General features: G+C 38.1%; 4 protein-coding genes and 1 non-coding gene across 10 annotated transcripts; 4 read left to right on the top strand and 1 right to left on the bottom strand.

Moving 5' to 3' along the window:
* Positions 1-28608: 28608 nt before the first annotated feature.
* LOC120534351 (gastrula zinc finger protein XlCGF57.1-like) lies at positions 28609-76211 on the bottom strand. Of its 5 annotated transcripts, XM_039761876.1 has the most exons (4): positions 43859-44146; positions 41020-41250; positions 34573-34959; positions 28609-31420 (listed from the first exon to the last, which is right to left on the bottom strand). In XM_039761876.1, exons 3-4 carry the CDS (start codon positions 34886-34888, stop codon positions 29961-29963), a joined length of 1776 nt encoding a protein of 591 aa, XP_039617810.1. In that variant the 5' UTR covers positions 34889-34959; positions 41020-41250; positions 43859-44146; the 3' UTR covers positions 28609-29960. The 5 variants fall into 5 exon arrangements, with proteins under 5 accessions (XP_039617810.1, XP_039617812.1, XP_039617811.1 ...); XM_039761878.1 differs by lacking the exons at positions 41020-41250; positions 43859-44146 and adding an exon at positions 76192-76211; XM_039761877.1 differs by lacking the exon at positions 41020-41250 and having other exon boundaries at positions 43859-44147.
* LOC120534606 lies at positions 52334-54053 on the top strand. The gene is made up of 2 exons (XM_039762195.1): positions 52334-53788; positions 53875-54053. Exons 1-2 carry the CDS (start codon positions 52909-52911, stop codon positions 54051-54053), a joined length of 1059 nt encoding a protein of 352 aa, XP_039618129.1. The 5' UTR covers positions 52334-52908.
* Positions 57158-59990, top strand: LOC120534352. 2 transcript variants are annotated; one of them, XM_039761880.1, is made up of 2 exons: positions 57158-57671; positions 57758-59990. In XM_039761880.1, the coding sequence occupies exon 2, from the start codon at positions 58183-58185 to the stop codon at positions 59920-59922; it is 1740 nt and encodes a 579-aa protein (XP_039617814.1). In that variant the 5' UTR covers positions 57158-57671; positions 57758-58182; the 3' UTR covers positions 59923-59990. Both variants share the same exon structure in this region, with proteins under 2 accessions (XP_039617814.1, XP_039617815.1).
* trnaw-cca lies at positions 76025-76096 on the top strand. Its single transcript has one exon. It is a non-coding gene; the product is annotated as a tRNA-Trp (tRNA).
* A 16099-nt stretch (positions 76212-92310) lies between the features above and the next one.
* On the top strand, positions 92311-117254 carry LOC120534605 (zinc finger protein 665-like; the record flags this gene model as incomplete). Its single annotated transcript, XM_039762194.1, has 4 exons — positions 92311-93008; positions 95827-95935; positions 112130-112589; positions 115489-117254. Coding segments are annotated over 4 exons (2409 nt in total), but the record flags the coding sequence as incomplete, so codon positions are not given.
* Positions 117255-131102: the final 13848 nt, after the last annotated feature.

Raw genomic sequence — 131102 nt, 5'->3', positions numbered from 1 at the left:
ATATGAGAACAACACTCATATCAATGACAAAACAATTACATTAACAACCATGTTACGTTATTTTTAAAATTTTTCCTTTTCTTTTTCGTACCTTCTTTAACACACTACTTCGCTGCGAAGCGCGGGCATTCTGCTAGTAATTGATAGTCTAAAGATATTTTTAAACAAACACAATTTGTTCATAAGAGGGAAATTGCAACAAAAGATCAAAACGGAAAGGAAAATTTATGATTTACTACGTGAGTGGGAAAATAAAAACACTACATACTTTATATAACACACACACACGCTTCGCAGCGGAGAAGTAGTGTGTTAAAGAAGTAATGAAAAAGAAAAGGAAACATTTTGAAAATAACGTAACATGATTGTCAATGTAATTGTTTTGTCACTGTTATGAGTGTTGAGTGTTGCTGTCATATATATATATCCCGGCCAATACCCCCAAGCCGCCAGGTGGAGCCCTCCTTGCAGCGTGGAGGTCCCCAGAAGACCAGCAGGGCATCATGGACATTGGAGTTTTTATGCAAAGCCCTGCTGGATGCCGTGGGGGCCACAGGAGGGAGCTGTAGGGAGGACCAAGGGCTTCTTGGTGCCCTGTGACCCGGAGGTTCGTCACAGGAAGAGCGACGGACTTCTGGGTTGAAGAAAGGGACTATTTACCCTGACCCGGAAGGAATAAGGACTTGTGGACTATTGGGCAAAAACACTTCCAGGTCAGGAGGTATAAAAGGACTATGGGAACTCACAGACGATGAGCTGAGCTGGGTGGAAGGGTGGCAACGCGTCTGGGAGCTGGAGGATTTTTTATTATTGATTGTATTGGTGATTTATATGAGAATTGTGGTGGAGAGTGTGCTTTGTGCACTGTGGCAAGAAAATAAAGTCAATTTGAAGACTTTTACCTGGTGTCTGGAGTCGTGGACAGGGGTTCAAGGGAGCGAGAGCGCCCCCTATTGTTCACACCATACATACATATATATATATATATATATATATATATATATACACACATACATCCACATATATATATACATACATCCACATATATATATATATATATATATATACATACATCCACATATATATATATATATATATATATATATATATATACATACACACACATATATATATAAACATATATATACATATACATACATATCTACATATATACATATACACACACATATTATATATATGTCCAGGTATTCAGGGTTTGCAGTTTTAACACAATTTGTTATTTGTTCAAGATTTTTTGTAGTCCTATATGTTGTATTTTAGTCTACATTATTGTCTTTTATTCTGTTTGAAAGTTTTGTATATCCTGTATTTATCTTTATTTTGTGAAGATATTATTTGTAGCCAAAGTTATATAGGTCCTGTTGTTCTTTCAGAATTTTGGGCATAGGAAGGGTGCTATATAAGTAAATTGCGTTCTTATTAGTATTTTTCTTTTTTTTTCTTTTGATTGTCCATAGTTTATAATAATAAGCGACAAAAACTAGAGCAGTTCTCTATAAGGCAATTAATATATAGCATAATTCAGTGTAGAAGTATTGCCGTTTTCTTCACATACGTTTAAAAATATTAGATTGGCTTAAAAGTTTATTCTAAATTGGTTTAGAACAATATTGCACACATGCATAGTACATTTTAAAAAACATAATCACTTTTATTATTAACGTTTTACTAAACTCTAATGTGGTGTAAACATTATAATTATACAGTGGAACCTTGGGTCACTACCGCAGTTCATTCCAAAACTCTGGTCGTAACCTGATTTGGTTGTGACCTGAAGTAATTTACACCCACAGGATTGTATGTAAATACAATTAATCCGTTCCAAACCGTACGAACTGTATGTAAATATATTTTTTTAAAGATTTTTAAGCACAAAAATAGTTAATTATACAATAGAATGCACAGTGTAATAGTAAACTAAATGTAAAAACATTGAATAACACTCAGAAAACCCTGAACAGAGAAAACTAACATTGCAAGAGTTCACGCTACAGCCTTATGAACCGCTCGCTGTAAACACTTTTTTTTAATGAGTTTAAGCACAGGGAAACAAATGAACATTTGAAAAATCCTTAGTGTATACAAAAACTAACCATAAACAACCAAGAAAACTAACCCACAGGAGTCGAATTCTTGCATGAAGGAAGTGAGGAGGAACTGGGTGGAGAGGAGATTAGTTTAAAGGTAAAGTCCCTCTGCGCGATGCACTTCTGGCCGAGAACAATGTACTGTACAGGGAGAGACTGAACACGTGCGGAAATCATTGGTGTGTACAAACCGGAAGGGAAACTGGCTTGTTCGTACCCGAGTGTGTGGTCGTGAACAGATGCAAAAGTTTGGCTTACTTTTTGGTCACAACCCGATTTGTACGTGTTCCGAGACGTTCGTGACCCGAGGTTCCACTGTATTGAATACTTCTTTTCATGAATGTAAACAAAAAACTGTTTTCAATTAACACAGATCTTGATGATTTTATTTTTGTCGACATGTTAAATGGTTCCCACATACCCAAACACAATGTAAATGTTAATAGTGTATTTCACAGAAACAATCCGTTTTGTTTAGTTTGATGTATGACACAACGTGATGGCAGAAACCCTATTCACTTCACAATGATGCATGTTATTTGGTTTGATGTACTGTTTTTCCTTCTCATTTTTATCGCTTAATTTCTGAACCCGACATTACTTTCCGGGCTTTGCCAAGACCTGCCGAAACCTTCCAAAAGTAATTTTACGAAGTCAGGCCTGAAACAACGGAGATGTCACTTCCAGGTCTGTAACTGCGGTTCTACAACTACGGTGACGTATGGTGCTGTGGCTCTGCAAGTGGATACTACTCAAAATATCGCGTATATAATGGAAAAAAAGTAACAAATCGAGTTTTGCCCAATGTAGCAAAGTAAGAGTAGTGTTTCTTCTTCACAAATGTACTCAAGTAAAAATAAAAAGTATGGTGTAGTAAAACTACTCTTAGAAGTAGAATTTTTTTTAAAAGTTACTCAAGTAAATGTAATGGAGTAAATAACCTGGAATGCTTGGTGAATAGCAAAAGAAAAGTTTCAAAAGTTATAAAAATTAAGGAAGACTCTTATTCCTGTAATTCTAATGGAGCGTCTTCTTCTTCGTGGTCTTCTTGTTTCTGCTTCTCCCATTAGGGGTCGTCTCGCCACTGTGCATCATCTTTTTCCATATCTTCCTGTAAACAGCAAAAATCTGTATCTGATTTGTAAAGAATTATTATTATTATTATTATTATTTATAAGCGCTTTTCAAAGTACCCAAGGCCAATGTACAACAATACATATAAAATCAAACAATCCAATATACAAACAAAATTAATGAGAATAACAAAAGTCAATATTAAAAACCTAGGTTTTAAGTCTAGATTTAAAAACAGAAAATGAGGTACATGTAGGGAGCTCCAAAAACAGGGCCTTGGCCATGGCCCTGATACACTAAAAGTCCTGTCACCCATAGTGCACAGTCTGCATAATGGAATGGTTAATAACAAAGTGTCAGAAGAGCGAAGTGTGATGGAGAATTGGGACGAATTAAAGAAGACAAATAAGGTGGGATAGACCATGAAGAGCCTTAAAAACTAAAAGGAGAAGGAGTAGAAATGACAATGCTTTTGTGCAGAAGGCTTCATGAACAGAAATACAGATGCCATCAAGATGCAGATTACTAGTTTGTCACAAAAACAGGATAGGCAGATTACAGTTTGTGAAAAAGGACTAATAAGAGCCTGCAGAATTCTAGAAAAAGCTGTTGAGGGCAGAAGCACCAGAGATGAACCTGTATCCGAGTGATGGCAAGAGCAAAGTGTGATGACCAAAAGGAACTGCCTAAGATCCAAAGTATATCACCTCATCTGTTAAACATAGTGGGGGGGTTGTTATGTTTTGGCCATGTATGCCTACCACAGGTACTGGCACACTTCTCTTCACTGATGATGGAGCTGCTGATGGCAGTTGCACAATGAACTCAGAGGTATATCGAAACATCTGCTCAATTTTCAGTAAATACCTCCAAACCCAGTGTATGGCGCTTCATCCTACAGCAAGATCCTGGTCCAAACATACTGTTGAAGCAACAGAGGAGATTTTCAAAGCTTAAGAAAAATGGAATGGCCAAGTCAGTCACTCGATTTAAATCCAATTGAGCAGGCCTTCCTTATGCTGAAGAGAAAACTAAAGGGGAGAAGCACCTGAGACCAGCAGGAGTTGAAGATGGCGGCATTAGAGGTTTGGCAGAGCATCAGAAAATCCTCGGCACCTGCTGATGTTTAAGAATCACAGTCTTCAAGTCGTCATTGCATGCAAGGGATAGAAGTTCTAAATATAGACCTGCCATTGCTATGTCCCTAACAACATTATGGTGCCCTGAAATGAGGGTGGAACCATGTAGAAAAAATTATGTAATTTCTGCATGGTGTGAATGAAATGTATATAAATACCCTTTTAATCCAGTCCTGAAGAGCTACTGTGACTGCAGGTTTTCATTGTAACCCTTTTCTTAATTAGTGACCAGATTCTGCTGCTAATTAACTCTTTGCCTTTATTTTAATTGATGCACAACTTAAGACTCAGGCCCCTTAATTTTTTTCCTTAATTAGCAACCAAACAATTTTAAGACACAAAATGAACCAACACATAAACAGCAACCTGCGTTCATCACACAATAACTGAAAATAAAGAAAGGTGAGGTTGATCTGCTCAGGTCCACAAAACGTGACAGCACTCTTACAAAAAGAAAATCAACAGTTTTGGAAAAGTCAGAATGAGCGCCATGAAGTTAAATAACGGGTTTAATTAGCAACGAGAATTGGCTTCAAATTAAAAAACTGAATGAAATGAAGTTGATTGGAGTTTGAGGCCCCAACTTAGTTTGTCATCTGTTGGCTCACTTCACATCAAATTTATGTTTAGGTGCTGTTTAAGGAAAAAAATTAATTCAGAGGTCAGAGTCTCAAGAAAGGTCCATTAAAATAAAGGGAAATAGTTAATAAGCAGCAAAAACTGGTCACTAATTAAGAAAAGAGTTAGAATGAAAACCTGCGGTGGCCTGGCGCCCTGTGTTGGCTGGGATTGGCTCCAGCAGACCCCCATGACCCTGTACTTAGGATATAGCGGGTTGGATAATGGATGGTTAGAATGAAAACTTGCAGCCACAGTAGCTCTCCAGGACTGGACTTGGAGACGCCTGCTTTAAATGAAAGTGTGCAATGTGCACTTCAATCATATCTGAATTGTTTGATTTTTGATCTTAACCTGTGGAGCAGTTAAGGAAAAATGCATCTTTGTCCCAAATATTGTAGAGGGCACTGTACATAAACACTCCAGTCCTGACTCCACTCCAGTACCCATCACCACTGGGCATTAAACAGGCACAAACCTTGCACAGTGCGCCAGTCAGTCCAACACCACGGGCAGAACCAAAAATCCAAGGGTGGATAGAAATGCCAGTCTCCTTCAAAAAAACAGGCAATAACACAGGTAACATTTAATTCAAAAGTTGTATCATTTTGTTAAAACATAAATATGTTTAACTTCTTTAGCAGTTTTTAACCTTAGCCTTCTTTTATTCCCCACACTCCCCGATCACCTTTTTAAAAACCTGTTGCCAGTCCTGCACAGCGCCCACACACGATGGGGCAAACTTAGTGCCGCTAGTTGCCATAACTTGGATTAAAAGCAAGGCAGAAACGTAACGAACAGTAAAAGAACGTGAGGAAAACAACAGCAACAAAACTTATTAAGCAATGGCCGGACTCAGGAGCAGTGAGATGTCTGCGCTAAGCACTGTGCCATCGTGTCACCCTTACCCCCTTGCCTCTTGAAAATAGTCTTGGTTGTGCAAGCAGAAAGAGTTGCAATTGTTTTTTTTCATTGTTTTTTTTTTTTTTTGATATTACGTGAACGTTTCGTTTCCTGCCCCTCCTTGGGACTGCTGGCTGGCTCACTAGAACTGGCATTATGGGTGGAACTGTGCCGCTTGCTCCGAGTTCACAATGTCCAGCTCTTTGGGGTTCTGAATGGCAGTTCAGACCTTTCCCTTATTGGTTTTTTTTTTTTTTAAATACCATTATATTCATTGCTCACGGCTTTTGACTTAGCTTGTATTGTCGCTTAATTCTGGTGGACAGGAAATAGGAGTTTCCCCTGCTAGAAATTTAACGCCAGGGCTTGTGCGGGTGAGGGCTGAAAAACAAAGCACTCCGAATTCCCCGAGTTGTGACATAACGTTGACCGTTCACCCTAGTCAATTCTATAAAAATAACCTGGTCAGTCAGAAATGGCATTATAATTCAAGTTGCATTTGGGGCAACATGACACACCTTTAATATGGTTTAGTTTTATATTTATTTTTACAAAAATTATAATTTATTTAATGGCTTTTTTGCAGATGAAGTACTAAATCAACAGTAGTGAGGTGGTCCTCAAACACCGCTGCCATTCATATGCTGGGCAGGGGAGATCTATCCAGCTGACTTCCTCACCCTCCTGTGTGGATACCATCCCTGACTCCTGAACCCCGACTCTCCCTTCTGGTTTGCCACACTTTCCTGATCAGGCGACACAAGAGCTGGGGAAGATTTACACCAACAAGGCAGTCTGGGTGTTGCTTCAAGGTATGTTGGGTCCATCTGCACCTCTTCATTTTCTGTTGAACCTGCAGAAGGTATGAGAATGTTGTAAAACATTCTGCCTCATCCCAAGGCACATCAATGGGTGTCCTAGTGCTCTTAAGAACTACAGACCAGATCATGTCACATATTATAAAGTTTGGTGAGAGCCTGGTCCTAAAAATCCTGTAACGCCACTCACATTCAGTGCAGTTCACCTGCCAGGCACAAGTAGGAGCAAATGATGCTCTCATATCCATGCTTTAGAGTGTCTACTTGAACATGCACTAAACTGGTTCAAGTTCTTTGATTCTACAGTGCCTTTAACAGTCTCCAGGACTGTGTGGGGGAGATGATAGTCAGCAACACAGTGGCACACCAGTCTTCACCCTGTATACCATCTATTAAGTGCAACTGTGGTGTAAACCAAGAAGAGTATTCAGATGGCACCTCCTGTGGTGCATTCATAATAGAGATGAGGGGGAGAAGAGAAAGGTGGTGGAGTGAGGACCCGCTGGAATTGAATATTATTAAACCATGTTGTCACTGGACTTCCCAAAGATTGGTCAACAGAATAAGGGAAGAGGTGGTGTGGTGCAGACTTATACATAGGGATCCATCAGAACAGTAGACTGAACTGGGTGGGCAACAGCGCCCTGTCATACAAAGAGGGCCTGAACAGTATTTTCTGTCTCTGAACATTTCTTTTTTATTTATTCATTTTTTTGAACATACTAGGGGGCTTTGCCCCCTGCTTGCTTCGCTTGCCAAGGGCAAGCTCTATGTGCCGTTGTGAAGAGGGGGGCTGAACGCAGCCCAAGGAGACGCGACCGCTCCTCCAAAACCCCTCTTAAGCGGTGATACAATGGGAAACAAATAACAGTTGTTTTTTTTTTACCTCCTCTTTGCTCGATCAGCTGCTGGATTGCTGCAGCTCCCATACCGCATGATTTGCATTTCGTGCAGCGCTTCCAACGTTTTAAAGTCGCTGCCTTGTCTCTCTTCTCCCCCAGACATCCTCAAACACTATTTGGTCTCTTTTTGCTGTGCCATAATTTCACAGAGTAATTTCCGTTTGTTTGCGCTAATGCGATCTTTACTCTCATCTTTTTTGAGACTTCCGAATTTTCCTACTTCCATTATGTCTAACCTGCTCTGCATGTGTATCATGGGACTTGCTTCCAAAGGTTGTAAGTATGATGTGACTTGTCTGTTTCGACATGAAAGTGTCTCTGGCTCTCTTCAAAAGATCAAGTTTTGTCCCAAGTTTTTTTTTTAAATAATAGAGAGATGTGACACAGAGCTGCAGGGGATGTTGTGGTGCTCCATGGTGCAGTGGAGACCGTTTCACTTTGTGGCATACCAGGTGGTTACACCAATTTGAAGGACTCCAAGTGGCTAAACAACTTTTCAGGAAGGCCAGTTACTTTATGTGACTTACCATGGACTTGCTAGAGATAGTGACAGAAGAGAGAATCATAGCAAAATTAGGGGCCATTATGACTATTTAAGCTCCATCATGCTTTGTTTTGGAGTAGCTGTAGCCACTTTGGAGGTGCCACAGGGATTCTACTTTTTGTGTAAACCGTTAGACTATATAATGGTTTGTCTTCACTTTGGACAGTTACAATAGATACTTTGGTATAGGGACAATATTTATATTATAGAATTATAATTTTACCAGTAACGGTGCACTGAATACACTTGACTTGAAATTCCTAGTTTTCATCCTCTTTCTCTGTCTCTGTTTAGCATTTGTTTGCTCAGAGGTTGATGTGCTTGCTGCTTCCTGAGCAGCTCTTCTTTTCTCCACCCTAGCGGCCTGCCTCTTCTCTCCTTTCGTCTGCATCTTTTTGCATTAAAACCGATTAAGTCAGTGTTTGTGTTGCAATTACTTGGTATGTTTTCTTTAATTTTTCACTTAAGCTGGCACTTAAGTCTTCAGTCTGCCTCAAGATTGATTCAAGATATGAAGAAGTAGGGGAAGTGACGGTGAAGGTGGTAGGGATGATAATGGCGCCCGTACGCATGCTGGCCACTGCCGAGAGTTGATTCTACAATAAAATAAAATAAAAATAAAAAGAGGAATAACCTTGGAGGTCAATCATCACCCTGAAAGTGGACAGTAGATAACACGTAGTATATGTGTACCAGGGCCGTTCTTAGGATGTTGGGGGCCCTGGGCATAATTAGACTGTGGGGGCCCTAATGCGTGTAATATTACCTACAGTTCAGCCAGATTTTACCTGTTTCCACTGGGCACCACGTGGAGGTATGCAGCTAAGACCAGTGTGTGCAAAATGTGCAGTGCAGTGGTGCTTATTTTTTATAAATTTTAGAGCATTTTATTTATTTTTTTTGTCACAATTAAAAGGTATGTTTTTTATATTGTTTTCCATTTTTTTCTACCAAATTAAAACATAGGCTAAAGAACATTCCAGAATAAAGCTCAAGATACGAAATCAACTTTTTGTGCTTTAACACTTTAATTCATGCAACTCTTTAATTAATGCAAGTAATCAAGCGATTGGACAACGTCTCACTCAATGGACATTAATGCTAAAGCGTTCAATCGTTCTTGTAACATGGTTGTCCTGAGGTAATTCTTGATTATCTTTAGCTTAGAAAAGCTGTGTTCCCCAGCAGTGACAGTAACTGGTATGTTGCTCGTTGCTTACTGCTGGTCAGTTTTGAAAGAAATCAGTAGCAGAATGCACCTTTTTGGCCATGAACAATTTTCAGCAAAGCTCCTTTTTGTGTCTCAATAAAGGCTACATCGTCTGCCTTTTTCTTTCGTTTAGCAGCACCGGATGGATAACCGCGTTTCATATTAATATGGTACGTGCAAAACTGCTAACGTGAATAAGACGCAGTTACGAGTGGAGTACGATAAGACCAATGCCAAGGCGGAAAAGGGAAGAAAGCATTATATGCAACAGAAAAACACGGGAAGAAGTCCGCACCCACGCTCACAATGCAACGATGGTCTGGAACGGAATGGTCTCCTCCGAGAGCACTCTATTTATTGACTTTTGTAGGGGCGTGTCGTAACAGGGCTCCGCCTGCGCCTGCGTAGGGCCCTGGCCATAGCTAACGCCCCAAGCCACAGTTCCCTGTTGCAGTGTCCCTGCCCCGGGAAAGGGCAGTAAGCTTAGCATTAAACTTCGTAGTACAGATACGTAGCTTGCGTCGATCAGGAACAGTATAAGGAAGTTCCTTATCAACAGTAAAGGGGGATAATATCAGTACGACAATTAGAGGACCTCAAGCACCTAACCAGTTCCTTTAACTGTACCAGTGACATGGGCTGAAAGTGACCAAAAACAGCCGAACACAATGAAGAGCCAGAAGGATCATATACAGGTAAAATAATAGATGATCAAGTGGCAGTGATCTTGGTTACAAAAAAGTTTTAGAAATCTTCACAAACATTAGGAGATGCTGTGAAACTGTCTGAATCACCTGAGTTAACTACAGAGTTTATGGTGTTGAATAAAACCTGGGGCCTATGAGAATTATTTGAGACCAACATGGAGAGATAATGTGACTTTGCATCCTTAACTGCTGTCTGATATTCTCTTAAACAATCAAATAAAATGCTGCGAGAAACATGCAAATTATCTTTCTTCCATCTTTGTTCAGCACGTCTACATGCATATCTAAGAGAACTAATAGTTTCATTAAGCCAAGGCTCTAACTTAGGCTTACAGCGTTTACTCTTAAATGGAGCAACAGAGTCCAAACTAGACATGCATGTATATTCAAACTGGCTGAAGATTTCATCTACACTCAAATTAGAGGATTCTACAGTGTTATATAAAGAAGATTCTTTAAAAGCAGAAGAAAAACAGAAAGGCTCCTAATGCTCAAATAACATCTCTTTACCACAGTGACATGTAGGATATGCTGGACCTCAAAGAGGACAAACTACAGCAGCAGACCATGCCGAGTTCCATTCCTGTCACCCAGGAACAGAAAAATCAGCCTACAGTGGACATGTGATTATCAAAACTGGGTGACACGGAAATCAAAAATGTCACCTACTCTAAAGAGACATGCAGAATTAAAGGATAAGAATTCAGCATAACGACAATGAATCTACAGATCCATCTTGCCTTGTTTTGACAGACCAGACTAACAGTGGCAATGTAATGGAGTGGCAATGTTTTCATGGCATATATTAGACCTCTTAATACCAACTGAAATCCCATTGTGCCCCTAAATTTTGTTACTGACCAAGTTTATCTCTTGTTCTTGTTCTTCTTCTTCTTTCGGCTGCTCCTGTTAGGGTTTGCCACAGCGGATCATCTTCTTCCATATCTTCCTATCTTCTGCATCTTGCTCTGTTACACCCATCACCTGCATGTCCTCACTCACCACATCCATAAACCTTCTCTTAGGCCTTCCTCTTTTCCTCTTCCTTGGCTGCTCTATCATTAACACCCTTCTCCTAACATACTCAGCATCTCTCTTCTTCACATGTCCAAACCAACGCAATCTCACCTCTCTGACTTTGTCTCTCAACTGTCCAACTTGAGCTGACCCTCTAATGTACTCATTTCTAATCCTGTCCATCCTCATCACACCCAGTGCAAATCTTAGCATCTTTAACTCTGCTACCTCCAACTCTTTCTCTTGACTTCTGGTCAGTGTCACCATCTCCAACCCATATAACATAGCTGGTCTCACTTACCATCCTTTAGACCTTCCCTTTCACTCTTGCTGATACCCGTCTGTCACAAATCACTCCTGACACTCTTCTCCACCCATTCCAACCTGCCTGCACTCTCTTTTTCACCTCTCTTCCACAGTTTCCATCATTCTGTATTGTTGACCCCAAGTATTTAAACTCATCCACCTTCACCAACTCTACTCTGTGCATCCTCATCATTCCACTGACCTCCCTCTCATTCACACACATGTATTCTGTCTTGTTCCTACTGACCTTCATTCCTCTCCTCTCTAGAGCATATCTCCAGCTCTCCAGGGTTTCCTCAGCCCGCTTCCTACTATCGCTACAGATCACAATGTCATCAGCAAACATTATAGTCCACGGGGACTCCTGTCTAATCTCATCTGTCAACCTGTCCATCACCATTGCAAATAAGAAACGGTTCAGAGTCGATCCCTGATGTAATCCCACCTCCACCTTGAATGCATCCATCACTCCTATCGCAGACCTCACCACTGTCACACTTCCCTCGTACATATCCTGTACAACTCTTACATACTTCTCTGCCACTCCCAACGTCCTCATACAATACCACAGCTCCTCTTGAGGCACCCTGTCATATGCTTTCTCCAGGTCCACAAAGACGCAATGCAACTCCTTCTAGTCTTCTCTAAACTTCTCCATCAACATCCTCAGAGCAAACATTGCATCTGTGGTGCTCTTTCCTGGCATGAAACCATACTGCTGCTCACTAATCATCACCTCACTTCTTAACCTAGCTTCCACTACTCTTTTCCATATCTTCATGCTGTGGCTCATCAATTTTATCCCACTGTAGTTACAACAGTTCTGCACATCCCTCTTATTCTTAAAAATCGGTACCAGTAACACTTATCCACTCCTCAGTCATCCTTTCACTTTCCAAGATTCCATTAAACCAACTGGTTAAAAACCCCACTCCCATCTCTTCTAAACACCTCCATGCTTCCATAGGTATGTCATGGGGTCTGGAATCTATCTCAGCACCATTGGGGAAAATACAGCAATAAATCTTAGGCCGCTGCATGGGAATTTCGAACAATCCACCAAGTCATGTAGCTGAAGGGAAGCCTTGACAACTTTTTAAAATGTGTCTGTCTCATTTTTCAGGCAACAAGTCTCCTCTCACTTATTAGGCCTCTTATGTTCTCACTTCTCCTGATTCACCCACAATAAGGCAGTCTGTTCTATAGGGAGACCCTGGGCTACATCTCTCCGTCTCTCTGTTTTTTATGTTGGTGCACTCCTACAGGACATACTACTCCTAGTGGCTCCTGCAATGCCAGCTGCCAGTGTTTTTCTCACTCTGCCAAGGAGGCTTTTGTTGGGATGACCCACTGCCTTGTGCCATATGTCACCAGTCAGGCATCCCTTTATAAGTTTGATGATTTTAAAATTAACCCATACCAACTAATTCTCAACCTTAAGAGTCAATTTTAATACTGTCTACCAAATATCAAATTTCATGGTGTGGAAGGATAAAATTAATTTCGTAGCAAATGCAGGTACTGTACATATCAGTCGGAAGTTCGGAACACACAGTACAATATCTTAAAAATCAGGCACAGAGATGTACCAAGGAGTAGCAGATGTTTAGTAATCCTTAACTCACTTCAAAGATATGTGATAGCCTTGACAAAATAACCTCAAAATTCTGGGTAGCATGCTTTGATTGCACATTTTCTGAAGTGATAATATGGCAAGTAAATTATTCAATGATACAGCATTCAGACAGAAGCCTGAATAACAGTATGGTGATAAACACAGCTTCTACTATCTAAAAAAGCACAACACACCTTTGAAAGATCATTTGTGTGTTATTTAAATAACAAATGCACTCATTTTAATTAAGAACCACAGACTGCCAAAGTTTATATCATTAGCAGTGGATACAAAGCAGAAACAAACCCAGTGATGAGATAGCAGTCTGTCATGCAGGGCTAATTTGCAGTCAATATTTAGCTTAATGAATGGCAATACTTACGACGTGCAAGGAAAACTAGAGTAACCACACGAGAAGCAACTAGATTTAGGATTTGAACCCAGGATTCTTTGGAAATAATCCCATTTAAAACTATCAAATGTATCAAATAAACAAACATTACAAAAAGAGAGCATTTGACTTTCAGGGCCCTGCTTCAGTTAAAGGACATAGCAGAGTTGAAAAGGTGAAGAAAGGTGTAAATGAATAGCCATAAATGCTGACCGCGAAAACATAACTAATGAGGATAAAAGAATGGAGTCTACTGTACCTTTTTAATGCGTTCAGCACTGTGGCTGTCTACACTGCATGGTGCCTTTCCTTGACTCAAAATGCCTTTAAAAGTAGGCATTTGCCAGAAGCACATGATTAACTGGCACTGGGCATGGAGGGTACCTTACCTGCTCCTTCCTGAATGTGGGACTTTGAGAAAGAGAACTGACTGCTAATGATTAACTTTGGCAGAAGTCTAAGTAAATAAAGTGCTTATTTCAAGGTAGTACAGGTACTGGAAGGTTTTTGTTGCGTTCATGTCAATGAAGAAGTAGCTGCAACTAAACAACTATGGAGTCTGTTTCTTGGAATACACTGGTTTCCTTGACACTAACAAATAAATAAAGTATATTTATTGATCGCAGCAGCGCAGTGGTTAATGTTGCTGCCTCACAGCTCTGGAGCTTGAATTTAAACACCAGCTTCTTTGCTCTATCACTGTCTGCCACATTTATTTGAGGGTGATTTCTCAGCTAGTTGAAGTTAGCAATTTCATATATTGCTTGTTTGGGGGTCAGTCTCCCATGCAGGTCTGTGTCCTGGCCTAAGCAAGCTAAGAATCTACTTCTGACACTGTGGCCTGATGGGTGCTAGCCTTAAAATAGGTTTAGAAATAGAGCTGACCTGTCTCAAATTCTTTCCATATCTGCACTCCCTTTCCACTACTTTGATTTCTTTCAGTGTATCCCATATCTTATACCGCTCTATACTCACTTTTTATGTCACTTGCTTTCTTTCTCATTCCAAGTCCACTAATTGCTCCTTCTTTCATTTATGTCAGGCCAATGGGGTTCCTTTTGTCACCTGCAATATCAATCTATCTCTTGTGAGAGTTGTAACGGCTCATGAAGAAACCAGATCTGGAGGCCCTATCCAGCCTTCATTCAATCTCAAGTCTTTCTACATTAAACATGGTACTTCTCAGCTTATTCGTCGTCAACTTCATAACTTTTCAGCAATACATTTTATGCAAAAATGGACAGATTTTTAAGGAAAATAAATGTATTATTTAGGATACCTCATAGTTTTTTACCCTGTTAAAGACTTCCCATAGAAATATAAGAATATAAACATTTGACAAACAAGGAGGCCATTCAGTCTATCAAGCTTGTTTGTTTACCTAATAGCTAAGCTTCCCCAGCAACATGGAAGTGTCAGTAAAATAAAATGTTTGTTATGCAGATGTCAAATTATCTACTCAATGTTTTTGTCAGGATGGAGAAAGGCGTCCAGATTTGGATACCACTCTTCAGGAGCTTTCTGCACAGATGAAGTCATAAATGATGAAGTCTAACTCACTGGAGCCTATAGGTCAGAGGACCCAAAGAGTGGAATTAAGAATAAAATGTAAATATCAGCTATCATCTCCAAATTCTTCTGGTGCATTTAAGCGTGGAATTGAATATAAGACTAATGGGCAATAAGATGAGCTGTGTGGTGAACAAACCTACTCTCAATATTTTACTTTTGTATGACAGTGTTTCAGTTAATAGTTCAGTTGCACGTCTGCTGTAAACTTATAACATTAATGCCAGTGTAATGTGCCTGTGGTGCTTAGAAGAGACGGATGGCGAAAGAGCCCGAGACCGCTGTTGTGGAAGTGCACCACTTGTAGCACAGAGGCTCTCCAATTAGGAGGGTGCGGGAAGTCCTTCTAATGAGATTTGTCATTTTAGAGCTTTTGTGTGTGATGAGTAAGCCGCCTGTTTATGGCTGGTAAGTGGCAAAAGAGAGGATGACACACAGTGAGTTCCTGAAGTAAAACAACAATACAAATGTCAGTCAATGCTTATAGCCTCATGCAGAGAATCATTTACAAACTCAATGGAAATGTTTAATTGGTCACCTTAATTATAGCTCCTCAGATTTTACACACCCCAAACACTAATGTGCAGAGTGTAGATGGTATTCAACACTGGGAGCATGTTGCTGTAATTACAAATTACAGCAAGTAAACATATTATAAAGCAGACAGTTTGAGAGGGAGCTATAAAGAAACTACTTTTGCATATATGAGGTGCACCCACTTGCCAGTAAGGCATTCCCTTCACACAGTTTGTGCCAGTAGTTCTGCCTGTACTCCCATTTGCTTAATAGGTTCATTACAGATTTACGATAAGCCATGTGAAAGTATTTATCCATGTAAATACATATGCATTGTATATTTAACTTATTATTACCAAACATTTTTATTATTCCCTAAAGTGATCTTTCAATATTGTAAATTGTCCACTTAATGTTTGTGGCGGACGATCAGAATCCTTACCTGGCTGGGATGCCGATATGCTGGAAGGACTGGGAGGAGAGAGAACTTGGCTTATAATAAACAATGTTAAAGAATCAACACGCTTTAAGATACACAAAAAAGGGAAAGTTAGCGTCTTGCCAAAGTGTTTTCAAGATGGCCATGGACAACTTCAAGTTTTATGAAACATGAAAGAGAATGTAAATCGGAACAAACGTGAAAAAGTAAGTTAAAAATAAACATCCAAAAAACAATAAAAAAAAAAACACACAGTAAAAGTAAGTTTTAGTTTACGTTTATATATTTTACAACTGTGGTAAGTTTTAGGAAAAGAATAGTGGACAGGTATGTTCTGAATATTTGGAAACTATAAGAAAACCAGTTGAGAAAAGCAAATCGGTTTTAAAATTAACAAAGAGACTGGAACAATAGAAAAGCAATCAGAACAAATGGTACAGGATTGAGGAGAGAGCTACTGGCTGGAGCCCCACGTCATACTTGACATACTAACATTTGAGCACATTACATCACAAAAATGGTGAATGTAGCAGTCTGTTATGGGGACTGTGCCCAGCAGGGGGCAATAGCTTCTTGGAATGACACTGGAAAGGTTGTTCCACTTACAAAGCCACAGACGTGACAAAATAACCATAAGAATATAATACGTACTTTTATACTTATCATGTATTAAAGAACCAGTCAGCATTCAATCTGTGGCAGGCTCTAATGAGAGACACAAGACAAAAGTCATCTCTCTATTATAATAAAAAAATCCTGGGATGAGACGTGACTTTTTGAGAGACTTTTTGGAATTCAGTCCCCTGAAACGGAGACTTTTAACTTACAACCTTTTTCAAACAAGACCATGGTCATCTAACATCCCAGTTGTGTGAATGCTTTTGGCAGACACACTCCCTGCACTCTCAGCTCTTATAAATTTTATCAGGACAATAATTGTATACATTCTAGACAAGTCAACGATTAAGCGAAGAAGAAAGAGCAGGGACAAACATTCGAAAAAGTTGGGTAATTTATTAGTTAAAAAGAAACTAAATTCACTCACGGGCAGTTATACGTGGCATTGTCACAATGTAAGTCCAAACACGGAATCAAAATTCAATGTGATCTTGAAGAAGAGTTAATTCCAAAAATTGTTTTTACTGAAGTTTTAAAGTAAAAGTGAAAATAATGCATATGTAACAATTCCCATGAAAATAACAATTTCTTTAAATTGTATATCCAGTTAAACAAACCCAGGGGTGGGTGAGTAACACAAACAGGGGTCAGAGACCCCTAGTCTTTTAAGAATAACAGTCATTGAATTTTTTATTAAAGAGTCACATTTTTGTTAAGGTGACTTGGCTGTTATCTTCTCCTGATACTGTAGGTGTGTGTAGTTGTTTGAACAGTAAGGTTATGGAAGGCAGCAACTCAAAAGTCCCAGGGCTAAGTAGATCAACAGCTGTGGTGCACCAACATGACTGTGGTCTCAAAATGCCCAAAAGTAGTTACACTTTTTGAAACTTCAGGATAACACTGTTTTGATTCAATAAACTAATAACTGCCTAACTAGAAGCTTAATCCCTCCTTGCTAGAAATCTCTGCAAAACATATAGCACAAGAATGGAAATGAAGACAATACATAATAAAATGGAAAAGTTAGCACTGTAACATAGTGATAATAAAAATCAGAAATAAAAACATACTGCATATGAAAGAATAATATTTCATAAACATGTTATTAATATGAGAGCAAAGTGACAGCACAGTGATGCCCAGAATATGAGTAATTTTCATGGCTGACCTCTAGGAAAAGTGTGGGTTGCTAGTGGAGCAGGTTTTGGTGAGGTCAGCAGTAGTCACTTACCCTCTGGTCTGAATGTGAATCCCAATGCCCCCGGTGGACACTGTACTGTAGAAATGGAGCATTCCTTCAGATGAGATGTAAAATCGAGGTCCTGACACTCTGTGGTCACAAAAGATCCTTGGGCATCCTTCATAAAGAGTAAGGTGTATCCCGATGTCCAGATTAAATTGTCCTACATGGCCTAGTCATTCTAGCCCCCTAATCTCCCCTGTTTCTGACTAGCTAACTATACCTCAACCTTTCACCACCTAACAGCTAATGTGTAGTGAGCATGCTGGCACAAAAATGGCTGCTATCATCATCCAGGCGGACGCTGAACATTAGTGTTGCTTGAAGTGGTTCCCCACTGTCTATGTAAAGAGCTCTGAGTAGTGAGAAAAGTGCCATATGAATGTAAAGAGTCATTATTATTATTAAATTGGCAAATAAAATCTCATAAAGCAACCTATTGTCTTTAAGCCTGCCCATTTTAGAAAGAATTTAATGGAGTAGCGTGAAGTAACCAGAGGGCCCTTGGAAGTCCACTACAGTGCATAGAACAGCAAATTCTTAGCTAACCAGCAATTATATGGAATCGCTCAACAGAACTGATTTTAAATATATTCCAAAAAAAGAAGTAGAAAATCATTGCTGTAGTCAGAATTTTGACTTTTAACCCTGGAACTGAGATTGAGGGGAATGATAAATGAGTACTTGCCAAATGGGATGCACTGGCATGGTGACCATAAACAGCATGTCCCTCCCTGCTCTTCTTTCATATTTAGTAGTATGGAAGTGCAAAGCTCCATAAGCGGTGACTGTACCAATAATGATGTGCAATTATATCATTACATTATACACTTAGTGAAGTTTGTGATTGCATTTTACCTGCAAACTTATTACAGTGCACTAAGCCTTTACTCAGTAAAACACGTGTTACAAAAATAAACTATTGATTCGAATCATGCTAAAAATCACATAATGGGGATTGATTGTCATGGAAGTTGTGCTGTTAGCAAGGAAGTCTTCAATTTTATTTTGTTAGGCTGACATCACACAACTCTGGTTGGAGAGCATGTCAAATTGAATGGCCGTCGTTACTGAATCATTTTGCCTCTGAGAGTGTTTAAGTGATGTGATATGGAGTCGCAGAGGGTGACAGATGACACGATTCCCTTATGACTTTTCATTACAGTTCCAAATCTTTTATTATGCCATGAAAGTACAATGATCTCTCATCATTTTGATGGCCAGTCAACCTGAATAAGCTGTAAACTATCCAAATGGCAGTAAGGAGTGTACACTATGAAGGTCTACAACTTGAAGTGATTTTCTTTTGATTATAAATGAAATGAAGGCTACACTGAAAATCGTAGCAAAATTCACTTAGTATGATGTGGCCTAACGTAACACAACCATTTCAAACCCTCATAATCCATTTCAGGGTTTTAGGAGGCCAACGTGTACCAGTGGGCACAAGGCAGGAAGCATCAGTCCAGTCAGTGCTCGCTCCAGACTAGGGCTGTGTCATGTCATAAAAGTTCACATCGTCATTTCTAAATATTGACAATGCTCCATGCCATCATGGTCGGAGAGAAGGGTCACATGCTGGAAGACATGGAGAGATGCTTGTGGACTAAAAAACAATTAGCTCCTCTACCTGTGTGCTACAGAAAACATCAATACTGGACAGAGGGGGATTGGTATACAGTAATGGCGTTTTAACTTGGAGCACAGGAGTTATTTTTGTTGTCTAACAGACTGCTGCGCTTTGGTTCCCATAGTGGTAACTGGTAATGTTATTATGATGATTCAAAGGTGATTGGTTGCAAACTCTGAACTCTGTGTCGGCCCGCTGCCCTCAGATCTGCTCCTAGTAGCTTATTTATATGCAATGCACTTGTTCCTGTTTTTATTATTAGTTGTTGTTAGTATTTATTACTATCTATTCATTACCTATTATTTATTTATCTATTTTTAGTATAGTATAGTTCTTTTCTTGCCTTTTTTATGTATATGTTGAACCGTGGCCCTGGGCATACTGCTGTATGGATGGTATGATAATAAAGCCACTTGACTCCTTGTTTGACTTGTGAGTTAAGCAACTAATATTCTAACCCTGCACCTTTTGGCAGACTTGTTAATGTGGACCATAAAAACTTAAGAATATGGATCTTTAATGGCATTTTAGGGTACTTTATTGGGTTGTGTGGTTTGTTGTTGGACCATTGCTTGCAAGACAAAGCACCATTTCATTCTGGGAAGGGTTCTCTGTGTATGACGTTGGTTCTTTCTGCTTTGAAAAACTTCCTAATATGAAGAAAAACTTGAAGTCTTTAATGCATGGTAGGCTATACCTTGCAAGACATTAGCAGATTAAGAAAACCTGTGTTATTATATGAAGCGACATTCCTTTAAAATCATAAGCCAGTGGGATTTCATAAATCTATACTATATTCATGGTTAGTTACTATATGTAACCTATTACAGATCTAAATAAATAAAAGGTTCTTTCTGGAACCTTTACATGGATGGGACTTTTCAGAAGCAAAAATGGTTTCCCAATGGCATTGTTCTGAAGGACCACTCTGGCACCTTTATTTTGAAGGAAGTGTGAAGGAAGAACATCCAATGTCTGAGCAAAATGTGCCTTGAAAACATCGACCCATAGTATGCCTCACCCTGGAACACACCACCAGACCACAGCTAGATGCTGTTAACAAGTGAAAAGAATAAAAAAGCTTCTGCTGCAAAGTATGCATCATGAAGAACTTCAACAAAGGAGAAGGATGGTGCATCTCTAGACCATATAAAAGCACTGAACAAGATGTTAAAGTCTGCAATTCTTAGTTGCTTCCACATTAAGCAGAATCCAGCCATCCATTTTCATAATCGACTTAGTCCATCTAAAAAAGAGAGTGATGCCCTGGATAAAGCTAGCCTGAATCGACCATGATGGTGAAAGGGCAGGTGACATCAGTGTCTGACCCTCAGCTAAGACTGAAATGCAATGAATGTTTGGTAAGAGGCCATAAGGCCTCAGGTTCTAGGGTATGACATGTTATCACTGCCTAGGAAAGCTGGGCCTCTGCAAGTTAAATCCATGGTGGACTGACAGAAAGTCAATGTTCTCCCACTTTGCTGTTAGAAGGGAGTGTCTGACTGGGGTGAATGACTGAAATAGACAGGTGGCTACTAGAGTGTGTCTACGCTCTTGAAAATCCTGGTTCTTTAATGACATTTTCTATATTGTTTTACTGGGTTGTTTGGTTCCCCGTAAAACTCTTGCTTGACAAAGCACTATTTCATTCTGGGAAGGGTTCTTTACACATAAAGTTGGTTATTTGAGCTTTGGAAATCTTCCTAATATGTTGGGAAAAACCCTGAAATCTTTTAATAGCAGGACACTAACAGATTAACAAAACCTGTGTAGTTAGCCTGTGTTATTGTATGTGGCAAGAGTCCTTTTAATATAAAGACCAATTGGTATTTCAAAAATCTGTTACCATCTAGTCATGGTTATTTACTGTATGGAGCCAGTTATGGATCTTAATCAGAGGTAAGCAAACTCGGTCCTGGAGGGCCACAGTGGCTGCAGGTGTTTGTTCCAACCCAGTTTCTTAATGAGAAGTTAATTATTACTCGAGTGACATTTTTTTGGTTCATTTTAGTGTTCTTGTTCATTAGCGTTCCCCGCCCTTAACTGCTTATTTCAGTCTTAAACAGCTGCATTCAGTGTTTAATGGCTCATTAACAATAAGATGCATAGGACAAAGGAGCCAGCAGTTCTCCATCTAACTTGTTTCCATTTATGTCTATATGGATTCATCATGCACTATTTAGTTTAATAACACACTAAATACAAAAATGTAACAGACTGAAAATTACCTGTTTTAAGATTCGAATGAACAGGATGCTTGAGGGTGTCTCATGGCTCTTACTGGGTCCGCACCGCTCTGTTGGCCAATAGTAAGTACCGTCTCTTTCGCACGGTTCGAAGTTGCAAGAGCAGTAGAGGCCACTAGAGGGAGCTGTAGCCAATGTAGAGCGTTGAGGTAATTTTGACTCTTAAGTCGGGGGGACTCGACGTCTGGGGTCAAGGGAGGGACCGAAGTGCTTTCGTGTGGTAAAAGAGTTATGCTACAAGACCACCACAGCCTTAAGGTTTATGGAGGAATGCCGAGAGGGAAATTAAGGTTTCTTCTGTCTTTTTTCCCTCGTTTTATTTTATTGATCCCTCTCTTGCACTTTATTGTTTAAATAAACTTGACCTGTTTTGATACTTCTCGTGTCTTGCTGGCATTAGCCCTAGTATGGAGAGACAATGTCTTTCACCACATATTATTTAGGATGTCATGCCTACAATGCTTACTTTTTATAACTGACCTGCTCTCAGACCAAGTAGATGAACACTATTTTCTAGTGGTGGAATAGCAACAGACATATGCGCGGAGGAAAATGGACAGATAATAAAGTGTCACTGCACTGTGCAATTTACAGCACCACGAACAAAACTTTAAAAATAAAATAGAACACGAGGAGAAACACCGCCCACAAATGGAGAGATGCAACAAAAAAAATATAAGTTAAAAAGAAAATCGTGCAGTGACAGTTATAGCGTCACTGTATGTGCAATTCCATAGAAATAGCCTAAAAGAGGGAACCATCAGTCTGTGTTTTAACTGTCGCAAGTGGCGAATAAGATAGACGCGTCTTTGTATGGGCGCCACTCTCTTTAATTGAAAGTATTCTTACGATCCTTGAAACACAGACAAACAGACAGACGGACACCACTAGCAGTCCGAGCCCATTGACGAATCGATTAACTGGAATGCGCTTGCGCCTTTGCCTCCTTGTAAGAATCGATGTACAGTACTTCGCATGTAATGGTCACAAGGAACGCCCACAAGCGTAAGCCGCGCTACCCAATGGGACTCCATTTCCCATCATGCAGAGGGAACAACGCCGCACCAAGTGACTGGTTCGGCTCGCAGCTCAAAGCACAGGGACAGCCGTCGGGACGACTTTTTAGGCGCAAAATTTGAAAAGCGTTCCGCTTTTCTATTCTCTGTACTTCCAAATCGTTTCCCATGAGAATTACATTCTTTGCGGATTTTCCGTGCCACGTCCTTCATTGGATTTAATAGTTTTGGAGCTGTTTTTCGGTTTACCCGACCCATGTTTAAAACGGTTACCGGTCCTTCAAAAGCACGGTAGAACAAATGGGGCTGTTCATGGAAGCAACCTCTATTCATTATTTGTAAAAGTCATCTAATCATTTATCTGTAATCCGGACATTTTAGTTGGATTGTATTTGCGTACGGTTTTGTGTGCCTTTTTAAGTATTTGTAAGTATATTAATTGTGGTTGAAAATAATTCAAAGTTTGGGCTTTTTAACTTCCTTTAATATGACTCTGTGCATGTCGGGTCAGGAGGGTTGTATACGGGCTTCCCCATATAAAATAAACGAAGCCCTGTGTATGCAGTGCAGTGTTGACATCCCAGGGCTGATACAAAGCACCGGCGCAAGTCGGTCTCACCTTGTCTTGTTACCTGTGTAGACCTGCTGCCAGCTCCTTGTCCTTGGACAGGCGGCTCCTCTCCTGCTTCCTCACGGGTCTAGAGAGCCTGCTGTTAGGGCGGGAACCCGCACCACAGAGGGACTATCAGTCAGTCTGCCTACATGCCTTTAATAATCCGGTTATTCTCAGAAACATGGTTTTCTAAAATTGTACCAGATTAATTTTTTCTGTTGTTCCAATGCAAACAAAATAAATTAACACGTGAATACTAAAGCATTTGTAACTGCAACAATTTTCTGGGAGAAGTGGTGTATTGTTTGAAAGAAGTACTGTACGGGGTACCCAAACAACGAAAAAAGGCAATGTTGTGTACCAAAGCAGATTGACACTCATCGACTTTACGATGAGTACGATGGATCATTCTAGCTGAAGATATGGTAATAAAACAACCGAGGTCAATGTGTTTGAGTAAACTCACTGGCACCGATCAGTGCACCAATACATGCAGACACCCATCCCCATGTAGAAACTGGCACTGTGAGGCAGGGATGACATTTCTGCATGTGCCGCCACTCTGCCTGTGCTAAAACTGCTGTACTAAACTTCAGCCCGATGAAACTCGGGTGAATTGGCGTTGGGAACGTGGCGCAAGTGTGTGTGCATTGTCACCTTGCGATGGACTAGCGACCCATACGGGGACTGTTGCTTGCTTGTTGGGATAGGCTCCAGCTGTCCCACTACCCTGCTCTGCATAATCGGATGTGGAAGAGGGATGTATGCCAAACATCTGTCCTTCTCCTTTTTTGCATGTTACGCGCTGTGATGTCCTGTGTCCACACTCAATGGGCACCGACCCCTGTTATAGCATTTTGTAGTTCAAAACCATGATCCCCAGGGAGGAGATGAGACTGACTACCGTTAGCAAAAGTGCACTCTTCTAAGGAGAGAGAAATAAATATATTTAAAATTCTCACAACAAATTGATTACTGCATTGATGGCAAAAATATGAAAACCAGTCAAAATGCTTTAAAAAGAGCCCAAACTCTGGACGCTCTTACTAAATTAAAGACAACGTCAAAAATAATCCCACCGTGTACCTGAATTTAAAGCGCTACGGAGCCCGGACATTGTACTGCTGCTCGACTTCCTCGGGATAGCGTGACGCGGCTTTCTCTCACACAGTAGAGACTGGCTGCTAATTAATATGGCAAGCCGTTTTAACATTTACTTCCTTTAATTTGATATCTGCTTTGAAAACATTAATATCATTAGTTTTAAATTGTATATCAGCACTTAGAAATTTGATATCGGGCATATACAATGTAATATTATGCAGTGGCGTATCTAGGGTTCGTGTCCCCCGCAACATATCTGAATATGTTAACCTATTTAAATAGAAAATTAAAATGGCGTATTGTGAAAAATTAAGATACATTTTGCATAGATTTATTCATTTAGAGAAACAGCAATCATTTTTCACAATTATTTATAAGCATCAACTAGTCAAGAATACAGTATAGACGCACTGATAAGCCGTGTTCTAATTATTAGTTTAATGTAATTACGCTGCGAAAACCAGAACCAGTGTAGTGTACAAGTGATAGGTGGGGATGTTTCCTGCTCGGAGCAAAAACGCATTCAGATAGATAACGAAACGAAATTTATAAACTATAAATTAGTTGTTTATCTTGCTAGAAATTATTATTATCGGTGTAATGTTTGTTTATTTTTGTTATTGCCTCATACATTTCAACTGCTGTGTCTGATGCCGTCACAGAAGGGCTGTCTGGAAATTATTTTTGAAGCATTTGTGGATAAAAATCAGAGAATTTTACTTTTCATTCATGAGTGATATTTTTTTTCGAACTCTGCTGCTTACACACGAATTGTATGAGCCTTTTGACCAATAATGCCGCCCGGGGCAGACCGCCCCCTCCGCCCGTCCTATAGCTATACACCACTGATATTATGCTTTTAAAATTTGACATCGAGCTTTTAAAATTTGATACTGTATCATTTGTGTGCTCTATAAATTCACGAGAAGGCATTTCTTGGACTCTGCAGGGACAGCTGTTTGTTTCGCAGAGACGTATTGAAAGGAAGGGGTAAAACTCTTCGGCAGATATTGAATTATTGTATCGAAAAACATATGTTAAAAGGTACAAAAAGTGTTACCACAACCTGGCATGTTGAAACCCCAAAACCACTTGACCTCAAACATGCGGATACTGGGGCACCATGGCTGCCTATCTGCTAAGCCCTGGGACTTAGGAATTGCTGCTCTCCATAACCTTCCACACTCCAAAGGTCTGTACGCATCGATGGCATGTAGAGAAGACAATAAGAGCACTTTGCTGACTGCTACATTCATCTCTGTAGACTTTTAATCGGGATTCTCCTAAAAGAGCTCGGCTGTGGATTTGTATACTGAATGTTTCTTAACACTAGCTAAGTAAAGGGAGTGTTGTGATTACTTTGTCATAGATGATGGCTCTGTAAGCAGAACATTTCCACGCTATGATTCCCACCAATAAACCTGGCCACCACACCAAACCACCTGGTTAGTGGAGCTAACGCGAGTCAGCCTAAAGCAGTGCTCTTTGATGTCGAAACATTTCAAGAACAAATCTCTGCAGCCCAGAGCCTCAAGTACAGATACAGTAGGTGGAGATGACACCAATTGAGTCTTGATGTAGACCTCCAGAGGTCAGCCTCACAATACTGTGTTTAAGATTAGGGTTCTGGGGGGTTCAACTGACTCAAAAAACAACTTTCCATTAAGACAACCTCAGATACTTGGAGTTCCAGGCTGTAGAGAAATACCAGACTGCTTTGAAAAGGACTAGTGTTTAGAGTCAGCTTGAGCGCCCTCCTGTGGTGGCAGGTGTTTGTGTCACCTTTCAAGTATGGGAGGCTGCATGAATGATTTCGTATGCATCCTTATATATAATTTGATACTATCCATATGTATGGTGTTCGCGTCAATACCTCGACTCAATACAAGTTAGAACCATGCAATGGGACTCTGCCTCTGTAGTTAGGACATAACGTGGCAAACGCGGACGCAGTATTGCATGATTGGCTAGGAATGTTCAAATGCTTCAGTGGACGGCCGAGTATAGTAAGTCGGTGTTGGTTCGAGCAAATAACAGTACGTTTGGTTGGTTTACTGAACGTTGGTTTGGTGGGACGTACTTTCCAGTACTGACGTCGTCGACTGACTTAAACCCTTGGACGGCTCCGGAACCGTAAGTAATTTTGAACATATCGCCATTTGCTTGGTACATCGAAATCTATCTTTGGGCTGTTCTTTTTTGGCATCCGTCCTTCTGACATCTATTGGCAAACTGAGTAATGACGGCTGGGTATTAACAACGGTCATTGTTTAAATTTTAGCCGATCTCAGATCTAAAATGACCATGCCAACATAATTATTACTCCGACTCTGATTAGACTCGTAAAATACAGTTTGTTTTGAAAATTTGTTTGCCGGAAAAAATCAAATGAGGTGCGCCGAAGAGCCGAGTTCATGTCTCGCAGCCACGTTTAAACAGGAAGCTCTTCATTACATTGGCCGAAAAGGTCTATTTAAGCACAAATCAGTGCCTTGATAACAAAATCATTTCAAGGACTTAAAAAAACAAATAATTATTTGCAGAGAAAGTATGGATTTCACAAACGTAGAATTTGTAGCCCGATTTGATCGGCTAGGTTAAAATAAATGCACACATCTGTGGCAAAAACATTGAATATTTCACATTACCTGAGCCAGTGACTCAGCTGAGGCTGCATGGTTGCGTGGTCACCAATGTAACAATGGGCACATCATTCATACTTATATCGATCCCATTGTTTAGTGAGTTTTCTATTTTTACTCTCTTATTCAATGAAATTCTGAAATATGCCAGAGCATGAAATGTATTTTTGTTAGTGTTTGCTTTTGCCCAATTGTACCCAAATGTTGACAACAATGAATGCATAAGGCAGCAGTGACTGCAGTGTCACATTCACTTGCCTGCTGGCTAAGAGATTTTTCTTACAAATTTAACAGACAAATGAAAATAAACAGCCGCTCCTTTGAGACATTCAATATGGTTTGCAGCTGTGTCTGCAATGCTCACTGTTAATCATTAGCATCAGGAAAGTATTATGGGAACACACTGTGAACAAATGGATGCATTAAAAAGAAAAAGGCAAAACAAACATAAGCATTTAAAGTCTATGGCAGAGAGTGCATATACTTATGAATTGCACAAAACTAAGCAAAGTGATCAATAAAAAGTAAGAATGCAATACTGATTGTGACATTGGTTGGAATGAAAACCTGCAGCCAGAATGAACCTGAAAGCTACTGTGCTATGCAATAGTAGCTCAAAATGTTGGGATGGAATAAAAAAAAACACCACCACACAGTCCCTTAGAATGAATGCATGCATAACCAAACCCAAGCTGGGCCACTAAAAAGGAAAGGGTAGGGTGCAGGGTAGGGTTCTGCAAAATCCAGTCCTGACGGGCTGTTGTGGTTGCAAGGTTTTGTTCTAATTGGATTTCTTAATGAGACGTTAATTATTGCTGATTATATTTTTGTGCTTCACTTACGTCGACTCGCTTGTTAAGATTCCTCATCCTGTTTATTTTAGTCTTAAACAGCTACATTCTCTGTTTTTAATGACTCCTTGTTAGCAATACAATGTAAATGACAAAGGAGCCAGCACAACCCCATCTTGATTCCATTGCCATCTGTGCTGCCTTTGTGAAATATCTTATCTGCTTCAGGCTTCAAAATATTTGTGTGATAACCTTGGAAGTGGAAAAAAAATTAAAGTAGAGGAATGACCTGGCATTGCAGGATAAAAATTAAATAAGATCTATTATTGGCAAGGATTGGGATTTAATTAAAAGTTTTGGTTGAAAGAAAATAGACAGGCACTCCATGATCGACTTTACAGACCCCTGTTGTAGGTAGAGAGAGAAACAGCCCATCAACAGCATGTGATACAATACGCTCAAGGCCCAAAGCCTTCATGCTTATTTGAGTGGCAGGGACATCCCTTCAAGCAGATTCTGAGGCCTCGGGTTCACGGCCAGCCTGTGAAATGGAGAGGAGGTGACCAGTGACAAAGTCAGAATTCAAAACACACACATACACACCCATGTTAATGATTTTTTCCTGTCCTAACCGTAATGCAGTACAGTATAGTGTATGATAAATTCAACACATTCACAAAAGGCTGTCTTGATATCTTCATCCACTGCCAGGCAAAACATCACATAGAAGAGACAAAAGGAGAAGCTGGGGGAGCTGAACAAAAATGGAGTGAGAAGAAAGAAGACAGGAATACAAGATACTGGAAAAAAAACAAAAACAGAACACAAAACCTATACTTGGAATTACATTTTATTCCAGCAAAACCGAGTAAACACCATACGATGTTGTAGCAAGTTTACTATTTTCACAAAGAGCTAATTCTGTTCACTAGTTAGCGACACTGTTAATGCGTACTGAACACAAAGTTGCAAGCTGTTAGTTATTAACATTACTTTTTGACTTTAATTGTAAAATGACTTCTTAGTAAAACACTCTTGAGACACACAGGCTGCTGCATTTCTCCATCTTTGGGTGGAGGGCCTTCTGCTGGCTCCACCATTTCTGTTTTCTATTATAAACAAAGGCAGCTCATCTCCAGATGTTTGGGTATTTAGTGTGTCACTTCACCACTGCACCACTACATTTCAGTCTCTGCCATCTTCAGTGCTTCCAGGCATTCTTTCATTCCCACAAAGCATATTACTTCCAATTACTTACATGTTGAGTTTGGTTTGTATGTTCATATCACGAGCATTTACTCCCAGCACTCCACTTTACATTTATTTAACAGATGCTTTTATCCAAAGTGACTTACAAAACAGGTCTCCTATGCCATCACTTGTTGAGTTAATAACTCAATCTCTATAAAGTGCAGCATGAAGCCTCATCTTGCCAGCGACAGCAACGGACATGCAGCATCTTAAGTAGTTCTCATAGGTTAGTGGCACAGAACTAAGGCAGACCAAGATGAACATAAAAACGACTAACAAGTGTAAGGCTGACTTTTAAAGTCTCAGCTGCTTGGGGGCACATGCCTCTCTTACTATGACAGTACAGCACTTAAGATCAAGTTATAAAACATATCACTATGTAAATACACACTGAGCACATATAAAAGTACATTAAGATTGGTCTGTACAACTTACCCCCTCACTCCATGTTTGTCACCAGTGAGTGTTTCCCTAGCTGCTGAAAATCCTGGCTTGTCACAGGTAGGCTGACTTACCAGGCGATATTTCACACGGTTAGTGTAGTTGGCTCTCTGAAAGTAAACTGCTCTTGTTTCCATTCAAAATGCAAGTATAGTACTTGCCAAAATGAACCAAACTTAGTAAATAAATAAAACAGAGTTTGGAAAAATGGGAATCGGGGAATAAAAAACGGTCTGCAAAACAACTTGTAAGGAGTTCACTGGTGTTCTAATGTAACATACACCACCAAACGGTTCAAACTGAAAACCCCGTAAAGACTCACTCTTGTTGCACACGTTCTCCATGAGCCATCCACTTCACTTCAATTCTTGCCGTTGTTAAAATGCTTAAAGGGTCTGTGCAGCAATTCCCATTAAGATGGGTCCAAAAAATCAAGCAGACAGCTCAATCAAACACCGCTTAAAGGCACTCACTTCAATAAACTGCATCCATTCAGTTTGGTTGAGAAAACGATTCTGAAAGACAACTACCTCCCACAACCCACAAAATGCACACAGTGGACTCTGGAGCTTGCACGGGGCTTATGCTGGTTGGCTCATGTGACCGGCTTATGATTGGCTGATACTTTGCCGACTTGCCAATCGTGGATGAAGAACCAGACCCTTCCAATCTCCGAGCTTTTGATCGTTGTGCTCCTGATGACTTCTGTCCAGTATGGATTCTCATGTGTTGCTGAAGACGACACTTGTACAGGAACTGCTTGCCACATTCTGTGCAGCAATATGGATTTACCCCAGTGTGAATTCGTTTGTGTGCTTGAAGGTAAGTCTTTCGCATAAACCGCTTGCCACATTCAGTGCAGCAATATGGTTTTTCCCCAGTATGGACTGTGAAATGTTCCTGAAGACGACATTTGTACAAGAATTTCTTGCCACATTCGGTACAACAGTATGGCTTGTCCTCTCCAGTATGAATTTTCATATGTGCTTGAAAATTACCTTTCTTTGCAAATCTTTCCCCACATTCCATGCAGCAATAGGGCTTCTCACCAGTATGCACTCTCATGTGCGTCTTAAGACGACGTTTAAGTAGAAACTGCTTGCCACACTCAGTGCAGGAATGAGATTTCTTAACAGTATGGATCCTCAGGTGCTGCTTAAGATGACATTTGTGCAGAAACTGCTTGCCACATTTACTGCAACAGTATTTTTGCAAAGTATGGATTCTCATGTGTTGCTTAAGATGGCATTTTTGCAGGAATTGCTTGCCACACTCCGTGCAACAGTGGGATTTCTGTAGAGTGTGGATTCTCATATGCTGTTTAAGATTATACTTGTGCACAAACTGCTTGCCACATTCAGTGCAACCATATGACTTTTGTACAGAATGAATCCTCATATGTTGCTTAAGACGACAATTGTACAAGAACTGCTTACCACATTCAGTACAACAATACGGCTTTTCCTCTCCAGTGTGAATTTTTTTATGTGCTTGAAGGTAAGCCTTTTGTGTAAACCGCTTCCCACATTCCATGCAGCCATACGGTTTCTCCCCAGTATGGATTCTCATGTGTTCCTGAAGACGACATTTATGCAGGAATTTCTTGCCACATTCATTACAACAGTATGGTTTCTCACCTGTATGGATCCTCATGTGTTCCTGAAGACGATATTTATGGGGGAATTTCTTGCCGCACTCAGTGCAACAATATGGTTTCTCCCCAGTATGGATTTTCATGTGTTCCTGAAGACGACATTTGTGTGGGAATTGCTTGCCACATTCTGTACAGCAATACTGGTTCACTCCAGTTTGAAGTCTCTGCTGTTCAACATGTGGCTTACGTTGAATTTTCCTCGGAAGCAAATCTGGAATCAGTGAGGAAGCACAAGAACTCTGAAGCAAATCTGGACTGAGTGAAGAAGCCCAAGAGCTGCCTTCCTCTTGAAAACCTGCTTCAAGTGAAAAACAAAGAATTAGTTATTTTAAGAAAAATACCAGGAACAGTAAAGAAAATCTCACATCTGAACAAATAGCAGTTGAGCCTATGGCTTTAGATCTCTGTAAGCTGTCCTTTCTCCCCACCACTGTAATTTAATTCACCAACATCAACCAAAAAAGGGAGGTTGCTTGTGCAAATCACATTAACACTCTTGAATAAACAGAAGTTATTTTGGGAAGTATGGGAATGAGTTAATGTGTGGACACACGTTATTGTAACGGTTGTTTTAGAAGAACAGAACTGTAGCATTTAAATGTTATCTGATCTTTCAAAACAGAAATATGAGGGACTACTTGGAAAGCCTTATTGGACAAATTGCCATTTTACTGCATATTGCATCCTTGTTGCCAGTAAAGACGCCAGTCCTACCTATATTATTATCTACAAGGTTAGGTTTTACTCCTTTCATTTTTTTTTTCCACGTGGAACAAATTCTGGGAGCTATCCTCTATTTTGACTTCTAAAGGAACATATCTGTCACTGTAGGGAGAAACATTTATGAAAGTTGTGTGAGGAGCATTGTGGTCTACAACAGAAGTGAAGAATGACAGATAAAGATGGGACACGAGGCAAAGCCCTAAGGAATTGAGATGATAATGATCAGGTGGCTATGAGGAGTGTCATGGTATGACAAGAAGACGAATGAATGTGAAGGGCGTGATGTGGAGGTGATATTGTTGTATGTAGTGAGTACAAACACACTAAGGTGGCTTGTACATGTGGAGCAAAAAAAGTGTACCAAGATGGAGCTGGAGGGAATAAGGCCAAAGAAAACATGGTAGGAGGTGGTGTCAAATGATATGAACAAAATGGGTCTCTTCTTAAAGGATGTCCAGATGATGATGATACTCCTTTTACTACCACAGAATTTAGTAAAAAAAAAATCTTCAGTGCACCAGCAATAAGGGATCAATAAAAAAAAAAATCAACAATTTATCACTTCACAGAATTTTGTTATTTTAATAACTAAAAATATAGAACTAGTTGTTTTTAATAGTTTATCATCTGTGTTGTTTTTGTGTGCTGATATACAGAAGGTCTTGTCATAAGAGAGACTCTACTCTACTCTCTTTCTCCACTAAAGTATTATTTTACAGAGCACAATCGTGTTTCCCCAACTTCAATAAAGTGTGGAACCTGGCCCGGACAAACACACCCGGACAGAGACAGACGGACATCGTTTTTAGTCACCCAACACATGTTTATTTACACCATTTACAGTAATAAAGTGCACAAACCCAGTGCCTCAGCACCAATCACCCCAAAGTCCAGGCATCTTCCAAATGCCTTGTCCTTTCTTCAGGCCACCTCTTGCCTTTCCTCCCGAGCTCTGTCCACTTCCACCCGACTCCAGCCCTCGAATGGAGGGAGGCGACCCCTTATATACACATCTGGATGTGCTCCAGGTGCTTACTGGCAATCTTCCACCGGCACTCCCCAGTGTGGCGGAAGTTCCGGCTGCGCACCCAGAAGCACTCCGGGTGTCCCCGGTCCTCTTCCCCCCAGCACTTCTGGGTGTGGCGGAAATGCTGAGGTCCAGGGCTCCAAAGGCACCGGGGCCCCCCCTGGTGGTGATTGCTGGCCCCTACAGGGTTGAGCTTCAAAGCTCTCTACTCGTGGTCCCCAAAGCAACCAGAGCGGTCATCCCCTCGTGGTCTGGAGGAGGCACAAGCCCTCCTCCGGTCCTCCTGGGCGTCCCGGCTGGGTACCACCCCCAGTCACGAGCCACAAAAGTTAATCTCCCAGTAATCTGTAACTCTCCCCAGTTCTTAATTGTGACATACCTGCTGTTTAAATCTCACTGGATTTGTTTCAAGAAGTAAATCTGACACTGATTTTAGGCAATAAAATGATTTCCCCCCTCACCCCAAAGGAAATGCTAGTCTCACAATTCTCATCTCTTTTCAGTAATTTAACTTATAATGTAAAGCAAAGTGTTCTGAACTATTTATTTTACCAAGTTACAAAGTGTGATTTAATTGAAAATTTGCATGCCCTTTTTGTGGACATGGCTTTTCTGAATGTGATTCGATTTTAAATTTGTATGTATGCATTTTTTGTTGTAAAATGTTATCATCATAAATATCTATTTAATTATTTAATTACACTGCCCTCTCTCCAAGAAGAACTGAAATTCTAAAATAGTGGATTTGGATGGTTAATTTTAACAAAGGCAACGTTAATGTGGGGAGAACTGTTAAAATAAACAAAAAAGAATGAGTGATTTATTAAATTAAAATATATTATAGTTTATGACATATATACATATATACATATATATATATATATATATATATATATATATATATATATATATATATATCATATAAGAGAACTGGCAATTGAACCCAACAAGCTCACCAGTTATATTCACAGAATTTCTTCAACATAACATCAAGTTGAGTTTTAAAGGTCCCTACTGTCTATCAGGCCATTTGGTACTTTATTTCATGTCTCTGTGGTTCTCTGTGTAAATATAACTAAGTTACAAAAAAAATCACAAATAATAAAAATACATGCAATTTAATGTAAACTTTACCTGTCCATTTATTAATCTGGTAATATTTCCCACACGTACATACACAAATATTAATGTCAAGAACAGGACAATGGGATTTCTTGACAAACCTAATTTGAAAAATATGAACTAACACAATCAGTTTTAAAAAGTGTTTTTGTTATTTTCTTTTTGTAAATTAGGCGCTGGAAATGAAACCATCCCAATTAATCTTGGTATTTACGACTTCATTAGGCAGTGATATTCTGCTAAGTATTCATTTTCAACAGGTTATATTTTTAAATTAACAAACAGATACCATCAGTAAATAAATTTAGAATGTGCACATGGTAAGATAAGCCAGGCAGTACATGATGATCATCATATTATTCTTTTTAAAACACACACTGAACTCCTGCATTACCACAAAATCCCCTTCCTCGTCAAAAATGAAACTCGGGCCATGGTGTGCTTTTATGCAGACAGAGACAGAGGCAAGGATGCTGTCAGCCCTTAGATTTGCATTTGTCTGAATCTGTCGAAATTTAGTACAAAAAGACACACCCTACCTTATCTGATATTTGTACCTCACATTCATGTTCACTTACCCACTTCAGTATGACTTTCAGATGAAAGATTCTCGGTTTTGATAGCAGACTCAAATGATTCAGTCTTCACGTGAACAGAGTAATGTGTACTTTGTGGAGAGTACAATTCTGTGTCCTTCTGGCCACCATGATGCATAAATTCAGAAAAACATTCCGATTTAATGTCTTCTTCCTTTATAAAGTTTGCACTTTTATGTTCTTGCAAGACAATACCAACAGGTTTTGGCTCAGGGTCACCATTAACACTAGTTGCCTCTTCTTCACATTCTTCCTCCTTAATGCGAATATTCTGTTGTTTATTGAGAGTAGACCCCATCTTCACATGTATATTCCATCATTTATCTCTGGGATTGTGTGGCACATCTCCATTGCTAAATTGTACTGGCTCTGTAAAAAGGACAGAGCAGAATTTCTTCAGAACCATAACAAAACAAGACAACACTTTTTAGCTTCATCTTTCAATCTGTCCATAATAAAGGAAGCAGCCAAATCAAACATTTAAGAGAACAACGAGACAGTATGAATGTGCACATGCTTTTCTGACTTGAGGGTGTGCCACATCCTTACTTATAATTATTATTTTATTATAGATTGGCTCACTGTCACTGCAGAGAAATCTCTGTTACAAAGTATAGTTCCTATTCCCCTGGTGGTAGATTGCTTTATAGATGCGCATGTTTATTATGGCTCTTGATATGTACAATCATTCAGTAATAAATAATTTACATTTTTCTGTGAAAATACTGAATCTGCCATTTCCAAAGACTTACTATATTCACTGGTGTGTGGGGTCACAGAGTGGGATTGGGGACCTCAGTTAGTACCTCAGTCTCTTGTTGGCTGGCACCATGCTTATTGTTATCATCTTTATTTATTATGGACTGACGTGATACATAGAACTATTCAATTTTTACATAAAAGCAGACACTGCATTTTTCAATGATATACATAACTTACACTCGGCATCTCCCCTGCAACCTTGGTATTGTTCTGGAGTCCCAAGAAAGACTTTGCACTGTATGTTGACAAATGTTGTGAACAGCCCTTCAAAGTTCTGCTTTTACTGACTATTCTTGTTCTTAGTCGATTGCGAGGAGGATCATTCGGTTTTTTAACCACCCCAAATATAAAATAACTGGAAGAAGAACTCTTCCCATAGTGCAATTCCCAATTGCGAACAGTCTACCCATGGTGCTAATGTTCCTGTTGGACACAGGACCACAGCAGATTGCCTCTATCAGCATGTTGTGCAATTTTGTGCACAATGACGTTAATTTAAATCCTGCTTTATTTGTGGTTTTGAGCTTTTACTGTTTGTTTTCACACTACAAATCCAACTCTCATGTACACAGTACATGTACTGCCATTAGACTGTAATGGGCAATGAATGTAGATGGTTTTAGGCTGACAAAGTAACGGAAAACATTTTAGGAAAACTAGGGGAATTAACAGTGTTGAAAGGAAACCAACTTTTGATTGCTGCGATGAATGCTTATCAGTTGTCATATAAAGCAGTTGTTGTTTAGAGATTCAAGATTCAGGAGTGAATCAGAACAGACTCAACTGTAGAACAATACATTCATAGTTCTGGAGAAGTGCTTAAAAATATTTTCTTAGCACAAATGTAGATAAATAAATTTAAGAGCAAAGATGTGAGGAAGACAAAATGTGCCCTAAAATGCATTGTGAAGGAGTGTGCTTAAGAAACATGATTGTGGAAAAAACAGATCTGTAAAAACAGTAATATTGCATAGTAACACGATGCTGAAAATGACTGGCAGGTAAATGAAGAAGCCATTTTTATATATGTCAGTTATTTTATTTTAAATGAGACCTTTTATAATATACAGTATGATTATTTTTAATCATTGACATTTGTTTTGACAGCCCTAAAGTTTACAATACAAAAGCATTAAGAGCGTTGTGATTATTACAGTCTGAAAGATGGATATGAAAATTAATTATCATAACCATTAAATTATTACAGTATTAGTAATTATTAAAACGTGGCAGTGTATCCTGCTTAGTGTTGGGCTCAGCAATACATCAAATTTTAAACTTGATTCAATATTTAATAAAAATCAACATGTAAAAGCCAATATTGTAATATAATAAATTTCCACAACTTCTTCTGAATGTTAAAAAAAAAAAAAACCCACCAAATGTAAAGTGTTCTTCCTAAGTGTGTCTAGGTTTATTACACTCACATGGCCCGACAGTGTTAAGTGTGATCAAAAATAAAGTGAAGATGAGAAAAGGCAGCATTCAGAACAGGCAGAGTTAGCACTGCTGTTTGCAAATGGTTTGGTTTTCCCAGGATGACAGTTCAAGCAGTACATTATGTTAAGAGTAACGTTACTGTATATGAAAGACATTCTGGAATATGTCATACCTGAAATGTGCTCTCTTGTCTCCCTGCTAAGCAAAGATCCATAAAATGTTAGCTGTTCTGTTGCATAATGTATGACGTGACAAGCAGCGCAAGCGGAATAAGAGGTGCAGCGACTAATATGACTAATTAACTTGCGCCCAGAAAATACTCAAACTTTGTCAGTGAAAAAAATAAATACACTCCCCAGTATTTCACATCACACCAGAAGTAGGATAGTTACTGTTTTTTTTTTTACAGTTAATAAGCAGTGTCCTTTTGTTTAAAATGCACTTTATAAGAAACTCATCTAAACTTTCCTAAAGTGAAGGCTAAAAATGGGCTGGAGTATATATAGTTGGGCTAAAATGAATACAAACATTCAGGAAACTAACTTGGATTGTTTAGTTAATTTGTATTCAGTGTAGTTTTTTTGACAAACTGACTGCTGCCAATTTGTGGTGCATTGTGACACTTCAAGACACTCATAATTGTCATTTCTTTCAAGTCTTCAGTGGATGTACTCTGCTTTTAAGCCTGAAAATGAAAAGTAAAAAAATCAGTGACACACACACAAAAAAAAAAAAAAGTCGGCTGTAGCATGGGTAATACTGCCACCACTGTAACTCAGAAAAGAAAGACGTTAAAGAAGAATAATAATGAGGCCTGTGATACCACAATTTACGGTCTTTTTAAGTGTTCATTGGTCTGGGCAACAATTCAAAGCAAATATGTCCAGTGGCAACCTAGTAATAGTCACAGTCATACTCAAACCCAATTACTCCAATTCTGAAGAGCACGGTGCAGGACTGGGGACAATGTAGGAAAAGGGCCTGAACAGGGTACTAGTGCATCACAGGGCCCACTTAGGCACACACCCACACTGGCACCAGTTAACCAAATGTACAGAGCTTGAGAATGTGGGAGGAAAACTGGGGCACCCAGAAAAAAAGCACAGTAACACCGGGGAAATGAGCAAACTCCACATCGACAATCAGGTGCTGGATTTGAACCAAGAACACTGGATCTATAAAGTGGCAGTGCTAAAAAGTGTGTGCTACTCTGCCACCTAAGCTAAGGATACACTAACTATATTTTAATTAAATATCTCAAAGTTTCTTAAATTAACAGCGTTCACATGACCTTGTGTTGACCACTCAACTGCCTTAAAGCTCCAGAAAATTATACTTTGACATGGAAAACAGTATGGATGAAAAAAAAAAAATTTTTTTTAGCCTGTTTTGTACAGAAATGTGCTGACAGTACTCCATCATTATACTCAGTAGTTAAATATGGTGTCCAGCAGGGCTCAATACTGGGGCTTTTATGGTTTTAACTTTACATGCTTCCATTGGGAACTATCATTAGAAAACATACCATTAATTTTCACTCATATGCAAGGAAACCCAATATGTTTTGAGAACATATTGAGATATGTTGAATATTGAATTTTCATTCAAAATAATAACAATATCAATTTAACTCTATATCACCTATCATTACTTAGTATGCAATATTGGATAAAATATGAGCTATATTTAATGCACTGTCCACATGCACGTTTTTACACGGGCATTCATGCGGTTCTCCTATGAATACATTAACTTAAAAGACAATGTTTAAAATGACATAGCAACACAATAAGCCATCTAAAAAAAGACAACCTGCGGCCTTCTGTTTTATTAGGATAAAGTATTGCACCACACTGTACTCATGGAGCACCTCCAAATCCAAACAGCAGTCCCTTGAACATGCAGCACACTTGCACTATTTGCTTCATCAAAACTTGCAAACTATTAGCCACTTTTAAGCCGATTACCAATCTCATTTGAAAAGCAAACAATGAAAAAAATGTTTCTCATATTATAATAATATTACAGAAAAACACAATGCACTGGGTGTCCATTTTTTCTTTTTCCAAAACAACATTTTCAAGGACGCAATCATTTGGTTTCCAAACCTACTGAGCATCACGGTAGGGTAGGAAACAACTTTAAACTGGCTGCAATGCATCATAAGGCAGACTCAAACTAGGCCAGCTCAACAGCCAATTAACTTGCACATCCTTGAGAGAGCAAAGGAAACCTGAACAACAAGTGAAAATCCAATAGGAAGTGGAGCAATCTGCATAGAGGCAGTGAGAGTGAGTTGGTGAATATATGAACCAAGAATTCTGGAGCTATGAAGCAGATGCACCAAAGACTGTGCGACTATGCTGACTTTCAGAGATAAAGCTTTTTAAAGTTTGAGTTTACATAAATTAAATACAGCATACAAAAATCAAAATCTTATTTGCACCAACATTTATGAAGCTGGATGAATAAGTAGGAAGTTTGTTGCACAAAGATATTTCTCAGTCGTGGTGGGAGACTGGCTTTTCTAATGCAAGGTGAGACAGGCTGGAGTTACTAAATTATTTGAGTTGTATAAAGTCAAGAACCCCCTAAAAAACAACACAATAAAGAGACTGAACTCAAAGACACAAAAAGACAGTTTTTTTCTGGGACAGTTTAAACATTTTAAAGCAGAACACCTGAACTGAACCCAATAGGCCCCAGCACTAGATTGTTCAGACCTGGTTGGCATTAACATATATGTGCTGCATAAAGGTGCTAGGGAAATAGAAGGAAAGAAAAAAAAAAAAAGATTGCGAGGATAGCGGCAAGGTGGTAATTGTGGGTAGCACAGCACCCTCACAGATCTAGCATTCTGGATTTGATTTGATTCTATGATGGTCTCTGTCTGTGTGGATCTTTCCTATGTTCACCCCATGCCTGAGTGAGTTTTCTTTCCACATCCTCAAAAATGTGTTGGTTACCTTAACTGGCAATTCCCTACCAGTTCACTGTGTGCGCTCAGGCATTGTGATGGCCTGGTTCCCTGTCCAGGGCTGTTCTTTTTTACTTGACCCAGTATTATATGAGTATAGGCTCAAGCTCCTTGAAAGTCTGATTTGGATTAAGTGGGTTTTACAATATTTTGTTATGATTGTGGTGAAATAACAGTGACAAGACTACCTCAATTATTCTAGTGCCAAGTGACAAACCAGTGCAAAAGTGTACCTTGAATTCAGCACTGAGAGAAATTCAATCAGAAAAGGACTTCGATAAGGGCACTTTACTCCGGGATTAGTTCTTCCCTTGCACTGGTTACTGCTGGGTAAACTCTAACTTTTAATTAACCTGTACTCAATTAAATGGCTTCACACAATGAAAGGATCAATGTTTTCTCAAATCTGCACAGGATCGTTTCCCCAGAATAAGTGCAATGCCTAGGGAAGACTTTCGCACCCATAGGAAAGCTTGACCCGAAACCATTCCCAGCTGAATCAGGAACAGAAACCAACCCTGGAGATGATATAACTCGTGCGTACACCTACTCACTCATAATAATAAAACATTTTACAGCTTCCAGTTAAAACTGAGTGAACTAATTGAATTAAATACAAACTAATACTGTATGTTACTTTCGTAGAAATTAAAAATACATACGACTGCATTTGTTCAGAGTTCTAAACTGAAAGTTTGCGCTTTAATAGTAGTGTTCCATTTGCACTGATACTGACAAAAGAAAAATAATTGCTCTATAACGATTTCCTCAGCACATGTCTAAATGTATGACATTAAATACAAACATCTATCCTCCAATGCCATAGCTGAACACAAACTCGAGAAAACGAGTGTCAGCAGTAACGGTACGAGTCACAGCATAAAGCCCACAAACGAACACACGGCACCCGTGGGCAGCACCAGCTCGGCTTCATGCGATCGTTACGGACACTGGCAGACAACACCGGGACTACTGTACACAGGCGGCTTTTACAAATGTAAAGTAAAAATGATGTGCAGTGACGGGGGTCAGTAAGCAGCGTGGACACGCGGGCCCACGGAAGCATCAACTAGCAAACGCAGTCTATCCTGGACCACTGGACGAAAAGCTGATAAAGCATGTTCATCTGTCAGTCCTGCTTATGTTAAACGCAACAAATGCTGCCTATAAAAACAAACCCAGAATACCTCGATTAAAATGCGAAAACCCTAATGTCTGTTTAATAAAGGGCTCAGATCGTAAACACTTACCTCTTCCTCTTTTCGGATTTCTGTTCTCTTTCAATCCACCGAGGACCTCGCACCATGTCACACGAGACACACAATTCCGACTCCAGAAGTAGCTGTCACTCAGCTTGAATTAAACGTTCGTGTCCGAGGTGCCAGGTACACCACTTTTTCCGTTTTTGTTGCTCGTAACATCGACATTTCGCTTTCTTCTCCAGTGAGCAAACGAAAGATTAGGTGCTTTACCGCCATCTGCTGGATTGGGGTTTAAATAAATCTTTAAACAGTGACAAATTATAATGTGAATTTATTGTTTCTTTTAGAGCCGCTGTACTGTACTGAGAGATTACGTGCTGCACCCCAGGACCAAGTGCCTTTTTAGATTGCAGCAAGTCAGCTCAATCAGGAAATGTCTTCTCTTTGTCACTTGACGATTCCTTCTCCCAATATACTCAGCAGCTCTCCACTGCTCATGTCCAAACCAACGCAATCTCGCCTCTCCGTCTCCCAACTGTCCAACTTGAGCTGACCCTCTAATGTCAAAGTAAAAGTGAACTTTATTGTCATCTCGACCATATACAAGTATACAGATAGACGAAATTGCGAAGCTCAGGGTCCACAGTGTAACAACATGATGTGCAAATAGTAAATTAAAAATAGAATAAAAAATTAAAATTAAAACACAAACAAGACAAGACATGTCTCATTGTACTCATTTCTAATCCTATCCATCCTCATCACACCCAGTGCAAATCTTAGCATCTTTAACTCTGCCAGCTCCAGCTCTGTCTCCTGCTTTCTGGTCAGTGCCACCGTGTCCAACCCATATAACATAGCTGGTCTCACTACCGCCCTGTAGACCGTCACTTTAACTCTTGCTGATAACCGTCTATCACAAATTACTCCTGACACTCTTCTCCACCCATTCCACTCTGCCTGCGCTCGCTTTTTCACCTCTCTTCCACAATCCCTGTTGCTCTGTACTGTTGATCCCAAGTATTTAAACTGATCCACCTTTGCCAACTCTACTCCCTGAATCCTCACCATTCCACTGACCTCCCTCTCATTTACACACATGTATTCTGTCTTGTTCCTACTGACCTTCATTCCTCTCCTCTCTAGAGCACATCTCCACCTCTCCAGGGTCTCCTCAACTTGCTCCCTATTCTCGCTACACATCACAATGACATCAGCAAACATCCTGTCCAATCTCATCTGTCAACCTGTCCATCACCATTGAAAATAAGAAAGGGTTCAGAGTCGATCACTGATGTAATCCCACATCCATGTTCAATGCATCTGTCACTCCTACCACAGACCTCACCAATGTCACACTTCCCTCGTACATATCCTGCACAACTCTTATACTTTTCTGCCACTCCTCACTTCCTCATACAATACCACAACTGCTCTCGAGGCAACTTTTCATATGCTTTTTCCAGGTCCACAAAGACGCAATGCAACTCCTTCTGGGATTCTCTATACTTCTCCATCAACATCCTCTGAGCAAATGTTGCATCTGTGGTGCTCTTTCCTGGCATGAAACCATACTGCTGCTCACTAATCACCTCACTTCTTAACCTAGCTTCCACTACTCTTTCTCATAACTTCATGCTGCGGCTCATTAATTTTATCCCACTGTAGTTACTACAGCTCTGCACATCCCCCTTATTCTTAAAAATTGGCACCAGTATACTTCTTCTCCACTCCTGAAGCATCATTTCAGTTTCCAAGATTCCATTAAACAATCTGGTTAAAAACTCCACTACCATCTCTCCTAAACACCTCTAAGCTAATTTATTTGTTTTTTTTTCTCTTCAGTTGTTACAAACTCATAAAGAAGTGAAAGTACAGTATGTATGTGCACACAAATAATTTTTGTTGTCATCTTTTTGTGACCAAAATTTATATACTTTGACTAGAAAAACTGAACAGTCAAAAAATAATACAAGTGTGATGAAATCTTAGCCCATTCAATAACTACTATACATGTAATTCCTGGGCCCTGACAACCACTTTCTCCTGTATTGCGAGGTTTTAAAAAAATGACAACAATGACCTTCAGTAATAAATGTATAACCCTAAAGCACTTTGAAAAGTAAGCCCTACTTTTATCCACCACTTTCCTAAATTCCCTGCTAGATTTTTCACAAATCGGAAACTTATTAAAGAATGAACACAAGAAACTTCACAATAACCTCCAGTGTTAGGCAATACTGTATCCATGTTTATTTGGATGTCCATGTTTTATCCATAGTTAATTTCCATTTTTTTTTTTTTTTTTTAATCTTCCTGTCAAGTAATTTGAACATTCTTCCACTTGCTATTACATCTACTTTCTTATTCATTTTCAAAGTCGCCGAATTCAAACTAAGGAGGCGGAGCCTGTCCTGTCAATACCAGCGCCAAGACATAAAAACAGTCCTGGTTGGGACGCAAGTACCTGTGGAGTACTCTCTCGTACGCCAACCGGACCAGATTTTTCATCTCCAATTATCCAGACATTCATGTCTGTGGGAGGACAAGTGAAACAGTGTCAAAGCCCGACTTCGAGCCCAGCCTCATATACCTGCGAGGCAGTTGCTTTATACACCACAGGTTACGCATCAGTACCCATCTCAGCAAACGCAAGTACAGTACCTTCTATTTGATACGTATTTCATCCAGGAGGGTCTGCACAGACAACTGGTCTAGAAGTACACTCCCAAAAGTAAATTAACTTCACCTTTATCACGATTTCTTTCTTGATTTCTTACTTGTTTATAACATGTTTTGCATCCGTCGGATTATCTTCAAACTCGCTTCCATTAACTAGAATGCAAACATTTGCTGAACTGGAAAAAGCTAAAACTTTACAGCTTACCCCAATAAATATCTTTCCTGCCCTCTTGATTCCTTGAAATGTTCAATTAGACACACTATCAGCCTGTTGGGGGGAGGGTCACTCTGGCCCTCAGAGGCTCCCGAAGAGCCGCTTTCTCCTTAAGAAAAGTCTGCTTTTGTTTTCGCGGCTTCAGCGCAAACCCCTCTACGGTGGCCCAACACGTTCTAACTAGGCGAACGCAAAAACTCGAGAAAGCTTTCGGATGCATTTTACGTTCAGTATTCACTTTTTTAAAGAATGGAGAATAATTTTTTTTGTAAGTAATGTCACCAACGTAAGTAAGTGGAGTAAGTAAGTAAAGTACATTTTTAAGCATGCATTAACATAGTAAGTAAGTAAAGTAACATTTAATATATAATAGTTGGTACACCCACCCCTAACAATCCAAGACATATTGGATAGTTGCTTTCATTTAATAGACAGCTTTTATTGAATATTGATAGTAATATACATAGTAACAGTAAGTATGTAAAGTACATTTTTAAGCATGTATTAACATAGTAAGGTTGGTGACATTACTTACAAAAAAAATTATTCTCTATTCTTTAAAATAGGTATTTCCACCCACCCACCCCTAACAAGACATATTGGATAGTTGGTTTCATTTTGTCTATTAAATGAAACCAACTATCCAATATGTCTTGGATTGTTGGTAAAAGAATATGAAGCAAGTGACGCATACAAGCATATTCATAAGTGCAGCTACTGCGGAAACAAAGCACGGTGTAAACCTTAAGTTTAAATTAAGTTAATAGACACGCTGCTGGCGTTTCTCATGCCTACGACGAATACGATATTCGCGAGATACAAGTTTAATAAGAAAACGCATTGCCGGGTCTGAGCTAACATCGCAACATCGCACGAGATAGCACAAGCACAGCTGAGAACCTTCGATGCATGTACTCCGAGCGGCTCACGTGAACTGACTGTGAATGCAGTACGCAGACAAAAAGCAAGAACTCCAAAGAGCGCTGAACAAAAAACGCATTACACAATTGAGAAGGCAGCAAATGAATATAAAGCGTGTGACACATACAAGCATATTCATAAGTGCAGCTACTGCGGAAACAAAGCACACGGTGGAAAAAGTCAATGTCCAGCTAAAGGAAGACAGTGTAAAAAACACCCGTGCATGCAGTGTGTGATGTCTCAAATAAAGAGGAAGACGAGCTGTTTATTGATTCAGTAAGAAAGGAATCGATGAATTAAACCTGTTATCTTTACACCGGTTGACAAACACGGAATGTAACTTGAACACAACACATCCTCCAAATACGAACCTGATTGAAAGAAAACTGCTCAAAAAAATTAAAGGAACACTTTGAAAACACATCAGATCTCAATGGGAAAAAGAAATCCTCCTGGATATCTATACTGATATAGACTGGGTAATGTGTTAGGAACGAAAGGATGCCACATCGTTTGATGGAAATGAAAATGATCAACCTACAGAGCCCTGAATTCAAAGACGCCCCAAAAATCAGAGTGAAAAAATTATGTGGCAGGCTAGTCCATTTTGCCAAAATTTAATTGCAGCAACTCAAAATTGTACGCAGCACTTTGTATGGCCCCTGTGTTCTTGTATACATGCCTGACAACATCGGTGCATGCTTTTAATGAGATGACAGATGGTGTTGTGGGGGATCTCCTCCCAGATCTGGACCAGGGCATCACTGAGCTCCTGGACAGTCAGAGGTGCAACCTGGTGGCATTGGATGGACCAAAACATAATGTCCCAGAGGTGTTCTATTGGATTTAGGTCAGGAAAGTGTGGTGGCCAGTCAATGGTATCAATTCCCCCATCCTCCAGGAACTGCCTGCATACTCTCACCACATGAGGCCAGGAACTGTCGTGCACCAGGAGCCACTGTACCAGCATATGGTCTGACAATGGGTCCAAGGATTTCATCCTGATACCTAATGGCAGCCAAGGTGCCTTTGTCAAGCCTGTAGCGATCTGTGTGACCCTCCATGGATATGCCTCCCCAGACAATCATTAACCCACCACCAAACTGCTCATGCTGAATGATGTTACAGGCAGCATAATGTTCTCCATGGCTTCTCCAGACCCTTTCACTTCTGTCACGTGCTCAGGGTGAACCTGCTCTCATCTGTAAAAAGCACAGGACACCAGTGGTGCATCTGCCAATTCTGGTATTCTATGGCGAATGCCAATCGAGCTGCATGCTGCTGGGCAGTGAGCTCAGGGCCCATTAGAGGACATGGGGCCCTTGGGTCACCCTCATGAAGTCTTTCTGGTTGTTTGGTCAGAGACATTCACACCAGTGGCCTGCTGGAGGTCATTTTGTAGGGCTCTGGCAGTGCTCATCCTGTTCCTCCTTGCCCAAAGGAGCAGATACTGGTCCTGCTGATGGGTTCTGGACCTTCTATGGCCCTCTCCAGCTCTCCTAGAGTAACTGCTTGTCTCCTAGAATCTCCTCCATGCCCTTGAGACTGTGCAGGGAGACACAGCAAACCTTCTGGCAATGACACGTATTGATGTGCCATCCTGGAGAAGTTGGACTACCTGTGCAACCTCTGTAGGGTCCAGGTATCGCCTCATGCTACCAGTAGTGACACTGACTGTAGCCAAATGCAAAACTAGTGAAGAAACAGTCAGAAAAGATGAGGAGGGAAAAATGTCAGTGGCCTCCACCTGTTAAACCATTCCTGTTTTGGGGTCATCTCATTGTTGCCCCTCTAGTGCATCTGTTGTTAATTTCATTAACACCACAGCAGCTGAAACTGATTAACAACCCCTCTGCTACTTAACTGACCAGATTAATATCCCATAAGTTTCATTGACTTTATGCTATACACTGATTAAAAAGTGTTCCTTTAATTCTTTTGAGCATATATATATATATATATATATATATATATATATATATATATATATATATATATATATATATATATATATATAGATATGTATATATATGTTTATATGTGTGTGTGTGTGTATATATATATATGACAGCAACACTTATAACAGTGACAAAACAATTACATTGACAATCATGTTACGTTATTTTTAAAATGTTTCCTTTTCTTTTTCATTACTTCTTTAACACACTACTTCTCCGCTGCGAAGCGTGGGTATTTTGCTAGTACTCAATAAAAGCTGTCTATTAAATAACCAACTATCCAATATGTCTTTGATTGTTAGGGGTGGGTGGGAATACCTATTTTAAAGAACAGAGAATATTTTTTTTTTAGTAGGTAAAAATAGGTATTGTCACTCACCCACCCCTAACAGTCCAATACATATTGGATAGTTGGTTTCATTTAACCAACAACAAAACCACAACAGCAATATGTATCAGGATGGAACAGTAACACATACGAACCAAGTGCTTGTTTTGATAAACTAGCTTTAATCATCCAAATGGACCAAGATGGGACAAAACACCAAGTACTGACATAAAAGGTATAACCTTAAATGCAACTTTTCAAATCCATTACAATCCACCAGGTCAAATCTTTGTTAAACTAACAGAAAACCTAACTGATGTATTCACTGACAATGAATACTCTAGAATTAATACCTATGCAACATTCTTCTAGAAAGGTAAAATTGTATTCAAAACCAAAATGAGAAGACCTAGAACTTTCAATAGACAATTTCTTAATGTGCCTAGTACAAGTGACTGGAATCAATATTCTGCAACTGAATCAATACCAAATGAACTGGGAAAAATGAAAATAACTCCTGTAGATCCAAGAGTTGTACCAACTATTATACAGTATTTTAAATGTTACTTTACTTACTTACTATGTTAATGCATGCTTAAAAATGTACTTTACTTACTTACTTACTGTTACTATGTATGTTACTATCAAAACTCAACAAAAACTGTCTATCAAATGACAACAACTATCTAATATGTCTTGGATTGTTAGGGGTGGGTGGGAATACTTATTTTAAAGAATAGAGAATTTTTTTTTTTTTAAGTAATGAAATTAACTCCTGTAGATCCAAGAGTTGTACCAACTATTATATATTAAATGCTACTTTAATTATTTACTATGTCAATGCATGCTTAAAAATGTATTTTACTTACTTACTTTACTTACTTACTTAGTGTTACTATGTATGTTACTATCAATACTCAATAAAAGCTGTCTATTAAATGAAACCAACTATCCAATATGTCTTGGATTGTTTGGGGTGGGTGGGTGGAAATACCTATTTTAGAGAATAGAGAATAATTTTTTTTATAAGTAATGCCACCAACCTTACTATGTTAATGCATGCTTAAAATGTACTTTATTAACCTACTTTACTTACTGTTACTATGCATGTTACTATCAATACTCAATAAAAGATGTCTATTAAATAAAACCAACTATCCAATATGTCTTGGATTGTTTATACCTATTTTAAAGAATAAAGAATATTTTTTTTTGTAAGTAATGAAAGTAATTCCTGTAGATCCAAGAGTTGTACCTACTATTATATATTAAATGTTACTTTACTTACTTACTATGTTAGTGCATGCTTAAAAATGTACTTTACTTACTTACTTTACTTACTTACTGTTACTGTGTATGTTACTATCAATCCTCCTATATAAAAGGGGTCGGGATTATCCTTCTGTCCCGTGAGTGCTACGCAGGCGCGGAGTTTTACACACGCCCCTTTCCATTTTGCAATGCACGATGGGATTTTTAGTTTCGTTTTTTTCCAGGAAAAAGATGATTTTCTACTCCAGACTGTGCGATATCTTCTTCTTCTTTCTTACTATATAAAAGCGATCGGGATTGTCCTTCTGTCCCGTGAGTGGAAAGCTTAGCGGTATTCCGCTTATCACAGACTTACTACTTGCAGCTTGTCCATGTGTGTCAGTTTCTTTCACCGGGTCTTCAATTCCATGTAGTAGCGGTACATTTCGTTGTCTTGTATGTCTGTAGTACTAGGGTGTTGTACCGTGTTAGCCTGGCCAATAAAAGGTGTCATTTTGCTTGGCTCTTCTCTACTTGCAGCTTGAGGTGCGAAGCGACAGGATGTGAGCAGAGTTCTGGTGCTCCCATCGTTCCCTTGCTTTTGTGCGCGATGCGCTGGAAAAATAGACAAAATTATGTCTCTGGAAATAATTAATGTTGATAGAGTACAAATTCCTCACCGCGTAGTAAATATCAGGGGGGTTCAAAAGGGCGACCTAATATAGAAAAAACGTTTAAATTTCATCACAAAAATAACAGAGACTACGAGTATTAAAGTAATACCGCTCAAATGCAATATAACCAAATTAATGAGTTTGTATAAAATATCAAATTGATCTACATATTGAATTGCCTTAAGAAGTGGTCAACTTAAAAGTCGGTCGCCTTAAAAGGTGGGTCAGCCTAGTACTCAATAAAAGCTGTCTATTAAATGAAACCAACTATCTAATATATCTTGGATTGTTAGGGGTGGGTGGGTTGGAATACCTATTTTAAAGAATAGAGATTACTTAGAAAAAAAATGATACTCTATTCCTTAAAATAGGTATTATAACAGTCCAAGACATATTGGATAGTTGGTTTCATTTAACCAACAACAACACCACAACAGCAATATGTATCAGGATGGAATAGTAACACATACGAACCAAGTGTTTCTTTTGACAAACTAGCTTTAATCTATCCAAATGGACCAATATGGGACAAAACACCAAGTACTGACATAAAAGGTATAACCTTAAATGCAACTTTTCAAATCCATGACAATCCACCAGGTCAAATCTTTGTTAAACTAACAGAAAACCTAACTGATGTATTCACTGACAATGAATACTCTAGAATTAATACCTATGCAACATTCTTCTAGAAAGGTAAAATTGTATTCAAAGCCAAAATGAGAAGACCTAGAACTTTCAATAGACAATTTCTTAATGTGCCTAGTACAAGTGACTGGAATCAATATGCTGCAACTGAATCAATACCAAATGAACTGGGAAAAATGAAAATAACTCCTGTAGATCCAAGAGTTGTACCAACTATTATACAGTATATTAAATGTTACTTTACTTATACTTACTATGTTAATGCATGCTTAAAAATGCACTTTACTTACTTACTTACTGTTACTATGTATGTTACTATCAAAACTGAACAAAAACTGTCTATCAAATGAAAACAACTATCTAATATGTCTTGGATTGTTAGGGGTGGGTGGGAATACTTATTTTAAAGAATAGAGAATTTTTTTTTTGTAAGTAATGAAATTAACTCCTGTAGATCCAAGAGTTGTACCAACTATTATATATTAAATGCTACTTTAATTACTTACTATGTCAATGCATGCTTAAAAATGTATTTTACTTACTTACTTTACTTACTTACTTACTGTTACTATGTATGTTACTATCAATACTCAATAAAAGCTGTCTATTAAATGAAACCAACTATCCAATATGTCTTGGATTGTTTGGGGTGGGTGGGTGGCGATACCTATTTTAAAGAATAGAGAATACTTTTTTTTATAAGTAATGTCACCAACCTTACTATGTTAATGCATGCTTAAAAATGTACTTTATTAACCTACTTTACTTACTTACTTACTTACTGTTACTATGTATGTTACTATCAATACTCAATAAAAGCTGTCTATTAAATAAAACCAACTATCCAATATGTCTTGTATTGTTAGGGGTGGGTGGGATTAGATATTTTAAAGAATAGAGAATCATTTTTTTTGTAAGTAATGAAAATAATTCCTGTAGATCCAAGTTGTACCAACTATTATATATTAAATGTTACTTTACTTACTTACTATGTTAATGCATGCTTAAAAATGTACTTTACTTACTTACTTTACTTACTTACTGTTACTGTGTATGTTACTATCAATCCTTCCGTCCCGTGAGTGCTACGCAGGCGCGGAGTTTTACACACGCCCCGTCCATTTTGCAATGCACGATGGGACTTGTAGTTTCGTTTTTCCAGGAAAAAGATTATTTTCTACTCCAGACTGTGCGATATCTTCTTCTTCTTTCTTACTATATAAAAGCGATCGGGAGTGTCCTTCTGTCCCGTGAGTGGAAAGCGTAGCGGTATTCCGCTTATCACAGACTTACTACTTGCAGCTTGTCCATGTGTGTCAGTTTCTTTCACCGGATCTTCAATTCCATGTAGTAGCGGTACATTTCGTTGTCTTGTATGTCGGTAGTACTAGGGTGTTGTACCGTGTTAGCCTGGCCAATAAAAGGTGTCATTTTGCTTGGCTCTTCTCTACTTGCAGCTTGAGGTACGAAGCGACATGATGTGAGCAGAGTTCTGGTGCTCCCATCGTTCCCTTGCTTTTGTGCGCGATGCGCTGGAAAAATAGACAAAATTATGTCTCTGGAAATAATTAATGTTGATGGAGTACAAATGCCTCACCGCGTATTAAATAGGCGATTAAAAAGGGCGACCTCAATATAGAAAAAACGTTTAAATGTCATCACAAAAATAACAGAAACTACGAGTATTAAAGTAATATCACTCAAATGCAATATAACCAAATTAATGAGTTTGTATAAAATATCAAATTGATCTACATATTGAATTGCCTTAAGAAGTGGTCAACTTAAAAGTCGGTCGCCTTAAAAGGTAGGTCAGCCTAGTACTCAATAAAAGCTGTCTATTAAATGAAACCAACTATCCAATATATCTTGGATTGTTAGGGGTGGGTGGGTTGGAATACCTATTTTAAAGAATAGAGATTACTTACAAAAAAAAAAAATATATTCTGTATTCCTTAAAATAGGTATTATAACAGTCCAAGACATATTGGAAAGTTGGTTTCATTTAACCAACAACAACACCACAACAGCAATATGTATCAGGATGGAATAGTAACACATACGAACCAAGTGTTTCTTTTGACAAACTAGCTTTAATCTATCCAAATGGACCAAGATGGGACAAAACACCAAGTACTGACATAAAAGGTATAACCTTAAATGCAACTTTTCAAATCCATGACAATCCACCAGGTCAAATCTTTGTAAAACTAACAGAAAACCTAACTGATGTATTCACTGACAATGAATACTCTAGAATTATTACCTATGCAACATTCTTCTGGAAAGGTAAAATTGTATTCAAAGCCAAAATGAGAACACCTAGAAATTTCAATAGACAATTTCTTAATGTGCCTAGTACAAGTGACTGGAATCAATATTCTGCAACTGAATCAATACCAAATGAACTTAGAAAAATGAAAATAACTCCTGTAGATCCAAGAGTTGTACCAAATATTATATATTAAATGTTACTTTACTTACTTACTATGTTAATGCATGCTTAAAATGTACTTTACTTACTTAATTTGCTTACTTACTGCTACTATGTATGTTACTATCAATACTCAATAAAATCTGTCTATTAAATGAAACCAACTATTCAACATGTCTTGGATTGTTAGGGGTGGGAATACCTATTTTAAAGAATAGAGAATAAAATTATTCTCTATTCTTTAAAATAGGTATTCCCGAATAACAATCGAAGACATATCGGATAGTTGGTTTCATTTCCAACAGCAACACAACAACAGCAATATGTATTAGGATACTAAGTGCCTTGTATAGTTATGGGTAGGTGGGAGGGAATACCAATTTTAAAGAAAAGAGAATTATTTCTTATTGTAAGTAATATCACCAACCTTCACACAATCCTTGGTTTAGTACAGTAATACATAATGGATAGTTGGTTAAAACAGCCATCCATCTCAAGTACCTTCAGATGGATGGTTTGGTTGCTTCAGTATTATACTGAACCTACCGTCAAATCCATCTCAGTTGCTTCAGTATTATACACAGTGGTGGCAAAGTCAAAGAATAATCTCAAGTTACAAAAGTCACCACTGTCTATAATACTGAAGCAACCATCCATCTCACTGAAGCAACCATCCAATTCAAGTAACTTGTATTATAGACAGTGGTGGCAAAAAAGCATGTAAGTCACTAACAGCATTTCAGCTACTGCATGAAAAAGCAGATAATGATATCGATGATTTCAAACCACACAAAACTAAAGTCTGGAGTATATTTGAAAGAAACAGCATGAATCCAATGCTATGCATACACACAATAATGTGTCTACTAAACAAACAATTTGGAAAACAGAACACAATACTGCTAGATGAACCAGCAAGCAGAGGAAAAAGCTTAATAGCACAAAGTATAGCACACAGTGTAGAAAACTTTGGTTGCTATAATGCAAGCAGTAAAAACTTTCCATTCAGTGATTGTGTAAACAAATGCCTTATATGGATAGAAGAATGTGGAAACATGGGAAAACAAGTAAACCAATTTAAAGCAATTATGTCAGGACAAGCAATCAGAATTGACCAAAAAGGAAAAGGCAGTAAATGCATTGTACCAACACCTGTGGGGATGACAAGCAATGGAGATGTCACAGTGGTAAAAGTAGGCTGTGAATTAAAACCTGAACATGCTGAACCTATAAAAGTCAGATGTGCAAGATTCAATCTAATTAAAACATTACCAAGAGACTTTGGTTTGCTTGAAGAAAATGAAATTGCAAATTGCATGAAATACTTCACAACAAAGTTTGGTTTAGATGCTACAACTAAAAGCTTCCAAGAACAATGGCCAAATACTAAAGTTGCATGGGGCAGCAGATGGAAAATGTCAGGAGAATGTGACCATAAAAACTTTACTATTGATAAGGATACTTACTTACATTGCTGTAAATGCAACACTGAACAAAAAAAGGAGGAGCCTATAAAGCCACAAGAATATGAAGATATAAGTGAGCCTAGTACTCCCATGGAAGCACAACTATCTGAAGATGAACTAAAAACACACATCTCCACTTCAATAAATGATCTACTGAAAAGTATTGGAGCAGAAGAAGAACAAGACTCAGACGAGGAACAATCTACTTCTGCAGTAAACCTAATATCTCAACCATTTCCTGGTAAGTAAAGTAACTAAAGCAACTAACATGCATAGACAGTAATATAACAAAACTAACCATCTCTTATCTTATCTCTTTATGTTTAGTTACACAGGTGGCACCAACAGCAGTAAGAAAACCAACTGTACTAACCTTTGAGGATGAATTTGATTGGGATGCTCTATTTGAGTCCTGCCAGTTCTACATAGACCACGGCAAGGATATACATTATCTGGTTACAACTATTTGGGACCTAGAAATACACTGCTTGGACAAAAGCAACTAATCCACATGATGAAGCAGCAATAAAGCATGATGAAGGCTATGAGGAATTACAAAACAAGGAATAAGCCCTATTTAAATCACAATAAATATGATGAACAATTAATTAAAGACACAGAAAAGGCTACTGACTTGGTGGAATTATAGTAAATAAAGTATTTACAACCAAAGATTACTTCACTTGCTGGCAAAAGGAAAACCCCTGGAAGAAGAACATTTTTTAGAAATAAAGGAGCTAACTCAAAAATGAGAAGAACAACTGAAGAACAACAAGAAGAACGAGCAGGACCATCAAACCAACAAAACGAAATGGCTGAACAACCAGGTGTGGATGCCAACGCCGGGGGCGCTCTAAATGGAGCTGGGGTGGGGTGGTGGTTTCGAGTAGGAGTAAGCACAGGAAACTATGATAATAGAACTGAATATAAATTCTTAGAAGGAGGGGAATGTATTATAACTTGCTTTGCTAGCAGACATATTCACTTAGACATGCCTGATACTGAACAATATACAACACAATATATGCTTAGCTCTAACCAAGAATTAGGAAATGCCCCATTCACACTGCAACATGACCAATCACACCAACAAGTCACAACTCCCTGGAATTACATAGACTGTAACAATTGGGGAATATGGCTTTCACCTGCAGATATGCAACACATAGCAAACACATTTACTAACTTAGAAGTATTAGATTTAGAACAAGACATATTTAACATAACTATTAAAACAGTAACAGTAACAGGTACAGGAGCAACAGAAACCAAACAATTCAACAATGACCTAACAGCAACTTTACAAATAGCAATAGACTCAAATAACATACTTCCTTTTATTGCAAATGGCATGCCACTCAAAGGACTAGGCTATTATCCATGGAAAGCACAGAAACTACCAATGTATTCATACTACACATCATTTGGAGCAATACCAACAGCAGGATCATTTCCAACACATCAAGGACCTCAAGGCACTCCATTCAACATTAACCAATACATTAGTTACAAAACGTTCATGTTTATGACAATTGAAAACACATTACCAATAGAAATGTTAAGAACTGGAGATGAATGGAATGCCGGAAAATATACATTTGACAGTAAACCTTACAGACTAGGAAGAGCATTGCAAACACAAAGACACATGGGACTTCCACCAATAAATACTAAAGCAACACGAGACCACTCACAAGCTACAATAGAGCAATACAACCAGTATGGTTATAGTGGACAATTAGGAAATAATTTAATAGAAGCAACAAGACTAAGACCTTACAACATAGGTTTTGAGTTTCCAGATGGAATAGTGCTAACGGCAGCTAGCGGACCAGCATTAGCTAAAACAGTAACTGGAACACAATTTAATTCAACATTCAATGACAGTCCAATTAGAGTTATCTTTGATTACAACCATGGAGCAGATGGTCAAAAAGATAGATATACTCTTTGGAATTCAGAAGACATTCAAGGAACATGTCAAGCACAAAACTACCAAATTAAAGATGGTATCATGGACCATGATCACAATGCAACAGAACCATACATAACTGTAAATTATGCGGAAAACACATACCAACCAAATGTTTGTACTGATTACTTCAGTTTACACTATCCAGATGGTCAAATATGGGAGAAAACACCAAGTACTGACCTGAAAGAAGAAAGCTATACAGCAACATTCCAAGTTAGAGACAATCCTCCAGGAAAAATATTCCTAAAACTAACAGAAAACCTTACTGATAGTTACACACCTGGAGGAGCATACTCTAGAATAATTACATATGCAACATTCTTCTGGAAAGGTAAACTTACTTTCAAAGCTAAGCTAAGAACCCCAAGATCATTTAACAGAACTTATGTTAATTGCCCTGATGCAACTGACTGGAATATATTTATGAGAGATGAAGGAATAGCTACTGAAAGTGGTAAAATGAGAATTGTTGACAAACCTGTAAGAACTGTACCAACTATGATATACTAAAGAAACAAATGTAACCAAAACAATATATAAAATGTACCAAACTAACCAATGTAACTAACATAAACCAAAAAAAGAATAAAAGCTGTCTATTAAATGAAAGTAACTATACTAAGTGTCTTGTATACTTATGGGTAGGTGGGTGGGAATACCAATTTTAAAGAAAAGAGAATTATTTTGTATTGTAAGTAATATCACCAACCTTCACACAATCCTTGGTTTAGTACAGTAATACATAATGGATAGGTGGTTCAAGCAGCCATCCATCTCAAGTACCTTCAGATGGATGGTTTGGTTGCTTCAGTATTATACTGAACCTACCGTCAAATCCATCTCAGTTGCTTCAGTATTATACACAGTGGTGGCAAAGTCAAAGAATAATCTCAAGTTAGTAAATTCACCACTGTCTATAATACCGAAGCAACCATCCATCTCACTGAAGCAACCATCCAATTCAAGTAACTTGTGGATGTTTGGTTCAGTATTATAGACAGTGGTGACACACAAAGTGTCATTAATGGTCTATTTAGTAAAATAATATTCTCCATGGAAAAATGGATGGTTAATGACTCAGACACATACTTACAAACAATATGTGGTAATGATGGACAAGTAATAGCAAACACAATACCAGAGATAGCACAAATAAAAGCATGTATGTCACTAACAGCATTTCAGCTACTGCATGAAAAAGCAGATAATGATATCGATGATTTCAAACCATACAAAACTAAAGTCTGGAGTATATTTGAAAGAAACAGCATGAATCCAATGCTATGCATACACACAATAATGTGTGTACTAAACAAACAATTTGGAAAACAGAACACAATACTGCTAGATGGACCAGCAAGCAGAGGAAAAAGCTTAATAGCACAAAGTATAGCACACAGTGTAGAAAACTTTGGTTGCTATAATGCAAGCAGTAAAAACTTTCCATTCAGTGATTGTGTAAACAAATGCCTTATATGGATAGAAGAATGTGGAAACATGGGAAAACAAGTAAACCAATTTAAAGCAATTATGTCAGGACAAGCAATCAGAATTGACCAAAAAGGAAAAGGCACTAAATGCATTGTACCAACACCTGTGGGGATGACAAGCAATGAAGATGTCACAGTGGTAAAAGTAGGCTGTGAATTAAAACCTGAACATGCTGAACCTATAAAAGTCAGATGTGCAAGATTCAATCTAATTAAAACATTACCAAGAGACTTTGGTTTGCTTGAAGAAAATGAAATTGCAAATTGCATGAAATACTTCACAACAAAGTTTGGTTTAGATGCTACAACTAAAAGCTTCCAAGAACAATGGCCAAATACTAAAGTTGCATGGGGCAGCAGATGGAAAATGTCAGGAGAATGTGACCATAAAAACTTTACTATTGATAAGGATACTTACTTACATTGCTGTAAATGCAACACTGAACAAAAAAAGGAGGAGCCTATAAAGCCACAAGAATATGAAGATATAAGTGAGCCTAGTACTCCCATGGAAGCACAACTATCTGAAGATGAACTAAAAACACACATCTCCACTTCAATAAATGATCTACTGAAAAGTATTGGAGCAGAAGAAGAACAAGACTCAGACGAGGAAAAATCTACTTCTGCAGTAAACCTAATATCTCAACCATTTCCTGGTAAGTAAAGTAACTAAAGCAACTAACATGCATAGACAGTAATATAACAAAACTAACCATCTCTTATCTTATCTCTTTATGTTTAGTTACACAGGTGGCACCAACAGCAGTAAGAAAACCAACTGTACTAACCTTTGAGGATGAATTTGATTGGGATGCTCTATTTGAGTCCTGCCAGTTCTACATAGACCACGGCAAGGATATACATTATCTGGTTACAACTATTTGGGACCTAGAAATACACTGCTTGGACAAAAAGCAACTAATCCACATGATGAAGCAGCAATAAAGCATGATGAAGGCTATGAGGAATTACAAAAACAAGGAATAAGCCCCTATTTAAATCACAATAAATATGATGAACAATTAATTAAAGACACAGAAAAGGCTACTGACTTGGGTGGAATTATAGTAAATAAAGTATTTACAACCAAAGATTACTTCACTTGCTGGCAAAAGGAAAACCCCTGGAAGAAGAACATTTTTTAGAAATAAAGGAGCTAACTCAAAAATGAGAAGAACAACTGAAGAACAACAAGAAGAACGAGCAGGACCATCAAACCAACAAAACGAAATGGCTGAACAACCAGGTGTGGATGCCAACGCCGGGGGCGCTCTAAATGGAGCTGGGGGTGGGGGTGGTGGTTTCGGAGTAGGAGTAAGCACAGGAAACTATGATAATAGAACTGAATATAAATTCTTAGAAGGAGGGGAATGTATTATAACTTGCTTTGCTAGCAGACATATTCACTTAGACATGCCTGATACTGAACAATATACAACACAATATATGCTTAGCTCTAACCAAGAATTAGGAAATGCCCCATTCACACTGCAACATGACCAATCACACCAACAAGTCACAACTCCCTGGAATTACATAGACTGTAACAATTGGGGAATATGGCTTTCACCTGCAGATATGCAACACATAGCAAACACATTTACTAACTTAGAAGTATTAGATTTAGAACAAGACATATTTAACATAACTATTAAAACAGTAACAGTAACAGGTACAGGAGCAACAGAAACCAAACAATTCAACAATGACCTAACAGCAACTTTACAAATAGCAATAGACTCAAATAACATACTTCCTTTTATTGCAAATGGCATGCCACTCAAAGGACTAGGCTATTATCCATGGAAAGCACAGAAACTACCAATGTATTCATACTACACATCATTTGGAGCAATACCAACAGCAGGATCATTTCCAACACATCAAGGACCTCAAGGCACTCCATTCAACATTAACCAATACATTAGTTACAAAACGTTCATGTTTATGACAATTGAAAACACATTACCAATAGAAATGTTAAGAACTGGAGATGAATGGAATGCCGGAAAATATACATTTGACAGTAAACCTTACAGACTAGGAAGAGCATTGCAAACACAAAGACACATGGGACTTCCACCAATAAATACTAAAGCAACACGAGACCACTCACAAGCTACAATAGAGCAATACAACCAGTATGGTTATAGTGGACAATTAGGAAATAATTTAATAGAAGCAACAAGACTAAGACCTTACAACATAGGTTTTGAGTTTCCAGATGGAATAGTGCTAACGGCAGCTAGCGGACCAGCATTAGCTAAAACAGTAACTGGAACACAATTTAATTCAACATTCAATGACAGTCCAATTAGAGTTATCTTTGATTACAACCATGGAGCAGATGGTCAAAAAGATAGATATACTCTTTGGAATTCAGAAGACATTCAAGGAACATGTCAAGCACAAAACTACCAAATTAAAGATGGTATCATGGACCATGATCACAATGCAACAGAACCATACATAACTGTAAATTATGCGGAAAACACATACCAACCAAATGTTTGTACTGATTACTTCAGTTTACACTATCCAGATGGTCAAATATGGGAGAAAACACCAAGTACTGACCTGAAAGAAGAAAGCTATACAGCAACATTCCAAGTTAGAGACAATCCTCCAGGAAAAATATTCCTAAAACTAACAGAAAACCTTACTGATAGTTACACACCTGGAGGAGCATACTCTAGAATAATTACATATGCAACATTCTTCTGGAAAGGTAAACTTACTTTCAAAGCTAAGCTAAGAACCCCAAGATCATTTAACAGAACTTATGTTAATTGCCCTGATGCAACTGACTGGAATATATTTATGAGAGATGAAGGAATAGCTACTGAAAGTGGTAAAATGAGAATTGTTGACAAACCTGTAAGAACTGTACCAACTATGATATACTAAAGAAACAAATGTAACCAAAACAATATATAAAATGTACCAAACTAACCAATGTAACTAACATAAACCAAAAAAAGAATAAAAGCTGTCTATTAAATGAAAGTAACTATACTAAGTGTCTTGTATACTTATGGGTAGGTGGGTGGGAATACCAATTTTAAAGAAAAGAGAATTATTTTGTATTGTAAGTAATATCACCAACCTTCACACAATCCTTGGTTTAGTACAGTAATACATAATGGATAGGTGGTTCAAGCAGCCATCCATCTCAAGTACCTTCAGATGGATGGTTTGGTTGCTTCAGTATTATACTGAACCTACCGTCAAATCCATCTCAGTTGCTTCAGTATTATACACAGTGGTGGCAAAGTCAAAGAATAATCTCAAGTTAGTAAATTCACCACTGTCTATAATACCGAAGCAACCATCCATCTCACTGAAGCAACCATCCAATTCAAGTAACTTGTGGATGTTTGGTTCAGTATTATAGACAGTGGTGACACACAAAGTGTCATTAATGGTCTATTTAGTAAAATAATATTCTCCATGGAAAAATGGATGGTTAATGACTCAGACACATACTTACAAACAATATGTGGTAATGATGGACAAGTAATAGCAAACACAATACCAGAGATAGCACAAATAAAAGCATGTATGTCACTAACAGCATTTCAGCTACTGCATGAAAAAGCAGATAATGATATCGATGATTTCAAACCATACAAAACTAAAGTCTGGAGTATATTTGAAAGAAACAGCATGAATCCAATGCTATGCATACACACAATAATGTGTGTACTAAACAAACAATTTGGAAAACAGAACACAATACTGCTAGATGGACCAGCAAGCAGAGGAAAAAGCTTAATAGCACAAAGTATAGCACACAGTGTAGAAAACTTTGGTTGCTATAATGCAAGCAGTAAAAACTTTCCATTCAGTGATTGTGTAAACAAATGCCTTATATGGATAGAAGAATGTGGAAACATGGGAAAACAAGTAAACCAATTTAAAGCAATTATGTCAGGACAAGCAATCAGAATTGACCAAAAAGGAAAAGGCACTAAATGCATTGTACCAACACCTGTGGGGATGACAAGCAATGAAGATGTCACAGTGGTAAAAGTAGGCTGTGAATTAAAACCTGAACATGCTGAACCTATAAAAGTCAGATGTGCAAGATTCAATCTAATTAAAACATTACCAAGAGACTTTGGTTTGCTTGAAGAAAATGAAATTGCAAATTGCATGAAATACTTCACAACAAAGTTTGGTTTAGATGCTACAACTAAAAGCTTCCAAGAACAATGGCCAAATACTAAAGTTGCATGGGGCAGCAGATGGAAAATGTCAGGAGAATGTGACCATAAAAACTTTACTATTGATAAGGATACTTACTTACATTGCTGTAAATGCAACACTGAACAAAAAAAGGAGGAGCCTATAAAGCCACAAGAATATGAAGATATAAGTGAGCCTAGTACTCCCATGGAAGCACAACTATCTGAAGATGAACTAAAAACACACATCTCCACTTCAATAAATGATCTACTGAAAAGTATTGGAGCAGAAGAAGAACAAGACTCAGACGAGGAACTATCTACTTCTGCAGTAAACCTAATATCTCAACCATTTCCTGGTAAGTAAAGTAACTAAAGCAACTAACATGCATAGACAGTAATATAACAAAACTAACCATCTCTTATCTTATCTCTTTATGTTTAGTTACACAGGTGGCACCAACAGCAGTAAGAAAACCAACTGTACTAACCTTTGAGGATGAATTTGATTGGGATGCTCTATTTGAGTCCTGCCAGTTCTACATAGACCACGGCAAGGATATACATTACCTGGTTACAACTATTTGGGACCTAGAAATACGCTGCTTGGACAAAAAGCAACTAATCCACATGATGAAGCAGCAATAAAGCATGATGAAGGCTATGAGGAATTACAAAAACAAGGAATAAGCCCCTATTTAAATCACAATAAATATGATGAACAATTAATTAAAGACACAGAAAAGGCTACTGACTTGGGTGGAATTATAGTAAATAAAGTATTTACAACCAAAGATTACTTCACTTGCTGGCAAAAGGAAAACCCCTGGAAGAAGAACATTTTTTAGAAATAAAGGAGCTAACTCAAAAATGAGAAGAACAACTGAAGAACAACAAGAAGAACGAGCAGGACCATCAAACCAACAAAACGAAATGGCTGAACAACCAGGTGTGGATGCCAACGCCGGGGGCGCTCTAAATGGGGCTGGGGGTGGGGGTGGTGGTTTCGGAGTAGGAGTAAGCACAGGAAACTATGATAATAGAACTGAATATAAATTCTTAGAAGGAGGGGAATGTATTATAACTTGCTTTGCTAGCAGACATATTCACTTAGACATGCCTGATACTGAACAATATACAACACAATATATGCTTAGCACTAACCAAGAATTAGGAAATGCCCCATTCACACTGCAACATGACCAATCACACCAACAAGTCACAACTCCCTGGAATTACATAGACTGTAACAATTGGGGAATATGGCTTTCACCTGCAGATATGCAACACATAGCAAACACATTTACTAACTTAGAAGTATTAGATTTAGAACAAGACATATTTAACATAACTATTAAAACAGTAACAGTAACAGGTACAGGAGCAACAGAAACCAAACAATTCAACAATGACCTAACAGCAACTTTACAAATAGCAATAGACTCAAATAACATACTTCCTTTTATTGCAAATGGCATGCCACTCAAAGGACTAGGCTATTATCCATGGAAAGCACAGAAACTACCAATGTATTCATACTACACATCATTTGGAGCAATACCAACAGCAGGATCATTTCCAACACATCAAGGACCTCAAGGCACTCCATTCAACATTAACCAATACATTAGTTACAAAACGTTCATGTTTATGACAATTGAAAACACATTACCAATAGAAATGTTAAGAACTGGAGATGAATGGAATGCCAGAAACTATACATTTGACAGTAAACCTTACAGACTAGGAAGAGCATTGCAAACACAAAGACACATGGTACTTCCACCAATAAATACTAAAGCAACACGAGACCACTCACAAGCTACAATAGAGCAATACAACCAGTATGGTTATAGTGGACAATTAGGAAATAATTTAATAGAAGCAACAAGACTAAGACCTTACAACATAGGTTTTGAGTTTCCAGATGGAATAGTGCTAACGGCAGCTAGCGGACCAGCATTAGCTAAAACAGTAACTGGAACACAATTTAATTCAACATTCAATGACAGTCCAATTAGAGTTATCTTTGATTACAACCATGGAGCAGATGGTCAAAAAGATAGATATACTCTTTGGAATTCAGAAGACATTCAAGGAACATGTCAAGCACAAAACTACCAAATTAAAGATGGTATCATGGACCATGATCACAATGCAACAGAACCATACATAACTGTAAATTATACGGAAAACACATACCAACCAAATGTTTGTACTGATTACTTCAGTTTACACTATCCAGATGGTCAAATATGGGAGAAAACACCAAGTACTGACCTGAAAGAAGAAAGCTATACAGCAACATTCCAAGTTAGAGACAATCCTCCAGGAAACATATTCCTAAAACTAACAGAAAACCTTACTGATAGTTACACACCTGGAGGAGCATACTCTAGAATAATTACATATGCAACATTCTTCTGGAAAGGTAAACTTACTTTCAAAGCTAAGCTAAGAACCCCAAGATCATTTAATAGAACTTATGTTAATTGTCCTGATGCAACTGACTGGAATATATTTATGAGAGATGAAGGAATAGCTACTAAAACTGGTAAAATGAGAATTGTTGACAAACCTGTAAGAACTGTACCAGCTATGATATACTAAAGAAACAAATGTAACCAAAAAAATATATAAAATGTACCAAACTAACCAATGTAACTAACATAAACCAAAAAAAGAATAAAAGCTGTCTATTAAATGAAAGTAACTATACTACAGTAAGTGTCTTGTTATGGGTAGGTGGGTGGGAATACCAATTTTAAAGAAAAGAGAATATTTTTTTTGTAAGTGATATCACCAACCTTCACACAATCCTTGGTTTAGTACAGTAATACATAATGGATAGTTGGTTCAAACAGCCATCCATCTCAAGTAACTTCAGATGGATGGTCCGTTTGCTTCAGTATTATACTGAACCTAGCATCAAATCCATCTCAGTTGCTTCAGTATTATACACAGTGGTTGCAAAGTCAAAGAATAATCTGAAGTTACTAAAGTCACCACTGTCTATAATACTGAAGCAACCATCCATCTCACTGAAGCAACCATCCACTTCAAGTAACTCATGGCAGTTATATGTTGCGTTGTCACAATGTGTCTCCAAAAAATATTGTTTTTAATGAAACTTTTAAGTAGAAGTGAAAATAATGAAGTTGAAATAATTCCAAAGAAAAATAAGTTGAAATTGTATATCCGATTAACCAAACACAAGGGTTGAGAGTGAAGCGAGCATGGGGCAGCCCCCAGTACTAATAAAAAACGATATTAAAGAGTGATAAAAATGCAGGTACAAACGGACAGTAACTTTGTATAATGTTAAACGTTGGAACTGAAGAGTCGCATAGTGTGGGGGTGGAACGATCTCCTTAGTCTCTCAGTGGAGTTGGACAGTGACAGCAGTCTGTCGCTGAAGCTGCTCCTCTGTCTGGCTGGATACTGTTCAGTGGATTCTCCATAATGGACTGGAGCCTGCTCAGCGCCCGTCGCTCTGCCACGGATGTCAAACTGTCCAGCTCCGTGCCTATAATAGAGCCTGCCTTCCTCACCAGTTTGTCCAGGCATGAGGCATCCTTCTTCTTTATGCTGCCTCCCCAGCACAGCACCGTGTAGAAGAGGGCACTCGCCACAACTGTCTGATAGAACATCTGCAGCATCTTATTGCAGATATTGAAGGACATCAGTCTTCTAAGGAAGTATAGTCGGCTCTGTCCTCTCTTGCATAGAGCATCAGTATTGACAGTCCAGTCCAATTTATCATCCAGCTGCACTCCCAGGTGTTTATAGGTCTGTACCCTCTGCACACAGTCACCTCTGATGATCACGGGGTCCAGGAGGTGCCTGGGCCTCCTAAAATCCACCACCATTCTTGGTTTTTCTGGTGTTCAGGTATAAGTGGTTTGAGTCGCACCATTTAACAAAGTCCTTGATTTGGTTCCTATACTCCTCCTCCTGTCCACTCCTGATGCAGCCTTTTGCACCAGTTTTTTTTTGCCAGCAGTGTCTATAATACTAAACCAACCATCCATCTTACTGAAGCAACTTGAGATGGATGCTTGGGTCAGTATTATAGACAGTGGTGGCAAAGTCAATGAGTAATCTCAAATTACTTGAGATGGATTTGATGGTAGGTTCAGTATAATAGTGAAGCAACCAAACCATCCATCTGAAGTTACTTGAGATGGATGGTTGCTTGAACCAACTATCCATCTCAAGTAACTTGAGATTATTCATTTATTTTGCTGTTACTGTCTATAATACTGAACCAATCATCCATCTCACTGAAGCAACTATCCATCACTTTACAGTATTAGAGTGGTGGCAATTGTCCTGATAAACTTTATAAGAGCTGAGAGAGCAGGAAGTGTGTCTGCCAAAAGCATTCATAGAATCTAGATGACACGTCAACATTTAAGCGAAGAAGAAAGAGCATGGACAAACATTTGAAAAAGTAGTTTTATTTAATAGAGAGAAAGAAACGATATTCACTCACCGGCAGTTATACGTTGCATTGTCATAATGTGAGTCAAAACACTGAATCAAAATTGAATGCGATCTTGAAGAAAAGATAATTCCAAATATTATTTTTATTAAACTTTTAAAGTAAAAGTGAAAATAATGCATATGTAACAATTCCCATGAAAATAACAATCTGTTTAAATTGTATATCTGGTTAACCAAACCCAGGGGTGGGCGAGTAAAGCGATCAGGGGGCAGAGCCCCCTAGTCTTTGTAAATATGAACATGACTACCTAATTTGTGAATCATCTGGTCTGTTCGAATCACCATAGGCCTATAAAACAGGTATGTCAGAATCATCACATCTAACCCTGAATCATAAGAGCTTACACAGTATATATAAATCTCCTGACTTTACTGATACTTTCATCTATTTCCCAAACTAATTATCCACCATACATGGTCATTCTAAGCATAAGCCATTACTGCCAGCCAGCCACTTACAGGGCACAGTAACAAACGCATAAACTGACTCATACCAGCCAGTTACAGTTGCTACATTACCTAACATACATGTATTTTGAATGGGAGCAGTGTGGATGGAGTAATTTATACTAAGATCTTATCTTCATTCTGTTTATACCCTGTGGTGGCACTTGAGCAATTTGCAATATTTTAATGTTTAATGTTAGTTAATTTGGTAATTCAGAATACATCAACAAATTAAGTCTTCTTTTTATTGAACTGTGTCCTTTTTATTTTAACCTGATGTATTTTCTTGTTCTTAGGTGCCTTTTTAAACTCATAGTAATATCAAACCATTGTGGATTACCTTTAAATCGCATATTAACCAGATTACTAGGTCTGCATTTTGTCACTTAAGGAGCATAGCAAAAGTTAGACCTCATAACTTTACAAGACGCTGAAAAATGAATACACCCTTTTGTTTTTAATTGACTAGATTACTGTAATGCACTCTTCCAGGACTACCTAAGAAAGGCATAAATTGGTAACAGTTAGTGAAGCCAGAATCTTAACTAGAAAATAAAATTTTAACACATCTTACCATTTTTAATGTTGTTACATTGCCTACCCGAGTCATTCAGAATTGACATTGAACTACTACAAATGGTTTACAAAGCCTTAAATAATCATGTTCCATCCTATATTTTGGAATGCCTGTCCCCCAACACTCCAAGTCATAACCTTAGATCTTTGAATGGAGGTCTGCTTGTAATTCCAAGAGCCAAACTTAAAAGAAGTGGCGAAATATTTTTTTTCTATTATGCCCCCAAAATCTGGAATACTTTAATTTGTAGTAGTACTAGTACTGTGGATCATTAAAAAAAACTGATAAAAATCCATTATTTTAATATTGTCTTTACATAGCTACATTTTAGTTGCATTTCCTGATAGACTATATGGGCATAGATTTATGAAATTCTTCAAGTTTCTGCAATCTGTACTAAGCACTACTATTCTCTGCTGTCTTTTCCAGTTGTTCTGTGGTGGCGATCTGCACCAATATAACTTGATCACCATGGAGCCCACTGTGTTGAATGATTGAAGGTGAGCATCCCATCTCGCCACAAGACCAACATCATCAAATACTCTCAAAGAAGACTGATTTACAACCATTTAGAACAGGTAGAATGCCCCATACTGAATGTGGTAGGCGATTCACAGCAATAAGCAGTCTGCAGAAATACAAAGAAAATGATGCTGAAAGCAACTAAAAATCATCACTTTTATCCTAGGAGCCACAGGACTAATTAAAAGGACCTTCATGTAGATATCCTCTGCACTGCTAAAAATGATTTTCTGAAGTTGTAAAAATAATATATATAAAATGAGTAAAATTTACTTTGAGTAATTTACTTTTAATGTGAAATATGCAATTTTGGGTAAAATTCACACTGTTACCCATTTTTTAACAGTACAAAATGAAGTTCATAAGATCATATTAAACGTTATTTAAAATACTTCATACAATGTAGTAGAATAATTTATTTATAATATTCGATCATTTTCCTTAATAAATAAATGACCAAGTAGAATATTTTTGTCTCATTTGTTTAACTGGTTTCTCTTTATCTACTTTTAAGACCTGAGTGAAAATCTGATGATGTTTTAGGTCATATTTATGCAGAAATATAGAAAATTCTAAAGGGTTCACAAACTTTCAAGCAAAACTGTATGTAACATTAATTTGCAAAATTCAGTACATTACTTGCATAGAAAAACAAATTCTGCGATTTTTATATAAACGCATCAGTGATTTGGAGTTGTGTGTTAATGTGTACCATGGCAGGGTGATGGTGATTCATAGCTAAACATACTCATGAAATTGCGGTAGATGATGTTGATTTACTCAGATTATTGATAAGTAGGGCAATCGATTTGGAACATGTCAGTACAGTAAGGCAAAATAAAAAAGGTGAATCACGTAATACAGTATTAAAGTAACTGTTTGCAAACTGTGTTAGTAAGGCTTGGGTTGACAAAAAAAAAAAAGTGACTTTTTTTAGAGCAGTACGTTGCTCACATAGTACAGCCATGGCCAGAAGTTTTGAGAAAGACACAAGTATTGGTTTTCACAAAGTTTGCTGCTTCTCATGATGTGGAAATGATTCTTCAAGAATCAAATAAAGCTTATCAAGTTGATGGTACACTGTTCCAAAATGCAAGTGTTAAATCAGATATTAAGCAAACTCTTGCAGAAACAATATTCTGCTACACAGCCTATCCCACAAGTCTTCAAATAATGCACACTGTAGAAGCTCTTATCAGTAAATTCCCATGTTTGAAGGAGTCTGGGTCCATTTCAGGAATGTATGGCTGGCAGCAAAGCCTGAAATATAAGATGCACAATTACCGCGCAAAATTAAAAAATCGAAAAGTATCCTGTCCTGAGATTGAAGTTAACTCCTTAAAAAGGAAGCATCCAAGTGAACAGATCCCTGCAAAGAATATAAAAAAAACAAAAAAAGCAGAGTTAAACTATCTCTCCCCACATCCAGTAGGGGAAAATCAAGAAAGTCTAGAAAAGGAGAGACTTGACTTGTTTTGTGAAACCAAGAAGAAAAACAATGAAAAGGTCATTGCAGAAAAAATGGCCAAGACCTTCTCAAGTCATAGACTTGAATTGGTTGATTCTAGCCCTGCTGTCCATGCTTTTAAGGAGAGGTGGCCTGCTTTATTCACTGAGGTTCAGGTAAAAAAATGTTCAATCCAGTCATTTTCATTGCTTTTTAATCAATCAATCAATGAATCAATTAATTAATTTTTGTGACTTTGCACAGGTTACATATAAAATAAAAAGTCCTGCACTGATTTTTATGAAATTTTGAAGGAGTGGTACAGCAAGGGCCAGGGTCACATTTGTCAAAGGCATATTAGAGTCCAGGTGTGAGTATGGATTGATCCAGTATTGGACCACATATTGTACCTGCATAAAAACACACTTACAAATACACACCCTAACCACAGAAATGGACTAGACTGCATCTGATCTAACTTTTATCTAAATCTGTGCTGGATATGATGCCACATACTTGCAGACCTACATTCTTTGTAACACATACACACATGCACTACGAATACTGAGATAAAATATGCATCTGAATCCCCATACACATATTCACATCTGAATTCTCAGCACTTTATCTCAAAGCGAAGAGTGGATAGTATATTCAGGGCTCTTGGTGGATATATGGTTTCTTTTTAGTGCTCTCTAGTTTTTTATGACCTGTTTAGAATTTGTAACTGTACCATTCTGAATGTTCTCCTGTTCTTATGAAATTCTATTACTTACTCACTAGGTCAAGGAGGAATTCAGAAGAATTACATCTTCTTGAACTCATGAGAGCCAAGGGAGGAGTGGCTGGAACTAAAATAAGACCAATCCTAGATACTTTGAATGAGGTATATATTAATGTAATTAATTTGGTATGTTCTTTACTTGGTGTAACTGGATGTGTAGTAGTATTCAAACCTACAGCCAATTCCATCATTTTGCTGAATAACAAGAACTACAACAAATATTTGTAGATTTAACAAAATTTATATCTACTATGAGTTAACACGGCATACATTAAAAAAATGGTGGTGGAAGAATTATGCCATTTGCTTAATTTTGGAAAAAGGCACTGGGCATTTTGTTCTAGCATAGGAGGTACTGGTTGCTATGGTGTCCCTGTCTGATTATGATGGGTTTTTGAAGAACACACAGTCTGAGTGTCTTTAAAAGCTGTGAAAGACAGATTTAAACTAACCAATTGGTCAAAACCACTCCCAAACAGGGTGTAAAGCTGTTATTGCTACAAAGGGTGGCTCTACAAAAATACTGGAAGTGCATCAAGTCAATATTTATAAAAAACTAGGGGGCTCTGCCCCCTGCTTGCTTCGCTCACCCAACCCCGGGTTTGGTTTACTGGATATACAATTTAAAGAGATTGTTAGCTTCATGGGAATTGTTATATATGCATCATTTTCACTTTTATTTTAAAACTTTTGTAAAAACAATACTTTATTTCCATCCCCGAGCGTGGTTACATCTCTTTCTCGCAGTACGTATAACGCTGCTCGCGTTGTGAAGGGGGTGCGGCTGAACGCACGCTAAGGAGATGCCGTCAGATCATCTGCTGTCTTTTTGCTGCTGGCAAGCTGCCTGTTCTGCTTGTCTCATTGCCCGATCATTACAAAGCCTGTACAGCAGCTGTCCTTTTGCCACTTCACATCTCTGTCGCTTGCATTGTGAAGGGGGTGGCGGTGGGGGGGCGGGGCAAGGATTAGGTTGGCTGAACGCATGCTAAGAAGAGGTGGTCGGATCATGTGCTGAGAGCATAGGATCTGTGTGTGCTACGTGCCTTTACACGACTGAGTGATCTCCTGAGAAGATCAGGTCTCGTCGCCCTGCTTTGCCTTTCCAGGATTTTTTTTTATAATAGGGAGATGCATTGCATATTTGCATATTTATAAAAATTCTGTTCATGAGAATATATTCTGAACCAAAACATTGACACTTTAAATTATTTTGCATTTTAATCCTTTGAATATAAAATATAACAGAAACAGAGTTTAGTATAAGAAGTGTAAGATTAATCATCTTTAATTGTACTATAAACCAATTAAGCCATATTCACTCTAAATATATTTCTTGTCAGAATTGAAAGGAGAAGAGATGGAGTTATCCAGTACTTAATAGAGTACCTCAGAGAAAGTAATGATGACCTTTTCCAAGACTGCCAGGTATGACCTTTAATTTATTCTACTGAAGGAATTTGCACGGTTGTACAGTAAAAGCTTAGGAGTATAATTATGTACTGCATATACAATTTAACAAAAAAATAAACACAACACATCATTATATTTGTATTAATCTGTCACTTTTTTAACAAGGATGATAATCAAGATGGAAACACTGAGCATCTCTTAAAGATCCTTGTCATCCATAGTGCCACTGCAGAGGACCCAGTAGATTTTGCCATTATTATTGAGAGCTGTAAAGTGCTGACTAACTGTGGAAGCAGAGCCAAGGCTTGCATCCTATTAATGGGGTTTATTTATGCTTTAAATTTAGTATACCCAGAAAAGCTAAAGTATACGTTTGAGTTTTTCCAAAAGATTTTCCTTGAGATTGACGGAATAAAGCTGCTCAGAAAAGCTCAGACACTAAAGAACAAATTGCTGGCTTGAATGTAACTACTCAAGTTAATAATCGATAATAGGTTCTTGTTACACTTTGTTAAAACGTCATTGTGTCCTGAAATATTAAAACACTAGGTGAATTTTAGTTTTTAAAACAAAAGCCTACCTCACTTCTAATGTGCAAATATGTATTTTGTTTTTTGTAACATTTGTCTGTTCTGAAAATCAAAGCTGCATTGCTGTTGTATGATAAGGATAGTAGTTATTATGACAATTTGCTTTTTTGTGTATATTGATCATTTTTCATGTGCCACAGGTAAAGCTCTACACATTTACAGTTTTATGGTCAGTGGTTTCATACTAGAGTGACAGGCGTGTACATTGTGATTTGAATTTGACTTTTTTTTTTTAATTCTGCTTTATTTGAATTTTTGAATTAGTGTCAGGGCTGACAAGTACAGTAACAGAACTGTTAACTTAATATTCTGATGCTGATATTAAAATTTCAAAAATGTAAAAAACAATTGTTTACTGTAAAATGTAATGAAGATCTCAAAAAAGAAAATATTTTGTTCAGAACACTTGTTTCTCAATAAAAACAAAAAAGTACATCATTCATTTTGTAGTCTGAGTGATTTTAATCTTAAAGCATGAAAACAGAAAATTAGGTACAAAATACTAACAATTATTAGTCGGTTACCTACTTTTTAAAAGTAATTTTGACCTTAGTAAGAAGGTAGATTAAAAAAACTAAAACTAGACTAAAAAATATTAGGTAGACTTCACTTGACTGAATTTATGTATATTATTTGCTACATTTAGATAAACTTCACTACAAAAAATGGGTTAAATTTACTCAAGAAAAATGAGTGCAAATTGCTGCCTCAATTTTATTGAGTAAATTCTATACTCTGATTTTTACAGTGAGCATTATCCATTATCCAAAATGATAAAAAAGTAAGTGAGGTCTACTCGTGTTATGAGAGAGTACAAAAAGAACCCAAACAAAAAATATAATCTGAGAGAATTCAAGTTCTAATTTATAGCAACACTAACAATGATGAAATGAAGTCATGGAAGGATTTAAGAAAAATACATGGACTTAAACTACAAATACTGCTTAATGCTGCATTACATTTGAAGCCTCATAGTTGTTAACAACAAAGATAAAACCATATCTGAGACATTAAGGCAGTACAAGAAGAATATATTTAAAAAATAGAGACAATGCCTTAGAAATACAGTATATATGATATTTGAGGAAGGCAAAGTTAAAATTATGATGTCCAGCTGCAGTGGAAAAGTAAAACATTTTGGGGATGAACATAGAGTCAACAGATATTGTGGATAGGTATTGTACTAGCTGGAAAACAGCGACAGTGTGCAAACCAAGGAAAGTGTCCTAAAGTAACAGTTGAAGAAATTAACATCAAGCTGAGAATGACTGCATCCTTGCTACATTCCTGAACTGTGACTGAAAAAAATCAAATAATTGAGTCAGGTTATTTCTATTCTAATCTGGCAATCATTAGCTTACTACAGGAGGAACTTCTCTACTCCCTAAGTCAGGACCAGTGCTAAACACGCTCTATAACAATTCATCATAAAACAACAATGTGCTGTATGTGAACCGATGCAAACAGACACTGGAATCACTTGGAGTACAAACTGCAGGGTCATTGTGAAAGAAAACTGATTTGAAAGTATGATTAATTTTTAAATATGGAAAAATAAGTTAGCTTTATTTACAAAATAAGCATTAAATCACTACTTAATGTTGTGTCTTAGTTTGCCTTCAATTATCATTTTCATAATATTTTTAATAGTGGCTGAAAATCAGTAGAAGACTGCTGAACACGTTTATGTGGTTTGAAAGTGCTTTACCCTGGGAGACTGAGTGGGAAACACTTATTGAAGTGACAGCATCTCACTGCCTGACAAGTCACATGCATGATACCATGTAGTTAATAATGCTCTTTGAGAACAACTGTAATGCTAACATTGTTCAAGAAAGGTCATAAATTAACTATGAACTTACCATTGAAATTCTGCCTAATATTTCTTTCTAATTCAATGTATTGTCGTTATACCTTAGATTACATTGATGTGTATTTGTTGCTAGTTGCTGTGGTACAGAAAACATCAAAAATGCCACTGCAATACAGTAAATCAGTGTATTCCAAGTTCAGTCCTGGGGGGCTCACTATGGCTATATAGGCCAAACAACTCCTACTTTTAATTGGGTCCATTCCTTAATTATGTAAGCTAGTATTTTACTTCAGTTCTTTTAATTTAATCAATGCAGAAATTACAAATCTGATTGTTTCACATTTTATTGGAATGCGCCTAGCATTTCTCTGTATTACATGCTTTTCTATCTTCATTTTAATGGTTTTCTTCATCGTCATGATTTTGAATGTGGTGGGATTACTGAATCCATTTATTTAGTAAGAAGCACATCAGTGTGCCTGACTTGTTTGTGCTGCTTGTTGTGAATTGTGTTATTAAGATTGCTGTATTATTAGGATAAATTCAGACAGCAGAAAAAAAGACTTAAGAAATTATTCATAATAAGAAATTCCAAAAAAAAAAAAAAAAACAAATGACCAAAGAAAATTAAGCACTATGGCAAAAATGCAAATATTTCTACTTTTCTAATTAAAGGTAAATCACATACTACAGAGCTTTTCTGAATGCAAAATAAGAAGGAAAACAAAAGTTCAGTAAATTAAATGAGATCAGTTGGACATAAAATGACTCGCTGCTTGGCTAACAAAAAGCTACAGCCATGGTGACCCTTCAGGATTGGACTTGGAAGTTATTACAATAAATAAACCATAGGAATAGGAAGCAGCAGATATAAAGTTAATGTGGTGGGAAGGCAATAGAAGAAGTTCATGGTATAAATAAACTGCTGTTAACAAATAAGGTCATTCTGCTGTGCTGCATGAAAGGTTGCAGTAGTACATAGCAAGGCTGAACTTTCAGAAATCTTTCAACTGAGTCCAGCAATCATACATTCTCAGATATCTCCACATATTCAATAATCATCAGCACTTAAGAAATTTACTGAAGGTCCGCTGTGTAGATCAGGTAAATTAAACTGCCCTTACACCATGTCATAATATCAAACATTATAGGTTATGTCCACAGTACTATATTTTCATTTTAAATGCAGACCTTAGTCTTTGTTTTTGCTTTTTGTCCACACCATCGCTGTGTTTTAAACCCCTGAAAACTGAAACGTTCTTTCTCCAGAGCTGTATACTTCTGAAAACACCAGCTCTGCATTGCAGTATGCATGGGTATGTAAAAACGGAGAACTTTAAAAACACAAGTCTCTAATTGCGCTCGAATAGTACATACTTATTATACGGCCCTTATCTGATTGAATCCTGCTCATTGCATTTTCTCAGCAGCTTTACTCGTCTTGTACTCTCGTGTGTTACTCTCAGTAACAATTCCAGTTCACTGTTAGGCAATTTTTTTTCCTATTCGCCATTGCCGTTCTCTGTATTGTCATCGCAAGCTGCAAATGAACGTCTACCACGGAGGAACCTCTACTTTTGGTTTCACTGATGTTCGCATGTCCAGTATAAACGAACGGTTACGTCGTATGCGTTTTCGGTCGTTTTATTGTGGACAGAGATACTTTAATAAACGAAATAAAAATGCTAATATGGACGGGGATACTTTTTAAAATCAAAAATACCGTTTAAAAAAAAATGAAAATATAGTAGTGTGGATGTTGCCGTAAAAATCAAACCATTTTCTGATCACACGTAGTCCGGTTCAGGTTTCAGGGAAGCCAATGCCTTAGCCTGATACCGTGTTGACAAAATCGGGACCTAACTTTGGGTGACGCCTCAGACCTCTGAGGTCATGCTCTTTCACTCACAACTAGCAATATATCCGTGAAGAAATCTGGAGTACCTGGTAAACATTCACACAAACATTTAATGAGGGATTCCTAAAAATTACACGGAGTTGCTCGCAGTGTACGAAATATGCTCTTGAAATACATTTATAATTACTTCGCGTTGATGTTATTCGCACCTCCAGTTCTAGGGTTGTGTAAAACGTAGCCTATCACGTCTTACTCTCAGTTAATCCCAAGGTCTAGGTTCCAGACACTGTGGTTAGCGACTTTTTGCGTGGCAGAAGGAAAACTTGTAGTATTATACATTTATAGGTAGAAGATATGTGAATGGTTTTTTTTATTCTTTGTAACAATCAAAAGAGTAAAAACAGCGCCAAATTGGACTAGTGGCAGCCGGTAGCATTACATCCTTCGTTATTTCGAAGTAGGTTGACGGCTGGAAATTCCTATTCTGGCTCTCTTTAAGATAAATAACATAAGCAGTGAGTTTATACCAGTGACGTGAATAAATGCCTCATTTTATTTGTCTACCTGTGGATAATTCGCATCTGTTTAAATCGTTTTAGGCCGTAGAGGGTCTCCGTGTCGCTTCTTAGGAATTTAATCCAGACCAACGAAGACATATCATACCCACATATCGTTCAGTCTTTATACTACCACTACCGAGAATAACGGGGAAACGTTTTAGAATTGTTTCGACGAGTGATAAGGCCTTCTAGTTTACGACAAACAAGAAAACCTTCTCTACAATCTGAGAAAACACTGGACACAAGTAGGGATTGGGCGCTCCCCCTGCCTTTGAACTAGCCGTACGCATAAAAGTCAAGTAACTGACCTCGTGGCGCAACGGTAGCGCGTCTGACTCCAGATCAGAAGGCTGCGTGTTCAAATCACGTCGGGGTCATACTATTACCATAATTTTTTTTTCCGGGTGACTTGCTACTTTCACTTGACTGCCCTTTCCTACGTGAGCAAAAACGAAAAACGAGATGCGCTTACTTTAGAAGTGAAGCTTCAATTCAAAGTGTGGAATCGCTGAATAACATGGCTGAGAAAACGAGCAGACGACAGCGATACGCGATAAAGCCGCGATTTGCCAATTAATCCCACCGTCTCCGCCAATTACCTTAAATTCCAGTGTCATCATGTAGGTTTCATGACTTCGCCCTCAAAAAGCTGCGGTCATGATCAGGCAGTTATTTAATCAAGAGCCGCAGTAAGGCAGGCATTTGTTTTTTGCCAAAACTTGTAAAGATAGCAATGCGGACTAAGGAAAACTCATTTATATTGTTACGCTTGGGTTTCACAATATAAAAGAAGGAGGGCTGGGTGGTCGTTTTCATATAATATAGTAATATGCACGTATTTCACTTGGCTTCACAACGCCATAGGACTGTGAGATTGAACCCTAGCTCATGTACTGCACTTTTGAGGCTGTGTGTGGTACAAAGCAAGTGTTAAGTCTAGTTACTCTGAACCGCTGTTCTATGATTAATTGGTTTACCTGATAAGGGTTTGCTCCTGCCATGTGTCACCACAGGCTCTGGCTAACCGAAAACTATAATAATCAGATTCAGCAAATAAAGTATAAAAACGGGAGAATTCAGGACAGAAATGCAGTAAGAAATTGGAGACTCTGCATTGTCGCCCGCTAGTATTACTACTTAGCTCATTCTCCCATCAGCTCCTTTTTTGGGTTTTTGACACAGCTGGTCTGCCAACATGATTTTTACAATTAAAAACATTTGCAGTCTCTACTTTGCAATTAATTGTTTGGTGCTGCATTCATTTAAATAAAGATGAGAGTGGTTCTTCAGGGCAGCGCCATATGGGAACCAAAAGACCCATTCTTGTAAAGGTTCCAGAAAGAACCTGTGGTATATTGCCTAGTATTAGTTCATGCCAGTAGATGGTGCTGTTTGTTTCATGAATAATTCTAATAAGCTTTGTTTCTCCTGTTTTATGTTCTTGTTGATTAATGTACGTTTGGCGCAATTTATAATATGCAGAGTTCAGAAAAAGAAACCGATTATTTTCCAGGATATATCAGAGTGGAATTCACTTTAATACATAATAGAACCTATAGTTATTTAGATCAGTAACAGACTCCATTCACTAAATAACCATGAATAAATGGTAGCAGATTTGTGAACTACCAATAGGTTCCTGATTTTAAAAGGACTCTAGCTGCATACAATACTACAGGCTAAGTCCTGGTTTTTAATGTTAGTGTCCTACTAGGTAGAGTACCATACATTAAACAGTTATTTTTTTCAAAGCACAAAGAGATAACTTTATATGCAAGGAACCCTTTGCAGAATGAAATGGTCATTTGTCAAACAAATGTTCAACAAGGAACCATACAATATAGAACAGAACTATAAAGTGCCAATAAAACATTATTTTTAAGAGTGTGGTTAGGTTAGGTGCCAGCACCCAATGAATCATTTTCTTTTGCTTTGCAGTCTTTTCTGTACAAAGAATAATAAAAGCAAATGTATTAGACTGTTTTTTTTTTTTGCCCATATTGCATGCTCCGTTATGCCCACCATCTTCTATAACATTTCCCATGGGACTTAAAGGGGTCTTGTTGGGCTCTAGGTTGTCACAACTATATGACATCTGATAGGATGCCACAATTAATTGTGAACTCAACCAGGGATACTAGCCAACAGGCCCCGAGTAGTATGGAAAACAGCAAAATTATTTATAACCAGGTTGCAAGGAAGAGATGATCAAAATAAGAACACAATGTGTCACATAACCACAAAGTGTCAGCTCCATGGTCCCCTCATGTGATATACAAGGCTATTTGCTTTTGTCTGTCTGATATCATCTTAATACCCTCTAGCCCTCTGACCTGCACTTTGAAATCCACCTTTTTAAGGATGACACTGGAAATGTTTGTTTCTCAGCACTACAGCTTTCCCCAAATTATTATTTTTGCATATTTGGCTGACATGGTTACATAATGAATCAGGACACATAACAGGTGTTTAAATAAATTTTTTGTCAAAAACATAACGTGTCATAATGTGTCATTCCCTGTCGAAATTGGGGCATGTTGGGGCTTTTCACAATGGGATTTGTTTGTGCTGCTAGTCATAGACCCCCGTGACCCTGTATTCGGATTCAGCGGGTTAGAAAATGGATGGATGGATGGATGGATGGATGCTAGTCATAGTCAATCCTCTCAAGGTATACTTATACTGAATTTATAGAATGTAGTCAAATCTTTCATTCCATGAAGTGCCTCAGAGATATGCAAAAGGGTTCAGTAGTATAGTCGGTTCTTTTCCAACCATGTGGCCTTGTAGGATGAGGAGTGCCTATGCCTGTCAGTCCTAATTTTAAACTGACGTCCCGTCCGGGGTAGGATCCCTAAACGATTGCATTAGGTTAAATGAATTGACAGGGGATCCTGGAAAGAGGGAGTCCATGTGAGTCCTTTACGGTTAGAAAACGTTTCTCAGTGCGTTAGACTAGCTCTGAATTGGACTATGTGGGATCAATATATAGCTGGGTAATTGGAATTTCGATTAGTTTGGTCCCGTCCGGGGTAGGATCCCTAAACAATTGCATTAGGTTAAATGAATTGACAGGGGATCCTGGAAAGAGGGAGTCCATGTGAGTCCTGTACGGTTAGAAAACGTTTCTCAGTGCGTTAGACTAGCTCTGAATTGGACTATGTGGGATCAATATATAGCTGGGTGAATGGAATTTCGATTAGTTTGGTGGGTTATAATTGCTTCACTCAGAAACCGTTCACAGCCTTTTCTCTTTCTGCTTCTTAAAATGTGCTATGGTGGTATTACAATACTTTTTTTTTTGGAAAATATGTAGATGGTAAAAAAATAAATCTTTGACTTATGGTATTTAAGTTCCAAATGGACTCTTATTTTGACACGGCGTGTCAGCTTCAGGTACCGGAAGTCTTCTGTATTCTGTTATTACAATCAAACGCTGCCTCAGATACCGCACGTGTCATTTCAAAGAGACCACGAAGGGATCGCTTTTATACCGCTGCCTGTAAGTGCGAACTTTTATTACTAAATCATCTGAAATTTGTCGTTGAAACTCTGTGGGCCAGCACTGTTTCGTCTGTCTCTAAGCTTTAAAGTGAATTGCAATCTACTGTTTAACCTAATGCTTTGTGCCATTCACTATATGCCATTTTATTAGAAGTAACGTTTCAAGTTTTAATCTTTACGTAACGTTACGAGTTAATGACAAGATACTGTTTTTTTTTTTTTTCGTGCTTGCTTGGGTATTACTGTATATTCATAATAAATTTTACACGTATCAAGATTGGTATAAACGTCTTGCATAAAAAGTAATTTTATACTTTTAGATTTCAGTGGTACATGAATTCTACGACTGTGTCAGTATTACGCTTTAGATATTGCAGTTGTTTAATAATTTTACGGCTACTTACTTTTATCGACTTAGTGTTCAAAAAGACGCTATATTAGGACGGCCATACCCACTGTTTTTAATCTTCATATTTCGGTGTCCCGACGCACTGCTAGAAAATGGCCGACCAGTCTAGGTGTCCAGACGTTGTTTATTGTCTCATATCATTACACAACTTTTGTTTTCATGGGAATCAAAATTAGACTGACAAACTGTGTTGCCTTCTCAACATTTGTACGAAAGAAAGTGTCTTACCAAATGAAACGACGTGCAGACATGTCCTTATGGTGTATTCTGCGTGTGAATCTGATTGGCGACTTTAACCTGTCCCCTGTGGCTAGGTGTGCCGTGTGATGGACTGCCGTTCAGATTAGTGTTGATACATAAAGTGCGTCTAATCGCAGGGATACCGGATAAAGCTAAAATCGAAAAAATAGATGGGTGAGGTTTGCGTACATAACGGGGACGCATTATGGACGTGTTAGCTTTGATAAATAGTATCACCACCTTTTTAATTTTAGTGTGCAGAAATTGCAAAAGCATACAATCAGTGACTTTGCATTGGTCCAGTAAGACTGACTCTGTGTGTGTGTCCGATTGATGGCATCTTGTCCAAGGTTGTTTGTTTACCTTGTGCCACAGATACAACGTGAGTGCTAATTGGATAATTGAGTTACCTTGAGTGTAAAATGTTTTAAATCATGTTGTTTGGTTGATCAATATTGTAATTACTCAACTAAACCTAAAATGGAAAAATGGGAAAGCATGAAAATTATACTGTGACACCAGTATACAAATCATATTTTTTTGCAATGGGTTTCATGAGTTGACCGCACTGGATAACAACGATTGGAACGACTGTGGGGTTCAAAAAGTAGTAAGACTGCTTCTAGGATTATCCCAAGTACTCTTTATCCTGGCTGGCTCATTCACAAATGAAACAAGAGTCTCATTACATTAAAAATAACTGAGTGCTCCAGGCACTTGGTTCCAGGACACATAAACCACTTATAAACCTAACTATGTTTGCCTCCTCTTCATATAAAACTTAGACCGATCAAACATTCTGTGAATGTGATAAACAAGGAATGTGAGGGTTTTCAATACCTGAGACAGATGTATCCATGAATAACTAATGCCAGGATTAAGGAAGGTTGTTTTTTTGGTCCACAAATCTAACACATCATCAATGACAAATGGTTCAGGGATATGCTAGTGGGACCAGAGAAAAGCACAAGGAAGACTTTCAAGGATGTTGAGAATTTTATGGCAACTACTGAGCACCAAACTACGTCCAGCTGGTTGACAGCATGGTTCTTGTATACAGAAAGTACAATGTGTTGCTAAAGATTAATTGTCTAGATTCATATTTGGACTTCTTCCCATCATATCTTGATGTAGTCAGTGATGAACATGGAGAAAGTTTTCACCAAGACATTACAAAATTGGAAAAGCAGTGCCAGAGCAAGGGGAATACATCGATGCTGCCTTACTGTTGTTGGACAATGAAATGGGAAACCTCAGATGCTGACTACAAAAGAAAATCAGCAGCAAAAGAGTTTTAGATTAATTGAACTAATGCAATCTGTCAGCATCATTAAGCAATTAAAAAACACTAAATTCAATAAAAAATTGATACAGTCAAATTGAAATTATATTTGTGTTCAGCCTGAAGAGTTTTATCATAATCAGCAACGTTATACAAAAATATTGTCCAGTGTAATGTGTGGAAATAACATTTTTGGGTCATAACCAGTATAGATAGTGGAACATTAATACTTAAGTAAGAAACATTTTTTGGATTTTGTAGCACAGTAAAGTAAGGCAGTAGTTTTTGATATAGATTTTATAACCTGTGATTTATGGGTTAATGTTTGGAACAAAAAGTCTTGCCTTGGTCTAGGCACTCAGTTTAACATGCCACATTTATTCATTTATGTATTTATTTTTTAATGTTATTTCCCATCAGAATATAGTACAGAGTGTTCAATATATTCTTAAAAATTTGATCCATAAGCTCCCCCATGTGTTATTCAAGAAAACAATTGCAGTGTGTATATATATGACGCTCAGCAGACAAAGTGTATCCATACTACTCGTATTGCAAGACATCGCTCGTTTTATCAAGTCAAAATTAATAAAAAAAATTTAGCTCGTCTTACAAAACACTTGTAAACCAAGTTACTCGCAAACCGAGGTTCCACTTGTATATATTATTTATCAGTGTTATTTGTTAGGAAAATTGATTTTTATGTTGATATTTTTGGGGGTGCGGAACGGATTAACTGGATTTCCATTATTTTCAATGGGGAAGTTTGTTCTAGATATGAGAAATTCGCTATACGAGCTGAGTGCTGGAACAAATTAAACTCTTATCTCGAGGTTCCACTGTACAAATAACCATTACCATTTTCTCATATACATATATATATATAGAGCTATATATTAATACTAGCTGAGTTACTTGGAGTTGCCTGGAAGAGAAAGTGGTAGGTAATTACAAATTATATATCATCAAACTTTATTACCCTAACAACTTTTGTATTTAGTACACGACTATTGTTAGAATTGCAAAGCATCATTGTATACTGCATTCTTGGGTTTCCTTCTGGAGCAAAGAAGTGCTGTTGATTTCCAACATGTAAGTATCCTTTTAAAAATATGATGACTCCAGGTTCAAACTAGCCACCTTCAGTGATTGTCCATGTGCTTTGCTGATAGATATGGCAAAACTAAATCTGTGAAGAAAGTGTAGGAGCTTAAAACTAAATGAAAGATTTAAAATTAAAATTTAAATGATTGCAATATTTGGCAGAAGAACATCTTCTATCTTAAGTGTTTCACAGTGCAGTGACTCCAGACTGCAATAAGTAGCCCCAGAGACAATTTGGTCTGAACTGTGGTGTCTTGGGGCCATCACAAAAATGGTAAAGGTCATGCTTTATTAAAGAAGAAGTAAAGGGAGGGAATCAAACCAAGATTTCTTGGTTCAAAAGCAGACATACCAACCATCACAACTTGCTGTTTCTGTTTTTAGATCTATAGTATTCCTTGCCATTTACTCTAATGCCAAGCTGAGAGAACTGCACCAAAAGTGACATGTCAAAAACCTGGCTTATGGTGACAAGTACCTTTGCGACAAACTTCAAGTCTGTGGCTTAAGAAACAAAGCTGAGCATAAAGTACATAAACAAGTAGTAATTCAGCTTTACTGATATAGAGATATATGTATAAATATATATAAGCATGATAAATTAAATGTTGCAGTGGCATTATTCAAAAAATGTTGCTTTTGGTCCATTCATTCTAAAAGATGATAATAATGGTATTTTAGCTATTTTCAAACTTATTAAAGTACAGGGCAAGAGAAAGTGAGAGAGGCCAAAGTAAATGAGGCTGGATAAACTTAAAGAACTTTGATCTGAAGGTAAAGGGTTTGACTGAGGAGGAGGTGCAGGACTGAGCTGTATGGAGAAGGGTGATTACACATAGAAGAGGGACAAGAAGAAGAAAGAAGAAGAAGTTCTTTTCTAATGTAGGAGAAACAACCAGTAGTCAAACAAACAAACAAAGCGTGTAAGCCATAAAATTATAGAGAAATTAGAAGCAGCCAGAATCTCAAACATATCTAAGAGTCAGTGATTGTGGGTGTTAGTGTGTGTTTGGATTGTTAGTGTGTGATGGATTATTGAAGGCTGGCTTGGCTTCCAGCGTTGCGTGGATAGGCTCAGACCTCTGCGATCCTGGGCTAAATTAAGGTGGTTTGGAAATGGAAGGATGGATGGACCTTTACCCATCATATTCTTTTATCACCCAGGGATCAAATTCATAACATATATCGATACTTAGGTAAATGTTCACAATTTTTTAGCCATTGTGTTCTGAACAGAAATATGTAATTTAAACACTTTTTGATGATTAATTTTCCCTGAAAAATACAACACTGACATTTTTCAGAAGTTAGCATGCAGAAAGACTTTTGTGATTGTGGTATGAGAATTGTAAAGTGTGTGTATATATATATATATACACACAGTACAGGCCAAAAGTTTGGACACACCGCCTCATTCAATGTGTGTTCTTTATTTTCATGACCATTTACAGCACTCCATCACTCTCCTTCTTGGTCAAATAGCCCTTACACAGCCTGGAGGTGTGTTTGGGGTCATTGTCCTGTTGAAAAATAAATGATCGTCCAACTAACCTGACTTCTGCACAACACAACTGCTGGTCCCAACCCCATTGATAAAGCAAGAAATTCCACTAAATATCCCTGATAAGGCACACCTGTGAAGTGAAAACCATTTCAGGTGACTACCTGTTGAAGCTCATTGAGAGAATGCCAAGAGTGTGCAAAGCAGTAATCCGAGCAAAGGGTGGCTATTTTGAAGAAACTAGAATATAAAACATGTTTTCAGTTATTTCACCTTTTTTTGTTAAGTGCATAACTCCACATGTGTTCATTCATAGTTTTGATGCCTTCAGTGAGAATCTACCAATGTAAATGGTCATGCAAATAAAGAAAACACATTGAATGAGGAGCTGTGTCCAAACTTTTGGCCTGTACTGTGTGTGTATATATATATATATATATATATATATATATATATATATATACTAATAAACGGCAAAGCCCTCATTGACTCACTCACTGACTGACTGACTGACTCATCACTAATTCTCCAACTTTCCGTGTAGGTAGAAGGCTGAAATTTGGTAGGGTTATTCCTTACAGCTTCCTTACAAAAGTTGAGCAGGTTTCATTTCGAAATTCTATGCGTAACGGTCATAACTGGAAGCTGTTTTTCTCCATTTACTGTAATGGAGATGAGCTTGAAACCCGTGGGGGCGGAGTTTCGTGTGACATAATCACGCCTTCCACGTAATCACGCAGTACGTAGAAAACCAGGAAGAGGCCCAAAGAGCTGAAGAAAACATGCATTATATAATTGAGAAGGCAGCGAAACAATAAGAAGCGAGCGAGTGACATATACAACCATATTCATGAGTTCTGCTACTTCGGAAACAAAGCACGATGTAAACCTAAACTTTAAATTAAGTTCATAGACAGGCTGCCGCTGGCGTTTGTAATTTAGTGCCTACCCATATAAGGCCGTCCGTCAGCGGCAATCCAATAGCAAACTGCCACGGGTAAATATTCACGGGTGAAGGACTGTGCTTATGCAGAGGAAGATGAGATGGTCAGGGTGGTGTTTGGCACAAACTCAGCGAAACTGCGAGAGAAAGTTTTAAGTGCCGGGACTTCGGTAACATTAGATACAGCTATGGACATAGCACGACATGGCACCAGCACAGCTGGGAAACTTCGATGCATGTACACTGAGCGGCTCACATGAACTGACGCAGTGCACAGACAAAAAGCAACAGTTCCAAAGAGCGCTGAACAAAAACCGAATTACACAATTGAAAAGGCAGCAAAAAATATGAAGCATCTGATACATACAAGCATATTCATAAATCCAGCTACTGTGGAAACAAAGCACACGGTGGAAAAAGTCAATGTCCCGCTAAAGGAAGACAGTGTAAAAAAAACCCGTGCATGCAGTGTGTCGGGTCTCAGATAAAGAAGAAGACAAGCTGTTTATTGATGCAGTAAGAAACAAATCGATGAATGAAACCTGTCATCTTTACAACGATTGACAAACACGGAATGTAACTTGAACACAACACATCCTACAAATACGAACCTGACTGAAAGAAATAATGATAATCAAATCCTTGATGACAGCAACACTCAGTAAAACTCACAAAACAATTACTGTATATTGACAGTCAGGGGCTGTGCGATATGACCAAAATCTTATATCCCGATATTTCATTTCATATCCCGATATCACGATATAGTACATTTTCTTTGTATTCAGTGAATAGTTTATATAATCACCACTCCTTTTTTTCATTTAAATTAAAAAAATCAAAAATGAGAAGTACTCAACTTGTAATTATTTCTGTTCTTTTATTTAGAACATTTGAGCAAATGTTTGACTTAGAATGTAAACATAAAATGTTAATGTATCAAATATAAAACACTTTTCAAAAACAAATTACTAAAGGCCCAATATAAAATACTGCTATATAAAATGCCTGACATAAACAAAATGTGAACTGTAGCAGCAATAACTCTCACAACATATATTAAATATAAAAGGATCAAAGCACTAACAACTAAACTATATAAGGCCAATAAACCCTTTAAACAAAATAAATACAAGTCTAACATTAACTGTCAAAACCAAATGTAAACATTGTACTTCAAACTGTAGCGGCAATAAGGCTTACGACAAAAATATATTAAATATATAATATTAAATATAATATTTTTAGGCTAAATTCTAGTAAAATGTTAATTTGCACATCGTAGTGTGGCAAATCTCCGTTAATGAGTTACAGCTGATCGCCCGCGCGTGGGACTGGACGGCGCTAACTTGTTGATGCCGTCCAGCCCCACGCACGGGCGCATCCGCGTAACTCGTTAACTGAGATTTGCCGTTAATGCAGTTGTGGCGTGCGTAATTTTAACAAGATTATCGCTGACAGCAAATGCTGCAGGGAAAATTATGCCTTAAGCAAATTGTTTTGGTAGCAATTAATCTTCCAAGCTTTTAACATGCTCGTTTAAATAGTACCTTTACAACTGTAATATCCTACGTGGCCTGCCTCTCAGTTGTAAACTCTCTGCATGTTCGCTCACGTGCTTTTTGCGGAAGTAGTAGAAGAGGTTTGTCGTGTTGGAGTCTGTGGTAGCGATCGGTTTGCAGCATAATTTGCACAGTACCGTTTTCTGGTCCGTGTCAGACTCTTCAAATCCAAACCATCTCCATACTACAGAGGTAGCCCCTCGTTTAGGAACAAGGTCCTTCTGTGTGGAGCTACCTGGTGTTGCCTCGTCTTCATCAGCTATGCTAGTGTGTCTGCATCCACGTGGTGGCCATCAAAACAATGAAAAAAATATTGCCGTAAACAGTTTATTTTGCGACACCACGAAACAAACGATAGCGTAATGTGCAGCGATAGACGTTTTCATATTGTCATCCGATATATATCGTTATATCGAACAGCCCTATGTTACGTTATTTTTAAATTGTTCCCTTTTCTTTTTCATGGCTTCTTTAACACACTACGTCTCCGCTGCGATACGCGGGTATATATATATGTATATATATATATACCCCGATCTACATACTCGAATAATGGATACTTTATTCGCCATCAATGATTGTTTTGGTAAAGCCATACTCAGTGTATTCATTAGATGAACGGTAAAAAAGTAAGAGCGAGGGGAGGATGACTTATTGAGGCATGCAGGCAAAACCACAATAGCACGCAGGCTCGATGTACGAAAAAATATATCTTTTCAAGTTCTATTTAGTCCATATGTGTCAAACTCAAGGCCCACATCCGGCCCGGCGTGTAATTATATCCGGCCCGTGAGATCATTTTATATACTGTATTATTGTTATTAATGGCCCGGAGATATGAAGCGCTGGTAACACAATAAACTACAGATCCCATAATGCAGCGCTTCAGCTGCCTTGCCGAACACTTACCACGTCCCTGCGGTCTCTTCAGTCGTTTCCTTACTTTGCGAAGGAAGCAGCTTTCTCACAGCTTCTGCACTGTTTTAAAAACGAACGACATATAAGAAAGTCCTTTTTCCTTGCTTCAACAACGAAGCAACCTTTTTATTTAATTCACGGGTTCTCCGCAGTTTCATTGTTCATTTATTACTGTGTAGGTTTTATTTAATCCACGGGTATTTCACCGCTGCGAAGCGCGGGTATTTTGCTAGTATATATATATATATATATATATATATATATATATATATATATATATATATATATATATAAACACACACGTGTGTGTGTGTATACATGGGTGTCATATTGGGTCAAGTTAGGTGCTAACTCATCAGTAAAACTTGCACCAAGTGATTGCCTGTGATGTGTCAAACTGATGTTCTTTATATCAGACTTCTTGGTATTGTAATGAAATGCAGTGCATGTGCTCTGGTGAGGCTTCTATAAAATATCTGATTAGTTGATTATTTTATAGTAGAGACTGAAAGCTGAGACAGAAAATGCATTTAGGATGTCTTGGTGTAGCCTTGAAAGTATTACTCAATTTTCTTTTTTAGAGAAGAAGAGAGAACTACCAGCTCCACTGAGGAGAGATCCCTGTCAAGGAGCCCAAACTTGCACAAACTGGTGTTGGCATATAACGGTAAAGAAGTATGACGCAACAAGCAGGAAGAAGACACTGATCTGCTAAATAGAGTCTTCATTGAAATCTGAACTATGGAGGAAACATCTGTGCACATTAAACAAGAGAACTGTGAATGGGAATCTGGTCAGCCTAAACAAGAGTGTTAATGAAGAAGGCTTTGAACTGGAGGCCATTACCTTCAAAGACAGCTTTAAGAAGTGTTCTATTGGCGTGAAAAAGCAGAAACAGGAATTTGTAAATCTTGTCAAAGAAGAGGACGTTATAGTGGAGTCTCTCTCTGAATATATGTGTCCTGGTGGGAAAGAAGAAACTGACCAGGCATCCACTCGGAGCACACACTGCTTTATTCTACAGGAGTATCATGCCAGTGTAAAGTCTGAGTCATTTATGACTGAGGAAATGTCCAAGAGAAAACAGAATTTTCTTTTGTCTTCAAGACATCTGAGAAAAAGTAAGTTAAAATACTCTTTTTTGGCAGTTGCAAATTAAAACTTTAATTTTTGTGCAAAACCAAACATCCAACTCAATGAAGAAAGGAAAATAAAGTATGTGCTAGCAGGTTAGCGCTAGCAACAAGAGGTTGGGGGGGTCTTTCCATTTCTCCCCTCTGTCGCTACCTTACATAATTCTGCAGTTGAAATAATTTGCTGTCCTGCTTCTGCTCAAGGCTATACTTCTCCAGGTGGTTGGGGTCAAAGCTTTTCTCCTTGACGTCCTTCTCAATCTCCAGGAAGACAACTTTGTTGAAGAGTCTCTTGGCCGTAACGGGCACCTCGGTTCCTGGGGTTGCGCAGTATGACATGTAGGGCTTTAGTCAGAACACTCCAGAGAGGGCACTATGAACTTGGGCACAATTTCCTGGTAGCTTCCGTGAGCTTGCTGCATGAAACCAGCACTCAAGTATGCTGGGCCACAGTTCCTGATGAAGGTGCGATGGCCACATAGAACATAATTTTAAATTAATCTTGTTTTAATGAAGTGTAAATCTCAGTATAACAAATGTTTTTTCAACCAAAAATGGCCACCAAAGATAATAATGCGATGCAAAAAATACTTAATGCCGTTCCTACACTTTCCGCATGTGGTCTCGGGAACCTTGCAATAGGTTGTCTCTAAGAGAGAGACAGTCTGTTGCGAAATTTCTGGTCTTGTGTAGTCTCGGCGAGTGTGTTGGCACGACATTATACACATAGCCGAATTCTGAGTGATGTGTCCTAATACCAAACTGTTCAAGTTTCATAGCGCTTCACAAAGCTTTCTTTGAGATGAACAAAAAGAAGAAGTGAGAAACGGTGTCAGTTTATGGTGTGCTTGAGTAGTGTCCATGAATCCAAACAAGACACAGGAGAACCAAAGTAAGAAGCAAAAAGATTATTAATAACAGAAGGAACAGCAACATCAAGGGGAAGTGGGAATGTTACACAGACGGATAAAGCAACAAAACCTAAGCTTCAGGGCCTTATCCAATAAAGTCCCATATCACTCTATAGGGTGGCTGATACACTCAACCATTACAAACATTAATTCCTTGCTCATCTTCCAACACCAGTCACTCTCCTTCTCTAACTCTGGAATTTCTTACTTCCACTGACAGAGCCCTTGTCAACTAAACCCCCAACTCCAAGATCACCAGCCCACTGATTGGGAGGGGCTTTAATGCTCAGTTTCACTGCTGGGTCACTTGGTGAGCACTTAAATTCCTGGTGCTGTATGGGCTGAGCTTCCCTCATTGTCACTTATGTTCCTGTCACTGTAGAATTATACTGGAGAGTAGCAAACTGTCTCTTCTCTCTTACTCTTATGAGGTTACCATGTAATATTCTCTTGTGGCTTGTGAAACATCGATAACATTTATTGGTAACACTTTAGTTTAGGTACTGCAAAAATTCATCTATTACTCATTTACTATTATGTAACAAGATCTTAGCAAACACTTTTTTGCGCCTTCATAACACTCACAAAGCATCAGTAAAGTGTTTATCTTTGCAAAGTAACCTACTAACAAAACTTGACTTTGGAGTAGTCTGAGGTGGCTTAACGTAGACACAATTCTGTTGATATTACATATTTAGTATAAGACCTGTGAATCCTTCATATTAACAATTCATTTTACCATCATGTCAATATGCCACACTGAACAGAGATGAATAACCAATATACTCATGTTTTATAAGTGTTATGAAGTTCAAAAGAAGCCTCTTTTAAGGTCTTATTACACAAGAGTAAATGAGTAATAGATGCATTTCTGCAGTACCTAAACTAAAGTGTTACCAATTAACAGAAGTATCTTTTATTCCTGGGTCTTACCTGACCTAGATCTCTAGTGGTAGTGCCCCTGATGGTTATTGTTTCTTTTAGAACATTATAAAAGTTGTGAGAACAGGCTGTTCAGACCACCAAATGTATCCATTCTATTCATTTAGATTGTCCAAAATAACATCAAATAAAGATATGAATATCCATAAAGTCCTTGTAAATTTTTGGAATATTGTCCAAAATAACATCAAATAAAGATATGAATATCCATAAAGTCCTTGTAAATTTTTGGAACAAGGGCTTATCAAACTCAGTCCTGGGGACCCCCTGTGGCTGCAAGCTGAACTAAATTTTGAAGTATGTTGTCCATTACTGTTGATATTATTTGGTCAAACACTTTGTTGGTCATTTTCAAAAGTAGTGACTTATAACTTGAATGCAGACAGGTCAGCAGTTTCATTGGAGATGGATGTAAAGTGCTGTATTATAGTGGTATTTCCCCCTACTTACTCTTTACCTAGGGGTAAGTGTACTCATTAGATTCATTACCAAGTTGGTCTACTATCGCACCTTAAGATTATCACACACATACATAAATATACACATACACACAGACCCTAACCACAACAGTGCCCAATGAATGACACACTCACAGCTGGTTAACCTCTAGCACTTTAAACCACACAAGTGCCTTAGGAATAACACACCCTGCCACTCTCTCAGCACTTCAAGAGACTTACTTGTTATCAACACGAACAACATACAATGTTTTAAATATATCTCAGACCTAAATATTACTTTTGGTCTCCAAGAATATATTCAAACATACAAAGGCTCAGCATCCTTGGCTATAGGCGATTTATCAACCAAGAGTGCCTTACTTTACGTACTGTTCCCTACTATTAGGTGGAACTCACACCTGCAGCCTTAATAAACCTCGCAGCTCAGAGGTAATGGCAAACCTCCGGCTGCACCAGGTGCTCAAAGAAATCTACCTTATAACTTCAATTACTCTAGATATGAAGACAAAGCATAGAAAGTTAAAAGCAGTGTGGTATTTATTACATGAATAGTAATACCAAATAGAACAAAGAATAATAGAAAATAAGAATGATAGTAAAGTTTGGATATATAGTGCATCTGGAAAGTATTCACAGCGCATCACTTTTTCCACATTTTATGTTACAGCCTTATTCCAAAATGGATTAAATTAATTTTTTCCTCAGAATTCTACACATAACGCCACATAAAGACAAAGTGAAAAAAATTTACTTGAGGTTTTTGAAAATTTATTAAAAATAAAAAAAAACTGAGAAATCACATGTGCATAAGTATTTGCCCACTTTGCCCATCCTTTCTCAGGTTGTAAAGTAATTGGTAGCCTGAGGCATCATCATGTCTTCCTCTTTTTGTCTGAACAGCTGTTTTAAAAGTGAGGTACAATTGGGAAGGGGATATGCTTTGATATGTCCCATGTTCAAGTTTATATAGTTTTGTCTTGAGCAAAATATAATGAAAATGTAGACCAGTTTACAGATTTTGTACCCCTCAACAAGTGCATTCGTTTCTGCCACCGTAACTCCTTGCATCATGCTCTGTGTTTGCTTTCTCCATGTCCATCACCTCTCATAGTAAGTTATTAGAGGTTATTGTTTTTGGTTTCAGGAGATCTATACATAGAAATATTGTAGGAGACGTGTAGAAAAACCCTCCAACAATATTAAAAATGCAGGATACCTTAAATAAATGAGGAATAATGAAAGACATTGGTGCCAGGGCAGAGGCTATCTGAAGTATCAACATACCTTTAAAGTTTAAAGTGGACTTTACTGATTTTCAATAAACTTAATTTATTCCTATTACATATGAGATTATTTCCTGAAATTTGCTAAGAGAGAAAGAGTAGAGATAATCCAGTGCAATTTAGGAGCCAATGCTCACACAATAATTATTGTTTTTGTTTGTGTAATTTACTTGTGTCTTTGTTTTGAAACAGATTTACAGGAGAAGAGGAGCTGTCTAGTATCGCCATTTAACCAAGTGTCACTTCTGGGTAAAGCTCAAACTAAGAAGCTCCAGTGTGATATGGTGAAATCTGCCTCAAGTTCAGTTACTTCAAAAGTGGTTGATTTCCAGCATTTTACTCTTCCTGCAGTGAAGCTTACAGGGATTGATGACATTAAAAGTTATAAATGGATTTGAAATGCAAATCTGGTGACTTTATATGTATGTCGGTCTTGTGGGAAATTCTATAAATGTAAATCTCATTTGGAAGAACATCAAAATCTGCACATTGGAGTGAAGCCACACTGTTGTACTGATTGTGGTAAGAGATTCCAGCACAAAAGTAATCTTCAGGTACACAAAAGAATTCATACTGGAGAAAAGCCATATTGCTGTAATGAATGTGGCAAGTGGTTCACGGTAATTGGTCAGCTTCAGGCACACATGAGAGTTTACACTGGAGAAAAGCCATATTGTTGTTCTGACTGTGACAAACGATTCAGAAACTTGGGCTCTTTTCAAAGACACAAGAGCATCCACACTGGCAAGAGGCCATATGCCTGCACTGACTGTGGTAAGCGATTCACAGCAGTTGACAGGCTTCAGACACACAGACAAATTCATACTGGAGAGAAGCCATATAGCTGTACTAAATGTGGAAAGCACTTCACACAAGTAAGTACTCTTCAAGCTCATAAGAGAATTCACACCGGAGAAAAGCCATATTCATGTAATGAATGTGGTAAACGCTTCAGAAAACTGTGTGCTCTTCAAACTCATGGCAGAATTCATACAGGAGAAAAACCGTATTCCTGTACAGTATGTGGTAAGCAGTTTAACACAAATTGGTTATCTGCATATACACAAGCGAATTCATACAGGGGAGAAGCCATATAGCTGTACTGAATGTGGTAAACAGTTTGAAAAATTAGGTTCTCTTCAAAGACATAAGACTGTTCATACTGGCGAGCAGCCGTATTTCTGTACAGAATGTGGCAAGCGATTCACAGTTGTAGATCAGCTTCAAACACACAAACGTATTCATACTGGGGAGAAGCCATATAGCTGTACTGAATGTGGTAAACAATTTACACAAATTGGTTATCTACATATACATAAGTGAATTCATACAGGTGAAAAGCCGTATAGCTGCCCCGAGTGTGGTAAACAGTTTGAAAAATTAGGTTCTCTTCAAAGACATAAGACTATTCATACTGGCGAGCAGCCGTATTTCTGTACAGAATGTGGCAAGCGATTCACAGTTGTAGATCAGCTTCAAACACACAAACGTATTCATACTGGAGAGAAGCCATATTGTTGTACTGATTGTGGGAAGCAGTTCACACAGATAAGCACACAAGAGAATTCACACAGGGGAGAAGCCATACTCCTACTCTGAATGTGGAAAGTAGTTCACACAAATAAGTACTCTTCAGATGCACAAGAGGATACACACAGGAGAGAAGCCATATTTGTGTATTGATTATGGGAGGCAGTTTTCAGTGATCAGTAGTCTTAAACGTCACAAACGAATTCACACTGGAGAGAAGGGAAATTGAGAGCTGACCTTGGCTGCAGGAGACTGTGGCCTATACACAAAGTGATTTACAGTATACATAAAAAGGGTAAAACAGGGAATTACAGATTATGCTGAATACAGCCAGAAACCATCAGTAACGTCTTTGCAGAACAGAACGTAAAGCTTCTGGTGGCCAAAAACAAAACTGAAGCAATTTTTTGTTCATCTTTGCTTTACTCCAATACCAAAGAATCATTGGGAACACATGGCAGAAAATGTAATTAAGAGGTATGATGATTGATACCAGTTTTTACAGATAGAAACATCCATGCCAGGAAAAATAGCATTCATTTACAGCATGGAAGAGTGAAGCATCAGCACCAAGGGACTGTTCTGTGCTAAAAAGAGTGAGGCAGAAAAGAAGATAAATAGTTTGGTGTGGAAATGAATTTGTACCACTTTCTTGGATCATTAGGATTTCTAAAAAAAAAAAGTACCAGGGTCATATAGGCACTTTATATATTACTATTGGTATTACTCAATACTCAATCCAAGTTCAGAAAGAGGCATTATGTAGAATATAACACACTTGGAGCATAACCATGGCAGAGTGCAGGTGTAAGGTTTAATGGAGGTGTGGAATTTCAGGAGTGCTGGCAAAGATTAACGCATACAATGATGAGATAAGGTCAAAGAAGGATCTGAGGAAAGTACAACTGGTAAAATTGCATCACTGTATATTACTCAAGACCATGAAACACAATTGAAAAACATCCCAATTAGGCCCTGTCCACTACACTATATTTTTTGTTTAAAAACGCAGACATTTCTGTTTGTTTTCTTCCACATTACACTGGCATTTTCAGTTGATGGAAACAAATACTTGTCAAATGCTTTCCAGAGCTGGAGATTTCAGAAAATGACAGCATTGTGTTTCCATGCGGATTTATGAAATCAAAGATTTCTGATAATGCTGACCTTCTTGTGCTCTGGTTGGTTTATGTTTATTACATGGCCCTTCTCTGATTGGATTCTGCTCATCACAACATCTCATTCCCTGGCTGGTCACCCTTCATGGAAGAAAAACATACTTTGACATAGCGACCATAAAATAGTTGCTTTCCATGGTGCTTTTTGAGTTGCTTACCTGCATGTGTCTAAATTGCGTTTTGTACAGTTTGATAGCTGCCTACATGAGCAAAAAGCAAATAAATTACTGGTCACTACAATTTTGTGATATATCCTGTTGCTGGTGACCGTACTGTTGTAGTGAACACTTCAGAGCCATTTAACACATGGACTGGCACAATGAAAATAGATACATTTTTTCCTGACGTCAATATAAATTTAGGGTCTTATTTTAACATGCTAATTAAAGGCATTTTGTTATTGAGCAAAACTCACAATAAAAAAGTATTTCAGTTTACCTTGTAGTTGGCACATGCAACAGAAAATTCTTTGTGCATGCCAGCTGCACAGTAACTCCACTGGGTCCCACAAGTTATATCTTGCACAATTTGATGTAATCTAATGCTGCATATTCCATTTGAACTTTTTAGTGGTGGGTCACTAATCTTTAAGAGATACTTAGATGGCTGTGGTCTTAATTATTTTTGTGAAAAATTAATATTGTCTAAAGAAAAAGCTAACTCAAAGTGAAATATTCTGTTTTGTGACACCACACTGATTTTGTTCATGCTTATTTCAGATGCATGCTATCCTTTGTTTACATCTGTTACCCATGAATATACTTGTATTTAGTGCTATAGCCCTGAAAGAGGTTCACAAGGTAACTACCCAAGATGGCAAGGTAGCAAAATTCAGGATTTGCACCAGGGTAAAAGGATCTCAGATGAGTATTTTAAGCTTTAGGTGTTGGAACTCTTTCCTACCTTGAAGCTGGTTCCACAATGAATGCCGGCATCCAGTATAGAGCTAGTTTATATACTTACAAGACCAGAAGAATCGAGGTTATCGACAATAAGGCAGAAATGATATTGGTCTTCTTCTTGGGACTTCTCCTACATTCTAAGGACAAAAGTGCTTACCTTTAGGATAGCCTATGAGGTACTTCCGATATAGTATATGCCTACATTACAGTATGGAGTATTCACATGCATTGTCCCACTTTGAGAGCCAGGTGGACAGAGAGCTGAGCATGTCCAGTGTCTTTTTTCTTTTCTCTTTCCCTTTAGTTTCCCTTCCTCTCACTTCGTCCTGTGTCTGATTCTCTTGAAAGCTCTACGTATATGTAGCACAGCATACATTTTCCTAAGCAATTTGTGGACAGGGCAGAATATCTCAGTGAGCTAGATGAGACATGCACACAGAATAGAAACATTAATATGACACTGAAGTTAAAATTCATATGGAAATACAAAATTGAAATGGACATACAAAGTGTCAGTGATGTTAAACCTCCTTTATCACACCATCCTGTTAAATTTATATAAAGCCACTGAAAATGAACACAAAGCTGGCTTACCATCCTTCGTATATGAGAGATACACACTGTTGATTCATCGCACCACTTTGTGTGACACAGACGTTCTCACTGGTGCATACAATAAGTATTTTAAGTAAATAAGACTATAGGGAAATAAAATCTGTTTGTTTTGGGGGTAACAGTGCAATACAATTCGAAGAAAATGAATTTGGAACCTCAGACACCCAAATCACTTAACTTAGGGACAATGTGCCCTCAGAATTCAGAACCCCAAGGGTTGCTTTTGTTCTCTGACAAATGTCAAGGCAGGAGTTTCAGATGGCTTGATGGAGAAATGCTTTAAAACTGAATAAAGAGTGAGAAAAGGTGTTGAAGAAGTCAGTAACTAGAGCACTATAGTACCGTAAGTATATTGTTAATGTTGAAGTACAGGGCTACTCAGCTACATCCTGGTGGTCTGCAGTGGCTGCACGTTTTCACTTTAACCATTTTTGACTCTATTTATTTACTAAAAAAGGAATATTTTTGGTGCTTAGTTTTAGTTTACTTGTTTGCTACAATTCAGATCCCTTGATTTCCTATTTTACTCTTGAATGAGCTGCATTAAATTTGTAGTTATTGCCAGTTTTCTTAACCAGCTTTCAGTTGATAATGAAATGCAAATAATGAAACACCAGCTCTACAGCCAACATGCTTCTATTTAATCCTGTGTTCATGTGTCACAAAGTATTAAAAAATGTTTTGAAATAAATGAGAGAGAGAAGGGAAGGACCATAAAATATATATTTAAAATTGTCAGGAAACAAATAATCTACTTTGTTGTCTTGGAAGAACGAAAACACCAACAAGCCATAATAATGAATTAAACACTAAGCTTCATTATCTGCTAGGTCTGGCTTCTAATTTTAAAACTACTGTAGTTGGAATGAAAACCTGCAGCCACTGCGGATATCCAGGACCATAACTGAGAACCCCAGTTGTAGTGCTTTGTTTAGTATAATTTGTGCTATACTGCCTTGAGTTTGATGCCATTGACATACACATTTTTAAAAATGTGTGGTTAAACTAAATATTTGCATCTCCTGGATATACAAATGTGAATCAGAAACTGATATATAGTGGAACCATAAAAGCAAGCCAACAGTAAGATGTATGTCTATACAATATAAAATGCATTTATAATCATTGATGACATTTGAGTTTCCATCCATCCATTTTCCAACCGCTGAACACAGGGTCACGGGGGTCTGCTGGAGCCAATCCCAGCCAACACAGGGCGCAAGGCAGGAACCAATCCCGGGCAGGGCGCCAACCCTCCGCAGTGACATTTGAGTTCCAATCATGAATTTGCTCAGGTGTCTGTTTAAATTTGAAACACTTATTTGCCAGTCAGTGTGATGTAGTGGTTAAGGCTTTGGATCCCAAACCCAGAGGTTGTGGGTTCAAATCCCACTACTGACACTGTGTGACGATGAGCAAGTCACTTGACCTATGTGTGCTCCAAACCAAAAGAAATGTAACCAGTTTTATCATAAATGTCATAAGTCGTCTTAGATAAAGGTGTCAGCCAAATAAGTAAATGTAAATTAGCATTCTGTGCCAAAAGTTCACATTAGTCATCATGTAAATATTATAATCTGCTCATTTGTTCATACATTTTGAAACCACACTGAGGGCAACATCCACCAAAAACGATAGTTTCATTTATTAAAAGGTAGAAACAAGGCTTAAAAAAATTAATTTTACAGCTACCTAATAGCTTAATGTATTCATTTCCATTTCCGGCGCCGCATCCGAGTGGCAGCCTTTCCAGCAGCTCTGTGTATGACTTTATCTTTTTACCTTTTTTTCTATGTTTTTTTTTCTCAATTCACTGATCACTTCTACCACTTTCTTTTATGTGGAGTCCCTCCCTGGACACCTTTTACTATTTTTACTACTTGACATGGATTTTTACACTCCGAGACTCGCCTATTCAAGTAGTCAAATTAAAGCACTGAGAAAAAATGCTCATGCCGGTGTGGTTCCTTATTTACCTGACGAGGTAAAAAGACGATATCGGGGCAGCCGAGCCGGCGCAAAGATAAAAGATAAGGTAAAAGCTAGGCAATTTGAGAGAAAATGGCGTTATAAACCGTCGGTGCCTTCTGTGATCCTGGGAAATGTGAACTCACTACCAAATAAGATCGACGAACTGGCTGTGCTGGTGAAAAATGTCAGAACCTACAGAGAATGCAGCTTGCTGTGTTTTAGTGAAACGTGGCTAACAACTACCATCCCAGATGCTAACGTGGAGCTACCCGAGTTTAGCACAGTTAGAGCGGACAGAGACACAAGTACCTGCGGGAAGAAGAAAGGAGGGGAGTCGCTCTCTGTCAATACAAGATGGTGCAACTCAGGACATGTAAACGTTAAAATCTCCACTAGCTGCAGGGACATCGAACTGTTGGCTGTAAGTCTGTGTCCCTATTACTTGCCCAGAGAATTTGCACACGTGATTGTTGTTATTGTTTACATCCCCCCTCAAGCGAACGCGGAGATGGTGAGTGACATCATCCATTCCACAGTTGCTAAGTTACAAACGCAGCTCCCTGAGGTACTTGTGCTAATCTCTGGAGACTTTAACCATGTGACGCTGGACAAAACATTACCTGCCTTCTCCCAGTATGTGGATTGTAACACCCGGGGAAATAGGACTATCGACCTACTGTATGCAAACGTTAAAGACGCATACAGCGCCACCTCGCTGCCTGCGCTTGGGAAAGCAGATCATAACCTGGTTCTGCTTCAGCCTCAATACAAACCAAGAGTGAGGGCGCTACCTACAACCACACGCTCATTCAGGAAGTGGTCCCCTGATGCAGAGTGTTGTGTGTGAACTAGAGGTGGGAAACACAAAACTGCAGTGACCTCCTGTCTGGCCTTTCTATCCGAAACAGTCAGCATGCTTTGAATTACAGTGTGATTAAAGAATTAGCATTGTTCTCAGTCTTGTGAAAACCATCATCTGGATGTTACAATGCCCTGATGGTTAGCTGCCTGTGAAAAAGGGCAAGACATTGTTTAGAACTCAGATCATATGCTTTCTGGTGGTCCTGAAACAATATCAGACATCAAAAAACAGTGCCCTTAAATGCAGGTAGAGTCCCCATTTGAATTAAAAAAGAACCTTCCATTAATGAAAACACCAGCAAACTTCTTGAAGTCTGCATGTAGAAAGTCTCTTATTAGTTACATTTCTAAAGTAACCAGATTTATTAATATGTTATTTTATTATGTGAAATCCAGTGTTTCTTATATAGTGTCTTTAAAAAGTATAAAGACCCTTGTGGTTGAAGGTAAATGACTGTCCTGAGGCTAAATAAACCCAATGATATCAGTAGCAAGTTGGGGCTCATGGCAAACTGTATCAATAACCAACAAGCATTTTCACTATTTGGGATAAAATTGCTGAATTGTTGTCACACACGTGGGAGTAGATGGCAGCTAAAAGGCTTGAGTAATTGTAATTCTACGCCAGACCTGGGTGAGGGGCGGGGTGGGGGGCTAGCAGGGTGCACTGACTGTCTCTCTCAGTTCCTTGCAGACATTTCTCTGGAAATCCAAGCGACCCTGAAGACGTACATCACTTCTGGCTCCGTTGCCCCTGAAGACGTCACTTCCGGTCTCTGCATCGAAGAAGTCACTTCCTCCATCACCATCTTACATCCACATGTTCAGTTCTGTTTTGGACTCAGTCTTTTAAAGAACTGTCTTCAATTTCAACCTTTTGCAGCCAGGGCATATTATATGGGTGGCTACCCCAAACCTTTGTGATGTCTGTTGGTCATTTTTCTGACAACTGTATATACAGTGACATTCATCTTAAATAATGTGTTTGACATTGGATGTTAATTGGATTTGTGTGTATTAATTTCATGGTAGTTTTTGAGATATTTGATTTGTAAAAGTATGAATCCAACCCACCATGCCTATGTAGGGAATGGTCTTGCTGAGGTTAATGAGCCTGACATGGTCATGTCAGCCCTCTATAGGTGACACTTGTTTTTAACAAATAAATATATTAGTAGATTACAGTGCACCATAGTTTCCCTGTGTTTATTAATAAAATGCATGTCTTCTTGTAGTAAACATTCATTTTTATGTTAGTACAGTGGTGTGAAAAACTATTTGCCCCCTTCCTGATTTCTTATTCTTTTGCATGTTTGTCACACAAAATGTTTCTGGTCATCAAACACATTTAACCATTAGTCAAATATAACACAAGTAAACACAAAATGCAGTTTTTAAATGATGGTTTTTATTATTTAGGGAGAAAAAAAATCCAAACCTTCAGGGCCTGTGTGAAAAAGTAATTGCCCCCTTGTTAAAAAAGATTGAGAGGCCTTATTGTCTTTAAAGCAACATCAAACATTCACATTTGGGTCTTGTTGCATAAAGTACACTGGAATTCCCTGGATTACACTGGAATTCTCTCCATATAGCCCACATGATTAGTTCAGGGTCATGGGGTCCACAGTCTATCCCAGTGGTACTGAGTACAAGGCAGAAAAAACATGGGATTAGATGTCAGTACATAGCCGGGCCTGCACAGCTACATTATTATATGTAGGCATCCATTCTTTCAATTGTTCCAAGTGCACAATTAGCTGGGAGACTTTCTATGCTCTTTCAGCTTTCATCTATTTTTTTATTTAAAGCCGTATGTCATCAGGGAGCCAAGGAGTAACAGTAACCTTTCACCTAGCTCTAAACTGTACTGGGGCAACAGAATCCAGAGTGGACTGAAATCTCTCTATTATAAAAAAAAAAAAACTTGTGATGAGACAAGGCTTTATCCCGGGAACGAGACGTGATCTTTTGAAGAAAGACAGAGACACTTTCACTTCCTGCGAGACGAACAAGTCACGTCATACTTTTGACCTTCAGATGCAAGTTCCGTACTAAAGAGGCAGAGCAGGTTAGAAATAATGGAAGAAGGAAACCTCGAAAAAGTCAAAAAATGGGAGTACAGATCGCATTAGATAGATAGATAGATAGATACTAGCGCAAACAGACGGAAAATATTACTTGGTGAAATAACGGAACAGCGAAAAGAGATTGAATATTCTGGTGCTGTACAGGCTTTTTCACAACGGCACCTACCGGTGGTGGTGGGGGCGAAGGGTGAGCAAGTGAATAGCAGAACACGCCTGAGTTCAGCAGCAGCACACCAGCAGCTACTCGAGCAAAGAGGAGTTAAAAAATGTATTTGTTTCCCATTTTATCACCGTTTAAGAGGGGTTTCGGAAAGGTGGCTGCTGGCAGGGGGGGGGGAAAGGGGTTGGGGACAAAGCTAGCAGGGGGCGAAGCTCTCTAGTATATTATTAAAATCATCCAGAAGATCATTTGGATTATTTAAATTAATTAGATTTGAAGCATGATCTTGAAACATTGAAGAGAATTTCAGAGCAGTCTCATTATTAAACAAAATGGACCAGATAGCCCTGTTTACCTGAGATAAGAGGGTATCATACATAAACATTACAATTTATGATCAGACATCACAAAGTCCATTAATGGAACGTTAAAAGGAGTTACACCAAGTGTAAAACCCAATCAAATCTAGTGTATGATCCCGAATGTGTATGGGGCAAGTTACATGCTGCACTAAGGTGAAAGACGGAGCAATGTTTAAAAATTCTACCTCTAAAAGATCAGTGGTCACATCTGTATGGAAGTTAAAATCCATGCAATGATAATTCCAGGAGCGGACATCCTTCAACGAGTGAAGTGACGATGTCGACCCACTCGGCCCATTACTCATTGTCATTTTCTTAAAGTTTGTGAGTGGCCCGCTACTTGCTATGAGCCTATGATATGAACTCTAAACTGTTGCCAAACGTAATCTGTACACTGTTGTTTAAACACAACTTAAAATTTGACGACATGCTCAGAAATAACATTTAATGAAAATAAAAATTTAATAACACAGTTCACACGTTATTAGAGTACATGTCAAACGTCAATGTCATGGCCAAATGCCAGTACCCTAGTACGCTAGTAGCTGCTCATTTACAATGGAATAAATTATAACCGAGGTTATAATGAAAACCTCACATGATTTAAATGTTCCATTAACTTAACGATAAACTATAAATATTCCGTCCTATGAACAATTCCTATCCTGTGCGTTGTAACTTTATTTCATCATACTAATAATTGCAGCTGAAAACCTTATCGCTCACGCCCACGACCAGAGAACAATGAAATGTATAATATATAATCTAAACTAATTATTAGTACCGAACAGGGGCGGATCTAGAAAATTATTCATGGGGTGGCAAGGGGGTGGCATTAAAATTATGAGGGGTGGCAACACTGAAGCAAGCATCCTTGCATGGTTTTTGTGGATTCAAGGAATGCTATTCTTTATTCGGTGTATACACTAGGGTGCACATTTTTACATTGTTCTATAAAAATGAAATAAAGGCTGATTTGTGATTGACTTGAATCTGATATCTGGATTGGAAAGTCAGATAAATTAAATGAGATGGTACGGTATATTTAACTTCTCTTTATTGTGTTTTACACAAACCTATGCGTTTTACGCAAAGTCTATGCCAAGTTTAATTTACTAAGCATGACAAACAATGCAGACTGCACATTGATACAATATCTCAATGGATCGTTAAGTCAAAAACACATAATAAATATACAGAAACCACATTTAAATCACCAACATATGTCTTCAAAATGAATAAAATAAATCACAATATTCAGTGCAACAACAGCAACAAAATGACATTTTAAAGTATTCAAATATCTTGGATGAGACATAAAAACAAATTCAATAATTTTAGTGCAAGTAAAGCAACAAAAGTCGCTTTAAATCCAAGTATCTCTTCTTTTTTTAACAAAACCAACAAATTTGGATGGACCGAAAACTAAATTACAAAACCTACTGTAACTGAATGCGACGATTGCCATGTTGTTCAGCAAATCTTTTAACAAAGTCATCTAAATTCAAGGCCTTGGTGCGTTTTGATTCAATGCTGAGAATAGCCAAACTCGACAATCTACCCTCTGCCATTGTAGACCTTAGGTAATTTTTGATTATCTTCAGAGCTGAAAAACTCCTTTCACATGTTGTGCTGCTAACTGGTAACTATTTTGCACAACTTGAACAGCTCAAAGAAAACAAGCTTATATGGTTCCAGAAAAGGAGCAAACTCCATCAGAGTAGTAGGACTTTCTTTTCCATTCATCTTAAGTCTATCTAGGACTCTCCCTACCTGGTGAAGCTCATGTTTAATATCTTCAACACTTGACTCATAAGCATTAGCCAAAGAGACAATCTCTTCCTCACTTAAAAAACTACAGCTTGACGGATTTAAAGCCTGAATGCCTTTCATGATGTTGCAATCGGTATCTGAAAAACGTCTTTCCATTTCCCCAATCATGGTGTCCAAGACTGGGTAGAACACTTTGACTCGAAAAGTCTCCTTGCTGTCTGGTTCTACATGCTGTCCAAGTGTGGAAGTAACGATGGAATCTTGAAATTTTGTAGCCATCTGTTTTGACCGCTTTCGGGTGTGAAATGTTGTTGAAATGTGACTCTTTTCTCACGTATTAAGTATTTCTGACCATAGGTCTTCAAAAAAAGCCTCACTGCGATAATTTGTCAGTGTTTCTTTTAGTGCGTCAATGAGTTCAACAGCCTTAGAGTGGTCAACAGATTTAGATTGGAGCATCTCAGACAAAATATTAGAGTCACTCAACACCTTTCGAAAGAGCACAAGACATCCAACAAAACTGCCATCAATTTGGGCCAATATGCCTTTTGCTTCCACGGCTCTTTGAGGATTGTTCTCATCCGAGAGCTCTTCAAGCACTTGCAAAATAACAGGCAATCTATCCATGACATTGCGACATGCTACATGTCTGCAAGCCCAGCGTGTATCACTGAGTCGCTGGAGCTCCCTTGATACACCATCATACATGTTTCGCTGTACTTCAAGCCATTTTTGATGGACATAAGATCCAGACAAGAACACATAAAGTCTTTCCAACAAAGAAAAGAAATTCCCAGCGTCTGGCACATTTTTGACGGCATCTACTATGACCAGGTTGAGACTGTGTGCACTGCAATGCACATAAAATGCATGCTTGGCCACTGCTTTTATTCTCGCTTGGACACCTGATGGGGCCCCACTCATTACAGCAGCTCCATCGTACCCCTGACCTACAAGATTTTTCTTGTACTCCAAACCATACTTTTCCAAACAGCCAATTATTTTCTCAGTTAACCCAGCAGCATCAAGCTTTTCTGCCTCTTGAAATTCAAGAAAGATTTCATAAATCAGACCATTGTAATAGTATCTCAGAACAATTGACATTTGCTCTTTTTTCTGAACATCTTTAGTCTCATCTACGATCACAGAAAACTGTACACTCTCTTTAACTTCTTTCATGATTTCCTCTTTCACCATTTCTGCCAGACAAGACAGTATTTCATTCTGGATGGTTTTACTTGTATACTTAGCATTTTAAGCTTGCTGTTCAAGCCTCTTTTTACCAATGGGATCATGTTTGCCCAACAAATCTAGCATGGCCAGAAAAACACCTCGTCTGTCTGAGTCTGGAGACTCTCTGTGACCCCGCTGGGCTAGATTTTCAGAAGCAGTTAGGACAAGAATTTTGGCCAATGTTTTGATGTATTTTCGATTCACTGTTACCTTTTTCTGATAATGTAAATCCATGACACCCAACAGCGAAGTATTTTTGTCCTGCATTTTTTTGTTCTCTGCCCATGCTACCATTGCGTTTACATGGTTCTCAGATTTGGCATGAGAAGAAAACCCACTATCTTTAAACGTAGCCTTCTTCCAATTACTGTACCTCTCAAAGGAGGTAAAAACACTCTTTGGAGCATCAGGAAGAGAAAAATGTCTACATGCAAAACAGTAGCAGGCATCTCTAGACTGTGAGTATTCAAGCCATGAATGTGTTTGGTACCAATCATCTTCTTTGGGAAGGTATGTAGTTTTGGCTGGGTCGGGCCTTCTGACCTAAATTTTGATATACCTAGTAAAGTAAAATAAAAATCACATATTTAAATGTTACAGTATAAAACATTTAACACCTAATCATTCATGTACAGCTACTACTGCAGCAACCTTTGTCTAAAGGTTTTTTTTAGGCATATATCTCAACAATATCTAATAAAGAACACTGACTGTAACCACGATAAGCAAGGTTAAACATACATTGAGCTATGGTTCTTTAAATGATTATAGGTTAAATAAATCAAATAGGTTGTGCTTATTTTTTATTTATGTAAAGAAATATTTGAAAAGCACAATGAACAACATACCATGGACACCTGACAAACAGGGTGCTGGCATTTCAAGCTCTCTCTCCTCTCTTTCAATGTCTGAGCTCTCTTCCTCTCTTAACCCTCTTTCTTCCACCTCTTCACTCACTTCATGCTGGATATCTTCTGCTTCTTCACTTCTTTCTAGCTCTTTGTCATCCATTTCTATATTTCTTTCGTCCAACACTTCATCACCTCCTCTGTCTTCCACAACTTCTTTTGTACCCTTTTCTATCTTATCTTCACCTTCCACTCCCACAGTATCTGATTCTGATTTTCCTTTTCTTTTTGGTTTAAAAAAACTCTGGATGTCAGCCTTTCTTTTCATAGTATCCTGGGAGATGCAACAAGTATGAAGTTTAGACTTTATAGATTTCTAAACATACACTGCACTGAACAATTTCACCTCCCTAATGAATACATATGAAAACATTAAGCTATACAATAACTCAGTAAATTCATGTGCTCCTATGGAATATTTTGATTGCTGCACTAGCTAACAAGGTAATACAGGTTAACGTTAAATAGAACTGATTAGACATACTTGCTGTTTAGTTGTCATATAACTAGCAAGCATCTACCTCAGGCAACACTAAGACATGTTTAATTAAACATTCATTTGTTAAGTATGAAAGTAATTCAGTACCTGGTTTTGTTTCTCAACTCCAGCATATCGATGGACTGGACACGGCGTTGTTGTCACGTGACGCCACTTATCAAAGGTTCGGACTTGAAGATGAAAGCTACTGAACAACATACTTTTGAAAATAGTTTACAGTTAAACTGCTAGTCATTGATATACGCGAAGATATCAAAATTAACTGCTTCGGTTTGTTAAAAATGCCGGAATTTGTCTGTGATGATCCCGCTGGTTGCACTAAATGTCTTTGATTCACTAAAACGAAGCAGTTCATAAGAGTCGTTTGTTCGGACTACGCTTTAATAGAAAGACGATTTTTTTCTATTATTTACGGGTATATGCTATTTTTATGTCATCATAATAGAGCATTGCTGCTGTAAATCGGTCGAGGAAACTCTTTTATTTTTAGAACACTGAGATACTAGTGCTGGGGTGGCAAATGGGGTGGCAAGGCTTTTTCTCAGGGTGGCAATTGCCACCCCGTGCCACCCCGGTAGATCCGCCCCTGGTACCGAAGAATTTAAAAACTATGAGATAAAAAAAATTGCAGTAATGTATATGCTAACCGAAGTGTAGCAGTATCGAAACAGAAATCGGCAAAAGGCAGTTTTGACCAAAGTGTTCGCTGCAACGTTGTGTACTGACAACTAAAAAAACTTGATGACTTAATAAGGTATATTATATATAGAAATCGTAGTACCGGACAGACAATGTTTAGTAGTTTAGAAAACTAATTAGAAAATTAATTTTAATGTCAAACAGTAACCGGTATATAAAATGTATTTCATGAAACTGCCGGCCAATGACCAGAGTCCGCGACCCACCTGGCATTGTCCAAATGCCCTAATGGCCAATCCGCCCCTGGATAATTCTATTATATCTTAACAAAATCTGATAGCAGATCAGAAAATTAAAGAAAAAAAAAAAAAAAAAAAAGATGATGGCTTAGGTATATGTGGGCGATAGATTAAACAACACAATGAAGGTTCTTTGCAAGAGTTTTGAAATAATAAATGCCTCAAAAGAACTGACATCTTTAACCTTGATAAGATCACAGTAGTATGAATTTTTAAATACTATACAGCAACCCCTCCAACTCGTCCAGAGGCTCTAGGATATTAAAATACAGATAACCAAGGGGGCAAATTTCAATCACAGGGCTATAATCACCAACTTTTAACCACATTTCTGTAAAAAGTATAGAAAATTAAGCCTGTTACAGAATAAAATCGTTTAAAGTAATCACACTGACCTTACGTTCATTAGAGACATCTTAACATCTTACTTAGAACAGATAGGATTAAGAACACTGCGGTTAGAATAATCAACATATCTAGTTTTTGCTCTCCTACAGATTATATTATTAAAAACACGAAGAATTAATGTGTAATTCGTATTGATTGCTGCAAAGGGAGCATAACAAACTTTAGTACAATCATTTATGACATGGCTTGCTAGTCAAGAGTCATTTAAAACACGATTACAATTTTCGTGTTGCATGAACCAGCATTGTATGTATTGTGCATCACATTTAATTATTATTTCGTGAGGTTATCCGATGTAAATACTGTGCAATAATCAAAAAGGTAAAGTCGAAGTCAGAGCACGGCTCTTTTTTTCGAATTTGCTTATTGCGCTGTTGGAAACCGACAACTTTTGAAATGTATTATCGTTTTTTTTAAAGTTGTGAATAGGTTGCAAACTTCAGCTTCTTAGAAACTGAAACAGTATTGTGAATCTGATCGCTGTTATCTTCCGGACCGATAATTTATTGTGGGCTGACATCTGGAGTTTTAAAAACCAAATTCATTATAATTCCCAAAATGTAATTTTAAATGTATCTTTTACTAGGAATTGCCTTCAAATCTTTTTTCTTGCTGCATTTTCTTGTTTCACGTCTTGCTCTGATTACATGTAATAAAATAAGTACTGCGTGCCAATTGTAACGGCACCCTTGCACTGGGAAAAGGACGATGGCCGTGGTCCGCGAACTGTTGCCAAACTGACCCTCGGTCAGAAGCCGCTTGAGAACAGTAGTAAGATCCGGCTCGAGGGGGCCATTTAACCCTGCATATATCGTGTCAAAAAACCTGTCGGTCTTAACAGGTGCGAGGAGTGAGGCAATCTCTTCATGCAGCAGTTCTAAGGGCGGCATTGTCATGCAACGTTTTTCATCTCTCTTTTTTTAACATTACAAAAGAATTAAACAAAAGAGTCAAGTGTGAACCGTAAGAAATACATACACATCCAATAACTTACAACCTTTTAAAAAGTGTGCGAAATACTGGAGCGATGCAGAAAAGTCACGATGGCAAAAACGCGAAATATGACAAAGTATTATGCCCATTTAAGAAATGTTGTACTGGTTAACAATATTAGCAATGTATTCAAAGCAGGGATGGGGCTTTTTTTGGAAAAAAGCTTGTAATTTTTTTTTAAACGAGCTTATTTTGTTCATTTTCAATATATGACTTATTGAAATAATGACAGTTATTCAGAGTATAGCTTTGTCTCTCATTCTAATTCTTAAAACAGTATCCAATAGACATTGTTAATTTCAAAGCAAAACGCAGCCAATGTTTTTATTTATAAGTGAACTACATAAATGTCGTAAAATAAACTGTAAAACAGATTATAATATTTGATCATACTTAACAACAATTTATCATGAAATGCTATATCAGCGTTTTATTCAATCTCTCGTTTGACTTTTACAGATTTTATTTAAAACTTATTTTTATGGCTGTTTATATTTCACAGCTGGATTTTTTCAGATGACACATTTCAAAATAGTTTATTTATTTAAAAAGGGTATTTTTAAAGATGTTTTATCGCTTATCAATCAATCTTTTTTTGGGGTGAAATTGTAATATTTTATATACAGTGCATTACTGCTCTTATTCATGCGATAATAAATTTCATAATTACTTTTTTGGTTAAATTCATTTTTGGCACACATTGCGTCCCATACGCTCCTGCCATTCTGGATTATCAGCCCAATTTAACACATCGTATTCCGATATGCTTCCTGAACGCAAGCAAATTTTATTATTAATTGATAAAGTCACAATAGTAGCGAGATCAATACAGCAAATTATTAGCAGATTTTAGACAATGTTTTCCTTGACACTTTGCAGCCCAATTGATCTGGTTAATTAGATAACATTTTAGCTACAGTAATGAGGATGTATTGAAAAAAAAAGACGAAAAGTTAAGCCCAAATTTTTAGTTGGTATTCTTGATTTTCAGAATAACTGTTCTGTTCACTGTTTTTTTTTTTAATCTCGCACCTTTGGAAAAATGACTGATTTATCCAAAGGCACCATCACGGGTAAAGCAGCTCATCATGCAGTCCTATTGTCGTGTCGATCATAAAAGTGAGTTTTTGTGTCAGTCTTTGTTTAATAGACAGACCTTGTATATATATGCAATTAATTCACATATATATATGGAATGTTCTGTTTCGCGAAGCCTGTACAGCAATACATATTGTATGTGAATTAATTGCATTGTCTCATTCCTATCCATCCATCCATTATCCAACACGCTATATCCTAACTACAGGGTAGTAAGGTTATAAAGGGGCTGAATCGAATGGGAAGCTAAAAATATACCTCAGATAGCATTATGAAAGTACTGTGATCGAGGCGCTAAACAGTGGAAACACTCCTTTTCTATTGCAAACTGTTGCTGGCTTCACAATCGTATTATTTAACGCGCCAGCATTGCTCTCGGGTATACTGTTACATGCTGGATTTTTATGACTTTATCACACCATGCACTCCTAGCATTTTAAATAGCCCCTTACCATTTTGGTCTCCGATAGATGGCACTGGTGTATTTACAAACTCGCTCTTACGACCAGCCTGGTTTACCGCAAAGACATCTGGAAGTTGTAGTCTTTTCGTTTTGCATAGACACTACGCATGTGCAGAGTCCCGGTCGTCAGAACATGTAATTTGTGAGTGGTTTTTAGTTTCTTCTCTTGCTGGAGTAGCGTAAGTTGTGCGAAATGAGGCGAGAATTTGAGATGATGATGTGAGAAATTGTAGGCAACTACGGTGTCATTTACTGCCTGAGACCTACCAGTCAGTGGCCGATTTGAGCAGCAGTGCAGTGTGCGGTGCGGACCACTGATTTCTCATCACCGGGTACCTAAAGCAGTCAAGGTACTACAGTGCGATACTGAGGAAAAAGGAGCTACCTCGGGGGTCTGCGACGGTGTTCAGAACAAGCCAAAGGTGTTCCTTATCTATACCGAGAGTTTTAAAAGGGACGTTCGTTGGCCTTAACATTGTGTGGGGCATATGTGGTAAGAGAGCGCCTATTGCGGAGGCCTGCATGACAGCTCTCAGATTAAAAACTTTAGACATACTTAGGGATGGCAGTGCTTATTTAAAGCGTCAAAAGGTTTGTGGACGGGATGACAGTTTTGTCCCGATTTTAATATGCAAGGTTATTTGCACCATGCAATGTTTGATTTCATGATCCTAAAGTCGGACATCTGGCGATCCCCATTTGGATATCGTGGCTTGATAATTAATAATAATAATACATTGTATGTATTTTACGTGTACTCCTATGGACATCGAATATACAGGGTGGTCCAGATCTAATTATGCAGATCCAAATCGTCTGAATGAATTTGATTTATGCGGGGACGATTCTAGTTCGGCGCATTTCGTCAGTTCGCACACTTCTCCATGGTCCGGGATTTTTCGGGTGATTTTTTATGTAATAAACCTAATAAGTTATAGCGTAATGAAAATTGCATAATTAGATCACCACCCTATATATATATATGTAATGCAGGGTGAGGGTTTTAAATGGGAAATCGTACAATGTAAAAAATGTCAGTACATTGAATGGTACAAATACTGTAAATGGTAAAGGTAAAATACCTTTTCTGAAAAAAAGGAAAGTTACTTTATGTTCTACTGAAAATTACCTTTATATCTTAAACAATACATTTCAATATTTTTTACAGCCAAGTTCTGTAAAATCAATATTTTTCTACCTTCAAAATATGCTAAATACCGTTTATTGATGCATTACAGTTATACTGAAAAAAATCTGTTAATTTTACAGTGTAAAACTGTTAACTAACGAAGGTAAACAACCGCAAAATGTAAAACGGTAAATCACTGTTAAAGTAAAACCGGCTACGAGATTTGCATAAGGACACGCCCCTTTTTACAATATTGTTCCTGGTGAACCGCATACCTTTGAATAGTAGGGCAAAAACTTCACCAAAGTTAGCAGACTTATTTTTCCCCACGTGCTGAAGGTTTTTTGAGGTTATGGAAGCTGATTTATGGTGGGTTGTATTTAATAAGTAGGACACCATACACCACAAAAGAGAAAACTTTACTTCCCTACCAGGCAAGTTGCGTTAACCTCTTTAAACATCGAATTGTTTTCAATGTGTATAATTAAATGGCATATGCTTGCTATTGGTTGTTGTTAACTAACTGATACAAACTATGTACTGGGGTTTGACCCTGTTAGTATGTATTGTTTATTAATAATCATATTTTTTTTCATACCATGAATTTTTGGTTATGGTTAAACATTCCTTTCTATTGGAGTTTCTTGTAAAGACCAAATCGCTTTTACTTCAAAATTATACTGTAAACCTAAAAGTATTGTCACCTTCTTTTTTACGGTAAAATCCTGGTGACCCCAGCTGCCAGTTTTTACCATAAATGTAACATTATTTTTTAAAGTGTACCGTAGACCAAAAAACATTGTTACCTTCTTTTTTACGATAAAATTCTGGCGACCCCAGCTGCCAGTTTTTTACCGTAAATTTTACATTTTTTTTTTACAGTGTATGGTAGAATTTATAACCAACACATCGTGCTTTTAGAGAGCCTACAATATTATGTATTTATCTCTATCACTGTGAAATGTTGGAAAATTCTGCATGTTAAGTGCAATAAGGAATTGTGAGACTTATGTGAACCCATTTATTCTCCTAAAGGTGAAACTGAAGTAACTCTGTTTTGGAGTAGTGATAATGTGGTCTCACTCTGTTTTTCGCAGATCAAAAAATAGGAAATGACCCTTTGCAGTGAGAGGATGAACATGATAATGGAGTCATGTCGAAATCTCCAGGGAATTCCAAAACGGGACTCTAGTTGTGAAGGAGAATTGTCAGAAGACAGGGGTGATGACAGTGAAGAGGAGGATCACACAAAAAGTGGGAGAGACCTACAGGGAGATGATGAACAAATAGTTTCTGTCCACATTAAGGAAGAAGACTGTGAGTGGGAATCTTCCTATCTGAAGCAAAATGAAGTTGGCATCAAGGAAAAAGAGGAAATGGAGGATTATGAATGGGAAGCTGTTATTATCAAAGAAGAGGACTGGGAGGAGTCCATTAGAATTAAAACAGAAGATAAGGGGCCAGAAGTATTAGAACCCACTCAAAGACAAAACTGTCCTGCCAGCCAGCTGCCTTTACATATTAAAGCATCCAAGTTAACAAAAGTTCCTTTTAACCAATCTAGAAAAGGTGAGTGCCAAAAGAAACATAAAGCAATAAGAAATAGGAGGTGTGCCCTGTAATGGACTGGTGACGTCCAGTGTTGGTTTCTGTTTTGTCTCCAGTGCTGCTGGGATAGGCTTCAGCACCCTGCAAACTTGAATTGAATGAAATAGGTTAGGATCTGCACACATGCATTTATGGATTTATTATTATTTGCTCTTTAATATTTAAGTTTTGCCTGAGTTTGTTTATGTTGCCATGTATACTGTAATACAGTGCATCCGGAAAGTATTCACAGCGCATCACTTTTTCACATTTTGTTATGTTACAGCCTTATTCGAAAATGGATTAAATTCATTTTTATCCTCAGAATTCTATACACAACACCCCATAATGACAACATGAAAAAAGTTTAGTTAAAGTTTTTGCAAATTTATTAAAAATAAAAAAACTGAGAAATCACATGTACATAAGTATTCACAGCCTTTGCTCAATACTTTGTCGATGCACCATGGCAGCATTTACAGCCTCAAGTCTTTTTGAATATGATGCCACAAGCTTGGCACACCTATCCTTGGCCAGTTTCACCCATTCCTCTTTGCAGCACCTCTCAAGCTCCATCAGGTTGGAAGGGAAGCGTCGGTGCACAGCCATTTTAAGATCTCTCCAGAGATGTTCAATCCGATTCAAGTCTGGGCTCTGGCTGGGCCACTCAAGGCCATTCACAGAGTTGTCCTGAAGCCACTCCTTTGATATCTTGGCTGTGTGCTTAGGGTCGTTTTCCTGCTGAAAGATGAACTGTCACCCCTGTCTGAAGTCAAGAGCGCTCTGGAGCAGGTTTTCATCCAGGATGTCTCTGTACATTGCAGCAGTCATCTTTCCCTTTATCCTGACTAGTCTCCCAGTTCCTGTCGCTGAAAAACATCCCCACAGCATGATGCTGCCACCACCATACTTCACTGTAGGGATGGTATTGGCCTGGTGATGAGCGGTGCCTGGTTTCCTCCAAACATGACGCCTGGCATTCACACCAAAGAGTTCAATCTTTGTCTCATCAGACCAGAGAATTTTGTTTCTCATGGTCTGAGAGTCCTTCAGGTGCCTTTTGGCAAACTCCAGGCGGGCTGCCATGTGCCTTTTACTAAGGAGTGGCTTCCATCTGGCCACACTACCATACAGGCCTGATGGGTGGATTGCTGCAGAGATGGTTGTCCTTCTGGAAGGTTCTCCTCTCTCCACAGAGGACCCCTGGAGCTCTGACAGAGTGACCATCGGGTTCTTGGTCACCTCTCTGACTAAGGCCCTTCTCCCCCGATCGCTCAGTTTAGATGGCCAGCCAGCTCTAGGAAGAGTCCTGGTGGTTTCGAACTTCTTCCACTTACGGATGATGGAGGCCACTGTGCTCATTGGGACCTCCAAAGCACCAGAATTTTTTCTGTAACCTTCCCCCGATTTGTGCCTCGAGACAATCCTGTCTCAGAGGTCTACAGACAATTCCTTTGACTTCATGCTTGGTTTGTGCTCTGACATGAACTGTCAACTGTGGGATCTTATATAGACAGGTGTGTGCCTTTCCAAATCATGTCCAATCAACTGAATTTACCACAGGTGGACTCCAATTAAGCTGCAGAAACATCTCAAGGATGACCAGGGGAAACAGGATGCACCTGAGCTCAATTTTGAGCTTCATGGCAAAGGCTGTGAATACTTATGTACCTGTGATTTCTCAGTTTATTTTTATTTTTAATAAATTTGCAAAAATCTCTGAACTTTTTGCACGTTGTCATTATGGGGTGTTGTGTGTAGAATTTTAGGGAAAAAAATTAATTTAATCTATTTTGGAAGGCTGTAACATAACAAAATGTGGAAATAGTGATGCGCTGTGAATACTTTCCGGATGCACTGTATTACCATACAAAATGATTTTAATTTATTTAGTTATTTTGGCTCAGATAGGAAATAGAGAGTTATGAGTTATGGGTTACTTTTTATCTGATAGGCAGAACATGGCACAGTAGTCAGTGCTGCTGCTTCCCAGTCTTCCCCAGACTTTGTTTAAATTCAGGTATGGTCACTGTTTGTGTTGAGTATTCACATTCTCCTTTTTATTGGGTGGTGTGTTCATGTTTTTGTTGAATAAATCTACTTGACTTTCTAAGTAGTACTCTTTGCAAGTGATTTGTGGTTTGTTGAGAAGTTGTCTATCTGTCTCCCTTTCTCTCTCTCTCTTTTCCCTGCCTTCTACTTTATGTGTTGATTTTTTACCAGTGCCATGTATTATCACTTGACTAGTCACCATTCATTTTAAAAGTGCATCATTAGACTGATGACTAAACCACAGGTCCCCTGGGAAAAATTAAATGGACAACAGATGAACATATTGAATTGTCAATACCACTCTGCTAATTTATCACTCTAACCATTGTGGCAGGATGGAGGTTCTTAAGAAACTGCCAGCAGTCTTACAGAACAGTACAAGGGCATACACTGAGTCGAGAGGGAGCACTTTGTGGCTCCTTAGCCAATATTCCACACTTTGAATAATTCCAGTTTATGCAAATAAAAAGTTTTCCTTTTGTTTGACAGAAATGAAAGCTGCCTTTTTGTATACTCTGGGTATGTCTCAGATGTTTGTCACTATTTAATATTGCCGTACAGTGTGTCTGGTAGGGGGTACAGGTGACACCCTTTTTATTGTCTGTCGGTTGGTGACTACAAAGAAAGACTATTGGTTATCTGGTTATGTAAATTACATAAAAAATAAGAGGGTGTGTTCTGAGAATGTAAAGTGTATTTATTAATGCTACCATTTTTTTGTGATGTTCTTGTTATTTCCATCATATTCAATACTTTCAGTCTAAGTAGACATTTCTAGTTTGTGTTAAGTGTGGCCATCCTTATATTATGTTTTTCTGTTTTGAGACAGACTTGCCGGAGAACGGCCACATCTCCAGTCTATCTCGGGTTATGCAGCAAGAGATGGAGCCCATGAAAAATCCCCAGAAGAATGCATCCTCACTGGCCCAATATGTCTGTAAGTTGTGTGGAAAAAGGTTTCACCGCAGATCACATTGTGAAGAGCATCAGCGAAGTCACTCTGGCGAGAAGCCGTATGGTTGTCCTGAATGCAATAAACGATTCACCAGTAAAAAGCAACTTCACAGACACAGCATCGTTCATAGTGGAGAGAAACCATATCGCTGCACTGACTGTGGCAAAGCATTCAGAAAGAGCAGTAATCTTTATGTGCACAGGAGAATACACACAGGCGAAATGCCATATGGTTGTTCTGAATGTGGAAAGAGATTCATAGAAAAAAGTAACTTACGGAGACACGAGAAAATTCACACTGGAGTTAAACCATATACCTGTACCGAATGTGGTAAGAGTTTCACACAAGTGTATTCTCTTCAGACGCACCAAAGAATTCACACGGGAACCAAACCATATTGTTGTACAGAATGTGATAAGCGTTTCACACAGTTAGTTTCACTTCAGGGACACCTGAAGATTCACAGTGGAGACAAGCCATATTACTGTACTGATTGTGATAAGCGATTTACTGAAAGGAGGAAACTGGAGAGACACAAGATAACTCACACTGGAGAAAAACCATTTTGCTGCGATGAATGTGGCAGAAGGTTCACACAGATTAGCAGTCTTCAGTCACACAAGAGCATCCACACTGGCAAAAAGCCATATTCCTGTACTGAATGTGGCAAAGCATTCAGGCAGGCAACTTTCCTTCGTGTACACCAGAGGATTCACAGTGGAGAGAAACCTCATTGTTGTACCGAATGTGGCAAGAAGTTCACTGAGAAAAGTAATCTTAAGAAACACAAGCGAATTCACAGTGGAGAAAAGCCGCATTGCTGTCCTGAATGTGGCAAGCAGTTCACACAGAGAGGTTCTCTATCCAAACACCAGAGAACTCACATTGCAAACAAACAGAGCGGTGAAGATAAGCCACAAGAACAACTCCATGAACCAGGGGAAGTCGAAAACGTGACCCACTGTAGCAATGCCCTGAGGACAGACAACTCATTTCAGAATGGCTCTGTTAAATAGAACTAATTTCCAAAAATGAGATGTCGAAAACAGCAGAGTTTTGTATATTAAAAAAACCGTGGGGAGAAAAACAACACACTTAAGAAAAGTGGATTCTGCTAGAAACTGGCAATTTGTTGCAGTTGATGAATTGTTAGGGGGTTCCAGTACCTGACAACACAAATATAACTACAAAAATATTAAATAACTCCAATCAGCATTATATATGATTTATAAAGTTATATGTGACTAAAAATAAGCCATGTGAGAAAAGTATAAATAGGATATGAATTTTAAACATCACTAACTATACTACCATTGTTTTAACTGTTAAACTCAGGTGACAGGTAAAATCCTACAGAAAGCACTCTGCGATTAGTTAAAACCATTTTTTTTTGTTTGTTTGCATTTTTAGGTTTTTGGAATTGGCCAATAGTCATTTATTGCCTCTATTCCAAGATCCATACAGTGCCCCAAAGATGGAGTATGGTACAGTACTCCTGGATGTCATGTTATTAAGCTAACTGAAATACTGCATCTGCATGGAGATGCTAACCCCAAAAATATACAGTTTCTGTCAAAAGTAGTCTCTCTTTTGGAAGTTTTCACATTTTATTTTTTGTATATTTGTTGTATATTTTATTATACGAGCAGCACGGTGGTGCAGTGGGTAGCGCTACTGCCTTGCAGTTAGGAGACCCGCATTCACTTCCTAGGTCTTCCCTGCGTGGAGTTTGCATGTTCTCCTCGTGTCTGTGTGGGTTTCCTTCGGGTGCTCCGGTTTCCTCCCACAGTCCAAAGACATGCAGGTTAGGTGGATTGGCGATCCTAAATTGTCCCTATTGTGTGCTTGGTGTGTGTGAGCTCCCTGTGGTGGCCTGACGCCCTGCCCAGGGTTTGTTTCCTGCCTTGCGCCCTGTGTTGGCTGGGATTGGCTCCAGCAGACCCCCATGACCCTGTAGTTAGGATATAGTGGGTTGGATAATGGATGGATTTTATTATACAACATCAAATCAAGGTAGGTTTAATTTGCCTTTTTTTGACACTGATGACAGTAAAATTAATTTTAAAGTGGAATGTAGTAGTAGTAGGGTGTTGTGGCATGTTAGCCATTATGGATGCAATGAGAAGTCAAGCAAAATTACATCTTTTATTGGGTAACTGAAAAGTTTACAGGTCTTATCTGAGAGGGAGTCTGAGCTTCCTTGAAAGCTTGCATAAAGTGGATTGAATACAGATTTCTGCAAAGTGATCTAAATTAATTACAAATATAAAACACAAAATAATGGATGGCATATGTATTTGCCCCTTTCAAGTCAGTTTTTAGTAGATACACCTTTGGCAGCCATGACAACCTTGAGTCTGTGTAGATTGGTCTCTCTCGGTCTCAGCTTTGTACATCTGAACCCTACAATTTCTCCAAAATTATTCTTGGCAAAACTGCTCAAACTCTGTCAGATTACATGGAGATCATGAGTGAGGAGCCTTTTTCAAATCATATCCAATCATTTTCTGGCCAGCTTAATCCAGACCAGTATATAAATGTAATGAATTATTATTATTATTATTATTATCATGGGCGGGGGGCTGTAGCCTATCCCACCTAGCATAGGGTGCAAGACAGGAACACAGTCTGGACAGAGCACCAGTCCATTTGCAGGGCGAACACAAAAATGCACGTGCAATGGCCCAATTTAGAATCGGCAGTTCACCTAACATGCATGTCTTTGGACAGTGGAAGGAAACTGGAGCACCCGGAGGAAACCGACGCAGACATGGAGTGAGCATGCAAACTCCATACAGGGAGTATCCAGGGACACAAACACTGGTCTCTCTACTATGAGAGAGTAAGGAGACCTATGCCGTCCACATTTTCAAATCCAGCCACAAATTCTCAGTTGGGTTGAGTTCTGGAATCTGGCTCGGCCACTTCACTACTGTGTAGCTTTGGCTTTATACTTGGGGTCATTGTCTTGCTAGAAAACATACCTTCTCCCAAAGCACAGTTTTCCTGTATTTTGCTGCTTTCATTTTCCCCTCTACCCTAACAAGCCTTAAAGGGCATGCTACAAAGAAGCCTTCCCACTTCATGATGCTGCCACCACCAGGCTACATAGGATGGTATGTTTTTAGTAATGTGCTGTGTTGGGCTTATGCTGTTTAGTCTGATGCCAAGAAAGTTCCATTTTGGTCTCATCAGGCCATTGACCCATTTTCTAGCTGACTCAATGTTTGTGGACGGTAGGCAGATTTGCAACTGGGCCGTACTCTTTCCATTTCTTAATGACCGATTTAAGTGGATTTACCCTGACCTGGATATTTTCTTCTTTCCATTGCAAGATTTTCAATACCCTTTTTACTGAGTTGCTTTAAGTGTTCTTTTGTCTTCATTGTGTAGTTAGGCCACCATACTAACTCACTACATGTTGGTATTTCCACGTACAATCACTTGAAACCCCAGACAGGTGATCTCCACTTACCTAATTATGTATAAACCAGCTGGCTACACTACTGATGATTTCGGTTCAGTATGTCACATTGAAGGTGATGAATACTTTTTGTCATCAATTCTTTCTTGTTTTGTATTTGTAATTAATTTAGACCATCTTGTAGAGTGTTGCTTACATTTTGATAGCTAACATATAAAAAGTAATATTCTGTTGGTCAGTTGCAAAACACCCAAATTAAATCCACTGAAATTCAATGTTGTATAATAATTAAATCAGAAAACATCCGAAGAGGCTAATACTTTGTTTGGACACTGTGTGCATTGTGTTTTAAAAACATAGTTTACATATTGCACATTAGGTATACCTGTATGTGAGGGTGACACGGTGGTGCAGTGGTAGCACTGCTGCCTTGCAGTAAGGAGACCTGGATTCTCCCCGTGTCTACGTGGGTTTCCTCCGGGTGCTACGGTTTCCTCCCACAGTCCAAAGACATGCAGTTTAGGTGCATTGGCGATTCTAAATTGTCCCTAGTGTGTGCTTGGTGTGTTGGTGTGTGTGCCCTGCGGTGGGCTGGCGCCCAGCCTGGGGTTTGTTCCTGCCTTGCGCCCTGTGCTGGCTGGGATTGGCTCCAGCAGATCCCCATGACCCTGTGTTAGGCTATAGCAGGTTTGACAATGGCTGACTGACCTGTATGTGAACACATGTACTTGTATTTTGTGAACTGAATTGCTGTGAAATAGCCCACTAAATGTGCTGAGGAGGATGACATAATTTTCATCTGTTCAAAAGTGAACCCCTTAACAGAGGGCACGGTATGATTTATGCTTTATAAATCATAAGAAATTCAGGTTGACACACTCCAGATGCAGCAAGCCCTGATATTGGATAAAGCAGGTTTGAAAATGTAAGTTTTAGTGGGGACTAAAAAATATTTAAATTTTAATGTGCTATTTTGATTATTTTATGAATTTTTCATTTGGTGAAGCAGGTAATGAAAGAGCATGCATGCTGTTATGTTTGCACTGCTCTTTAAAAAATAAAAATCTGTCCTTAAACATTCTTAATCCAGTTCAGGGTTGTGGTGGGCTGAGCCTGTCAAGGCAGCGCCAGGTGAAAGATGGAAAACAATGCAGGACAGAATTCAAAGCCATAGCATAGAAGAAAGGGAAACATCCATCTCATGGTTATTAGCATGCAGATGAGATGAAAGATACTCATTTCTTTATGATTGTGCTGCAATATAAGGGAGGCCTTATGTGAATGCTTGTGAAGAACTGCAGGATATTTAGCTTCATCTGGCATAGCAGCCTTGTTGAGTCTTCCTCCAACTCTCAGTATTCCATCTTGTATGACTGGGTCAAGTTTAAAGATTTGACTGTTCTTTTTACACAACCAATTTTCTTTAATGCCTTCAGTTTTTCTGGAAATTCTTGTAGTTGACTGAGGTAGATAAGCTCTGTTTCTGCTTTAGCCAAGTCTTCTGGAGAAATCGGCTTGTTTTTAAAGTCAGTTCGTACTTTTTCATGTGCTTTGTGATGAGTGTTTTTTGTTCTTCTGGGTTAGCTTTAGATTGGCTGACTTCTAGTTGAAATGCTTACAGTAGCATGTCTTTAAACTTAAGGAGCCAAGCCACCGCTTTCTTTAAGCATAGCCATTTTGAAAAGTAGGTGATTAGTTTATTGATGGGCTCAGTCACCTCCTCTATTCGTATCATGTTAGCTGCACAGATTGTTTAATCTGTGCACCAAAAGTTAAGTGCAGTAGCAGTAATTTTATGGATGTTGTATCAGTCCGTGGAGGTGAAGCCAGAGCTAACTCTTCTGATAAAATATTCAGTTTACCGTTCAATTTATATTGTTATCTTTATCCATTAGATTTTGGATAGTTACAGAAAGAATGAGACTGAAGTTATAAGTAGCTGAAACAGTGTTCATGAAAAATGCTGCTGTGTTTACTGTCTGTGATAAGGAGAGCAATATGTGTTGTTTCTTTGGATCGAAAGGCTTAAAGTCGTTTGGAGAGGTAGTTAGGCTAACTCTGGTGGACTTGGGAAGTGTACGAGGCATGATCCATTGTGAAAAGACCTAGGAATAGACCTGGGACATGCTAGAAGCATCATAGGTCTTAGATGGCCTAGGAGAGTGTGGGATTTTCCCAAGTTGTTTTGAAAAAAGTTGCCAAGGATAGGTGTTTCACTGTGAAACCTTTCAATGAACTTTTTCCTTTTACGGATTAGTTCTCTGAAGCAGCTTCTTTTACACTGTGAGCCAATAAGAGATTTGAAGGCCTGTGTGATCCAGACATTGTAGGTTTATGTCTGACCACCGGCAGTTACCCCAGTGCAAATGTCTGAACAAGGATGAATGATGTTATTATTTCTAACAACACAATTGGTGTAGTTAGCAACATTTGCCCTGTGGACAGATGGAGTGTAGTGAAAGTGCTGTGCAAAGGTGGGGACTATGTAAGAGAGCTGAGCCGACGTCACCAGGAAGTGCTCCACTTGCAGTGTTTAGAGGCAGTCCCTGTGCAACCAAAGATAAGAGTTATTGCTCGCACCATAGAAGCAGCTGCTTCTGAGGGCCTTTTAATATAGATGTCATGGGTTGATAGCTGGCCACCTCAAATGTTTGGACTAAGCCATATCATAGATTCAAAGAAAAACAATAGGGCAGCCTGGTCAGCCAGATCAATGAGTTGCTACTATAATAAACACAGTTAAAGTGATGATGTGAATTAATGTAGGCCTAATTAACAAAAATGCTGAGACAGCTCACAAAGAAGAGATTTTGCTTTTGACATAGTAGTGCCAGGACAACACTCTTAATGTCATGAAAAAACAAGGACTTGATAAAAGCTTCACTTCCATTTACTGTATATCACAAGGAATGTTGTAGAGAGATTTCTTAAATTTACCATCACTGGTTACCTCACACATTTGGACTAATGTCACTAGGTTAGTAATACCTTGACTTCATCAGATAAGAGATGTTTAGATGTCTTTCTGTATGTCCACCAACTTCTAAAAGCGCTTACTAGGGTCCATTCTCCCTGACAATAATACATTCTGGTCAAGTCCCTGCTTAGCTCAGGACTACAAACCTCTTCACTTGGCTTGAAGTTTGTCCAGGGTATCACTGGCACACATGGCCCTTTTTAGTCTATACACATAAAACACACACTGTCTAGACAGATAAACAGTATAATTAAAGACATTTTCTCTTTTCTGTACTAATACACAGTACAGGGTTATTAGCCCTTGCCTCAAATAAACTGGCATTAATAGGAAAGGCTGTCGGCACTGTGGGCCACTGTTGGCTTCTGTCTGATGAAACTGGTGCCAGTACTCCAGTTGTGTCCATATGGGAGATATGCTGGATCCTGCAGGATTGCCAGTCACACTCGGCAGCTTAGCTGATCATTTCTTAATAGGTTGCCCTCCATTTCTTGTGCTACAGAGAGAAAGAAATAGAAATTTAGATTCTTAGCAATTCAAAACAGCTATACTTGGTAAATATTAACTGGCCTCTAATAATACCCATTGATTAACAGCAGCTAAAAAAACCTCTGACTGTGGTTGTAATTGAATGTGACTTTCCAACTTCACTAACTGATGCTAACATTTCCTTCCTGAGTAACGTACTACTCCAGAATTCATATTTTACTACCTACTGTATATTATTCCTTTATATTGAAAAAACATTCTTATCTTAATACAAAAAAAAACATGCGATTAATATTTCAACGCCCGAACAAGTAAAAACTGTGTTTTGGTGTGTGATGCTTTTTAAAACATTTCAATTGCATTTTTTTTGTCTGGAAAGAAACCCAAAATGCCTCAATTGAAGATCACATTTGTTACGCTGGGGTCAAATAGATTTTTAAAATATTTTATATTTCTGCATTGAAAGAACATTCTATATCCTTAAGAAACATTAATTAAGTATTCCAAACACTAATAATAGTGAAGCAATATATGCACAATCAGGAATGTATCTATTGAGAACATGAGATTTTGGTGAACATTTGACAATTGATGAATTTGGTGTGTATCTGCTATCATCAGTATGTCACGGAGTGAGGGTTTCTACCTTCATAAAAATCAGAAATTGCATAATTCTGTGAGGGTTGGACAAAAAGTGTGCACTAAGGATGTGGAACTTCTGCTTGCCCTTCTGTATTCTTTCTACTAGCTGAGATCCATCCATCCATGTTCCAAACCTCTATATCCTAACACAGGGTCACGGGGGGTCTGCTGGAGCCAATCCCAGTCAACACAGGGCGCAAGGCAGGAAACAAACCCCGGGCAGGGTGCCAGCCCACCGCAGGGCACACACACTAGATCGCCAATGCACCTAACCTGCATGTCTTTGGACTGTGGGAGGAAACCCATGCAGACACGGGGAGAACATGCAAACTCCACGCAGGGAGGACCCGAAAAGAGAACCCGGGTCTCCTAACTGTGAGGCAGCAGCGCTACCCACTGTGCCACCGTGCCGCCCACTGCCTGAGAGAGTTTTGATAAATCTTTATGACAATCGTTGATATATTCACTGAAATGTGGCAGTGAGTGAAGGAGTAGTAATGCATGTACTTAAATCACTTTCTCCTGACTCTCCAGATTTGATTTTGTGTAACATTAACGAATGTCCACTAATTAAAAATGGGAGCATTCAGGGTTCTTATTGGCCTAGATCCAAATATCTGCTGGGCATATCAGATCATAATTGTGTCCATGGATGTAGGGCCGTGATTGTAGGAAAGGACTGAAAATTTTTATTAACAGTTGTCAAAAAAAATACATTAAATGTTATATAAATAGTTTAACTTTTCTCAGTTTTTAAATAACTGCAGAGCTTGGAGCCAAAATCAGCCCAAGCAATGTCTTTGTGTAAAGTCCCCATACAGCATTTAAAAAATATGATGATTGTGTCTGTTTTAAATATTTCTTTTCCAACAAATTAGGAAAAAGTCACACAGAAAGAAGAAAATAGACCAAATTAGTTTTGAATTGTTTGACAATGAGTGGAGTCAAACGAACCCCAATTACAATTGCAGTGTTAAACAAATGCACAAATAAGACAGCTCCTCTGAGTAACACTGCCATTTTTAAAAAGCAAATGTCCTGCACGGATCAGCAAAAGAAGGAAGTAGATATCATGGCCTATGTCCTGCACTGTGTATTTATGCTGTGTGTATTTTTATATAGCCATCAACAAAAAGTTACAAAGAGCCTCCTTTAGTAATATAGTACACTATTTAAAAATTCACATTCACAAACCCACACAGACAATTTCGATTCACCAATTAAACTAAACATTCTTTGGACATTGGGAAAGAGAACTGGAGTAGCAAGATTCATGCAAAATAGACTAAAAGTTGGATCTGAATGGAGGACGCTTGATCTGTGAGATGGCAATACTAACTGCTGCACCACTGTACTGCCTTTATACATTTTATTGCAGTGTATGGTGACAATGACATGAATATAAACTGTAATTTTTGAATTGGGGCTTAAGGAGACTTTGTGATTCTACCATGGACCGAAGGTCACGTTGCCCAGGTCTGTTAAGTTAGCCACTGACACCTTGTCATCTTGCGCTGGATTAGGAAATGGTGGACATATGGATGAATTAGACATATTAATGTTTTACTGTATCAATTACTTGATAATGCTATAAAGGTTTCTCCACTAGGTGGTGCTGCTGTATTATACAATACAAAGGATTGTAAAAACTTGCCTATAGTGTCACGCTTCCTGTAACAACCTCAAGGAAAGAAGCAGTCAAAAGAGCTTGGCCACAGTTATTGAGCAAGCCACTTGGGGGTTATATTGACCTCAAGGAAATTCACAGATATCAATGAAATCACTTGAGAATTGACTACAATGAAAACCGTAGTCAAAAATATAAACAGACGCTTCTAGGAGTATTTGAAGTTTGAGTTTTGAGGCTGATTTGTTGAAGATGATCAAGTCCAGTAGGCTATATGTGATGCTGATTGTTGCAGGACATTTGTGCATTTTTCTTAATTAATCCTGTTCTACTTTATTGTCTTCCATTAACTTTTCAATGTAAGGTAAATTTTGGCTCACACAATAATTGTGGAGCCAGCAGGGTGTGAATCCACAGTAAAAGTACTTGCTTTGTGGGACACAAATGTGTGCTGTTGAAAACATTTTTAAAACTTTTTGAACAATATCAACAAATGCTACCTACCATCGTCGGTTGAAACTGTACTTCAGCAGTGTTTCAAGCACTGAGTATGATGTGTAGCCTCAGGACTTTCCACAGTCAAGTCAATTTGTTTTCAAAGATTAGTAAAAAGTGAAAGAAAACAAATACAAAATTGAGCACATTTTCATAGCACAAAGACAAACTTCTTCTCTATAATGTTGCAGTTCTGGGCTTCTATAAATATTTTATCACTAAGCTTATTGTTTGTATTACACTTACATAATTTACCCTACATTACTTTACAGTTAGGAACCTGCATGGCCATTTAACTTTCCACTCTCAAACACTCTTACAATAAAAGGTGAACTGACCTCATTTTGTAAAGGAAGGTGTCAGGTTAGATCATTCCATTTACATAACACCTCAGAGGTGAGGATAAAAGATTCCATTTTTGTATTAGTTTGGAAATTATCTGTATCCAGGCTATCAATAATAAAGGTTTGTTCATAGATTCATAACATAAATGTGGTTACATGTACAGAATACAGTGACATTTCTACTATTAACATTTAACACATCACCACTCTCCAGCACTGTGATCAGTTAGTATTACTACTACATATCTCGAAAAGTCTCTCTACCGGGATAACTTACATGTTACTTTTATTTAAAATTAGTTATGCAAGCTCCCCTCAAACAGAATATAATCAAAACTTCATTTTTGGAAAATGTTACAAAAATAGAAAATGTTAAAGTTACCAATTAAAATAATTTAACCCAGTTTATAATAAATTCACAACTAAAGCTAGATTACAGCTCCAGAGTCCTGTTTAAATTTACTGTATGTCCTGCCACAAATGAGGCAAAATAATATATTAACCACACTTACACCAATATTCCAACAAAAGATCTATTAGTGGAATGAATGTGGTATTGTGGAATTTAACAGTTTTACAGTGATCAAAGTCTGGAAGAAGAAGTAATGCAGGTTTTGTGGGCCAGGAAGTTCAGCTCTTCCTTTACACGGGTCCTTTAATTAAGTCAAGTCAAGCCATTGCGTTTTCCTCAAGTGGGACAGAAACATCACTCAATAGTCACTTTGATTCATGTATAGCGTATTAGCCATAGTGTTGTCAAAAGTTAATTAAGATTTTTCCTTTTAACTTCAGTTAAATAATGTTAAGAGGAATTTTCAGTTGAAAATGTGTCCCACATACAGATATAACTTATCAATGTGTGTAAATTTGATCAGGTTTGTAATAAAAATACCCTTTTTTAACTCCACTTTGGCTAAACTAGCCAGCACCCAGCACCACACATCAGTTAGAGTATCTATTTAATCATATATTCAAAAGGCAAACATTTCTACCAAAATCAAGTCTCTAATTGTAATATGTAGAGAGCAGACACAATTAGCAAGTATTACTCAGCTTATTGGTTAAACACCAAAATATTGTCCATTATCTGTAATTCAACCATATAAAAAATCTTCTGTTGAATTTCCAGTCTGAACTATTTTACCATTTGTTATAGCAGATAAAGACAGGTCTGTGCAGTATGCTGGTTTTGGTCTGTCAATATACTTGTCTTACTACACCCTCAAAAAGAGTTTTAATTAATTGATCCTTAATCCGATAATTGTTTTGATAGCAGCTTTGTTTGCTATCAGACCAACATTTCCTGGCTTGTTTTCTTAGTTGAAAATGTTTTTGTTATTCTTAAAGTAGCATCAGATACTATGAAGTTCTTCTTATTGATATATACATTACTTGTCACCAGCATCTCCATGCAAACTAACTCCTTTTGGAAAAAACTGCTGGAGGAATGGCGGGTTGCATCCTGACATAGCAGCAAATGATTGCATAATAAGTGCATTCAGTTTGTTGGGGTCATCTGATATCTTCTCAGCTAACCAAATACACTTCAGCCACATCATAAGATTTCTCATTGCCAGAAACCTAATTAGTCAGCATGGATATGGCTGCAGCACTTGGTTGAAATCCATTTAGAAAGACCACATGGCTTTGTATTGGGTCAGATGGGCCAGATACATGATAGACTCAACAAAGCTATCCTTTACTATTACATATATTAAGTAATAATCATGCCATTTCCCCATGCTACAGTAAAGTTTCATTTAATATAACTCCATACTTGCAAAGTGACCTGCAATTTCATTTGTGAGATGAATGCATAAAACAAGCATAAACAATGCTTAAAATTTTGAAAATTTAAAACTTACTGTAAGAAGAGGTTAATAATATTAATCACAGATTTCAGTTCAACATCATTTCCCTTTATTTTGTTGGAACATTACAACACTCTAGACGAGAACAGGCCATTCAGCCCAACAAAGCTTGCCAGTCCTATCCAGTTATTTTTTTCGAAAAAAACATGAAGTCAAGTTTTGAAAGTCCATAAAGTCCTACTGTCTACCACACTACTTAGTAGCTTATTCCAAGTGTCTATGTTTTTTGGGTTAAGAAATACTTCCTAATGTTTGTGTGAAATTTACCCTTAACAAGTTTCCAACTGTGTCCCCGTGTTCTTGATGAACTCATTTTAAAATACAAGTCTCGATCCACTGGACTAATTCCCTTCATAATTTTAAACACTTCAATCATGTCACCTCTTAATCTTCTTTTGCTTAAACTGTAAAGGCTCAGCTCTTTTAATCTTTATTCATAATTAAACCCGTTTAGCCCTGGAATCAGCCTAGTCGCTCTTCTCTGGACCTTTTCTAGTGCTGCTGTGTCCTTTTTGTAGCCTGGAGACTAAAACTGCACAGTATTTTACAGTATTCACTAGTGCATTATAAAAATTGAGCATAACCTCCTTGGACTTGTACTCCACACATCGTGCTATATAACCTAATATTCTGTTAGCCTTCTTAATGGCTTCTGAACACTGTCGGGAAGTTGATAGCTTTGAGTCCACTATGACTCCTAAATCCTTCTCATAAGGTGTACTCTCGATTTTCTGACCACCCATTGTGTATTCAAAACTAATATTTTTACTTTCTATGTGTAATACTTTACATTTACTGACATTCAATTTCATCTGCCACAATCTGCCCAAGCCTGCATGCTATCCAAGCCCTTCTGTAATGATATAACGGATTCCAAATTATCTGCTAATCCACCTATCTTGGTATCATCTGTAAACTTAACCAGCTTGTTACTTATATTCCTATCTAAATCATTTATATATATTAAAAATAGCAGCGGCCCTAGCACTGACCCCTGTGGAACACCACTCTTAACATCGGCCAGTTCTGATGAGGTTCCTCGCACCATCACTCTCTGCTTCATGTGTCTGAGCCAATTCAGTACCCATCTAAAAACATCACCCTGAACTCCCACTTCTTTTAACTTGATGCCCAACCTCTCATATGGCACCTTATCAAATGGTTTCTGAAAGTCCAGATAAATAATATCATAAGCTCCACTTTGATCGTATCCTTTTGTTGCCTCCCAATAGAATTCCAGCATGTTAGTAAAACACGACCTCCCTCTTCTGAACTCATGCTGACTGTTCAGAATAACTCCTATCCTTGCCATGTGTTTCTCAATCTTATCCTTAATAACTCCATCCATTCATTTTCCTTAACATGTGGACATATTAACATTTTAATTGACATGTGGAAAAAATTGAAGGAAAATGGAAACACATAAAAGAAAGGAATTTTAAAAATTAAACCTTTAAAGCCAATGATATTTAATTAATCAATGAGCATTAACACTTTTATGGCATGAATGTTAATAGTATTATTTTAAATACCACATATAACTATTCTCTCTCAGCAGTCACCTTCTTTGTCAGAGCATTCTTTACTTTTCACAAAGGCAGTCAGGAAAAGGATAAACCAACCAATTAAATGTAATACAATAAACTTCATTCATCAGTTACCTAAAATATATATCAAATAATTTTCTGTCCCGCATCCTTAGCATGCTCCCAACCTCAAACAATACTTAGAATAGCATCCATCAGAGACAAAAGTTGAATGCCTGTTTCAGACTGATTTCACTCCAGTTCACCTCCTTTGTTACTGGAGTTATAAGAAGCTTCCCCATGATCCACCACACATTGTCTTTGGTGTGCAGTATAACAGTTTTACATGAGAAACATAAAAAAATAACAAATTTGACAAACGAGAGATCAGTTAGTCTGTCAAGCCGCTTTGTTTAGCTAATAGCTAAGCTGTCCCAATGTTTTCATATTAAAACAGTGGCAAAACAAAACTGACAAAAGAAAACATGTAACATGAGATGTACACAAATGGGGAAAAACACAAAACTATGTACTATGTACTGTAAATCAAAGAGTAACTGTATACTGTGAAATTTACACAATGTGTAATCCCTTGCAGAAAGTCTAAAAGCGACACTTTTTCATATGCAAGTATTATGCAAGTGTTGTGGACATGTCTAGATCTGGAAGCCATTAGCTGTGGAGGGAAAGTCACAAGCTCTTCAAAAGCAACAGGCATGTCAACACAATTAAAACATCTTAAAGTTAATAAGATTTTCATGTGCAAGCAAACTTTTTCATGGATTTTAAAAGAGTCTGTTAAATATAAATTCCTGCACAGTGACTACTCTCTGCAGCGACTGTCCTACATGGAAAAAGCAACTCAACAGTTGTGCTGCTGGGAAGACAATTTTGCATGCACTCTGATAAACATGAACCTGGCTGAAATGGCAGGTTAATTAAGATAACTTATTTTTACACAGTTATTTTACAAGAAAAAGCAACCTTTAAGTTTTGTTAATAAATATGTCAAATCAATAGTTAACTTAATACTTCTGACTAAAATGCTTTAAATTTTACTTGCAAAACACATCAAAGAACATACCGGTGTATAAAGTAGAAAATGTCTGAAGAAGGGGCCTGAGTTGCCTCGAAACCTTGCATATTGTAATCTTTTTAGTTAGCCAATAAAAGGTGTCATTTTGCTTGGCCTCTCACTACTATATCAAGTACAACATATAGTGAGACAACAAATGTGCTGACAGGATTTGTCCTTTACATTTCCATTATATATTTGGTGGGTAAAAGTTTTTATGCAATGTAAACCTACCCACCATTTCACTATCAAACAAATTTACATTCTTACTCACGACTAAGTCAGATACTGGACAGCATTTTAATGCCAGGTGTAAATGTAATCCAGAGAAACTATAAGCAGATACAATCTATATATGAATTGCATTTTAAAGGTGGTTATGTGAGAAAACTAACAGTTATAATTGGCCTTATGTCACATGTTTTAAATATTGATGAGGTGGGCCACTTTAAAAAGATGCCAGGGCTGGGTCCACCCTGCCGGCCTCAAGTTTGGCAACCCTGCAGTCGCTCAGTTTTAGTGATTTAAGCATTTTGCTGCTTATTTATAATTATTTTCAGTCCCCCGTATGGATTCCTTGGAAGATTACTGAGTAACTCTAGTAGGCTTCAGACCCTTTGCTGAGAACAATAACAACAATTATTTATTTTTTATATAGCCCAAAATCACACAAAGGGGTGCCTCATTGAACTTTAACAACCCCCCAGCCTTGACTCTCTAAGAAGACAACAAAAAAACTTACCAAGAAATCATTGTAGAAGAAAAAAATCAATGGATTAAATCTTGGGAAAGGCAATTCGACTCCCTTCCAAGTTCGTTGGGTGTACGTTGGGTGTCAAAATTAAGGTAAATACAACACACAAAACAAAAAAAAAACTAGATGGCCAATCAATCATTGCCACCTCAGAAATACAATACAAAGGTACACACTACCAGGCCAAATACAAGAATAGGTTAGATTCCACCACTCAGTAAATACAGAACTATCACATACGAGGATGCAGATTTGTTTGATTTT

Source organism: Polypterus senegalus, chromosome 8, assembly GCF_016835505.1.
Source record: "Polypterus senegalus isolate Bchr_013 chromosome 8, ASM1683550v1, whole genome shotgun sequence".
NCBI lineage: Eukaryota > Metazoa > Chordata > Cladistia > Polypteriformes > Polypteridae > Polypterus > Polypterus senegalus.
This window is presented reverse-complemented; position numbering and strand designations above follow the sequence as displayed.

Coding starts and splice junctions, on each gene's coding strand:
- LOC120534351 (XM_039761878.1), bottom strand. CDS start 34,888: ATGGGGTCTACTCTCAATAAACAACAGAATATTCGCATTAAGGAGGAA. Junction 31,421..34,572: donor TGAAAGTCATACTGAAGTGG/GTAAGTGAACAT, acceptor TTTCACTTGAAG/CAGGTTTTCAAGAGGAAGGC.
- LOC120534352 (XM_039761880.1), top strand. CDS start 58,183: ATGAGAAGAACAACTGAAGAACAACAAGAAGAACGAGCAGGACCATCA.
- LOC120534606 (XM_039762195.1), top strand. CDS start 52,909: ATGAATCCAATGCTATGCATACACACAATAATGTGTCTACTAAACAAA. Junction 53,789..53,874: donor AATATCTCAACCATTTCCTG/GTAAGTAAAGTA, acceptor CTTTATGTTTAG/TTACACAGGTGGCACCAACA.